Consider the following 144179-nt stretch of genomic DNA (forward strand, 5'->3'; position numbering starts at 1 on the left):
CACCTTCAAAAGCCTGGCTTAGAGCCTGACTGAGGCTTATGTTGGCCTTGGTTCTGGCTCAGCCTACTGGAATTGTTGTTATTATTGCGCCTCCTCCTATTGTCTGGACCTCAGGGGGCAAGCCTGACTCCTGAAGCCACGCTGAGCACCGCATGACCACGCCTGATGCTATTGTCCTGGCCGCCGCGTCCAAGTCCAGGGACGCTTGGAGGGAGGTTTTCGCTACAGCCTTGCCATCCTCCACCAGGGCCGTGAACTCCTGTTGGGAGCCCTGCGGGAGGTTGTCCTTAAACTTCCCCACCGCCGCCCAGGAATTGAAGTTATGCCTGTTAAGGATGGCCTGTTGGTTAGTAATCCTCAACTGGAGGCCCCCTGATGAATACACCTTCCTGCCGAAGGTCTAGGCGTTTTGCTTCCTTGGCCTTGGGGGCCGGGGCTTGTTGCCCATGGCACTCTCTCGTTCACTGCCGAGACTACCAGTGAACATGGGCTCAGGTGACAGAACAAGAAGTCGTAACCTTTTGACAGGGCGAAGTAGTTGCACTCCACCCCTTTGGCCGTTGGTGCGCTGGATGCCGGGGTCTGCCATATAGTCGTGTAATTAGACTGAATGGTCTTAATGAGCGGGAGCGCTATTCTGGAAGGACCTTCTGGGCTCAGAATGTCCACCATGGGGTCTCCCTGCTCAACCGTCTCCTTGGCTTGCAACCCCAAGTTATGGGCCACCTTACAAAGCAGTTCTTGGTGGGCCTTGTGGTCTAATGGCGGTGGTCCTGACACCGCCGTGCCTGCTACTGCTTCATCCAGGGATGACGAGGAAGTTAGCAGCTGCTCAGCTTCCTCCTGCTTGTCTCCCTGGTCCCCCTCTCCCCCAGGAGAGGGGCTTCCGGCTCGAGCCGGGGCCGGTGGTCCTGGGACGGCACCGGGTACGGTGCCGGCCTCGCCGGCCTCTCGCTTGGCGAGGCCGCAGGTGGCTTGGACACCATAGCTTCCCTTACAGGAAAGCATCGGTGCGGGGACTGGGACCGCTGTACCGTATAGCTGGCCCTGGAGGGAGCACCTTGACACTGGTGGTAGGCCCAAGGGGTCCAGAAGGGCCAGTGTCCTGGCGGTCCCCATTGTGCTAGCCAGCCAGCTTGTTGTTCCCTGCTGTCCAGGGCCCATTGCGGGTAGCTGTATCGGCCCGAGTCTGCGCCGGACTCCGGCGACATTGAGCATGAGGGCCACGGCGGTGCTGTCGATCTGTGCTGGCGGGAGGCTGATGATCGGCTTCTGGCTCATCGAGACCGGTACCGCTGTTCTCGGCAACTCCCGGCTCGACTCCTGCTGGTGCCAGTCTTGGGGGGACACTGGGGAGCGCCGTGTGTCCTGCACCAACCCCATGCGTTGACTCGTCTCTGGTACCGAGACTTCCGTCTGAGTCCACGGACTCAGAGCTCGACCGGGACCAGCACCAGGAGCGGTGCCGGGACAGTGACCTCAAACAGCGGCTTTCCCCTCGACAGCACCCTGGGTCTGGGTGCCAGAGGCTTCTCCCTGGCCGGGAGGGGGCTCGCCGCCGACAATCTGATGAGATCTTTTGCAGCCTCAAAGATGTCAGGCGTGGAGGGCTGATCTATCATGCCCTCGAGCCCTGTGTCCGCACTGAGCTCACTTAAAGCTGGACTTGGTGGGCCTTGTGGAGCCGGTGCCACCAGTGCTGGAGTGGGTGCAGCATCCTTCCCGCTCTTCCCGGTGCCTGAGATGGCGCTTGTCTCCTTTGCTGGGAGCGTCCGTGCCCCTCCTTTGATTTTTGCTTGGGCCGCACCAGGGAGGATGAGTGGTGCCAGGGCCTATTTTGGTGTTCCGAGGCCAATGGCTTATGATGCGTGGCCAGTACCGGGTGTCTTGACGACTCGGGGGCGCTCCGCACCGAGGAGGCTGGGGCTGGCGTTCGGCCTTCCGGGCCTGTTGGCTGCAGCGCGCCCTCCATCAACAGCTGCCTTAAACAAAAGTCTCTCTTTCTTTGTTCTCGGCTTAAAGGCCTTGCAAATCTTGCACCTCTCTGTTTGGTGAGCTTCCGCCAGGCAATGTAGACAGGAGTCATGGGGGTCAGTAACGGCATGTGGCGCAAGCCTTAAATCTGTGGGCCTGCAGCATGCCCCGTGGCGGGTGCTGGAGTCCTCCAAGTACCTAATCTATTAAGTATTCAGCAACAATGAAATGCTAACTAACTGATAACAGCTATGCAACACTAAGGCTAAGGGAACTGCTTCTCTTACGAGAGCAAGAGGTTGTTCCAATGCCGTCACAGATGGTAAGAAGGAACTGGAGGGGGTCGGGCCAGCGGGGGTATATATACACGGTGCAGTGGCGCCACTCTGGTGGGGGCCCCGCTGGCCCGATGGGAGCTGCTAAGGGGAAAAGTTTCCGACGCTCGTGCATGCGACATGCGCACACCTAATGTGGAATGGACGTGAACAAGCACTCGAAGAGGAATGAATGTTGCCTGGGCCATACAGGAGCTATGAGAATGATTCATGCCCGGTCCCACTTGATCTTCATCAGAACCTTGTGCATTAGTGTGATAGGAAGAAAAGCATAATATAAATGATCTATCCACGATAGCAGGAAGGCATCCGTAAGAGACCCCAGGCTGTGGCCTTGCAGAGAGCAGAACTGGTGGCATTTCCTGTTGTTTCAGGTACCAAACACGTCTATCTGGGGAGTCCCCCACAGTTGGAAAAAAGACAGTTACCTTTTCCGTAACTGGTGATCTTCGAGATGTGTTGCTCACGTCCATTCCATATTAGGTGTGTGCGCTCGCCAAATGCACTAGTGCCAGAAGTCTTTCCCTCAGCAATATCCGTAAGCGACTGGCTCTGGCGCCCCCTGGAGTGGCACGCACATGTCACAATATACAGGGCGCCGCTGGTTCCCCCCGACCCTCAGTTCCTTCCTGGGGAAGGAGGGCAGGTTGTGGAATGGACATGAGCAACACATCTCAAACACCACCAGTTATGGAAAAGGTAACTGTCTTTTCTTCTTCCAGTGCTTGCTCACGTCCATTCAACTTAGGTGACTATCCCTTCACATTCTTCTTCGGCTTCATGACCAGAGCCATGGAGACTGGTGCTAGCTCATGAACGGCGCCGGGGAGGAGCACTGCGCATGGAGGCCACGGTGCTCAGTGCGGAGTCGGACTGCTGCTCTGGTGCTGGAGTGAGTGCTGACTCCATTAGGAGCGCTCTTAGATGGGTATCGCGCTCCTTCTTCGTCCTAGATTTAAAGGACTTGCAGATAAGGCATTTGCCACTTATGTGCCCCTCGCCTAAGCACCTTAGACAGCTGGTATGTGGATCACTGACAGGCATAGGCCAGTTACAGGGCTTAAAGCCTGGGGACCAGGGCATGCCACGTCCCCTGGCTGAGTCCCATTCGGGACTAACGAAGAGTTGAAAACTACTACTAAGGGTTTAACTAAGAAACTACTATTTTACAAGTTTTCAAAGTTCGCAAGAACAAAGAACAAAACAACGCTAGCCGAAGCAGATGTTCTAGCACCGCTGCTGGCAGCAAGGAGGAACGGAGGGTGGGGGGAGCTGGCAGCGCCTCTTGTATCATGCCATATGGGCGCCACTCCAGAGGGCTCTAGAGCCAGTCCCCTACAGATAATGCTAAGGGAAAAACTTGTGGCACCAATGCATGTGGCGAGCACACACAACTAATATGGAATGGACACAAGCAAGCACTCAAAGGACTCCTTTACAGCTACTTTGTTTCTTCTTGGGCATTGGTGATGGGGACTGGTGCTGAGATTCTTGACTGGCAGGAGTGCTCTGCACCAAAGCTAAGGTGATTGGTGCACTCTGAGTGACTCGGCTCTGAAATGGATCTCAGGGCTGCCTCCATGAAAAGGACCTTCAATCTTGCCTCCCAATCCTTTTTGTGCAAGGTTTGAAGTCCTTGCAGATCTGGCAGAGATGCTTTCTATGAGACTCCCACAAGCACTTGAGACAGCTTGTATGTGGGTCACTCAATGGCTTCAGGAAGCACAGGGCTTGAAGCCCAGTGATCGAGGAATGTCCTGGCATTGGGGAGCAGACGAACTTTGTTAACTAAGTGAGGAGTCTAACTACAATATAACTAAAAAATGACTATCACAACATATACACTAGAAAAATAGAGAAATAGCAAAAAAACACTGGAGAGTTTGCCAAAGCAAACGAGAGCAGTTCCAACAACTGAGGGGGGCATAGGGTCGGCAGGGCCCTTTATACCAATGCTATGGGCATGAAGCACCAGAGGTGCTAGAGCCAACCCGACGGATACCACTAGGAGAAAAAATTCCAGCAACTGTGCTCAGGGCACATACACCTACATTGGAATGGACATTTGGAGGCACTCAAAGAAGAATGTGCTGTTCATTCACATAAATATCACAAGGAACAATTTGGAATGAGTTTTTTTTGTTTTTGATTTTTAAAGGTTGGGACAGTACTGGTGGCAAAATAATTTGCAGGCCAGATTGAAAAAATAAAAAGCCACAGGAAGCCCTGACAGCACCAGATATTTTCACCGTAATCATCCAACAACTGTTGCGATAACTCTTCGAGGAACTCACCAGTTCTCTTTCCTGCTGTACAAAATCTCAGAACTTCAACTGGGAGTAAACCATGAGTGTAACCTATGAACGTTTCCTCTCCAGGGACCTAGGACTCTAATTCCCAAGTTGTAATGCCTTTGCTTTCATCCCAAATCATGTTTTATTTTCTAGCATCTCCATTAGATCACTGACTTCCTAAGAAGTCACTCAGTTTTGTTGATGTATCTTCAACTTTAAAGAAAAAGGTTATTTTTTCACACTATTTGCAGGTAGAAACGAAGTGCACAAATTAAGATTTTTCTAAAGGGACTAGTGATTTTGGGTGCCTCAATTTTCAAGTGACCAAGCTTGACTCAGTTAATGGAGCCTTGGATTTACACAAGATAGCCTTCTGAAATATATTCCAACTTCCAAAGTTCGGAGCCTAAATACCTTTGAGGATCTGGGCCCAAGTCCTTTGCTAAGGATGTTGCTGCTGCATCAACCTCAGAAATGAGGGAATACCATGGGAATCCAGAACTCTATCGAATTTCAGCTCCTAATTGAGGGATGCAGGGGGTTGGAAAGACAGGAGTATTTTCCTCATTGCAGCTCAAATCAGCTTTCAAAGCAGAATTGCAATGGGTATGATAGAGCAGATGGTTCAGCACTCCCATCTGCATGTCTGGAAAACGAGAATCTGAAAGAAAAAACGTGTGACCAAGCTCCAGACAAGTCTGAGCTGCCTCCTTTAGTCACATGAAGAGAAGAGTAGCTGAAGTATCTCATACTGTTCACAATCTAGAATTAAATCCTTATGAATTCTCCAAATGGGTCATTTTTGTGCCCATGACTCAGTATGGTATTCTAATAGCTCCCTGACAGGTTCTCACTTCTGTTGCCCTTTCTGCATTTTATCAAGGCAGTACTTGCAATATTTTTCTTCTAGTTCTATGCTCTGTGCAGGACCTGGCAGCTGAAGTCTTGCTGTCTACTGCCCAATGCTGGTGGGCCACATCCCTTCGGCTGTCAAAATGAATATTTCCAGAGTTTTCTGCGTAAATCTTAAAACCTTATTGGAAATTAGTTCAAAGTACTTAACAGATTAACAGACACTGAATATTATCAATTTGTATGTTAGAACACCACCCAAAAAAGCTTTTGGAATTGAATTTTGCTGTAAAACATACTAAACATTTTATGGTAGCCTGGAATGAACGTTTAGGGAGTGTCCACACCAGTCTTTAACAAGTATGTTAACTATCTCAAGTAAATTACCAACCAATTAACTTGAAGTAAAAAATTCGAGAGATGACAAGCTTTAAGTGAATATTATCACAAAAAAATTATGTAATGTATGTATGTATATACACAATAGTGAAAAATGGTCAGTGCCAGATGCTTCAGAGGGAAAGAACAGGGCAATTTCAAGTGATCCATCCTGTCATCCAATCACAGCTTCGGGCAGTCAGAGGTTTAGAGACACCTGAAGCATGGGGTTCTGTCCCTGGCCATCTTGAGCTAATAACCACTGATGGACCTATCCTCCATGAACTTGTTTCTTGCATGGATAAGTACACCTTACCTGGATGACAAAGTGCAATTTTTTACTAAAATTCATATAAATATGACAAATTCTGTATCAGCATGCAGAGTTCCATGTACTTGGTAACAAGCATGAATCTTCATAGATCCATTAAGTCTGCAGAGTGCAAGGCACCAATATTCAGGAAGACAAAGTGAGTAAGACCATTGTGGGGTTTCTAGGTTAAAAGGAACCTCCAAATTAGAATGAATCCAAAAACATTTTTAAAAGTTTCAGCTGCTCCAAAATTAATTCGAATAATAAAATAGCTATCTATTTGCTGAGCCCCAATTTAAATAAAAATGATCATGGTAGGATGCAGTCTGAGAAACATCAATTTAACTTGAGAAAAATAAATCAAGCTGTGTGTATGAGAAATCAGCTTTATAATGGGAGAGTTGTTTCAACCTTAACTAGAGAGATTATGGAAAGATGACCTCTCTCCATAACCGCTCTAGAAGTATTATATTTTTCTTTCCATTAAATAGGATTTTAAATTTCATGCAGAAGGCACTTCTTACCTCCATCTAGTTTCATGACCCTTCTTATTTCTGCTCTTTGTTGACCAGAAGAATGGGGCATTCATGTGAAACAATCATTTTACAGAATACTTCCCGAATCTTCTACATTTTAATAGATCATATTTTGTCTATTTGATTTCTGCTGCGCATGTGTCTTCAATGAGTTCTCACTGCCTAGCGCTCTTAAATTACAACCGACTCAGAAGAGAGTATGTACAAGTAGTTCAACTTATCCATTTCAAATAAGCTTTATCTTAGATTCCTCTACATCATTACTTCTATTTAGAAACTGAAATATTTTATCTGCTGGTTGCAGCATATGCTCAATTAGTGGATGACAAAATTGCACTCATTATGGATATTAATGTAGCCCCTTCTCTGAAGAAATGTCCGCATAAAGGGGGAGAGCAATAGCTACGCTACAGCCAGTATGGAGTTGAGAGTCTTATGGCTCAACCTAACAGTTATATCATGTTCCAGGGCACAAGAGGTTTGAAAAATCACTGAATACTGACTGGTCTTGGTATTGCCCCCTCCCCCCCCTCCAGCATTAATGGCTCAGGTTGACAGCATTTGTGCTGCCAAATGTTCTGCAGACAGGTATGGATCTGCCTTTATTAGTACTAGGCAAAGGAATCAAGCAAGCAGAAATGTACTTAAGCACAACTGTGGGGAAAATGCCCACACCCACAAACATTTTGGTTGAGTATGTTCTACGTAGACACTTGCTGACTAATGAACTTTAATTTGATTTGAAAATAAATGCACAATACAAAAAAGTAACTACAGTATTCAAATTTTATATTAAAAAGGATCACACTAATCAACTAACCTCATTTCCTTTACAACTTACATGAATGTTGTATTTTAGTATCATTCTGACAGTCCTAAGACTGCAGACCAGAGGAATGCAAGCTGTTCCAAGAATCAAAACATCAATAGTTTGGACTGACATACATTCCTTTGTTAGACGGCAAAGGAGAAATGCTAGAGAGGGGAAGCTAGGATGTCAAATCAAAGTGTTCAGTTTTCTTACCTTTGGTTTCACTACTTCATATACCTTTGAAAGGCATTAAACTACAAATGTAGGTGAAAAATAGTTGAATATTGTTCAGACCTGCTGATGCTAGTCTAGTCACAAAATCAGGCATCTCATTTTGAATTTCTGAACTGAAAAACCCAAGTGTAAGCTCTTCTTGAAGAGCTCTTGCATGTTAAAGTTTGTCATTGCAGTTACAGGAGCATTTATCTAGCCTGATATTCATCTACCTCTTATGGGATTCTTTTTTCTATACAACCAAACATCGATGTGATCACTGCATTTTTATCCAATAAAAGATAAGCCAAAAGAAGGAAAATAAATGTAAACCAATTTTATTTTGCTTTTAAGTAGTGTTCTTAAAGCACTACAGCATGGTAAACAATGTAAATTAGTATAAGTCATCTCAAAAGCCAGAGTTCTCTTTTTATGAGTTGTTAAAAAGATGCAGCCTATTCTAACAGGATAAATATTTTAACCATTTCACTTCGAGTTAATGAAGGCTCACAAATGAGCAACACTCCTCATTGAGGAAAACAAAAAGCTGTTGTCGACAAAGCGACAGCACACACACAAAAACAAAAGAACTGTGTAAAAATAACTAACTGTACTGTGTTCCCATACACTTTTGAAGTTGCTTTACAGTGGGATGATATGCACATGATCTTGCTGCAAACTTGTCATATTACTTGCAAATACATGTAGCCTAGCCTTACCATTCAGTCCAAAAGCTGCTAACTGTTCAGGTAATGCAGCACTATACTCTGCTTAACAATCAACTCAGTATGTTTTACTCATTATCTTTTCTTCTAGACTGCAGGGCAGGTTAGAAAGAAAATGATCCCCTCATTAAAAATTGGTACTCTCACAGGAAAAATGTGTAATTTTGCAATAGACTTAACAAGGTATGTTTTGCCTCTCTTTTCCCCTTAGCCACAAAATGGGCATGAAGTATTTTTTTTTTTAAAATGCCTTAATTCTCAACTTCATGCAAATCTAAATAAAGATGACCAAAACAAAAGCTTAAACAATGGAAGGATATTTCACAGAAAATTTCTTATACAAAAAACACATAAGAAAAAGGGCCACTAGGTGACATTTTAATTTACAAATTGGCATCATTTTGGTCAATATCCGAGTGCTGTTTTCTTCTACCACAACAAAGCAGCTGTACAGAAAGAAAACTGCATAACTGGTTTTATGCATTTTAATCACACATTTCCTCAGGAATTTCATGTGGATTAAGGATGCCAGGGACAGACATCTGAAGCTTATGTTTCTCCTCCTGAGCCTGTCGAAGGGCTGTTTCTCTTTCTTCCAGGAATAAATCGGATGTGTCTTCACCTGCAAATTCCTACACAAATAAGTAGTGTAGTTAGTTCAATGTAAGTGTTTTGAAATCCAAGAATAAAAAGTAAGAAGCTTCCAAAATCCAGACATTTTTATATATAAATATGAAAAATCAATTTGTCACACTTGACTGTCAGAACCAGAATTAAAAAAAAATAATTTTCTTATGCAACAGTTGTTGCCACTAAAACCTAAATCAGTATAAGGAATGTAGTAGCACCCTGCCTGATATTTGCATGTTCACTAGCTGCTGCAGGTGGGGATACCAGCCTCATGTTTTGAGTGGTCAGTCTTTGGGGTCCCATTGAAATGTAGGCATTACAACATCAAAATGTTAGAACTTGAATCTACATTGTAATTCTATTTAGGATACTTTACTGAGGGACAGTCCTTCCTTTAATTATCTCTTGAATGCCAACTTTTATTTCTATTTTTTTTTTTTTAAAAAGGAAATAAAATGAAATCCTGACTCTAGGAGAGACAAAAAACAAAAGTTTAGGCTCCTGAGGACTGAAATGCTTAGGCTATCCCAAGTTACTGGGTTAAATATAGGGGAAGCTGGGTGAAATATAATAGCCTGTGATATACAGGAGGATCAGACTAGAAGATCTAATGGTCCCTTCTGGCCTTAAACTATGAAACTATTCCAAAACCAGGATTGCAATATGGCCTCTGTTTAAAAATGGGCTTACTACACATCTTCCAGTTTGGAAAGATTCACAGCTGCATAGAAATCCCAAAGGTGCATCAATCCATTCTCTCAGTCTAAATAGTCTAAGGCAAGAGGCATTCCTCTGCACCCTTATTGAAGTGGCCAATAGTCAACACTGTGGCCCTACAACTCTGAGATGGTGAATTATAAAGACACGCTGACCTGTTGCATGACTTTTCCTAAGTGATGAACCAGCCTCTTCCGTTTTGAACATCACATTCAACAGTAATTTAAAATTTACACTAACATTCCAAACATACCTTAATTTGGACCAGGAAATCCCTAAGGTGTTCCTTGAAGGCAGGAATATCCTGATTTAAACTGAAGAGTCCTGTTACAAATAGCTTAACCTGTGCACTAAGAGTAAAAATACCAATTAGTACACGGGAAACACAAGAACCACGCTCAAAATTTTTTAACAGCCACAGCACACTTACTCTTGCAGATGAGGAAATGCAGATTTAAGAAGATTAGCAACATACTCCTGAATAAACATTTGGTTGTTCAATGGATTTCCAGGGTTTAAAGGTGTACTTATTTTTCCTTCTTCTACTAAATTGAACATGTATGCAAGAATTGATGCATGCATTGTCAAACCTGCATATGTAAAACAGAAATGAAATTACTTGTTACTCAAAGTAAATTCCTTTATTGTTTAATGATTGCTGTACTGTTTCCCTCAACCTCAAGCACACTCTTACCAGCAGTATGTGAAGTGTCTGTTACAACAGAAAAAATATGCTGAAGAATGTCACAGAAATAAGTCTGATAAAAACTCTGAGCAGCAGCCTCTTCTTGCGCAACATTTTGTAATAGAGTATAAAGTATCTGAAGACCTGAAAGAAAGCAAAAGGATGAAAATGACCAAAATCTTTTACATTAGCTTTCCTTTCCAGAAAAAATTGCATATAATCAAGAAGTTCAGATTTGTGCAAAGAGAAGTCTGACCCAGACAGAACTATGTGAACCAATATTGAAAGATTTTCCAAGAATTTCTTCAAGTAGCTACCATATTTTTGTGGATTTTACATTTGTTATGATTACTAATTATCAGCACCTCAGGCCCTTACCAAAACAAAAAACGTCCACTTAAGTGCTACCTTTGCTGTGATAGCGCATATTTAACTGCAATAATCACATACAAGCAGGTCAAGTAAAGCTGACTGGAAATGCCTAAAAAAAATTTTGTTGGAATTTGCTGACATCTAAATGTTTTGCAGAAATGGTTAGATTTAGTCAAACTTCCAAAGGAATCCAAATTTCCTGCAGTCTGCCCACCTGGCTTCTTCACAGTCCATCTGGTGGTCTGCTGAGATCAGGCTTCTAGGGTCCACAGCTCTTGGGCAACCTGCCAGGCACTTTCCTGGAGTCAGGGACCCCATGGCTTCTAGACTTCTGGGGCCAGGTAGATTCCTGACTCTGGGAGTTGAGTAGCCATAGGATCCCTTGCTCCCAAGCTCCTCAGCAGACCACCAGGTGGGCTGTGGCCCAGCTGGCACTCTCAGGCTCCCCTTTAGTTCACCACATGGTTGAAGGAGGGCTGGAAACCTCAACTCCTGGAACTCTCAGAGCTGGCACTCCCTGGCTCCCTGTCAGTTGGACTACCAAGGACCTTTTCAATCCACAGCAGCCATGACTTTCAGGGTCCCTGGTTCTGCTGCAGTGACCAGACAGCTGGGGACCTCAGACAGCATATTTCATTTTGGAAACATCACATTTTGCTCTTCCAAAACAAAACATTATATGATTTCAGTTCTGCACATTTATTCAAAGTTTTTGGCTTTTCGTTCCGATTTGGGATGATGATAAAGTTTCTGAAAATTAAGTAGTTTTTGCAGAACTGAAATTTGGTTTCCCTGTCAGCTCTACCACCAACCACCATCATTATTAACATTACAAAAATGGCAAACACCAAGCCCCCTCCACTATCACTGTTTGGCAACAATTTGGAGAACAATCCTATAGTTAGATACTTATTTAAAAACAGATAACCTCATCAGACCTTGCCTCTCTCTCTATACAACAGGCTGCATTGCCTAAAATGGGGGAGAAGTCTAAGATCTGTTACTCTTCCAGTGTATTTTGAAGGTACTCGGATGGCCTGCACCGGCATCTCCCCCTTCCTGAAGAACTCCCTTCTAGTCCCAATATGGATGCCTCCTACTGGAGTTTCCTTCTTGTTGAAGGCTGGGGAGGTGGTGAGCTACAGGAAAGGAAAGGAAGCCAGCAAGGGGAGCAACAACAACAGGTACCCTCTCCTGGCTGTAGGAGACAACTTGCATTCAAGTATTTTAGCTTTATACACCTGGACAGACCGCAGAAGCCTGTGAAAATAATGACTAATGGAAAATATTGAAACAATACAGCAATACCACCTCCACAAATATATATTTCCCTAAGTTGATCTACATATCACATACTCCCTCAAAATATAAAATTCAGACCTATTAACTGGCTATATTCAAGTTTATAAGTTTAAAAATACAGATAAACTCTATTCACCTGTATCTGCAACATTTCTCATTGTGTGTTTGAAAGCCCAAATAATAGAATCCAAAACAAGTTTGAACTGTGCAGGTGGAATGGCCAGGAATGCTGGAAAGCAATGAGAATTTACTGCTTGGAGTAGCAAGAAAAAGTTTGTTCTATGTTCAGGATACTCTTCAAAGTCCTAAAAAGAGAAATACATAATGAAATTCCAAGTTCCTTAAGCAGCTATAGTACACATCACAAGCTATCACCATAACAAAAATCTAACCCAGTAGCAGAAAGAGCAGCAGCTTTCCAACCCAGGACAGCCTTTTTCCTTTTAAAAAATTATTATAAAAGGAAATATTAACAATTTCAGAACAGTATATGGACTCACTGCAATGCTTTTTGACTTAAAGTCTGATAATCTTATGTTCTGATGAGTTAATCAAATTGAATCAGTCAAGCCAGAGTTGTTCTAGTTAACATGCAAGAACTGTGCAAGCCATTCACATACCACTTAAGTTTGTATACAACAGTATAAGAGTCAGACACTTTGCATCACAGAAAAGGGGCAGAAAGGTTGCAGCAGAAGGGGGAAGGGTAGTTTCACAATATGCTTGCCTTATAGCACCAGGAGCCCATTAGAGTTCCACCGTACAACCACTACTATTTTGTGAGGTTACATGTTTGGTGTAGCCACAAGGCAGTTGCTTCACATAGCATGCTCCCTTCAAATCTGGTGGAAGCTACATTGTTCACTAGTATGCGTGAAGACAAGGAGAAGGGTGCAGGAGGAAGCCAATGGTAAATGCCATTGGGAAGACCAGAGTAGAGTAGAGGAGCAGATCCTCTTCCAAGGTGCTCTGGATTCCACATGGATGAAACCTGATTACACTAATGCTCAGGCTCTACAGGGTTTGGAAACTCTACCCCCCCCCACACACACTTCATCCCACAAGATGAAACAAGTTTATCTGAATTTTTCTTCTTATTGCCTATCAGGATAGCAAGGATGGAAAAAAGGGGACAGCCATTTAGGCCTAATTGTTAACACCAAACCACACAATCTTTTCCTGCATGCTTAGAGAAGTATGAAAACCATAAAGGCAAATAAAAGGACTTTGGAACAGTTTGTAAGAACATGATAAACACAGTTATAATTTAAAAACATTTGGAGAAATGTTCAGGCTATATTCTAGAAACAGATCTGGGTACAGGTCTGAGGATAGCATGACTCCAAAGTATGTTTTTCCTCTTTAAAAAAAAGCTCTCTAGTGTTTATAAGCTACTAAATAAACAAGACCCCTAGAAGCAGGTTAACAATCTGTCTCTCATACAATGAATTACTGTATTTTCTCACAATGGGGTATCACTTTTCACAAAGATTCAAGGGCTAGTCATTACAAAATTATGACTGGAGTCTTGTGCACCTGACAGCTGAAGGAAGAGCTGGGACAATATTCCAGTTCCATGAGTATCAAAACCTTAGTTGCTTTTGACAAGAAGTTTTCATTAGTAACATAAGTCTTGTCACAATCCACAAAGTAGAGATAACGATGTGTGGCTCAGAAACAGCACCAACTCTGGTGTTAATATTTTGGGGAATTATTTCTGGCTATTTCTTACTTGTATACTACCTTTCTAATAGTGCTTCTCACTCTGACACACTTCAAATGTTATGAAATTATGTACACAACACTGCAGGTTATACTATAAGGCAGGGGTTGGCAACCTTTCAGAAGTGGTGTGCCGAGTCTTCATTTATTCACTCGAATTTAAGGTTTCGCGTGCCAGTAATACATTTTAATGTTTTTAGAAGGTCTCTTTCTATAAGTCTATAATATATAACTAAATTATTGTTGTATGTAAAGTAAATAAGGTTTTTAAAATGTTTAAGAAGCTTCATTTAAAATTAAATTAAAATGCAGAGCCCCCCAGACCAGTGGCCAGGACCCGGGCAGTGTGAGTGCCATTGAAAATCAGCTCACGTGCCGCCTTTGGCACACGTGCCATAGGTTGCCTACCCCTGCCATAAGGATTTAATCACACAAGATACTTTACCATATAACTGCTCTAAGGGATAAGTTGTTTTTCCTAGCTTCCAAAAAGGGAGGACTAACAAGTAGTTCTTATTTAGAAGTCTTTGGAAGTTTAATGCAGTGGTTCCCAACTGTGATCTACAGGAACCTAAAATGTCACAAGGCTGACTCCTACTAGCTTCCTGCTGTACAGACTTATAAGCTCTTAATTGCAAGTTCCCTTTCAAAAAGCCAGATCATTAATCAAAAATTTCAGTCTTTGGAGGCTAAAATTGAGATGCGTAAATCCACATTAAGGCACCTATGTTCAAAAAAAGTAAGCTCATTAGGGACTTAAAATAAAATCAATACTGTCCTAATTTCTTTACCACATAAGCACTTGCTGCAATTGCTACAGGAATGTTAAATAATTTCAAAAATTTTTTTGGGAGGTGGTCCACAAGACACTATTCAGATGTGGGTCACTATGAAAAAATTAAGAACCCCAATGTGTTGACATTTGGGGCTGGATTCACAAAAGCACTTATGCCCTTAAGTCTGAGAATCAGGACCCACTGATTCACAAAACCCCGGTTAATGGCCCCTGAACCCTGTAGGCACCTGAAATCATTTGTCACTTGAATTATTGCAGTAAATATTCCCTAGGTGCCTATGTTTCTGTCTCTGAGCATGTGTTGTACAGCCTCATGCTAGAAGTCCGGATGCCTAAGACCCAGAGCAATGCACAAAGCTTACATAAAAACAGCCAGTAGTTGGGGAGAGGAGACCCTCCCTCATAACTTTTAGCCCACTGGTTAGGGTACTTACCTGAGATGTGAGAGACCACTGGTTCAAGCCACTCTCTCCCCACTGACAGGGAGAAGGGATTTGAACAAGAATTGCCACTTAAGTGAGTGATCTAGCCACTAGGCAATAAGGTATTCCGATATAGGGGCTTCTTTAGTCTCTCCTGATGACAGTGTTCCACTGTGGAGCAGGAAACCTGGATCCTAGGTCTCCCTATCTCTCGAGTACTCTAATCACCAGGCTATAGACCAGGGGTAGGCAACCTATGGCATTCGTGCTGAAGGTGGCACGCAAGCTGATTTTCAGTGGCACTCACACTGCCTGGGTCCTGGCCACCAGTCCGGGGGGCTCTGCATTTTAATTTAATTTTAAATGAAGCTTCTTAAACATTTTAAAAACCTTATTTACTTTACATACAACAATAGTTTAGTTATATATTATAAACTTATAGAAAGAGACCTTCTGAAAACATTAAAATGTATTACTGGCACGCGAAACCTTAAATTCGAGTGAATAAATGAAGACTCAGCACACCACTTCTGAAAGGTTGCCGACCCCTGCTATAGACACACTCATGCTTGCTCTCTCTGGCCCAATGATTCTTTTCAATATTTACGTACAGTGCAACAGCTTCACCATTGGGCTGACGAGAGTAGAAGTATAAGAATGACTCTATAGACTGGTGGTTAGAGCACTCACAGGAGGTAGGAGACTGAGCATCCAGTCCCCTCACTCCACAGTGGAACAGCTTCACAGGAGAGACTGAGGGAGCATTCACATCAGAATATCTTATAGCTGAGTCACTATGGCATATATCTGAAAAGTGGCAGATGCCTGTTCAAATCCCTTCTCCCCCTCAGATGGTGATGGGAGGACCTGAACTGGGGATCTCCCAGATACCAAGTGAGAAAAATTGAGGGAGGCCCTCCCCCCTTACAAAAACAGCATAGGCACCTAACACCAAGAGAGGGTTTGCAGCTGAGAATCCCAAGCAGAGGGAGGTGCCTCACCACAGCCTGGACCCAGGCACCTATCTCCAACAGGGGCGAGGCAAAGACACATCCCTCAGTTTAACACCTCCCACTGGCTACCTTAGGAGGAGCCTCCTGGCTTTTGTGAATCCCATTCTGAGGGGCCTATCTCTCCCCATTCATTGTAAAGGGAGCCAAGGCACCTAACTCAGGCTTTGTGATGTTTTTCTAGGCACCTAAAAGTGACGCATGAGGACACTCAGCATCATGCCTAAGGGTAAGTCTATACAGCAATGTAAGCCTGGGCTTGAACCCAGGTGCCTAACTCCCCCCTTGCATCCACACATCAATTGTGCTAACCTAGGGCTTGGACCTAGGATCCCAGGATCTTGCAAGACTGGAGGGAGGACCTAGGGGCCAAGCTCTATTACTTTCCTGTCTGCACGTGGCCCTGGCTTTACTTGGCTCCCAGAAGTCCTCCAGATGTATCCCAGAGTTCCCAGCGGCAGAGTAGGAGCATTGTAAACAGCCAGCGCAGTGGCTGCAAGCGCCATTACTGCCTGGCTGAGCACGCTTCCTGTTCTTCTCACAGTGGTGGCAGTTCCTGCTCTGGCTCCTTCTCGCTGCTGTGTGGAGCTTGCAGGGAGCAAAGGTGACAGGCAAGAGGCAGCTTCTGGCTTCCAGGATGCTGGGGTTTAGCCCTCCCCTGGCTGCGTTGAGCCAGGAGCTCTGCTGCTGCCCCTCCCTGCAGGGCAGCTGCTTGGTCAGAGTCCGCATTCTGTCCCTTGCTCCTGGTGCCCAGGCAGCATGCACGATGAGGGCAGTGAGTGGGAGCCAGACCAAAAAACTACCCCCAGTCTTCCAGGGATCCCTTATCCCTGCCTCCTAGGGTGTGGCAGGGACAGGAATAAGGAATCCTCAGGGGAGTGCTGGAGCACACTGCACCCCAATTCCTGGGGATGCACTTCATCGCTCTGCAGCGAGCAACAGCCAGGATGGGGTGCATGTGTAATTTTCCTCTGAAAACTACATTTTATGTCATTTCAAAATAAACCAACCAACCAAAAACTCCTTAACTGAACATACCATTTTAAAATATAAGAATTATAAAGTTTCATTTTAATAGTTTGACAGTCATGGAGACTGATGTTCTAATTATCGTTAGAACAGGGGCACATGGGCATTTTCCTGCCAATGTGACTCAACCTAGAGCTGGAGAGCCCTATTTTCAGACTAGATGGTAATTCAGTATAAAGCCTTCTGAGACTGCAGTCATTCTACTGAGACGGCCACCAAAGGAAATTATGCAGTTTAAATACTCATGTGCTCCTTATGGGCACCTGAATCTCATCAATAGCACCATCACAGTTGGGAAACAGGGTGGGAAGTAGTTTTCCCACAATGCACCACATTCCCAGTGCTAGAATTTTGACACAAGGTGGTGGGTGTGCTAGGCACTCTAGGATAGGGTCTGTGTGCTGCAACATGGGCGTCAGAGCCCTAGGTTCAAGCACAGGTCAGAAAATTCTGAATGTAGGGTTAAAATGCAGTGTAGATGTTGAAGCCCAGGGTTCCCTGACACCGGTCAGCTGACGCAAGTCCCACCAACCCTAGGTTTACACTGCTGTATAGACATATCCTAAGTTTCTTTGTGAATATAGTCCTTGGCTCCTATACTTGGGGAAATGCTGTAATATCACCTATCACGGTCATATCTGTATAATCAGTAGCAATAGCCAACTCCCTAGTGGGCTTTGTGGAATGTCTGATTCTCTGCTTGGGATATCTTATTTGGTTGGTTGGTTTTATGTGATGTATTAAGGAGACTGTAGGTATCCAAACACAAAAGATTAATATACTTACCTTATTGATCATATTTAACGTGCATTCAAAAACAGCATCAAATATCTGAGGTATTTCAGCAGTAATGTGTCCCCCCAATTTATTTACAATGATAGCCATTGTACTGAGTACTTCAGGTTCTCTAGCAGCTGGAACATTTCTCTGGTAATCAATGAGAACTGCATCCAACAAAGGAGGAACAAAGTTTTCAGCTACCTGGTAAAGAAAGCAGAACATTGTTAGATATCTAAAAGATTGCCTACAATAACTGCATAATGAATGCTTTGTAGCAGAGTATGAGCTATTTTAGATACCTACAAATAATTTAGGTCCTAAATGCATTTTTTAAAAGGAGCTTGCCAAATATATACAGTGACTCCTTTAGAATTATTTCTACCCTAGTAATCATTGTTTTAGATTATTGATCATGTAGATCCAGCTCTATTAAATCCTCTTGGCTATAGCTCATAAAATTGTTGCAATATCACTTTAATTATGTAAATCTCACTCGGACTTGAGTCCTAGAGTGTGTATTACATGTGTTTTATGGACCTCCTGAAAATGAGTTGCTATGACAAAAGCAGAGTGTCTTAATTATACTTTTGTTCTGCTGTAAAGATTGTAGATTTCTCCCAGAGTGTCTTATTTATGAATATTGCTAGTTACTTTAAAAATCCACTTACCATCTGAGGATCGTTGGACCTGCTCACCCAACCAGAAATTAGTTTTAGAGTTTCCCTTTTTACTGTCCTCATACTTCTAATCAGAGGTTGTTTAGTAACCATTTCACCTGAAAAGGTTTTAAATTTTATTACAACTCAGTTAAAAGGGTTTGTTGATATCTGAATACACGAAAACTGACTTTTTACACCGAAGTTTTATGCCAAGTTGTTGTCAATCCTACACTTCATTTAGCAGCTCACACTCTTTGTACGTGCCTATCCTATGCACCAAGTAGTCTCTCAATTGGGAAATATTACATCAGTTCTAATCTCCCTTCCTTTTCACTCAATGCCCCACTTATTTTGGTCTCCTTCCTTTTGCCCTGTCCGTGGCATATGATGTCACAAGAGCAAGTCAAAAGGATTATGAACGTGCAATATAACTGCTAATCTGCTACAGTATACTACCACTGGCAGGGCAGACATGCTCAAAACAGCCTCCAGCTGTGATTTTTACACATTGCACATTCCAACTTATACATACTATGAAACACTCTGTTTAGGAGCAGATGTACATGACTGGCCAGTTAGTTGCCCTCTCCCCCATCATCTGTCCAGAGCTTGCAGGACCTCCACACTATCTAAAACTGATTGGAGTGGGTCTGGCTTTACAATCCTAGAGACATTTGTTAGAGCCATGTTAAATCCTGAGACAGGTGTGATCCAAACTGTGGGATTACCCAGTAGTTGCAAATCCAGCACTGCACCTCTAAACTACAGATAGAGCTTCAAGAAGTACCTAGCAATAACTTCTGAACTTCATAACTACACATTTCTTGGCAAGGACAACTGCTGGCCTTTGGAGCTGCATAGAATCAAATATATACTCTCTGGTATTGAAGGTTTCACAGAGGTCAATCGTATAGCAACTGTTAATTTCTTTCTAGCAATAACCTTTGATTTATAAAGTCTAGGCCTTGAATTTCAGTACAAATCATTTATTCAGAAGACAAAAGACTTATGTAGCAGCAAAATATTAGCTTAATATATTAGCACTTTTCAAACAGGGTAACTGAAGAATGAAAAGGGAATTCTTGGCTCTGATTTAAAGAAACTACAATAAGCCACATTTTCAAGTGTGTGTTGTGGCTTTCATTACAAAATTTGGGATGAGTTTTCACTTCCACAGAAAAATATTTACTGTGTTTTACAACCCCACAATTTTTCTTATTCATAGTTTAACAGTATCATCTCTTTTTCCATCAAGAGACGACAGAAGTTTATCTGAATATAAAGGCCAATAAATCTCTTATTAATCTGAAAGGCCAATATAATAAGCACTTGGTTATTTATTGATTAAAAGGTGGTAGTAAGAGTAGATGGTATTATTCCCATTTTGTTAGAAATAACACGGAAATTCTTACCATTAGCCTGAATAGCTGCGGAAATATTTTCACTTAGGCACTTGTACACATTCAGCATATCTAAATAAATTCTTCCAAGCTGTATCACAAAGGGGTGTCCGACAGCTTTACATGCTCTTACATTTGTTTTCAGAATGCTACCCAGCTGTTTAACTGTTTCAGGATCCTTTAGAATATCAACATTCTATTGAAGAATAGTAATTAAGTTAGTCTCATTAACTGAACCAAACTGAGCTTCTGGTAATTTTTTTATGAAATAAAAATTCAGTCAGTCAGTCATTTCAAACAGTTATCCTAGCAATGTGTTAAGACTATCCCACTGCAGGAGACAGCACCAAACTGCTGCTGTGGCTCATGGCACTTAGTGATGGCAAGAGCAACAATGGGATGAAATTGGGATTACTTCAATATTGCTTTTCTGGAGAAGTATCATGTACATGAGCAACAGTACAAGTATAACCCTAAAAGAAGGAAGAACATAAGGACAGGGGAATGGGAGAAGAGGCACATGAGAGGGCGAAAAAAAAAAAGTGAGAAGAAACAATGGTCCAATGGCAGTATAAGGTAGAGAACAAAGCTTGTTCTTGTCATAGCAGGGATCTGCTTTCTTTCACAAAAGGGAGGATTGCTCTTCAGTGCATAGCTATTAGCAATGGCTGGAGGAAAAGACAACCCTCCTACCTGGAGTAGCGTTACAGTAAATGTGTGGGGCACGTGAACAGGGGGGGAAAAAAGTAGATCTCTTTTGAAGGCACAAATTAAGCCCACAAAACAGGTAAGCACCATTTTATATTACTACAAGAAATATGCTGCTAAATTCTTTAAAAGGACTATGAAAAAAAACAACAACCACCCACACTTCCCTTTTATTCCCCTCCCCCATTTTCACAATACTTTTTACTATCATGCCAATTATCCTACTACCCAATGTTTGGCCAGGTACCTCCAGAATTAGTCCATACAATGCCAGATCAAGCACAAAATTAAACCTTATTAAAAACCAAACGTTCAGCAGGATCTCTCTAGCTGAACATAAAATACTTAGAAGTTAACATTTCCATAGTGCTCTTACTTTTGTTGCCTGCTGAATTATGCTGTCCCACACTTGATTAGGGAGCAACATGTATTTTTCTATCAGATGCTCCTGTACAGTTTGGTCAGTCTGTGCCCCAATCATGTATCCAACAGCTTCATAGAATGTATGCACCTGATTTGAACGAGAAACAAGTGAGATAGGAAGGAAAGTTTTCAGAGTTAAGACCTAATGTTAAAACACAACACTTCTTTATGCAGCCATTCCTATATCTCTAGTGGTATATGCACAATTTTTAAAAGTTGTCCATAAAGAGTTGAAGCAGAAAGTATGTTTTAACTGAGTCTAAAAACATTCCCAACACACACTTTACACCAAACATCAAAATTGACTATTGTTGGATGTTTGCTGGACGCCATTAAAACATTTTCTAACTTCAGATTCTTTCATTGGGTTTGTTTGCAGGTTCCCAGTTTTTTTTTAAAATAACAAGGTTTATATCAAACTGGGGTATCAGGTGTACAGCACGGAGGAAGGCCTGTTTTAACAAATCCTATGAGGTCCATCAAAGTAAGGTACCTGTCCCACTGACTCAGTAAGCTATACGTTGCTGGGATAATGGTGTAGTGTACTGTAGGGGAAAATGGAGAGGGAATGGGGAAACAAATATTGAAATTTTTCAAACATTTAAAAACTGTTTAGATAGAACACTTAACATGGGTAAAAGTATTTTATTCAGTCCTTCTCCATGCACCCCATTTACCTCCCTCCTCTCCTTCCATATCCCCACTCCTTTGCATCGCCTTCATCTTCCTTTCACATTCTATCAGTCTGTCTTCCCCATCCTTATTCTGCATCCCTCACAGAGCCACACATTGCAAGACCAGGCAGCTCAGATTCATGCCACCTAATTCCTTTTTAGTACATGTCTCCCTCCAATTTCTTTTTTTGTAATCACCCTCCAAATGTACCCTAATTACAATGGGAAGCTAATTATATCTTTCAACTATGGAGTGGCTATCACCACTCCAAAGTAGATCTTCCCCAGATGCTAAGCCATTTTACCCACAGAGAAAGTTGCAAGTATCACTGCTACAACATATACAGTAAGTTTGTGTTTGTCTCTAGTTTTATCAAACTATGGTTCCCATTTGGCATAATATGTATTGTTTGTTTTACCTGTATTCTTGAACATTTCAGTAGTTGCATGCTGTTAGTGGGATACTACCTATGCCATGTTAAAACCATTAACAAATAAAAACAATTAGGTGGGAAATGTTAAAATGTTTATCCCAAAAATTATTCAACCAGAACTTAATTCTTGTTAAAGAAATAAATGGGAACCCATTAAACCCACTTAATCTCCTGGAGAGGAGGAAGAACAAAGTCTGCTGAAGGACATTAACTAACCCCCCCACACAATGACATAAGCATTCTTCTAGTGCCACAGGATTATGCCCTACCAGCAAGACTAGGAAACAAAATTCAAGTCTCCTAAAAAGCACCACCACCATTTCACCATGGCTTTTATATATTAGCCAGAGCCACTACGTATCATTACCTAAATTGCTGAATTTGACATACCTGCTGTGGCTGAAGATCACAAATGATTGTATTAATATTGTTCAGGATCTCATCAATGAATGGCATGACTTCTCCCACTTGAACCTGAACAAAGTGTCGGCGGCATTTCTGTGCTATTTTTATGAAGGTATCACAAGCCATATCCTGGACACCATCATGGGTTTCTAAGTTAAAATATAATTATGTGTGACTTTTATGCTCTTTACAAAGATTCTACAGGTGTACACACACACACGCGCGCGATCAGTAGCTCCAATATGAACGTAATATTTGAATATTTAGGTCCCCAAAAATTTAAGTGTTAGTAAGCAAAAAAGTGATGAAACGTCAAACATATTTACCATGCATGAATTCAAATAGCTTGTTCACTACTGTCTTCAAAAATTTCCAGTGAGCTCTCAAAAACCGTGGATATTGACCTACTATATACATGATATTTGATGCAATAATAGCTTTGTTATCTTTCCCTCGCTTTTGTTCACAGAGTCCCAGAAGATCCTGCAAGGGGAAAAAAAACCCTGTACTTATCTTCCTTTTCATGTTTAATGTTTGTATTTTCTTAGAACTGTGATGGGGCAAAATTTAAAGTACTATGATAACCAATGCTAAAACTGTAGTTTGGCAATACCTGACAAATACCAAAAAGATCACCAAATCAGGCTTCATAGTTGTTTCAATGCATTTGAACAATGTAGATTAAAGTTAGGCTATTAGAATTACAGAGATTTAATAAAACTTTCTGGAAGGACAAGAAAGCAGTTTTCTACCCAGAAATTATTTTAAATACAGCTTATTAAGAGTTGTCACATGAACTTAAATTCACTTCAGGCATGGATGTAAAAGTGTAAGCAATCCTCAGTGTTTTGTACCAAATGAAGGCAAGCAGTTTGTGAAATCTATTTAATAAAAACCAAGCAGTCTTAATTTCTTCCTGTAGCATAAGGGACTGGCTACCAACTAGTCTATATTGGTGAGTGTAAAAGAAATGATAATCGAAAGAAATAATTTAATATGAATTACCGTGTGAATTTTTAAAACATGGTAAGAAATGCCTCTTTTCTAACTAATCTTGAATTTTTACCAAGCAGAGCCTCAGTTTTGACAGGTCTTCCACTCTGCCACACATCTATTGATAAAACCAAAATTCTAATAAATCTAAATTGTATATGGCAAAAATGCTATTCTTCCCTCACTGACCATAGTAGAGAAGGTTACAACCTTAAAGGAAAGAGAAATGCATGATAAACTTAACTACTTCTGAATTAACCCCGTGTAAAACTTAGCTGGGTTAATTTCCTTTATAGGCATAATAGGCAAGACTCCTTTTCATATAATTTTATATAAATGTAATATATCCTGACTAGTCAGTTTGCTTTTTTCTACAGTGTAGTTCAATAAAAACGTGCAGCAAATATTAATATCGTCAAAGAATTTAAAAGAAATCGCCATTGCACTTTTTGAACCTACCAGCTGTTCTGGCGTGAATGTGAGGAACCCACTAGTTTTATGACATTATACCTTAATTACTGTAACAAGAAATCGTTTTTCATCCTCTTCATGCATTGCTCCACTGATTGACCCAATAGCCCAACACAGAGTATTCAAATTCTTCCATGACCATTCTGTTCCATTCACTTGATTGTGAAGTTTTTCTGTCATTATTCGTTCAGTATCTGCATAATCCAGATGCGTAAGATAAACTAAAAGAAACAATTACATTTTAACATGTTACAAATCCACTTTTTAAGTAGCCACAACACATTATGGAGGTGCTGGTTACAACTCCATAGCAGAGATTGAGTTCTATTTCATACATATGCAGTTTTCATACAAAACATATGTTTTGCATGAAAACTATAGCATATCCTTCCTAAAGTTACAGTCCAGTGTGAACTTTTGAAGGATTTAAGTAAATGTTAGTTTAGGAGTTAAAAATAATTAAAAACAGGGTCCTATAAAAATTTAACGTCTAAGTCAAGTTTTTTCTTTGTCCTAAACAATATAAGGCAGATAGTTCACACTTTCTATATAGTTAACGTTAATTGAAATCTTGTTCATAAACTGTATTTGGAGAACTTAGACTGCTATTAAGCTAAATTACTAACAATGGTTGTATCTAATTGTTAAGATTACATAGGCTCAGGTAACCCCTAAGTGAGGCCAATGTGACTAAGTGGTAAATCAACCCATCCCCCTCGTTAGTTTGCATGCAACAATTCTATTGGTTGTAATGACTCAGTGCTATAATGGAGATGGAATTCCCACTGGTAGATTACTTGATGCAACTGTCACTGTTCTTTAAAGATTCTGTGGACGCATGTTACCTTGGGCCTCATGGTGAAAAGCCCCTCACAGCAGTGCTGCCTGAGCTCCAGTTGCACACAGACACTTCAGGACTTCAGAGACAGAGCTCTCCCACCCTCAATTTTACACAGCAATGGTCTCATTGACTGTCCACTACATCAGTAAGTCAGTTGCAACCTGAAGGCCAGATTCACCAATATGCTTTGGCTGCTTTGTACTGCTCTGGCCGCTCTAAACCCAGTTTAACTAGCTGGTGCACTCTGGCTACTTTGGTGTACCAGTAAATCTACAGTTAAAATAAAAAACGTGATTTAAGGTTGACAAGTATCTTTACATTATATTGCAGGGTAACAATTTTTTTATTTTATTTTCTATTTGTTTTTTTCCCTGAAACAAACTACATCAAGATGGAGTTGAGGTTGAGCATACGTATCAGTAACAAGTGTAAAAAAAAAATAATAATAATTACAGGGATATGATGGTTGTCTCCAAACTAAGCACTAAGGCATCCAAGCAGCTTAACTCTGCCTGTAATGTCGGGGGGGGGGGGGGGGGGGGAAGGGGGGAGGGAGAGTGTAGATTAAACAGACTAAAATCATCTGGGACAACAACCATTAAAATGCCTTACTCATAATCCTATATTTATTCCATGATGTAGCAGAGTTGGGTGCCTTATGTTTAGATTTCTATTAAGTATATCTTTAACTCTGAATTTCTATGGTTTATAACACTGTTGTAAGATAATTACACCAGTGTAATTGTTTTTTTAATCCTCAAGTTACTGATACACACTTTCAACATCAAGTTTTTTTGGTCTAGGAATATACAAGATGAACACAGTACATGGCTAGCATTCAATGACCAAACTGGAAAGTGAAGAACCATCACTGAACAGATGAAGGTACCAAGCAGAAGAGTAGATATATTACATACCTAGAACAAATGCTGAAGACTACTGTTTCTTAGGTATATAAAAAACACTGATCAGATATTCTACCGTGTGTTCAAAGTCAAAGGATATGGTAATTTTCACAACTCCTACAGGTATTTCGCTCAGACTGTCTTAAATATGGTGGTTCACAATGCTTGCCAGATTTATTCATGACTAATAAATGCACATTTTGTATTCTAATAACCCAAAGTTGGGTTTTTAATTTTTCTGAATTTCCTTTAGTAAACATATTTAGATTTTTTTAAATTATACATTGGAGAAGTAAATGAAGTATTTTGTATATTTGTTCAGCAAACATCTTGATACTTTCTAGCAGCAGGGACTCTTTCATAATGCTTAGTATGAATGATTTCTAATGTTTCATCATGGAAACACTCTTTCAAAGTTGTGATGTAATGGGAAAACCAATTTTATTTCTACTATGCATGATACTGTCAAGATGGTAGCTTGTTGCTGGTTCTTTTTTCAAATGAATAGTTAAGGTTACAAAGAATTACATTTTTTATTGACTACACCTTCTGAAAAATTCTCCTTTGTAGCTGGTATGTCATGTCTCAGACAAGGAGACTTGTAAAAAGTTGTTCAAGGACAAACCAATTCATTTTGAGTTACTGGAGAGTTAAGCTATACCTATTTTAGCTTGAAAGTGCTGGGGCTGCTCAAAAATAACTCAAATACAGCTGAAGATAAAATTTAAAACCAATATGTCATTATGCAGATCTCCATGAAGTTTTCAGCTAGCTTAGGAAAAAAATGTTTCTGTGCATGCTCAATGAGCATTTACTAAGATTTTAGCAGAGCTGTTTCCCCCCTCCCCCCATGTGACATACAGAGATTGGGAAATTGCATATTCTCCTAACCCAGCTCAGGAAGACAAGAACAATGAGCCTCCCAGCACTGCCCCAAAGTGAGCGGAGCTAGCGGTGTCCAGCTTGGTAGGTGAGTTTTTTGGGGGGAAATCAATGGTGCCACAGTTGCTCCTGAGTATAGTGGATAAGAAGAAGTCTAGCAAATAAATTATTAGAATGCAGGTTAAGCAGTAGAGCTGGTTGAAAATTCTGACAACAGTATTCTGTCAAAAAATGCAGTTTGATCAAAATCTAAACATTTTGTTTCAACTTAATCATTTAGAATTATTTACTATAATTATGGATACGATTTAGTCATGGATTCAGTGTCTTTACTGGACCCCTGTGACTTCAGCTTCAGCTGTTAGTGGTGGGGGTGGAGCTGAGGCGATGCACCCTCCTCGCAGCTGTGGCAAGAGTGTGGGCTGTGGCCTGTGGGCCCCCCCCCTCCAGGCCAATCCTTGAGCCAGGGCTGTGCACCCAACCCTTTCATCCAGGGCCAGAGCTGCACATTTTGGTACAGCATAAAGCTACAAAGATGGGCACCAAGTAATGTATGAAATGAGAACTGAGTACTTATGCTGTTCTCTTTCATTCAGACTCCTCTATTGCACCCATCACCACCATAGTACCTGAGCCCCCTTCCAGCAATGCATTAAACAGGACTCTCGTGTCATGAGTAGTTCCTTCTCAAAGGAAAAAAAGAATATGGAATTCTAGAAGAATTATGATGTGCTGTCTGGTTTTATTTGATAGCTAAGAGAAAGTGTGCCTTGTACTGCCAAAAGTAAGTGACAACACTGGAGGTGGTTCTTAGGTCCTATAGGCTTTCCAGTCTTGGTCCAGCCCCAAGGTAGTTTAGGCCTTGTCTACACCACAGAGTTTTGTCAACAAAAATTATTCCGCTTTAAACAAACCGCGGTTGCATATCCATACTATGCTCCTTGTGTTGGCAGAGCACATCCACACTAGCAGCTCTTGCATCAACACAGAGACCAATGCACTGTGGGTAGCTATCCCACTGTGCAACTAGTCACAGGGTGCTTTGGGAAGGGTTTGCAATGCTTCATGGGGCAGGTACAGTATCATATGATGCAGGTTTCTCAATCCCATCGTTCCATGGGCATCCTACTAGATTGCCAGCTGCTTTTCAACTGAAACGTATGTGGGGGAAAGAGGGGAGTGAGAGAGACAGGGAGAGTGGGGGGGAAGAATGTGTATTAGGGGAGAGTGTGTGGGCATGTTGTCTCCAAGTTCAGACAGCAGCCTGAGCAACCAATTCTGGGGGAGGGGGGGGGGGGACACACCCTCCCACATCAGCCCATGGTTCTGCACAGCAGTCTTTTACCCTCCCCCAAGCAGCAGCCCACTCTGCCTGCCTGCTGATTCCACATTAATGGTTCTGTGATTCCCTCCAAGGTTTTCCACAGCCTCCTCAGCTACCAGGTGCGCCATCTTCAGCAGCTCAGAGTTCTCCATGCTGGGTTGCCAACTTTCTGATAGCAGAAAACCAAACACCCTTGCCCCGCCCCTTCCCCTTCTCACTCCATCCCCCCCTCACTCACTTTCACCGGGCTGGGGCAGGGGTGTAGGAGGGGGTGAGGGCTCCGGGCTGAGGCTGAGGGTTTGGAACGTGGAAGGGGTCTCTGGGCTGGGGAAGAGGGTTGGGGTGTGGGCTCTGGAAGCAAGTTTGGGTGCAGGAGAGGACTCAGGGCTGGGGTAGAGGATTCAGTGTGGGCTCCAGGCAGCGCTTACCTGAGGCAGTTCCCGGGAGCGGCAACATGTCATCTGACTCCTAGGCACAGTGGCGGCCAGTGAGGCTCCGCGCGCTGCCCTCACCCGCAGGCACAATCCCTGCAACTCCCATTGGCCACGGTCCTGGCCAATGGGAGCTGCACAGCTAGTGCTCGGGGCGGGGGCAGCACGCGGAGCCTCCCTGGCCAACCCTGCACCTAGGGGCCACAGGGACATGCTGGCTGCTTCCAGGAGCCGTAGGGAGCTTGTCTTAGCCCTGCTGTGCTGCCGACTGGACTTTTAACAGCCCGGTCAGTGGTGCTGACTGGAGTTGCCAGGGTCCCTTTTCAACCGTGCGTAACGGTCGAAAACTGGACGCCTGGCAACCATACTCCACCCTGAGGAATGTCAAAGGTTCCCAGAACTTCTGAAAGTGGAAGGGTGAATGCCTACAGGGCACCAGAGTTCAAAACAGCGAGCAGAGCAGTCACGGTGGGCACTGTGGGATACTGAGGGAAGCCATTTATGTTGCTATAATGAATGGCAGCGTCTACAGTGACTACAGTTTGTCACTTTAATTTTGCCACAAAAAACTTTATGCCTCTCGTCGAGTTGGATTTATTTTGTCGGCAACACAGTGAGAGTTTTGCTGCCAAAAGTAGCTTTGTAGTGTGTACATCTCCACTATTTTGTTTGCAAAAACTGCCTTTTGCCGACAAAATTGTGTAATGTAAACAAGACCTTAGTTTCCTTCACCAATGAGCTTTAACTGCAGAGCTTGGTCCTAATAATTAAAAGCCTTTAAGATAATGCCCCTAAGCTACTTCCCCCTCCTATATACATTTATTTTTCCATTAACTTACTAACAACTTTTTTTCTGGTGCTACTTATTTAAAATGGTTGCGTCTGACCATAATAAATTAATAGATAAACTTCAAAAGAAACAAAAGACAAGGAAAAAACTCCAAAAATTAAGTTAACTTCTTCTCAGGGGATAGTCTTCCTAGAGTAGCACTCCATTCCCCATTCTTGCATTCCTCTCCCTCATACCTTCTTCCCACACTTATCTTGATCAGTAGTTGTTCTTCCTTGCATTTTCTATCTAAATTAGATTGTAAGCTAGCACTTAGTCAAAGGATTTCATATTTTGTTGGTGTATATTCATAAGGTCAGATAAGTCATTAACTTACCCAGAGTCTCCCTCATATTCTTGTACAAGTTTATGGAATCTGTATCCTTCATGAATTCTCGTACGACTTCCCCCTGATCATTTTCCACAACCAGCACTTCTTCTGGTTTAGCCATACGGCTAACCATTAACAACCGGACCTATGTTTACCAGAGAATCAACAGTTTTAGATTAAAACAAATTTAGAGTTGGGCATTTGACTAGTTCAAGAGTAAATGGTCAATTGACCAGTCAAATATTTCAAAGCACTTATTTGTTAGGAGAATAAAAAAGAAGACTTCATGGTCTCCAATAGGTTTAGCCTTAGACAGACACTTTCGTCTAGTTACAAAAGAAGTTACTAATGGAGTTATTTTAACTCCGAAGAATGCCAAAAACAATGTTCTAAAAGAGAGGCAGCATAACGCAATCAAAAGATAGTCTCTTCCACTGAGGCTTCCTCTTTCCAGTAAGATAAGGACTACATTTTGGCCTTGAAATGCAGAGCCCATACACACTTTAACCAAAATACAAACAGGACTTCAAAATATATGCTTTAAACCAGAGGTCTCAAACTCAAATGATGAGAGCCGCATGAGGACTAGTGCATTGGCCCGAGGGCTGCATCACTGACACCCACCCCTTGCTGCCCCCAGCCCCGCCCCCACTCCACCCCTTCCATGAGGCCCCGCCCCCGTTCCAACCCCTTCCCTGAAGTCCTCACCCCAACTCTGCCCCCTCCCTGCCCCCAGGGGCGCAGGAGGGGTGCGGGGTGTGATGGGGGCTCAGGGCAAGGAGTTGACGTGCAGGAGGTGTGCAGGGTACGGCAGGGGGCTCAGGGCAGGGAGCTGGGGTGCAGGAGGGGTGAGGGGTGCGGCAGGGGGTCGGGGTACAGGGTGCAGCAGGGGGCTCAGGGCAGGGAGTTGTGGTGCGGGAGGGTGTGGGATGTGGAAGGGGGCTCCGGACAGGGAGTTGGGGTACGGGCTCTGGCCCCACTTACCTAGAGCGGCTCCGGGGTGACAGCAGGCAGGGAGCCTGCCCTGGCCACTGTCCCCGCTCCAGGAAGCGGCTGGAGTCCCAGGGGAAGGGGGGGGGGGGGGGGAAGATGACAGCGCCGCCATGTGCTGCTCTTGCTCCTCCAGGTACCTCCCCCAAAGCTCCCATTGGCCGCAGTTCCCCGTTCCTGGCCAATGGGAACTGCGGGGGGGGGGGGGCCTGGAAGCGAGAGCACAGAGCCCTCTACTCCCCTACTCCCCCTCCCCGCCACCTGGGGCTGCAGGGACATAGTTCCAGCCGCTTCAGGGAGTGGTGCGGGGCTCGCGGCGCCACAGGGTAGGTAGAGGGGCGGGGGGGGGGGGGGGGCGCGGGCGGGGGGAGCTTGGCAGGCCGCAAGAAAGAACCCTGCGGGCCCCACGTGTTTGAGACTTAAACCAGAAGACAAGGATAACCTTAGAGGACTTGACATGCCTACTGGGCATCTCTCACACAAACAGACCAAAAAATGTATTGGAAAGTTAAAATTCAATTTCCAAACTTCTGAGATATTGGAAGATATCAACATTAATGTTGCATTAAGTTATTTAAGGCACATTTAATCAAGATGTTTATTCAAATTTTTCCATTTAGTTTGTATTAAATATGGGCGATGAGGTTATGTGATTTTTACCACTGACAAAAGTTTAGATGCCATGGACTAACTAATGCAGGGGTCCTCAACGCGGTGCCCACAGGCGCCATGGCGCCCGCCGGGGTGTCTAAATGTGCCCGCGTACTGGCCAGCGGACGCGCATCCGCCAAAATGCCGCTGACAATGTCGGCGGCATTTTGGCGGCGGCGCCTACTGACATTGCTGCTTGGCGGCGGCATTTTGGCGGATGCGCGTCCGCCGCCACGGTCCTCCGTGGCTCATTGTCTGGCACCTGCCAGACGAAAAAGGTTGGGGACCACTGAACTAATGAGTAGTGTCCCTCTATGTACTCTGAAGTATTAACGCACAAGGTATCAAACAAGATATAGGTGTGCCACAGTTTAATAGCTCAAGGGGTGGAGTAACTAGTCACCAGCCAAAATCGAATGTTGTCAGAAATATTCCGTTATACTGAGGCACTGGTCATACAAAGTACAGATTTCCTTTTCTACAAGGATGTATGTAAACTTATGGCTAAGGCTACGATTTAGTCACAGGTATTTTTAGTAAAAATCAGACAGGTCACGGGCAAAATACCCCTGACTAAATCTTGGGGGGGGGGGGGGGGGGAGAGGAATTTACTGCTGGGGGGGAGGGGTGCCCTATGGAACCACTGCTGGGGGGGTGCATCAGCACCAGCTGCTAGGGTCCGCTGAGCAGCGGCTGCTCTGGCCACCCTGGGACCAGTGCCGGGGTCTGCCAAGCAACAGCTGCTCTGGCCGCCCCCGGGACCGCTGCCCTGGGCTGTCTGAGCAGCAGCCAGTGTGGCTGGCCCCAGAGATAGCTGCTCAGGCAGCCCTAGGGTTAGCCACACTGGCCGCCGCAAAAGTCACAGAATCCGTGACCAACACGGAGTCCTACTTATGGTGCATTCAATTAAACATGAATTCCCCCAACATTACCTTTGACAGAACAGGCAGATAAAGCTGTCTCCTGGGAGGAACATCAAAATGTTGACTTCCCGAAAGCAATGGAGAAGCAGATGTTGAAAATGGACTCTCTCTATACAGTTCAGCAGCCAAATGATTCCAGTATTCAAGACAAATCTTAAAAATTTCAGTTTCTTCGACTTCTGACACCAGCAACATATAGTGAAGAGCCTACAGAAATGTGATTTACACAAAATTGAGTTATTGGTCAATCAGTATTTTCCGTGGATAATACCTTGATGCTGAAGGTTTATTTATCCAAATAGCTTTAGTGAAAGGCTTTTTTTTTTTAAATTATATCTCTATCTCTATCTCTCTCTATATATATATCTTGCCATAATGTTTAGAAACAAAATGAATCAATATGTTATAATTACAATTAAAAGGTCAGCATCCCAAGAAATGATCAACTGCCATGACTATGACCACAGGGAACTTTTCCAACATATGCACCTATACTTTTGAAAAGTTACAATAACCTGATTAAAAGGTGATAATTTCTCAAAATAATTGAATCTCCATGTATAATTCTTGATTAATCAAGATAATCATCTCTTCAGTTTCTGCAAGACAGTGTGGTTTTACAGTCTCCTAAAGCAAGGTGTTTGTCAGCAGGACAATACCAATATCTGGCTACTCAAGATTACCACTACCATAGTGTTGTGGAGCTCAGCATTTTGAAGAAGTCTTTGTTGAGTGCATCATCTTTTGCTGCTCACAGAAGGTAGATGTTTAAACTGCTGACAGAGGAACGGCAGACATTCCTCATTTGCACTCAATGAAAATTTCTATCAGGACACATGAAGGGAAATAAAAGTTACTTTTATTTGTAACTTCCTTTTTCTCTTTACTGCAGTGGTGCTGACCAATATGCACACCAAAACATTAAAAGGAATCTATTTGGTATATTTCTGATATAGAATCATGAGTTGGGGCTACACGCTCCAACATTCAATGCTCTCTTAGCTAATCTTTCCCTCCAGCTGATCCCAACATCCCGTATAACCAGTCAACTGTGGACAAGATCAGCTGGAAGGAGTGAAATATCTTTAGATGTAGTCCCCATAGGCTGTGCATGCTAGGAGAATCAAGTGATCCATAACTGAACTGATTTAAGACAATGCAATGTGTTCCCAACAGTTACATCAAATCAGTTTCAAAACGACATGAACACAGTTCTAAATAGTGTCATTTGCAATGCCACCTGAGTAGCACAGAACCTTGCATAGCTCCCACAAGCAGCGAACCGAGAGATTTCAAAAGGTCCTTGATACAATATGGGGTAGCAATGGAAAGACTAGTTGAACTACTACTATATGTTTGCCTTCACATTGGCAAAGAACATTTACTAACCTTTCCGTAACTTGTTCTTAGAGATGTGTTACTTACGTCCATTCCATGCTAGACATGTGCGTGCTGCATGCACTGTTGCCAGAGATTTTTCCCTTAATGGTATCCATAGGACTGGATCTAGCGCCCTCTGGTGTCACGCGGATATGCGCTGGCATAAGAGGCGCCGCCGGCCCTGCACCATCTCAGTTCCTTTTTGCTGGTAACTCTGACAGACGTAGGAGCGTGGGTCATGGAATGGTCACGGCAACACATCCCAAAGAACAATAGTTACGAAAGGTTAGTAACCATTTTTCTTCTTCGAGAGCTTGCTCATGTCCATTCCATGCTAGGTGACTCAGAAACAGTACCCCAGGAGGTGGGCTCAGAGTTCATGGACATACTGACTGTACCACTGATCTCCCGAAACTGGCATTGTCTTGTGCCTGTTGGGTCGAAGGTACGACCCAACAACCAGGTCACAGCTCTGCAGATGTCCTGGACTTGTACCTGCGCGAGAAATGCTGCTGCTGAAGCCTGGGCTATTGTGGAATAAGCAGTCACAATGGCCGGAAGCAGGATGTTCGCCTGCTCATAGCAAGCCGAATACACGTGGTTAGTCAGGATGAGATTCTTTGCGGTAACACAGGTAGTCCTCTCATCCTTTCCGCTATTGCTACAGAGTTGTTTGGATTTGTGGAAGGGCATACTCCTTTCAATAAAAAAAGGCGAGGGCCTGCCTAAGGTCCAATGTACAAAGCCAATGTTCCTTAGTTGTTTTGTTGGGTTTTGGGAAGACAGGTAGAAAAATGACCTGATTGTTATGGATTTGTGACATCATCTTTGGTAGAAAGGCTGAATGGGGGTGCAGTTGGAACTTGTCAGTGAAGAACACCATTTAAGACGGTTGCGACGTAAGGACTTTGATCTCAGAGACCCTGCTGGCCGAGAGGACAGCCAGCAGGAAAGTGAGCTTTGGAGCACGATGCTAACAATTTAAGGGGGGACATCGTGAGCCATGACAGGACCAAGTTTAAGTTCCATGGTGGGGGAGGGGTCGGTTTGCAACCCTGAGGATAGAGTCTTTCCAACCTCTTGAGAAAGTAGACCGTCATCTTGTGGGAGAACACCGATCTGCCATTCATTGGTGGGTGGAAGGCTGAAATGAATGAACCTTAATAGATGAGAGAGCCAGACCTTGCTGCTTTAGGTGGAGCAGATAGTCCAAGACAGACTGCAGAGAAGATCAGAATGGAGAGAGATTCTATTCAGAGGCCCAACAAGAGAAACATTTCTACTTGGCCAAGTAGGTAGCCCTGGTGGAAGGCTATTACTTTGCAAGACCTGTCAAACCTGATCCAAGCAGCCCTGTTCCTTGGGGTTCAGCATCCATGCAGTCAGGTGCAGTAAGGCAAGTTTCAGGTGAAGCAACCTGCCATGGTCTTGTGAGATCAAGTCCAGGCAGAGTGGGAGCATGAGTGGTGCTGCCACAGAGAGGTCCAGAGGTATACCAAATCAATGCCAGCATCCTATCAGGATAACCCTTCCCTTGTCTCATTTGATTTTTAGGAAAACATTGTGAACCAAGGGGATTGGAGAAAAGGTCTGTATAGTAGGTGGCCTGCGCACGAGAGCAGGAAGGCATTGGGGAGGGAGCCTGCACAGCGAGCAGTACAGATGGCATTTCCTGTTCTGCCTGGTAGCAAATAGTTCCAACTGGGGAGGCTCTTATCTCTGGAAGATGACCCTGACGACTTCCAGGTGAAAAAAAACCCACTCATGGTGAGAGAAAAAAAGCTCTGCTGATGCAATCCGCCAGTACATTTCGGGCTGAAGATCGAGCACCTCCCTGCTTGTTGATGTAAAACATGGATGTGATGTTGTCTGTCAGGACCGACACCACTTTCCTTGAGGTCTGGGGAATGAACTTGTGGCAAGCTAAGCCCTGAGTTCCCAGACATTTATATGTAGGGAGAGTTCTTCTTGGGACCAGAGGCCCTGGGTCCTGAAATTGTTGAGGTGGGCTCCCCACCCTAGGTTTAACCGAGGTTAAGGCTACAGACAGTTGAGGATCAGCAAAGGGTACTCCCTAACATTACAGATTCTGGGTCTCTCCACTATGTCAGGGAAACGAGGACTGTAGGTGGGACAGTGAGTCTAAATGGTGTCTACTCAGGGAGTAGACTTATGTCAGCCACATCTGGAGGGGCTGGAGGCGCAGCCTTACATACTGTACCAGGTAAGTACATGCTGCCATGTGTCCCAATAGTTTGAGGTAGACCTGAACAGTCATTATTGGTGGACTGTGATGTTGGACATCAGGTCCGACATAAGTTTGGAATTGGGCCTCCAGAAGGAAGATTCTGCTGGGGTTGAGTCAAGCACTGCCCCGATTAACTCTATTCTCTGAGCTGGGACCAGAGTTGACTTTTGCTTGTTTAATCAGCAGGCCCAGTGCCCAGAAGGTGCCCAGACTGTACTGATGCTGTGCCGTACCTGATCATGCAACTGACTTTTGATCAGCCAGCCATCAAGGCACTAATAGACTTGCACACGGTGCATGAGGAAGGCTGCTACTACTGTCATACACTTCGTGAAGACCTGTGGGGCTGCCGATAGGCTAAAGTGGTGAATTGATAGTGGCTTTGACCCCGTACAAACCTGAGAAATCTTTGGTGACTGTGGAAGATAGAGATGTGAAAGTAAGCTCCATTAAACTGAGAGAGGTGTACCAGTCTCCTGGATCTAGGGAGGGTATGATGGAGGTCAGAGAGACCATATAGAACTTTAGTTTCTTGAGATATCTGTTAAGGTGACGCAGGTTCAAGATGGGCCTTAGGACCCCTTTGGCCTTCGAGATTAGGAAGGAACTTCCTCTATGGCCCTGTAGTGAAGCAGACCGGCTGCCCACAGACCCAGAGGGGGAGGGGTCCCTCACTGAACCTTGGTGGGTGGAGCCACACCACGCTCAACCCTCCCACCGGAAGTCAGTGGGTGGGACAGGAAGTATAAAAGGCGGGCTGGAGAACTCAGATGGGGCCCCAGAGGAGCCAGACGCCTCCTGCAAGCTCCCGAGTTGGGAGGCTGCCACAGATCCCGAGGAAGCGGAGGACTGGCCAGGCCCATTTACAGACAGCAAATGAGTCAGTGTGTTACAGTTAGGATCCCCGCTGACTCAGTGGCAGACTGCTCTGCCACTGCTAGGGCCCTGGGCCGGGGTGCAGTGGAGTGCGTGGGCCTGAGTCCCCCCTGCCACTCTAACCCATGGGTGGCAGTCTCCCCGTCTCTGAGGCAAGAAGCCTGTGCTTGTCAGCTCTCCACCAGAGCTAGGAGGCCCGACTGTTTTGCAGCTCAGCCTGAGTGCAGGCCTGAGCCCACAGACTCTCTACTGCCCCGCCCTGCTTTAAGGGCCTGGGCTAACAGATTATTTGGTTACCCAGCCCAAGCACAGGCCTGAGCCAGAGACTCTTTGCTGCCCCACCCTGACCAGGGGCTGGGCTCTGTGTTTGTCATTCGGCCCTGATCACAGACCTGCACTTATGTCTCCCATCGCCCCGCTGATTTCCCACGCCAGGTGGCCTCCCAGAGACTTAGTGAGGCGGATTGGCTGCCCACAGACCCAGAGGGGAAGGGGCTACTCCCCCCAACGGACTACAGGCTCCCCACAAGTAGTAGGGATTGCATCTCCCCGGCGAGGAATTGCTGGTGAGAAGGGCCCCGAAGAGGGACCAGGGTGGGGGATGGGAGGGAGGGGTAGATACAAACTGGAGAGTGTAACCAACTGTTACTGAACTGAGGACCCAACAGTCCGATGTTATCTATGACCATACTTAGCTGAAGGGCAACAAGATGGTCCAACAATAAGAGAGGGGACGAATCTGGAACTCAGACTGGTGTAACGCCCTGATGCACCTTTAAAAAGCCTGTGGATCAGTGACCACTGTGCCAGGATCATGGAAGTCTTGCTCCTAGACAGTGCTGTGGTGGTCGGTGCCGGCAAGGAGCTTGGCGATTCCTGCTCTCTCCTGTCCCCGGCTGTCTTGGCTGCCGGAGGTCCTTGTGGGATTGGCGGAATTGGGAGAGACAGGTCCTTCGTCACTTGGAACGCCTCCGGTGTCGAAGGAGGCAGCTGACACCTAAGCACCGTGGCTGCTTCTATGAGTCTATGGTGGGTCCCGAAGCAGACTAGGCGCTCTACGTGGAGTTGGCAGGCCATCAGTGGCTCGGTGAGGACAAGTGACCTAGCATGGGTCTCACTGAGCTGTTCATTTCCTGCACCACAGAGCGCCCTCTCTCTGTGTGCTGTTTCTTATGCTTCTTCCTCAGCACTGGAGATGAAGAATGGTGGCAGGCAGAGCACTGTGCTGAGGGAGTGCTCAGCATCACTGTGGAACAGCTTGGTTCCGAGACTGGTCTGAGGGCCACCTCCAAGAGAAGGACATTCAGCTGAAGAACAGTTTTTTCCAGTGCGAGGGCTGAAGTCCCTGCAGATCTGGCACTTATCTTTAATGTGAGACTCCTCCAGACACTTTAAACAGTTAAAGTGCAGGTCACTCACCTCACATTGCCTTGCCGCAAGAGGAACAGAGTTTGAAGCCCAGGGACCAGGGCATGTCCAGCCTCTGGGGCAAAAAGTCCCTCGATGACAGAAACAACTATTTACACTACTATATATGCTAACTCTAAGGACTATCTACAGTAAGAATAAATGGAGAAAAGTCCAAACCACTTGCCGCAGCAAAAAGGATCGTTCCAGCAACCATCATGGGTGGTAAGAAGGAATCAAGAGGATGTGGAGCCGGTGGCGCCCCTTATCCCAATGCATATGTGTGCAACTCTAGAGGGCACTAGAGCCAGCCCTACAGATACCACTAAGGGAAAGATCTCCAGCAACAGTGCACACAGCATGCACATACCTAGCATGGAAAAGACATGAACAAGCACTTGAAGAATAAATCAGTTCTTAAAACTCCAATAGCATAGTCTTCTGCAACCAGTTTTTAGAACTTTTGTAAAACCAGTTGAAGCAGCTGCATAGGATTTGAAGTGTTTTATAAGCATCCCAGGGACTTAGGTCCACATTTTTAAAAGGTATTCAGACTTTGCTGGCTTAGGCCTGGTCTACACTACCCGCCTGAATCGGCGGGTAGAAATCGATCTCTTGGGGATCGACTTATCGCGTCTCGTCAGGACGCGACAATCGATCCCCGAATCGACGCGCTTACTCCAGCAGCGGAGGTGGGAGTAAGCGCCGTCGACTGGGAGCCGCGGCAGTCGATTTTGCCGCCGTCCTCACAACAGGGTAAGTCGGATCCGATACGTCGAATTCAGCTACGCTATTCGCGTAGCTGAATTTGCGTATCTTAAATCGACCCCCCCCTGTAGTGTAGATGTAGCCTCACTGTTGCAACACCTGATTTAAGAGCCTAAATCTTATTTTCAACAGGGATTTAGGCACTTAGTCTAAATTCCATCAACACTTGATGACCAAGCAACACATAAATACCTTCAAAAATCTGGGCCCTGTACTCTCAGAATACTGATTTGTTTCTAAAGCAGAAAACAAAATCTATATAGTCTTACCAGTTGCACCTGACAGAACTAGGGAGTCAGAATGAAGAAATTGTGCTACGAAGACCACCACAAAAAGAGGCCTTGTCATTACTAACGACATGAACCTTTTACAACTAAACTCACTGTACTGAAGCAATTTAACAACAATTCAGCGTATTCATGCTAGCTATGCTGAATCAGTTTAAGATACTTTGCACTATCTGCCCTGTGTCCCCCACTAGCATTGTCAGCTGCAATATTCTGGACCCTGATCAGAGTACTTAGTTCAGCTTCCAGAAGCAATGCACTGAGGGAGATTTCAAAAGGCCACCACACTACAACGTGGGACAACAGTCGAAGTAGCAGGAGACCCATGTCAGCTAACATGCATCCATCGTGGTGCTAAAAACAACCAAGGCAGAAAGTGAATCTAGTTCCACATAAAACTTTTGAAGCAGTTGCACATGAATACGAAAATACACTGCTACCTCGATATAACGCGACCCGATATAACACGAATTTGGATATAACGCGGTAAAGCAGTGCTCGGGGGGGGGGGGGGGGGGGGGGCTGCGCACTCCGGTGGATCAAAGCAAGTTCAATATAACGCAGTTTCACCTATAACGCGGTAAGATTTTTTGGCTCCCGAGGGACAGCATTATATTGAGGTAGAGATGTACTTAGTTGTTTGAAGGGCCGAGCAGGAGAGAGGCAGAAGCAGCAGCAACACAGAACAGCTGACACCCAGCACAATCTTGATTCGCAACACACAACTAAAGATATCTATCCTATGACTCAAATCCTACAATCATCTTTTAGTTTCTTGTGGGCCACGGGCCAAAACAAACTGAGAACCACTGTTCTAAATCCTTCTGATGGTGCGGAACAGTTTTCTGCAAAATATTCATGAGTACCTTGCTCAGTTCAGTTTTAAGTGATTGAAAAAATGGGGCTAACAATTCCGTTGCAAGATTATTCCCCAGTCTAAGGACCTGTCTACATTACAAACACAGACTCAGGGGACTCGACTGTAACTGTTCTATACTTGCTGCTTAGATAGATTGCCCTTTAAGTGTTTGATAAAATCTTCCAGGGTTTCAGTTTCACACCCTACTCAACTGCAACTGAAATTTTCTTTTATTCTATTTCATTGCACTGCTCCTAGTTTTATTTCATGACTAAGAGGAAAAAGGGATGCAGTAGCAACTAGGAAAAGGGAGCAAGCAGAATTGTAGTAATACTTTAAGCTTTGATTACTACTACATACGTACAGCATTTAGCATAATGAGGCCTTGATCTCTAACTGCAACCTCTAGGGATATGTCTACATGGCAATTAAACACCCATGGCTGGCCTGTGCCAGCTGACTCAGGCTGGGGCTTGCGGGGCTGTTTAATTGCAGTGTAGACGTTCAGCCTGGGCTCTAGGAGTTTGCAAGGTGGAATGGTCCTAGAGCTGAGGCTGCAGCCCCAGGCCAAACGTCTACACCGCAATTAAGCGATCCCTTAGCCCGAGCCAGCAGGCACGGACCAGCCACAAGTGTGTAAATGCAGTGTAGACATACCCTAGGTGCTGCTGCAATGCAAATATAGTCACCAAGAGTGCATGGTAAATAGGGTTTAGCGTTCTGCTACTTTTAACTGCTAAAGATTACCCCAATGGCATGCATTACTGCAATGTATATCTCTGTTATTACATAATGATGGGATACTGCCCTCTGTGATTAGGTTGCTTAGTTTAATACTGAAAGTTTGAAACGGCTCACTTTACGGTGGTGATGATAAATACAGAGAAGACACTAGGATAGTTTAAGTCAAAAGCTAAATGTTATATTACACATACATACACCCCTCTCTCACACAGCTTTCAAGTTTTACCATGTAATTCTTTAGTAGCAGGAACTGTATCTTCCTATATATTTGTACAGCATATAGCACAAATGGACCCTGATCATGACTGCAGTCTTTGGGCATCGTGATATAAATAATGTAAGGTCACTGCATATAAAAGTGCAATTAGCAGGTGTTACCAAGTGAAATATCTTTAATGTGTCTTAATCAGGGGTTTAAGTATTTGTTAGTTATGGGAAGGAAACCCAAGGACTTACTTCTCTAACTGCTTTTCTTTTGTGGTGAGTGCTACAGATTTAGTTCAAGTAACTGCACTAGGGACACTTCATTTGACGTACTCATCCAGCACAAGGACATACAAACTACGTTAACTGCCACTATAGAACTTACCTCCATTAAGGTTTCCCTCAGATTTAATCTCTTTTCTATAAGCTGACCATGTTCCTTGAGAAATGTGCAGAGAAACAAGCTGAGATTCTGAATGAAGTTCTGTTCATCATCTTTTCCATTGGAGTATGCAAGTCGGATATTGGTGTTTAAAGGAAGCATCTAATAAAACAGGAATGAATTTTCTAGGTCAGCAGTTTTTAAACTTATGTATAGTACGGATCACACCAAAAAGGTGCAATATTACCTGTAGAAGCCAGGGAACATTTGGATGTTTTTAATTAACAAACGTTTTGTCCTTTTTAGGAAAAAAACATTTCTGCTATTCACTGCATTCCCCTCTTCACAACCACCCTGTAAATGCTTCTCCCCTCCACCCCCGCCAAAAGCACACAGTTATATATGTATGGAAAGGTCCTAAGAAATGTGAATGAATTCCATTAATCTTTAATATGCTATACAGTGCCTAGATAATAGGGCCCTGGCCTTCAAGGGCTACCCACAATATAAATAAAAATAATCTCAATGTGTTACATTTGATAACTGCCTTAAGACAACAGTGTTGATATTAATTTAAGTGTTTCAGAGAGGAGCAGGGGAATCTAAATCTCTAATCTGCTGCCAAGATTATATTTTGGTGTTAAATTTTAAATTAGTTTGGTTCTAATATAGTTTATCTTTATAAAACAAAAAACTAATTCAGTCAAATGAAGTCTTAGAATAAGTAGAAGGAATTCAAATGGAAGTGTCTGGGCCAAATTCAGCAATGGTATAATGTGGTACTAAAATGGGATTAAGTATTTTAATGTACCACAAATTTGGCATTCAATTGGTCTATAAAGTGAATAATAACTCACTAAGCCAGGCAAATTTAAGTAGTAAGAAGTAAAAGCACCTAACAGGAGCATGGAAGAACAGAACACCAGCTGCCAAACTAAACGAAGAGTAATACTCAGAACTCTGACATGTCTGAATTTAGCCTAAAAGGGTGTAATTCTTATTTTTTTTTTTTCAATGGGAGCCACATTAGGATTGCGAAAAATCCTGTTTAAAACACTAGCCATATGTTTTCAGATGCTTTAAAACTTGCAGGTCCACTAGATGCTGCAAGTGAACTAACAGAGAAAAATTAAGAGAAAAACTCATGTAGTCATTTACATTTATGAAAGATGACCTAAAAAAGACTACAAGCATCCATACAATATAAAATATTCAAGTTGCTGAAGATGCCATCCAAGGATGCAGATAAAAATATGACAAGGATATTGTTCAGAAAATGAGAGGTGAACTTTACGTACAATCAAACTTAGGTACAAACATATACCTGGGTGCATAGCATGCTATTTGAGCTTGAGAAAGTAATAAACTTGATCAACCTAATGCACATTGTGGAAATAAGGCAACCAGCAGCTGCTTGGTGAATGATTGGTTGAAAGAATTGGTGCCCCAGATTTTCACTGACACTCCAAGAAACTCAGGAAGACTGCTACTACATTCACATCCAACTACACTGAGCATGAGGATTACTTTGATTAAAATAGCAGCATTCATATAATAAAAGGAACACTTCTCATCAGAGAGGCACTGTACTTAAAGCAACTGGAAAAGATTTGAGAGACTTGTCAGATTACAGGCTGACACTACTGTCACATCCTCAGTGGAAATCTGTCTCGCTTTAAGACAGGGGTGGGCAAACTTTTTGGCCTGAGGGCCACAACTTGGTATGAAAATTGTATGGTGGGCCATGTATGCTCATGAAATTGGGGTTGGGGTGCGGGAGGGAGGGAGGGCTCTGACTGGGGTACGGGCTCTGGGGTGGGGCCAGAAATGAGGAGTTCAGAGTGCAGGGGGGGCCCTCCGGGCTGGGGCAAGGGAGGGGGTCAGGGGTGCAGGCTCCAAGAGGTGCTTACCTGAAGCAGCTCCTGGAAGCAGCAGCACATCCCCCTGCGGCTCCTATGTGGAGGTGCGGCCAGGCAGCTCTGCAAGCTGCCCCATCAGCAGGCACCACCCCTGCGGCTCCTATTATCTGCAGTTCCCGGCCAATGGGAGCTGCAGGGGGAGAGGGGTGCGCTTGGGGCGGGGGCACCGCGCACAGCCCCCTGGCTGCCCCCAAGCATAGGAGCTGGAGGGGGAACATGCTGCTGCTTCCGGGAGCCTCAGCTTACGCACGTGGAGTGGCCTCCGACCCCGCTCTCTGGCTGGAGCAGGACAAGCCCCAGACCCTACTCCCCAGCAGGAGCTCGAGCAGCTGGTTTAAACCGGCTGGAGGGCCGGATGTGGCCTCCGGGTCGTAGTTTGCCCACCCCTGCTCTAAGAACTATCACGATCACAAAAAAAACAAAACAAACAAACAAAAACAAACCAAGAACTGAATCAAAGATAAGGAACCTTTTCCATTACTTTGCCAACATGATTGTCTCAAATATAAGGTCATGGGTTGAGTCTACACAAGAGAGGAAATAAACTGAATACTGATGACATAATTTAGTTCATTTCTTGTATTCCAACACTTAAAATTGAAGATCCAAAATTCAAACCCATAGCCTATATTTGTGAAAGAGGTTGAGCATAATTTGCTGCATGAGGATGATTGTTAATTGTGGAAATAAAGTCATGGAAGACAGAACCACTGAAAACAAAGTGTTGTTTTTAGAATTGACTCCTGCACTTCAGTCCAGCCAACTTGGCATCAAAAATGCTCTAGGCTCATTTGGATAAGTCTGGCTCAAGCTTTGTAGTAGTTTAGATGCTGAAAAAGCAAGTACATTGGTAAAAGTGTTTTGATATCCTAGAGCAAATACACTTATAGTTTTCCATTTTGGATAAAGTTTATGCCTGTGTTTGAGGAATACTATAATTAAGTACATGACATGGGATGTATTTCATTTCAAACCATTCTTTCCCCCCCTAGATTGGGTAAACTACAACCTTGAGTTCCATCCCTTTTTATCAAAGCCAGATTTTATCCTAGCAAAATCCAAGTAAACTATTCATTTAAACAGGCATTGAATGCCGAAACAGTAGAAGACACAGTACTACTTTGTTCAAAAATGCATGTTAGTAGTACAGTACAATCTACACCAAGGTTGAAACAAATTGTTAACATCACCACCAAAGTTGGTTTAAGGTCACTACGACACCTTTATTCATCAAGAGTTGACCTATAACACGAACAGATTGCTAGAAAATGCAAATATCTGCTTTGGAAGTCAACTTTGATCTCAAAGATTTCTGTCAGTATGAATGCTATATTCCACACACACTTCAACTGCTTCACTGTCTCAAAACCAATTTGCACACTACACCGCAAAATCCTAGATCCATTACTGTCCCCATGTCGGTTTTTCTCCCACACTGTGGGAGAAAAACCACGAAATGGTTTGGGGCCAGGGAGGAACAAGTTATTTAGTCCAAACAGCTTGCAAGCTCAGCCAAAGCAATTTTTATACATAAAGAAACTTAAGGAAATTTCCTGTCAAAAAAGTATTAAGTTGCAGTGAAAGCTGTAAATTTTTGTTACCTGAGGGGGGGAACCACTCAGGAACATTGTGATCTTCATAAAAAGTCACAGTCAGCACTAAAGGTCACCAACCAACTTTAATTTGCCATGAATCACATAAATCATGCTGGGTCAGCCCAATGGGCCATCTAGCCTAGTATCCTGTCTGTGACAGTGGCCAGTGCCAGACGCTTCAGAGGGAATTAACAGAACAGGGCAATTTAGAGTGATCCTTTCCCTGTTGTCCAGTCCCTGCTTCCGGCAGTCAGAGATTTAGGGATAGCCAGAGAATGGGGTTGTGTCCCTGACCATCTTGGCTAATAGCCATTGAGTGACCTATCCTCCATGAACTTAGCTAACTCTTTTTTGAACCCCGTTGTGCTTTTGGCCTTCATAACATTCCCTGGTTGACTGTGTGAAGTACTACTTTCGTATGTTTGTTTTAAACCTGCTGCCTATTAATCTCCTTGGGTGACCCCTGAATTCTTGTGTTATATGACGGGATAAATAATATTTCCCTATTCACTTTTTCCATACCATTCATGATTTTATGGACCTCTATCATATCCCCTACTAGTCATCTTTTTTATAAGCTGACCAGTCCCGGTCTTTTTAATCTTGTATGGAAGTTGTTCCATACCACTTATTTTTGCTGCCCTTCTTGATACCTCTTCCAATTCTAAAATATCTTTTTTGAGATGGGGAAACCAGAAGTGCAAGCAGTACTCAAGGTGTGGGCATACCATGGATTTATATTTTGGCATTATGCTATGTCTGTTTTATTATCTATCCCTTTCCTAATGGCCCCTAACATAGTTAACTTTTTTGATGCCACTGCACATTAAAGAACTATGCACGATGACTATGATTTTTTTTTTTTTTTTTTTTTTGGAGTAGTAACAGCCACTTTAGACCCTGTCCTTTTGTCTATATAGTTAGGATTATTTTTTCCAATGTGCATTAGTTTGCACTAATCAACAGTGAATTTCATCTGCTATTTTGTTGCCTGGACACCCAGTTTTGAGAGATCCGTTTCTCAGTCAGCTTTTGACTTAGCTACCTTGAGTAATTTAGTATCGTCTGCAAACTTTGCCACCTCACTGTTCACCCCTTTTTCAAGATCATTTATGAATATGTTGAACAGCACAGGTCCCAGTACAGATCCTTAGGGGACCCCACTATTTACCTCTCCACTGTGAAAACTGATTTTATACATATCCTTTGTTTCCTATCTTATAATCAGTTACTGATCCACGAGAGGACCTTCCCTCTTATTCCACGACTGCTTAATTTGCTTAAGAGTCTTTGGTGTGGGACCCTGTCAGAGCCTTCTTAAAGTCTAAGTACACTGTATCAACTGGATCACCCTTGCCCACGTGCTTGCTGACACCCTCAAAGATTTTTCATAGATTGGTGAGGCATGATTTCCCTTTACAAAAACCATGTTGATTCTTCCCCAACATATTGTGTTTATAGGTCAGATAATTCTGTTCTTTACTATAGTTTCAACCAATTTACCTGGTACTGAAGTTAGGTTTACTGGACTGTAATTGTCAGGATCACCCCTGGAACCTTTTTTAAAAAAAAAAAAAAAAAAAAAAAAAAAAAATTGGCGTACATTAGCTATCCTCTAGTCATCTGGTGTAGAAGCTAATTTATGTGATAGGTTACAAATCACAGTTACAAGTTCTTCAATTTCATATTTGAGTTCCTTCAGAACTCTTGGGTGAATACCATCTGGTCCTGGTGACTTATTACAGTTTAATTTATCAATTTGGTCCTAAACCATCTGACACCTCAATCTGGGGGCAGTCCCTCAGATTTGTCACAGAAAAAGAATGGCTAGGTTGTAGGCATCTCCCTCACAACCTCTGCAGTGAAAACCGATACAAGTATTCATTTAGTTTTTCTGCAATGGCCTTGTCTTCCTTGAGTGATCCTTTAGCATCTTTATTGTCCAGAGGCCCCAATGACTCGTCAGGCTTCCTGCTCCTGATGTACTTAATTTTTTGCTGTTCATTTCTGTGTCTTTTGCTAGATGTCCTTCAAATTCTTTTTTGATCTGCCTAATTATACTTTTACACTTGACTTATCAGAATTTATGCTTTCTGTTTTACTCACTAGTACGGACTTCCAATTTTTAAAGGATGTCTTCTTGTCTCCAACCACTTTTACTTGGCCGTTTAACCATGATTTTTTTATTAATTTTGATTGATTAATCTTTTTAATCGTGTGATTAATTTTTTTAAAATCGCTTGACAGCCCTAGTTACATTTAGTTACCAAGCAGTTCAGCTATATTTACCTCTTGAACAGATAAAATGGTTACTAACCTTACATAACTGTTATTCTTTGGGATGTATTGCTCATGTCCATTCCATGTTAGGTGTGTGCAGGCTACGTACACCATTGCTGGATATTTTCCCCTCAGTGGTATCTGTCGGGTCGGCTCTAGCACCCTCTGGAGCCATGCGCCAGTATAAGGACGCCACCTGCCACTCACCCTTTCCGTTTTCTCTTGCCCGTCAACTCCGACAGAGGGGTAGCAGAGTGGGTCATGGAATTGACATGTCCAACACATCTTGAAGAACAGATACGGAAAGTTAGTAACTGTTCTCTTTGAGTGCTTGCTCGTCCATTCCATGATAGGTGACTCACAAGAAATACCTCAGGAGGTGGGCTTGGAGTTCATGGACATGCTGACTGCAACACTGTTCTTCCAAACCTGTCATCTCGAGCCTGTTGAGTGATGGCATAGTGGGATGCAAAGGTATCCACCGATGACCAAGTTGCTGCCCTGCAGATATCTTGGATTGGCACTTGTGCGAGGAATGCCACTGAAGAGGCTTGAGCTCTCTTGGAGTGACCGGTTAGGATGGCTGGAGGTGTAACATTGGCCTGCTTGTCGCAAGCCCGAATACATTCGGTTATCCAGGATGACATCCTCTGGGGCTGATACTGGAAGCCCTTTCATCCTTTCTACTACTGCTACAAAGAGTTGCATGGATTTGCAAGAGGATGTAGTCCTCTCAATGTAGAAGACAAAGGGCATGTCTAACATCCAATGAGTGAAACCGCTGATCCTCAGAGTTCTTGTAAGGCTTCGGGAAGAAGACAGGCAGGAAAATAGCCTGGATGGTATGGAACTGTGAAACCACCTTTGGCAGGAAAGCCAGGTGGGGGCACAGTTGGACCTTGTCCTTGAAGAACACTGTGTATGGTGGTTCTGATGTAAGGACCCTGATTTCAGAGACCCTTCTGGCTGAGGCGACCTTCCAAGAGAGAAGTAGTAGTGGGCACAACACTAGTGGTTTGAAAGGAGGGTCCACGAGCCTTGACAGAATCAGGTTTAAGTCCCAAGGAGGGATCAATTTGCAGACCCGAGGGTAGTCTCTCTCCAGTCCCTTGAGAAACCAGACAGTCATCTCAACCGTTCATTGGCAGGCAGAAAGCTGAGATTGCTGCTAAGTGCAACCTTGATCGATGCCAGGGCCAGACTTTGCTGCTTCAGATGGATTAAGTAGTCCAAGACAGACTGAAGGGAAGAATGAACCAGAGATGTCGTTGAGATGCCCATAGCGAGAAGCACTTCTGTGTGTCCAGGTAGGTAACCCCAGTGGAAGGCTTCCTACTACCTAGCAAGACCTGTTGAACTTGCTCTGAACAGGCCTGCTCCTCTGGGTTCAGCCAAGTAACACCCCTGCAGTTAGGTTAAGGAATGCAAGGTTCGGGTGGAGCAACCAGCCGTGGTCTTGTGAGATCAGGTCCGGGTGGAGTGGAAGTGGAAGAGGGGATGCTATTGATAGGTCCAGCAGCGTGCTGAACCAGTGTTGACATGGCCACGCTGGAGCTAGAAGAATAACTCTTGCCTTATTCTTCTTCATTTTCAGGAGGACCTTGTCAATCAGAGGGAACAGGGGAAAAGCATAGAGCAGGAGCCCTGTCCATAGGAGCAGAAAGGCATCAGAGAGGGCAGCAAGCAAAACTGATGGCACTTCCTGTTCTGCTTGGTCCCCTGGGGAAACTCCCACCTCTGGAAGATGAACCTGGCGATCTCCGGGTGAAGAGACCACTCGCGGTGAAGGGAGAAGGATCTACTGAGGCGATCTGCCAGTGTATTCCAGGCTCCCGAAAGGTCTGATACCTCTAGGTGGATGGAATGCTTCACGCAGAAGTCCCATAGGCGGATGGCCTCCTGACACAGGGCAGAGGATCAAGCTCCTCCCTGTTTGTTGATATAGAACATGGTCATGGTCTGTCAGAACTTGCACCACCTTGCCTAAGATTTGGGGGAGGAACACCTGACCGGCTAAACGTACAGCCCTGAGTTCCCTGCTGTTTGTGTGCAGGGAGAGTTCTTCCTGGGACCATAGGTCCTGAGTCCTTAGGTTGGGAAGCCCACCTCCACAATCTCAGTCTGACGTGTCCTCTGGAGGGTACCCTTATCATCACTGATCTTGGGTCTTTCCACCTGACCAGAGTGGCGAGGACCAGGGGTGGAACAGCGAGCACCAAGTCCAGGTGGTGTCTGTTCCGGGAGTAAACTGATGCCTGCCACATCTGTAGAGGCCCGAGATGCAGCCTTCCATGCTGAACCACGTAAGTGCATGATGCCATGTGCCCCAGCAGCTTGAGGCAAACTCAGGCTGTCGTAATTGGGTGGACCATGACCTTGGATATCAGATCCAACTGTCTGGAATCAGGCCTCCGGAAGGAAGGCTCTGGTTTGGGTAAAGTGAAGCACTGCCCCAATAACCTCTATTCTCTGAACTGGAATAAAAGTTGACTTTTACTTGTTTATCAACAGGCCCCGTGCTAGGAAGGTGGCTTGGACTACACACTAATGCTGTTCCACATGTGAGCCACTGACCGACCCTTGATCAGCCAGTCAACAATGTATGGGTAGACCTGGATGCCTCGCCACCTGAGGAAGGCCACTACTAGTGCCATATACTTTCTGAAAACCCGTGGGGCTGTAGACAGGCCAAAGGGGAGAGCGATGAAGTGGTTCTGGCATTGTTTCACAATAAATCAAATAAATCTTCTGTGGCCACGGAAAATAGAAATGAGAAAGTATGCGTCTTTTAAGTTGAGGATAGTGTACCAGTCCCCTGGATCCAGGGAGGATATAATGAAGGCAAGCAGGCCATGCAGAACCTCAATTTCTTGAGATACCTGTTGAGGCGATGCAGGTCGAAAATGGGCCGGAGGCCCCCCTTGGGATTAGGAAATATCAGAAGTAAAACCCCTTCCCTCTCAAGGCTTGAGGAACTTCCTCCACAGCCCCGTTCCAGAAGGGACTACATCTCATGGGCAAGGAGTTGATCGAGAGAAGGGTCTCTGAAGAGGGACGGGGGTAAATGAAAACTGAAGGTTATAGCCAATTGTCACTGCATTCAGCACCCAGTGGTCCGATGTTATGCAGGACTATGCCAGGGTGAAGTGGGACAGATAGTCCAAAAATAATGGGGAGGCAGGATCTGAAGCAGGAACTGGTATAGTGCCTTTGGACGCACCTTCAAAAGGCCTACTTAAGCCCACCGGAGCATCTATGAGACCCCAGCTGGGAGGTTGAGGTGGACAGGAGAGGCTGACGCTGCTTGTAACCTCTCCCTTTCCTTTTAGAGGGTTCCTGTCTCAGAGGTGGTGCCGAGAAACGAGGTGGTTGTTGGGGCCTGAAGACCTGCCTGAAGTAGATGGAGCGTAGAGGCCCAAGGACAGGAGGGTGGCCCTTGAGTCCTTCAGGCCATGAAGCCTCACGTCTGTCTGCGCCAAGAACAGTAAGGAGCTTTCAAAAGGGAGGTCCTGAATAGACTGCTGGACCTCATGAGGAAGTCCCAATGCTTCATGGTGACAGCTGAGGCCATTGTCCTGGCTTCTGCGTTGGCTGTGTCCAGAGCCAGCGGGAGAAAGGTTCTGGCCACATTCTTACCCTCCTCTAAGATGGCAGCGAATTTCTGCCTTGAATCTTGAGGCAGAAAGTTTTAAAATTTGGCCAGGGAGTCCCACTGATTGTAACTGAATCTCCCCCGCAAAGCTTGCTGGTTAGAGATACACTGTTGAAGGCTACCCGTTGAATAAATCTCTCCCCCAAAACAAGTCCAGGTTTTTTGTGCCCTACCTATCCCCTCTTGTTGGCTGCTGACACAACCAGGGAACCCAGAGTGGGGTGCGTGCGCAAGGATAGGTACTCAAACCCGCATTCAGGCACATATTTCTTCTCTGACCTCTTTGAAGGGGGGGGGGGGGAAGAAGGGGGGCAGAAGGAGTTTGCCAGAGAGCCTTGACTGACCCATTAACGAGGCTTTATTGGGTCAAGGCCACTCTAGAGGGAGCTGCCACAGCCAGAGTGTCAATAAGGCTGTGGGATGTTTCCTTAAGCTTCTCAATTTCCATCCCCATGTTAGCTGCTATCCACTTCAAAAGGTCCTGATGGGCCTTGAAGTCATCCTGCAGGAGCAAGCTACTGGGCTCCGAGATGACCTCGTCTGGGGAGGAGGCGGCGGCGGCAGCTTCCTCAATGACATCCATGAGAGCCACATCCTGGATGTTGGTATCGGGGTTGGTACTGGAGTCAGAGTCTGGTGCCAAGCGGGAAGGGGTGGTAGCCCACCTCTTCAAGACCACAGAGTACGATCGATGGGAGGGAGAACCCAGTACTGGGGGACAACTCCCAGGGTTCCAGTATGGCCACTGATCCGTTGGCCAGGTGCTGATGAGGGGAACCTGCATCCGGTGGTGGCTCTTAGGCTGCACATAGGTTTCCCCTTTGGACTCTGATGAAGAGTCCTCCCTCGGTGACTATGCTGGAGTGGTACACCTCTCTGCCTCCATACGGTGCCGAGAGTCCATGGACCAGTGGCAGACCGGAGGTCGTGACGACAGGATCAGGGCCGGTTTGCCCTTAGAGGGTGAGAGGGGGCCCGGTGCCTAGAAGGAGCTCAACGCTCCCTGCTCCCAGTCATTAGAGCCGGCAACTGTCCCATCGGAGTCAGGAGGGACGGGAGAACGGGAGTGATAGTAAATCCTCGACTGCTGCAAAGGCTTCTGGTGCTGCGGTAGTTTCCGAGTCTCAGCGGCGGGTACCGCACCAGACTCAATGCTCTGGGCGGAGTTGACGGTGCCACCAAGGGGCCGAGGGTGGAGTGGTGGCCCAGTGCGGGTTGAACTGCGCTGTCTTCCCCATGCTTGTCCTTTTTCTGCACCAGTGAGTGCCCTCTGTCGGTGCACTGTTTTTTGTCCTTCTTCCTTGGCACCGGAGATGGTGAACGGTGCCAGAGGAGTGCTTTGTACTGAAGCCAAAATGCTCAGTGCAGAATGGGAGCAACTTGGCTCTGTGGCTGGTCTGAGTGGCTTCCATTAGGATAGCCTTCAGTCTTTTTTCTCTGTCATTTTTGGTGCAGGGTCCAACGATAGGGACTATCTACACTATTATCACTAACACGATCTACAAAATCTATGTACACAAAAAACTATGTTTAACTAACAAACTAAGAATTAGAATCCAAAAACCATTGGGAAGAAGCCTTGCCGGAGCAAGAGGGGTCATTCCAGCAGCGGTAAGAAGGAACTGAGCGAGTGTGTGGCTGGCAGCACCCCTTATACTGGCTCATGAGTGTGCGTGGCTCCAGAGGGTGCTAGAGCCAGCCCCACGGATACCACTAAGGGAAAAATCTCCAGCAATGGGGCACACCGTGCAACCCCCCCACACATGGAATGGACATGAGCAAACACTCGAACAAGAACCTATGCTTCACTTAGGACTAAATCAAGAATAGCCTCTCCTTTTGTAGGTTCCAGGACAAGCTGCTCCAAGAAGCAATCATTAATGATGTCTAGAAATTTTACCTCCGCATCCCATCCTGGAGTGACATACACCCAGTCAGTCAGTATGGGGTATAGTTGAAATCCCCCACTATTATTGAGTTTTCTGTTTTTACAGCCTCTAGTCTCCCTGAGCATTAACTATTACCATCATCAACCTGGCAGGTGGTCGGTAGTATATTCCTACTGCTATGCTCTTATTATCAAACACCAAATCTTTTTTCTAATATAAACACCAACCACAAAACTAAAAACTAGAAGACAATTCTGTACTGAAACAATGCACATCAATATATCAGTGACTGAAAACTTAAAAGTAATCTAAATTCACTTATTGATAGACTGACTGAACAAGAGTGCAGCATGTTCTTACAGAGAGGCCATCCTTTAAGGTCAATGAGCTGGGGGGGGGGGGGGGGGGGGGAAATCACACTGCTTTTATATAATTTCAATAAAAGCAAACACTTCCAAGGGTATCATATAGGATAATCACCAGGGGGATTCCTGCTTTCAACTGCAGAAATGCATCCTTCTGAGTGACTTAGTTTAGACATGTAACTACCATACCTGAGGCTACAAACTTAAGGACCAGGTAAAATATTATGTAACATACACAATGAAGATGTACGATTTAGTGAATTTACTACACAACAGTCTGCAGTATTTTCCGAAGTCCTTATGAAAGCTTCCATCAAATGCATTTTTTTTTTATTTTTATTTTTTTAAATATAAACACAAGCTAGGTGAACTTGCAAAGTTAAGTCAATGAGGGCAGGACAAAAAGAATGGTGGTTTAGATAATCTCAACTATGCATTTTCATGTTTTCTGATGTTTCTGTTGTGTTTGTCTTAACCTGATCTTGAATTCTTGAATATAATAGTAGCCTGAAAAGACACTCTTCAAGTAACCAATAGGTACTTACAATCTTAACTTCAGTTTAAGTAGTATTTTGTTTGTGAACCTTTAACAACTTTTGAATAAATCTTAGTAACATCTTTAAAAATAAACTTACAGTATAACATTCTGCTGCAAAAAGATTGCTAGTTTTCTATGAATGAAATGATGTATGTGTATTGGCAAATATAAGCTAAGCTTCCTCTATTAAATTTATTTTGTTTAAAAAAAAAAAAGTCAAAATTTAAATTAGGAAAGTTTATTTTGTACTAAGTTAAAAAAGTTACCTGTTTCAACTGCATCATGGTCAGCGTAAAGAGGGTTACAAACTGTTCCTCATACTGGCTTACACTGACACCTGCAATCTCTGTGAGGCACTTCAAAGAGACGTTTCGAAACATGGGAACATTTAAAAACTATAAGAAAGATTTCACAAAGAAGATTAGGGATATTGCAAAAAAGCAAATTACATATTAAGCATTTTAATTTCAGTTAACCAAAACTTCCATCTTATTTGCTAGTAACCATCAATGAAAAACAAAAACAAAAAACAAACCCCCCCCCACACGATTACCTTGTATATTAATGTGCTGATTAACTTGGTCTCAAAAATGTATCCCAGTGGAATCCAGTTAAGGAATCTTAGCAAAGTTTCCAAAGTTGCATGAACAAGGGGAGCGTTTTGGGAATTTTCCTGTAATGGAACAATATATAAACTGGTTTATGCTCTTCCTATGAAATTCCACTCTATTTTAAAAAAAGTTATTGAAATTAGACTTACCATCACAAACTGACACAGTTGAAATATCTGAGAGAATTCATTGCACATACTAAAAAAAATTAAAATAGTAAGATGTTAAACATTCAGCATCGCCACGTTCAGTGAACTACACTACCCACTTCAATAATGTTGCTTTTGCAGTAAGAGAGAAAAGTTTCTATGAAAATTATACAAATATCTCCCCACGTACAAATTTTGGTTTGCAATCACAGGCACAGAACACCAGTCCTGCTCACAATTAAGAGGGCTGAACTACAATACAATACATATAAATGTAGAAGCTGATCACAAAGCAGAAGTGTACACAGCTGCTAAATGAGTCTGGTAAGGTTTACCAGTGTCACTAAGAAAAAGGGAATCATCAAAATACTCAATCGAATCTCAAATGTAAAAAGTTACTAAGATAGCTAACCAAAAACCTTCTATGAGAAGCAACTGAAAATTTGATGAACATTAGAAGTATGTGAAAAATTACAGAATATTTTACTTGCCTGTCTTTCAAATGCTTGGCTTTCACTTGAGTTATCTGTCCACTGGAGAAGTCAAAAACTTCTTCACTTAACAGTTTAAGGATCACCATATTGTTCTGGCAAAGACTCTCACTTGTCCGGCTTGCCCCTACGATATCACTTATGAATGTTGGCCAGTGTTTGGGCCATTCCTGTTTCAGTATCTGAAAGTACATAGAACATCCATGTGGTTGGTACAGCTTTCTTTCTAAACATTCCATATGCAAAACCAGTTTTTCTGGTTAGATTTGTTAAGTGTATAATTTTCTTAATGCAAGATTAAAAATAAACTAGGAGCTAGAGTTTACCTGAACAAGAATCATATTCAGTTTTCCAATATACACTTTTTCTTTCTAGAGTGGAGAAAAAGAGAGTTAAGTTATCAGTAATGCTTCCCTCCCTTCCCATTTCCCTAAAGAGAATTCACTTACTTCTACACATGTTGGATCAGATGAGGTCTTGATAATTAAGCCGACAACATACTTTTTTATTCCTACAAAGAGAGTTAAAAATTAATTTTCAACCTGATCTGCTATTATGGATAAACTACCTACACATGGAACCCTGAATCCAGAAGCATTAAACAGTCTCTCAGCAGTGTGCACATGTACAACTTCAATCTAGTTTTAATTACACATGCACATCAACTGGAAGATACAACCAAAAAACATCAGAAACTCTCCAAAGAATATCAGTTAGTGTCTTCCAATCATATGCATATTTCAAATGGAAGACTTGCTGTTAAAACAAAGGAAGCTGCAGAATGACTAAGGATTGGAATCTTAAATTTTCATATTTTAATTTCAGTAGACTGCGTGCTCTAATCCAAATGAATCTATGTGCTTTACTGCCACTAGAAGTTCCGCTAGGTTTCTTGGGCTTCACAAATATGGAGGCTGCTGCAAAAATCTGAAAGAAAAGATACCCCGGGTACCAACTGTGGAAAGCCTATTAGGCTACTTTTTCCCAGGAACTGAGTCTGACACTAACCAGTCAAAAATGTCAAATATAGCAATTAGAAGAAGAGTTCTGTGTAGCTCGAAAGCTTGCCTCTTTCACCAGCAGAAGTTGGTCCAATAAAGGATATTTCCTCACCCACCTTGCATATCTAATATTCTGGGACCAACACGGTTACAATATTGTGACCTTAAGCAATTGGCAGCTAAGGCAACGCTGCAAGGGAGTTCACTGAGTACAGTGTATTCCCATCCCCTACCACTTTTAGAGTTTGTCTACACTTTGAAAATCTTTAAAAACAAAATAACCCCTCCCCCCCCCCCCCCCAAGTTTAGCTAGATTGGTGTTAAAATGGTGGGAAATATATAGTGCAGACAAGGCTATAGCCAGACTTGTTTTAACCACCACTTTAAACATATTTTTCAGTTGGTTTAACAAAAATGGTAGTAAAAACAGGCCTAGCCTCCTCTACATTATGTTTCTGACCATTTTTAATATAATCTCAACTGACCTAGTGGGAATGTTTTTGTAAATTTCCCTCTGTACAGGCATGGCCATAGAGACATTGTTCTGTTTATCTTGCCCATCTGAAATCATTTAAAAAAATTTAATACATTTTAAGAAGTTTCAGTCATATATTTTACAACATCAGATGCCATGTGTGAGCTTATCAAAATTATGATTCCCTATAGTCTCAGTAACTTTTTCCATCACCATCACGACATGAGTCACTAACACATCAGTTCAGGTCCACAGATTAGGCCTGGACTGATATATATTCATAATAATTTTATAAGGCTGCCATAGATTGAACTCGCTTTGCCATTTTTTTTATTTTAAAGTAAATATAGTTTATTCATTAACAGTCCCACTTCTATTTGGCTTTCACACAGCAATTAGAGCAGGGGTCTCAAACTCAAATGACCACAAGGGCCACATGAGGACTAGTGCATTGGCCCGAGGGCCACATCACTGACACCCCCCCTCGCTGGCCCCGCCCCCGCCCCCACTCCACCCCTTCCATGAGGTCCCGCCCCTGCCCCGTCTCTTCTCCCCCTCCCCGAGAGTGCTCCTCCTCCCTCCCTCCTGGAAAGTGCTAAGCATTATACAGAGCATACAGATCACTGCTGCTCCTACAACAAGTCATTTCCAAGCGGTTTCAATAAAATATATACACTCAGTAATGCACCTCACTCAAAGGACAAAACATGCACTTAGTAAGGGTAGGTCTACACTTACCCGGTAGTTCGGCGGCAAGCAAATCGAACTTCTGGGTTCGACTTATCACGTCTTGTCTGGACGCAATAAGTCGAACCCAGAAGTGCTCGCCGTCGACTGCGGTACTCCAGCTCGGCGAGAGGAGTACGCGAAGTCGACGGGGGAGCCTGCCTGGTCTGGACGGAGGTAAGTTCGAACTAAGGTACTTCGAACTTCAGCTACGTTATTCATGTAGCTGAAGTTGCGTACCTTAGTTCGAATTGGGGGGTTAGTGTAGACCTGCCCTTAGATTTACTTCTGATAAAGCCCCCCCACTGCACTGGGCTGCACCACCACTCCACCACTGCTCTGCCTCTTCCAGGGGTGGCAGGTTTGTAGAAATTTTGGTGGTGCCCAGAACCTGCCCCCCCAAACTCCATCCCCACCTGCCTAAGGCTCTGGGAGGGAGTTTGGGTGGGGGTAGGGGTCTGGGGTGCAGGCTCCGGGATGGAGTTTGGGTGCTGGGTGCAGGCTCCGGGCTGGGGCAGGGGGTGGGGGTGCGGACTCTGGGGTTAGGAGGGGGTGCAGAGGTGAGGCCGGGGGACACTCGGGGGAGGTGCGTGGGGGCGGCAGGAGGGGCCGGGGGAGAGACCCGGCCCCAAACATTGGGGAGCAGGGAGCTTAGCTGCTACATAAAATAACTCGGGGGGGGGGGGGTGTGAGGGGAGTTTGGCTGTGACCGGAAGTAACTGGAGGGAGGGCACAGGGAGCTTGGCGGGCTAAAGTGAAGAGCTCCGTGGGCCGCATGCGGCCCTCGGGCCGCGTGTTTGAGACCCCTGAGTTAGAGAATCTGTCACATACTAGACAACGGAAAATAAACTTTTCTAGAAATGTTTTTTTCTGTTGAATAATAGTTTAAACACACTATTTTCAGAAAAGATATTATAGCCACTTAACGCCATGTAACATTTGGATCCATTACCTGCTGTGAAGCGATTAGAGCAGTGGTCCCCAAACTGGTGGTCATGAGGAGTTGAAAATCTATGCAAAGGCTGATGGGCCAAACCTGAGCAGGGCTGCGTGGCGCTGGAAGTCACGTGCATGTCATGCACAGTGTGTACCATTTTGTTAATCAGGCTCAGAGTGAGGCACCAATACTCTTTGTGGTTGTGTTGGTGAGATCCTTTGGCAGTGGGAACCTGTGCAAGGGCCAATGTGCCTGCACAGGGCCGGAATACCAAGGCTTTGGTGCTGTGCTCCGGCTCCGCTCCAGCTCCAGGCAAAAACCTGCAGCTCCACTGCTCTGGAGCTGCTCCGCGCTCCAACTCCGGGCTCCGCTCCAAAGCCCTGCGAATACCCAGCAGCTGCGCCACCACTGCCAGGAATAGAAAGCTAGGCCAAGACCACCAGCAATGTGGTGTAGGGGGGATGATGTGTGGGCACTCAGTGCCTTCTACCCCAGCAGCCACTGATACCTAGGGCTGTACAGGTGCGCCTCCAGGGCTGGGACACACTTAGCAACTGCCGGCAGCATGAGTAAATATCCTCCATCCACTTTGGTGCTGCCTGCACATGATATTGGTGCCTCTCCATAAACTTGGCTGATACCAGGCAACTATCTCCTCACCTCCAACAGACCCTCTTCCATCCCACCTCCAGTCAGCCCCCCTTCATACCCATCCCCTCTCTTCCCACCTCAACAAGTCCCTTTCTCTGCTCTCCTAGACACACACAACTTCTCTTTCAGCCCAACCCCAACCAAGTATCTCCCACTCAGGACAGAAGGAAGCACTCCCCCTCTTCCAGGCCAGGGGTCACGTTAACAGAGGTAAGTCCAAAGGGGGACATGGCATGAAAAAAAATCTGTGAACCACTGGATTAGAGCAGTGGCTCTCAACCTCTCCAGACTACCGTACCCCTTTCAGGAGTGATTTGTCTTGCGTACCCCCAAGTTTCACCTAACTTCAAAACTACTTGCTTATAAAATCAGATATACAAATACAAAAGTGTCACCGCACACTATTACTGAAAAACTGCTTACTTTCTCATTTTCTCTGTATGAAATTTTAGTTTGTCCTGACTTCACTAGTGCTTTTTACGTAACCTGTTGTAAGACTAGGCAAATACATCAACTCATTTAGATATCCCCAGGAGTACATGCACCCTGGTTGAGAACCACTGCTGTAGACAACAATGGATCAGGAACTTAAAGTTCTTTGCATATAAATGGTCACATGACCAACGTAAGTGACTGTTTATAGATTTTACCTAGTTACTGAGAAGTAACATATTCCTTACCCCAGGGGTGGGAAACTTTTTTTCTCTCACAAGCCACTGACCCACAGGAAAAAAAAAAAACCAAAAAAACAAAAAAACACCCCACACAAAATCACGGGCCACTCACCCGCCCAGGGAGGCACGGCGGCTCAGGGCTTCCCCCCACAGCGGGGCGAGCCAGCAGAGGGGTGCACCCCAGGGCGGATGAAATTAACCAATGGGATGGATTCGGCCCGAGGGCCATGGGTTCCCCAGCACTGCCTTAACCCATTAAAAAGCCTAAACTACCTAGTTCCCATTGCTTTTGGGGAGCGGAGATTATGCATTTCTACTATAACTATATATTACTTACAGAGAGTATTATGCAATTCTACTCCAGATTCTTTTAACCAAGTCATAGATCATATTTCTGAATAGGAGTAAAAAATATTTCAACTTTAACCCTTTGATAAAGTTTACAATAATGTTTCATTATGAGAGCAACTCAACGGAACTGCTGTCACAGGATAAGTTTAAACAAGTTTAAACAGTGAGTCAAGCACATGAATAACTTGTTTCATAAACTGCATTCTCCATTACTTCTTCTGTTCAAGCTTTAAAAATTTTAAACTTTCACACACCATTATGAAAGTGTTCTCCCTTCTCCCACATACCTGCTAATATCTATTAACAAAGCTTCTTAATGCTCTGGAAGCACACTGAAAGCTTCATAGAAGTTTATTTTGCGGTCTTCCCCCATATTGTAGGAAAGAATGGAGTGTTCATAAACCACAAATGAACAAGAGCAGAATGTCTCTTTTTCAATCAAGACAGCAGTTACAGACATCTTAGAAGATCACAGGACTGACTGTAAGGGTACACCTACACAGCAATTAGGCCAGCTGCAGGTGTTTGGGTCAGTCAACTCTGGCTCAGGGGGCTGTAAAATTGCTGTGTAAGACATTCGAACTCAAGCTGGAGCCCGAGATCTGGGACCCTCCAAGAGGGGAGGATCCCAGAACCTGGGTTCCAACCTGAACCCAAACACCTACACAGCAATTTTTAGCCCTGCAGCCAGAATCAGCTGACCCAGGACAGCTACAGGTCTTTTATTCCAGTGTAGACATATCCTAAAGATCTTGCAGAAGGTACTCCGCTGTGGAGGAGCAAGTCTATATCGTGAAGTTGGGAGCCATTCTGGAAGGAAAGGGTTTCAGGGGAGACCCTGGCTAAACAATGGGTTGAATGGACAGCAGGACAACAGCGGAGGACACAATACCCAAGTTTAATAAATACTGTAATCATCTTAAACTGAGAAATGGGAAACGCCTCCCACACTTTGGCATGTTTGCTGCTTTTTAAAAATAAACACATTTTAGGTTGTAATCCCTTGTCTGTATCTGAACAGCCCATGTTCAACGGGGCCTCAGTACTGACTGAACTATAATGTCTGTCCCTATCCTCTATTACATGACAATGTGCACCCTTAACTGGATTATGCAAGTGCACGTAGATCCTCAGATAGAAGGTACTACATAAGTGACAAGTATGTCACAAAACTACGTTGTGAACTTAAGACCTTTATGCAGAATACTGAATTTTAAACCGATATATATAGCAGTGAAACCCCATCTATTTAAAAGCAAGTTTAATATTTTTATAGTGTAAGTACCATAAAAAAAATAAACTAACCATATGTGAGACAGGCAAATAAATACTCCCACTTTATACAGAAAGGGAAACAAAGGCAAAACTGAAGTGAATGCTCAAGGAAATTCAATATCAGAATTAGGACTAGAATTAAGACTTCTGGACTCTCAATCCCGTACTCAGACCTCCAAGATCACAGATCGAGATCCATGACTCTTGTGATAATTGGCCAAGATACATATCATGTTTGAACAAGCTCTGAAATACAGTCTTCTTACCAGTACTTTTTAGAAAGCTATAATACGTTCCCCACTATCTTAAATTATTTTTTAACACCTTTAGAGTTGAGATTGGTTTGCAAATGAAAAGAGGTTGAAAACCACTAGACTAGATAATCACAATGATCCCTTCTCGCTTTGGAAACTATGAATAATAAAAGAGTAGCATTTGGCACAACATCCTATTTTCTTGTTCTCATAAGAAGTAGGGAAAAAACAGATCTTTTTTCCCCTTCCTGTTTATGTCCTCTCCCTGAAAATCTTATGCAGACTCTTATTCCCCCAACTAAAGTATATCAGTATGTGCCCTCTCCCCATCAATGAAATAAGCCAACTAGGGCTGTCAAGCGATTAAAAAAAATTAATTGCAATTAAGCACACTGTTAAACAATAACAGAATACCATTTATTTAAATATTTTTGGATGTTTTCTACATTTTCAAATATACTGATTTCAATTACAACACAGAACACAAAGTGTACAGTGCTCACTTTATGTTTAGATTACAAGTGTTTGCACTGTAAAAAACCAAAACAGTATTTTTCAATTCACCTAATACAAGTACTGTAGTGCAATCTCTTTATCATGAAAGTTGAACTTACAAATGTAGAATTATGTACAAAAAACCTGCTTTCAAAAATAAAACAATGTAAAATTTTAGAGCCTGCAAGTCCACTCAATCCTACTTCTTGTTCAGCCAATGGCTCAAACAAATTTGTTTACATTTTCAGGAGATAATGCTGCCAGCTTATTGTTTAAAGTGTCACCTGAAAGTGAGAACAGGTGTTCTCATGGCACTGTTGTAGCCGGCATCTCAAGATATGAATATTTAGCGCATCTGGCACGTAAATATCTCTTCATGCTTCAACCACGATTCCAGGGGACATGCGTCCATGCTAGTGATGGGTTCTGCTCAATAACAATCCAAAGCAGTGCAGACCGATGCAAGTTCATTTTCATTATCTTAGTCAGATGCCACCAGCAGAAAATTGATTTTCTTTTTTGGTGGTTTGGATTCTGTAGTTTCCGCATCGGAGTGTTGCTCTTTTAAACCTTCTGAAAGCATGCTCCACACCTTGTCCCTCTCAGATTTTGGAAGGCACTTCAGATTCTTAAAGTTTGGGTAAAGTGCTATAGCTATCTTTAGAAATCTCACACTGGTACCTTCTTTGCATTTTGTGAAATCTGCAGTGAAAGTGTTCTTAAAATGAACAACATGTGGGTCATCATCCGAGACAGCTGTAACATGAAATATATGGCAGAATGTGGATAAAACAGAGCATGGGACATACAACTTTCCCCCAAGGAGTTTAGTCACAAATTTAATTACCCCCCTTTTTTTTTTTTTTAAATGAGCGTCATCAGCATGGAAGCATGTCCTCTGGAATGGTGGCCGAAGCACGAAAGGGCATATGAATGTTTAGCATATCTGGCACATAAATATCTTGCAACGCCGGCTACAAAAATGCCATGCAAATGCCTGTTCTCACTTTCAGGTGACATTGTAAGTAAGAAGAGGGCAGCATTAGCTCCTGAAAATGTAAACAAACTTGTTTGTCATAGCGATTGGCTGAACAAGAAGTAGGACTGAGTGGAGTTATAGGCTCTGAAGTTTTGCACTGTTTTGTTTTAGTGTGCAGTTATGTAGCAAAAAAAAAAAAATCTACATTTGTAAATTGCACTTTCATGACAAAGATTGCACTACAGTGCTTGTATGAGGTGAACTGAAACATATTTTTTATAATTTTTACAGTGCAAATATTTCTAATAAAAATCACACTGATTTCAATTACAAAACAGAAAACAATATATATAAAAATGTAGAAAAATATCCAAAATATTTAATAAATTTCAATTGGTATTCTATTGTTTAACAGTGCAATTAAAACTGTGATTAATAATGTGAGTTAACTGCGATTAATCGACAGCTCTAATGCCAACCTAATTCCATAACCCACTAGAGCTGTAAAATGGGGGGTGGGGAAGGGGGGAGAGGAGGAGGGAAAGAGTCCTTCATCGCAACCCAGGAATAAGATGCTTCTACAGTTCCCTGCCTTTGGTAGGCCAAGAGCTTAGTACTAAACTAAGCCCCCTGCTCTGAGCCAATGTGTTATACTGTCACTGAACACATTCATTGTCAAATGACGCTTGAGAAAAATGTTCACATTTCATAACAGACTGATTAAACAGGTGTCCACACTAACTCAGTGAAAGATAAGCTACCTTTACCACAAAAGTAGAATTTCATTTCACATTACAAAGTCAATTCTCTCTCTATTACTGAACCACAAGCACAAAAACCAAGGTATCTTTCTGGGCAAGCTTTCCATATTTTGTATCAGAAAACCAACCTAGTTCTCAATTTCCCATTATCATGGGACATTCCCTATAAGTATGCTCTCATTAGTTAAAGAGTAACATTGTAATCTACTATAAAGTTCCTAATACTAATCAGCCCTATACAAAAAACAGTTATAACATTTTAAAAAATTTAAATAAGCATCAGAGGACTTTGCATCAGCAATCACTGGTGAACATGTAGTATTCTTTCTTTGATTTTATTAACTAAAGTGCTTACATTCAAAATTGTGTGCCATTTTACTACTCATATACTCAAAAGGCACTGTAGGGGGATTTAAGAAGGATCAACACATCCTTCTTCCCAATCTACCCCTGAGAGGCCTTAATATATTTTCTTCCAGAGCTTGTAAAGTCACCCTGTACACTGGGAATTGACAAAAGCAATGCATTCTCCCAAGGGCTGAGCACCCTAGCAGCATGTCTAGCTCATCCCTTTTGTGACCCGCATCTTGACACCTCAATATGGCAGAGACCAAGTTGCCAACAGTACACTGGGGCAGATACTTGGTCTTTATACTTTTTTTTTTTTAAATCATCTTAACATCTTCCCAAGAGTTCTGTATTCCAATAATCCATGTTTGTCCAGATGGCTTTTTTTGACAGGCCTTTAGAAACATTAAATTTGTAAAGTAGTTTAAACCGCTGACTTTATCTTTGTTCCTGATATGGAATCAAATCACGAAGGATACAGTTAAAATCAGCACAAAAATGACCAACATATTCATCAATTTAAAAAACTAAACTACAATACTTGAGAAAACCGAACGTAGCTGTGCACAACTTCAAACGCACTAGTCCCAGAACACCTCAAAATGCCAATCGCCAATAGGGCTGCACGGTGTTGAGAAATTCAAGGCAAAATGAGAGTAGAGATCCAAGTCCAAAGGACACATCTTCAGAAGATAGCTTCCTGTATTTGGAATTTTGGACTGAAGGCAAAAAAATAATCCCAATGAATGGAAATTGCACTGGTCCAAGACCTACTACTACTTAAGCCCGCATCAGTAAACATAAATATGGCCATTCTGAGGAACCAATAACCATTTTAAAACTAACCTCATTATCTCCATACTGATTTATACCTGCCTCTGGAAATTTCCATTACTTGCATCTGAAGAAGTGAGGTTCTTACCCACGAAAGCTTATGCTCCCAATACTTCTGTTAGTCTTAAAGGTGCCACAGGACCCTCTGTTGCATTTTAAAACAGTTTAACTAGTTTGTGTCTCACAAATAAGACTAGAAACAAATGCTGTACCCCAAAGGAAAAATTAAGAGGTTCAGCTTTCCAATGGTACACAGCACTGATTCATCTCCCATAGACCTCATTATCCCCAAATCTTTAAATCAGGTCATCCCAATAACCTTGTTTTCTTCCATTCACACTTCAATCCAGACCTAATTTTAAACAGTCACAATCCCGAGAAGTACTGTAGCTATCAGCAGAAACCAACGTTTTTTCCATCTGAAAATCGCTGGCATCCCCAGCTTTCAAGATTATAAATCATTACTTCTTTAACTTCATTTCAATAAATATTTACTGCGAAAATCCAGCCAGAGGATGGTAAGTGTTGTGAAAATAAGATGGTAATCAAAATTATCTGATTCTGAAGTATTGGTGTCATATTGCTTATTTTGTTACTGAAGGTTAAACTTCTAAAAAGTCAATCTTAAATCTGGCCTCATATTTTACTTTTATCCAGGAGAGAGAGTCTTGTCCTTCAGTTGGATGATTGGGTCAAACTGAGCAGGCCTCAGCTCCACCTATGTTCAGCTTGCTGGGCAATTAGATAGCCAGATGAAGGTTAGAGAAGTGCAGTTCCCTGCTATCAGGCCCTAGCCATTAGTAAAGGCAAAAGAGATGAAAACATGGCAGAGCTGAAATACCCATTCAGCAGGCTCTACCCCCTCCTCCATCTGATGCTGTTGAAGCCAAAAAGATGGAGCCATAGAGCCGTACCACACCGCATATCTGGCTCCTCTCCCCTTCCCAATACAGTTCCCAGGATGTAGGGCAGAAAACAGAAGAAAAAAACGAAGTAGATTGTTTAGTTTTAGAACTAGGGTTGTATTTTAATTTATTTTAGCTACTAATCCAACTATGATCATTATAGTAGCTGAAAGCAAGTAAAACACAATCCCAGCCCTAATATTGGACTGATAGTCCCAATCTGCCAAAAGACAAATGAAATTAAAGAGTATAGTGTAGACGAGTGTGATTTTCAATAGAAGAGTGATTTTCATCTACTGTTACAAGTAACATCTAAGACAGTTTGGTCTATTCTCACCCCGCCCCCGTACCTCACACACAACTGGTTTTATCTGGCCTGCGCACTCATTAATCCAATGCACATTTAAGTCATTTACTCATGAAAATGTGTTATATCTGGTCAACCAGTTCACTCCTGCATCAGATATCCTGAGCTTTTACCACACCTTGTGATGTTGGGACCGTTGCCACCTACTTCTTTACCCCTGCCTCTCTCCACTAGGGGACACACACGCGGTGTTGAGTTAGTAACTACTCTGTCCTCAGCATCAACTACTGACCCCCCAACTTTCCCCCACCTTCCAGCTCCAATTGTAGAAAGTCTGAATAAGCATCAAACATCTCAATCAGCTGCCAACTGTTTTGCAAGTGACAGAGTGGGTGAAGGAGAGCAGCTATGGTAAGCACTGTATAGAGAAGTGGTGCAAGAGGAGAGGAACAGAGAGCCTTACTTTACTTGGGGGCCCAATGTGACATTGTGGGCATCTTTGTTCTTATCCAACAATCTTTCCCACATATATCTTATTCAAAACTGCCTTCTTCTATGCCTTCTGCATTTGTCTTCTTGAGTCAAATAAGCATGTTTACAGCCAATTTGTTCCCCCCAATTTAAAATAAATCTACTTAGTAAATTATGCCCTGCCAATGGTTCCATCCGAACATCTATTAAACACGTTAATTTGACTAAACTTCATATAGAGTCTGTACCAATTCTCAATTCTCAGTAAGACATAAGCAAAATGGGTCACACACAGCAAGAGGGTTTTTTTTTTTAGAAAAAAAAAAAGAAAATGTAAAATTAAACAAGTATAGTACCCAAACCTACTATTAAATTTACTAGATTTCAAGTTGAAGATGTCCCTTTAGAGCCCTGAAAAATTCTCTGAAGTTCTACAGAGTTTAATGTTTTTATCTTGGCTTTGACGCCATTTCCTGAGAGACTGTGTGACTTCCTGCTACTGATGTCACAAACAAATCCCACTTCCACATCTATTGTTGGAGCGAGAATCTTAAAAATGGACAAAAATATCACATGGGATGGGAAACAATGATTTTTTCCATTAGTATTCATCAGACAGTACTCTTCATCAAGAAGAGGTCCTCTTTAAAACCTGGAAACTGTAGTGCTTAGCACAAGAGAAGCAGCAGCACAAGTTCAAGTGGCATCTCAAAACTTCACTGAGAAAAATCACAGCAAAAATTATATTTTAAGTTGCCTGGAACTTCAGAAGTTTTACAAAAACCACTACCAGTAACAAAAGAGTATAAAAAGTTTAGAACGGTGACAACCATGTTCAAGAGTTTTTTACATAGCTAATATTACCATGAAATTAGTTTAAGGTCCAAATTTCCTGACTTGCCTGAGCTAGAAACATCTTGATGGACCAACTATTCCTTCTCACTGGCGAAGGACAACATCTGATCAGTTCAGAATACTGTAGAGTTTAGCTAAGGATTCTCATCTTCATTTTGTCATACTATCCACTGCAATTTTAAAAACTTGTGCTGTAGACCAGTGGTTCTCAACCTGGGGTCCAGGGCCCCATGGGGGGCCGTGAGCAGGTTTCAGGGGGTCTCTCAAGCAGGGCCAGCACCAGACTCACTGGGACCCAGGGCAGAAAGCTGAAGCCCCACTGCATGGGGCTGAAGCCCGAGGCCCTGAGCCCCACCTGGGGCTGAAGCTGAAGCCTAAGCCTGAGCAGCTTAGCTTCATGGGGCTCCCTGTGGCCCCAAACAATTGCCCTGTTTGCTACCCCCTGATGCCGACCCTGGCTTTTATATGCAGAAAATCAGTTGTTGCGACACGGGTGGGCTGTGGAGGTTTTATAGCATGCGGGGCGGGGTCTCAAAAAGAAAAAGATTGAGAACCCCTACTATAGACTAGTGAGAGAAAGGAGAATAGATCCAAGAATGAAGACTGATTCATGGAGTTCAAAATTTCTTTAAGGGCAAAAAAGCAAAGTGACAAAAGTGGAGGTTTGCCCTACACTATTTTAAGTTATATGAAATTTGAGATTTCTGTATCTTCTTATTTTTATATAAGTTTGAACAGACTCTGAAATATCTAATTGTCTAGTGGAATGTGTTAGCAGCAGATACAAGTGTTCCCTTATCTGGCAATGTTATTTTGAATAAAATTACCAAAACAACTTACACTTTTTTTTTAACCACTTAAGGAGTTCTGTAACAGTCAACAGAGATATCTATGGCCTGATTATCAGAGTGCTAAGCACTCTCTCCATCATTACAGTTAATGGAAGCAGCAAGTGCTCAGCATCTTTGATAATCAGCCCAGTAAAGAATAGAAAACTTGTCCTGATGTGCTCACAAATGTTACAGTATGTATCATTCATCTAGTAAATCCAAAAGACAAACCAACTATATTTGAAATTGAAAGTTGTTTAGGTGACATACTGAAGTTTCTAAATGTCAACAAACAGTTAACTATCAAATTCAAAATCATCATACAAAATGTAGTGTATTTTCCTACCTTCACACTGGTTCCTTGGAAGAATTTTCCATCTTGTTTTTATCACATTTTCCAAAATTTGCAGTCCATAATACTGAAAATTGGAGAAGAGCATTATGTGAGTATGTTATTGTAGGACTGACAATAACTTTTAGGATTCTCATTCAAGCAAACATTCACACTTAACATCTAAGATTTCAAAAATATTAAACTAACAAATTTAGTTAAAATTAAAGTCTATTCACCCATTTACTGAGTTGTTCATGCATTTTTCTTGTTTTTATTGTTTGCTACTCTAAATAAGTCCTGCTGTTTGATCATGCTCACACCAGGAGAAATAAAAAAAGCCATTTGGCAGCCAAAGGGGCTATCTGTAGAAGAGAAAGTAGCAGCCAGATATGAATTCACAACATAAATGACTGCTCATATGTTCAAGTATTAAGACAACCAGGCTCCTAAAAAATTTAGCAGCTTGGATGATTTCCTCTACTATTCCTCTGAGCTGAAAGATCTTGGCTTAGCATTATATGTACTGTCACTGGCACTTTCTAAAGAAAGTGTTTCCCAAACTTCACTGGTGTGTTACTTAAGGAACAGCAAGACAACCCACAGGTTTACTTAATTTCAATCCCCACCCCTACGGCAGCTATTTCTACAGTTTAAAGATGATCTTTTTTGCTCAGTCAAAAGTAATTAAAATTTTAACATGCACTCTGAAATCCTTTTACCTTTCAAGTATTGCTTCCTGGGCTCTGACCCAAAAATTTGGCAAGAGTTTACTGGAGAGGGGAGACCACTTCATTCAATCCATTTTGTCCCTACTGCCTACTCACCATAAGTAGTAAAGAGACTTCTGGCATGACCAGCAACATTATAGGTCATGCACTTTAAAAGTGGACAGACAGAAGGGAAAAAAGGGAAAAGGAATTTTGTGTTTCTTTAGTCATTGGTTGCTTAGGGAGGAAGACAGTACCAATGCCTGAAAGGTAAACTTATTCATGTCTATGTAGTAGTATGACTAGAGTTTGGCTGAGAATAAGAGTTCATCTTTAAAATGGTTAGTTTTCATACAAAGTAGAATTCATTAGCATTTCAACCAAAGGGATCATGTAAACTGCACACTTTAACAACAGCACAATGTAGACTGTCCCAAACTACATTGTACTCAAAAACATTAATGTTTTTGCTGTTATCATCTTGACAGTGTTTACTTCCATATGCCTTCCTGCTCACTACGAAATTTTGCCTGTTTCACTCAAAAGTTTCACATTTGCAGAATATTCCTTAGACTTCAAAAACATTGTACATAGTTATTCTGCAATTACAGAAAACAAATGGCATTTTTTTTCATAATCAGCAGTAAATGTTTATCTTCTGGGTTTTGTTTTTAAATTTGTACATCTAACAGATGAAGTGAAGCCAAGGTAACATTTGTATAGGAGAATCTGATTCACAAGCATACAATTTCTTTAAAACAGCATGCTTTACTCTATAGCAAGCAACCTCAGCAACTAAAACAGTTTTATAGGTATAGCCTCTGTTTCTGTTACAGGTAAATAGAAGCTAACAAAACAAAACAAACTTATAAAAGCTGGTGATAAAATTCAAATCTATACTCAATGGTTGAACACTGATATCAGGCAGTATTAACATTCCCAAACCAGCTCTGAACCACTTTAAAGTTCCTAAATTGTATGGCTGCAGTCACATTAATAATACACTTAAAGCTAATGGCTAACCAAAACTGTATCTTACTTCCTTAACTCCCGAGAGCTGTATTTTAAACAAATCAAATCACTTTGCTTTGAAAGGGGGATGGAAACTTTTTGTTAGAGCTTCTCACACACACACACACACACTGACCTGAGACTGCTAGACAAACTTAATTCACAACTTTTTAATGATACAGGCGAATGTCTAACCATCATTCTGTTTTTCCTTTATTTCCTTTTCTAGATTCCTCGTCATCCCTTTCTGTCCACTATTTTTTTACCCATTTATTTCTCCCAGTTTATGTATAAGAAAGAAGCGAAGTGAACCTTGCCAACTTTAACTTTGCTGTATCACTTGCACATGAACTGAAGCAACAGAGAAAGCAAATGCCTCAACTCGATTACTGTGTCCAATCCACCCTCGGCATACCATGCTAGAAGACTTTGTAAGCCACCTTGTGGAATAGATGCTGATGGCTGCCAAACCCTATCCTGGATGATGTAATCTTCTTAAATCTTTTTTTTTTTTTAATAGTTAGTGATTTCTGGCACTGTGTTTCAAGTACCTGCCCTGCTCCACTAGTTGGAATTCTTTTCAGCCCAGAATTGCAAATACTGGCCAATTCTGAACATCTTGGATTTGATTCCAATAATGTACTTTTTATAGATTATAGACATCTATACAAACACACATTTATGTAGCACTTGAAATTAAAGTAATGTCTTTCTAGTAGTTATTTAGTCTCTGGTTTTATCTTATGCTAAATATCAGAAGCACTGCAGAAATCAACTGCTGAGTTATGAAGGTGAGGGACAGATAACAGCAAAGACTGAATGAAAAAATGCATGAAATGATCCCTATGGTAGAAATTTCTATGGTACCCTTATTAATTACTTATTCTATGCATTGAATCCCCTTTCCCTCCCGCCTCCCAAGAAACAAAAACAATTGATGAACAGAATTCAGTTAAAGGGAATCAAAAGGGTAGACCTTGTGGAGGCCTGCCGTCAAAGCCTAGCTGTGTCAGTTGCACAGGAAGACACCCCTTTTCTTCCTATTACAAGCAATCAACATAATGGAACATTATGATTAATATCAGATAGTGTTAACAGCTTTAAAGATAAAATATGATTGCATAAAAGCCAAATGTCATAGTGCATAAATTTAGCACCAAATCATTTGCAATTTATGTAAATTGAAGAATTCTTTACCTGTTGCTTTCTTTCTGTTCCTCTAATCATCTCATTTTTCACAAGACAAATTTGAGTTTTTAAAAATACTGTTGATAAATCAACTTAAACATTAGTAATGTCTGTCAGTATAAAAAGCAAAGTTTACCAGGCAAGCAAACAGGCAAACACTGTTACTTAAAGGTTAGCACTTTGAGGAAGTTCTTAAACTGTTTTTCCCTAAAATTTACAGAGTAAATTTTAAAAAGTTAGGACTGTTTCATGAATACTATCTGAATTCAGAAACATATCTGAACATGGCTATTTTCTGTTCGAACACAAAGTATATTAAAGTAACGTGTATCAAGCAGAAAACCATGCATAAAAATTACTTTAAAATTAAAGAGAAGTGTGAGTCAAACTTAAGACAGTCAAAACACATTTTGATCAACTCTTCTGTTCAAATTGCTTAGAAGTCTTAGAGTAAAACATGTAGACTTGCAAATAAAAACTGAGTTCTGTCCCCTTAATCAGTCACTATAATGGTGGCAGGGTTTAAAAAGTTGTACAACTTAGTGTGCTCTGCAAGCCAATACAGATTATAGCCAACATTACAAAGTGTTAAGGGCGCCTAGCTTGTATTGATTAGACTGCCCAAAATAATCCCAGTCTGATCTCTACCTTCAAAATACTCAGGAACAAATTCTGCCCTCAGTTATGTGCACACAGCTCCCAATAATGAGAGTAAATATTTATTCAAGGACAAAATTTGGCCCTAGCAGATTTTATATTACTCAGATCTGTACATATACCAAACTCATGAATTCTGCATGTGCCTTGAAATACTTTATTCCTAATTTATCTCTTCCTTAAGAAAACTGTGTCAATGTAAAGGGAAAATTAAATGATAGGCCTGTTTACGGCAGAGTTAAATTTAAGGCAACTTTAGGAATAAAAACAATAAAAAAAAAAAGTGTGGTTTGAAGCAACAAAAGCTAATGCTAAAAATGAGATACCTTCCTCAAAGTTTATGAATGGAAGAAAGGGAGAAAAATCAATTGAAGACCAGGTGCTTACTTTGGTGTTCATATTCTGAGAGAACTCCAAAATAGTATCAACTCTGGTCCATGCATCAGGATGTTCTTTTAAGTGAGTCAAGACTTCCTGTGCCATTCTTTGCTAAAGAAGGATAACAAAAAACACAATTAAATGCATTTTAGAAGCTATTTACCATAATATATATATAAAAATAAAAAAAATGAGGTTAAACCAAAAATGTATCTTGAACAGTTTAAGCACTTACCACATTAAAACCAAAAGTAGTTTGAATTAAGCCAGGAGCAACAGATCACATCAAATGTTTTCTGACTCTTTGGGTCAGCAATTTTTGTTAACTAACACTTCGGCATTCTCTCAAACCAGAATGGAATGGAATGGAATGAGTCCATAAGGAGAAAATGTTCAGAATAAGTTCTACTTAATACTCTAAATTTACAAGCTTTTATATATTCATAGAATTTGAGGTCTGAAGGGACCAATAGATCATCTAGTCTGACCCCCTGGCTTTAGTGCAAGTACTTGCATTACTCTACTTGCATTAGAGCCCACTGCATCCCGAAATAGAATGCACTTAAGTTCATGTAAAGAACTGTGCAAATATGAAATAGTATTATTGTACTCGAGTGACTTTAAAGCAATATCACGGGGCTCCACATTTATAGTTTTAATTTCTGTTGCCTTACAAGTAAAAAGAGATATTTCTAAAGACAGCACTGCGTTCTTTCCTTCTCCCTCATTACAACCATTAATAACTAGGGCTGTCAAATGATTAAAAAAAAAATAGTTGCGATTATAGTTGAGAGATAAAAATAATCACAATTAATCAGTTTTAACAGCACTGTTAAACAACAGAATACCATTTATTTAAATATTTATGGATGTTCTCTACATTTTCAAATTTATGGATTTCAATTACAACACATAAAACACTGCTCACTTTATATTTCTGATTACAAATATTTGCACTGTAAAAAAAGGAAAAAAAGTTCTCAGAAGTACTGGAGTGCAATCTCTTTATCGTGAAAGTGCAACTTTATTTTTTTTAACCTAACCGAACCCAAAAACAAAATGTAAAACTTTGGAGCCTACAAGTCCACTCAATCCTACTTTTGGTTAAGCCAATTGCTAAGACAAAACAAGTTTGTGTACATTTATGGGAGATAATGCTGCCCACTTATTTACAATGTCACCTGAAAGTTAAAACAGGAATTCGCATGGCACTGATGTAGCTGGCATTGCAAGGTATTTATGTGCCAGATATGATAAACATTCATATGCCCCTTCATGCTTCAGCTTCCAGAGGAGATGCTTCCATGCGGATAACTGGTTCAATCCAAAGCAATGTGGACTGACACACGTTAATTTTTATCATCTGAATCAGATGCCACCAACAGAAGGTTGATTTTCTTTTTTGGTGGTTGGGGTTCTGTAGTTTCTGGATTGGAGTGTTGCTCTTTTAAAACTTCTGACAGCACGTTCGACACCTTGTCCCTCTCAGATTTTGGAAGGCACTTTAGATTCTTAAACCTTGGGTTGAGAGCTGTAGCTACCTTTACAAATCTCACATTGGTACTTTCTTTGCATTTTGTCATATCTGCAATGACAGTGTTCTTAAAAATCGAACAACATGCTGGTTTGTCATTCAAGACTGCCATAACATAAAATATATGGCAGAATGCAGGTAAAAATCACAGAGCAGGAGACATACAAAGGAATTCAGTCAGAAATTTAATTAATGCATTTTTTTCAATGAACGTCATTGATATGGAAATGTAAGGGGACTGTTGACCCCTTACTGAAACTTAGTGGGGGTTTTTGGTTAGCCATCTCCCAGTACCAAAAGAAAGTGGAAGGGCCAATGAGAAATCAAGACCCCGAGACTGACAGTACCAGGTCCAATGGGGAGAGGCCAATGCTCCAGGTCAGCCTCATTGACAGGGCAGGCAGGCCAATGAGGGAGTCAGAAGCCCGGAGGTCCCATCCTTTGTCTGAGCTGGAGTTGACAATGGCCAGAGTGGGCTGAGCGAAGGACAGAGCAAGAGCCCAAGCTGAGCTGGGGAGCAGAGCAATGCCAGCCAGAGGGGAAAGTGGAGCATCCCAGGGAGCTGAGCTGGAGGCAGAACAGCAGCAGGGCTGAGTCAGAGTGAAGCTGGGGGTGGAACAGTCCGGAGCCAAGCACAGTGAGCAGCAGAGGGAAAACAAGGGGGACCCTGCGCAGGGAGACGCCACCAGCCAAGAGGCCTTGCAGGCCGGACTTGGAAGGGGAGGCCAGCACTGGGAAGAAGGGTCTTACCATCTAGAGCCCGAGGGTGTGGGGCCACTGCCAGAGCAAGTGTCCGACCCATTGCATCCATGCAGCACAGCCAGGGCCTGGCATGTGTGAGGAACAGACTGAATTTCCCTTACCCTCCAGAAACAGATGTTTTCGGTTCCCCCATGCTCACAGAGTGGGGTTATGTGTTTTCCTTTATCCAGATGATACTAAACTGCTCAAGATAGTTAAGACCAAAGCAGACTGTGAAGAACTTCAAAAAGATCGCACAACACTAAGTGACTGGGCAACAAAATGGCAAATGAAATTTAATGTGGATAAATGTAAAGTAATGCACATTGGAAAAAATAATCCCAACTATACATACAATATGATGGGGGCTAATTTAGCTACAACTAATCAGGAAGGAGATCTTGGAGTCATCGTGGATAGTTCTCTGAAGATGTCCACGCAGTGTGCAGAGGCGGTCAAAAAAGCAAACAGGATGTTAGGAATCATTCAAAAAGGGAGAGAATAAGAGGGAGAATATCTTATTGCCCTTATATAAATCCATGGTACGCCCACATCTTGAGTACTGCGTACAGATGTGGTGGTCTCATCTCAAAAAAGATATATTGGCATTAGAAAAGGTTCAGAGAAGGGCAACTAAAATGATTAGGGGGTTTGCAATATGAGGAGAGATTAAGGAGGCTAGGACTTTTCAGCTTGCAAAAGAGGAGACTAAGGGGGGGATATGATAGAGGTATATAAAATCATGAGTGGTGCGGAGAAATTGAATAAGGAAAAGTTATTTACTTGTTCCCATAATATAAGAACTAGGGGCCACCAAACGAAATTAATGGGCAGCAGGTTAAAAACAAATAAAAGGAAGTTCTTCACACAGCACAAAGTCAACCTGTGGAACTCCTTGCCTGAGGAGGTTGTGAAGGCTAGGACTATAACAGAGTTGAAAAGAACTAGATAAATTCATGGAGGTTAAGTCCATTAATGGCTATTAGCCAGGATGGGTAAGGAATGGTGTCCCTAGCCTCTGTTTCTCAGAGGGTGGAGATGGATGGCAGGAGAGAGATCACTTGATCATTACCTGTTAGGTTCACTCCCTCTGGGGCACCTGGCATTGGCCACTGTTGCCAGACAGGATACTGGGCTGGATGGACCTTTGGTCTGACCCAGTATGGTCATTCTTATGTTCCTTTTACCTTTCCCATTTTTCTCTTATTTTTTAATTGGTTGCTGTTTAATAAATTGTATTTGCTTTGAACTATATGTAATATCAGTGGGGTCAGGGAAGTGTTCAATGAGAAAAGAATATCCTGGACAGGGGACACCCTAGCCTGTCTTAAGTGACCACGACAAGACTGGGGCTGAAGCCCCACAGGAATCCTGGGCCCAGTCTTGCTGGGGTTACAAGAACTCTGCCACACAGGAGAGGGGAAGGGGAGTCCTTGAGGTCAGGCAGGGCATAGGAGCAAGGACTCAGATTCTTTCGCTAGCCAATTTCACCAGAGTAGTATGTGAGCCAGAAAAGTTCCCCACAATAGCGGGACCATTCCCCCACTTACATAATCATGTCCACTGGATTGTTGGCTGAAGCATGAAGGGGCATATGACTGTTTAGCATATCTGGCACATAAATACCTTGCAACACTGGCTACAAAAGAGCCATTCGAATGCCTATTCTCACGTTCAGGTGACACTGTAAATAAGAAGCGGGTAGCATGATCTCCCATAAATGTACACAGACTTGTTTATCTTAGGGATTGGCTGAACAAGAAGTAGGACTGAGTGGACTTGTAGGCTCCAAAGTTTTACCTTTTTTTTTTTTTTTTTTTTTTTTTTGAGTGCAGTTATGTAACAACTAAATTCTACATGTGTAAGTTGCACTTTCATGATAACGAGATTGCACTACAGTATTTGTAGGAGATAAAAGAAATTGTATTTTTCAATTTATCTTTACAGTGCAAATATTTGTAATCAAGAAAATAAAAGTGAGCAGTGACCACTTTGTGTTGTGTGTTGTAAATGAAATCAATATATTTGAAAATGTAGAAAACCAATAAATATTTATAATAAATTTCAATTGGTATTCTATTATTGTTTAACAGTGCGATTAAATCTGATTAATAGTGATTATTTTTTTTTAATTGAGTTAATTTGTTTTGAGTTAAATCACTTGAGTTAACTGCAATTAATTGACAGCCCTATTAATAAGGATTATACAGGCCAAAGTAGGCCCTCTGTGACCTGTCCAATCATTCTGTCTTCAGTGGATGTGCAAAACAACAATATGAAATTTAGATCAGTTTATATATCTGAGTGCCTAAAATCAGACTCCTAAATCCACACTTAGAAAGCCAAATAAGTGGGCACTTCTGGAAAAAAGCCAATTACCAACAAATCCACTGCAATCAATGGAAGGCTGGTGTTCAAACCTGCCTTCTCATAAAATCAGGTGCCGAATTTTTTTCTGTACTAAACAATGGTGCACAAAAGGACTAATAGAATATACCTCACTCTCCCAGGTATAACACAGCTAAAGCTTACTTTTTGTCACTCAAATTAGCAAATGGATCTGAATGTACATAAGGAGCAGATCTTTGAATAAGTATGTATATTTTTACAGTTACTTTTCAGAACACAGCTGCACTAAGACATTTGTATTCCTAGTCACTGGAAATAAGGATATTATATACCTTACATACATTATGTACACACATGTAACAAAGACAGTCCCCTGGCCCAGAGGGCTCAAGATCTACATGTCCAACAGATGGCAAACAAGATGGACAAAACAAATATGGTGGGGATGAGTTAAGACACCTGTATGGAATTTTACATATTTTAACATTTAGATCAAAATACAGAACTCAGCAATCATAACTTTAAAAGGTCTAACTTGGGGAAGGGCAGGAATGATGAAATTAGTAAGAATAAAGGGAACAGGAAAAGAAAGGAGGGGGTAGATGGGCATTCATAGCTTCTCACTTGCCTACCTGATAAGCAGGCTGAGGTTTTGTAATCATTATGGCAAAAATCAGAGGAGTAGCCATGTTAGTCTGAATCTGTAAAAAGCAACAGAGGGTCTTGTAGCACCTTTAAGACTAACAGAAGTATTGGAGCATAAGCTTTCGGGGGGGAATGCCCACTTCATCAGACGCAAGCATCTTTCACCCACGAAAGCTTATGCTCCAATACTTCTGTTAGTCTTAAAAGTGCCACAGGACCCTCTGTTGATTATGGCAAAAGTGAGCCTTAAGGACAGAGGCATTTTTTCCACATGTAAGTGGTTTCAGGGGAGAAAGCATGGAAGTCTTACTCCTTTAATGTTTAAGAGAAGAAATTTTAAATATCTTAATCTTAGCTAACTTTGCATTCCTATTGCTTCTGCCAGTTTTGAAGCTGTGCTCTGTGCCAAGTCTGCCTTTTAGAGGCAGTGCTTCTGCTGGTACTAGTGCTTGTGGTGGAAATATACATACGAGAGTCGGTGATATGAAGACACTCACTGAAAAAAATGTGTGCTTCCACAGGAATACACACTTTTTAATACACTACATACTGAAACTTTTCATGAAGAAGCCATGTATTTATGCTCTGATACAATTATATGCTTAAACATAATTTGCTTTTGACAATTTTAGTCCATTTCCCTTTTTCAATTCTTTTGTCATTAGTTTATCTAAGTGTCAAAAGCTTAAAAGACACACAATCCAATGAAATTGTACCCATCTCATTTATAAACGGAACCATTCAATTTCTTCCATTGACAGAGCAATGGCATTTTTTCAACAAAATTGTTTAGTATTCAGCATTCAGAGGATATATTCTGGTTGTAATTCCTCCTAACATCCAATACCAATTCAACAAAAGAATATTAAACAGAGAGCAGATATCTTAAAAGCTCCTTCAAGACTTGCTATTTAAATAGTATATGCAGCAGATATTCAGGAGTCAATACTATGTTACTTTGCATAAGAAATTTCACAGAGCTTCAGAGTATATGGGAAATCGTCATATTATGAACTTAAACTTGTGACCGCTTAAGTTTAGAAAAGGAGCTCACACATTGTACACATCCCAGAAGTTGTACACAAGGTGAAACAATGGGTTTCAGCATCTATAATAATCTACACTAAGAAACCTGGCATAGCAGACTGCCTTTTATGGAGGTACCAATATACAAAGTGGATATCTGTGTGGTTGGTTTTATTTGTTTTAGTGAGGGGGATCCGGGAAAGGGGACAGAAGAGGTGTTAGGTTACAAATATTTACCCTCTTTATGATACCGTCGCATTCTTCAAGTCTTGTTCAATGTTTGATACTTTAGGGTGGGATACTTGCTACAAGCCATTACTTGCCACAAAATCTGTGACACTGTCCAGGTATTATAAAACAACGAAAGTATGCCAGGAAAACAGACATGTTACTATTGTTTGAGCAATACTTATCTTTAAAAATTAAACACCTAGCTTTTATATAGTGCTTAGATTAACCTTTTATTGCCTTTTAAAATCAGTTTACTTTCAGACAGGTAGCATAAAGCAACTTTAAAATATAGTGAGTACGAAATGCCAAAAGTCTCAATCCACTGGATGTATATGGAAAGAGTGGCAAAAGAAAGAGTATAATGGAAAGAAAAGTCCAGACATCACATGCATTTTTATAATGTCTTTTGTTATGTATAATAACCAGAGTTATTTTAAACAAAAGGTTTCCCCCTTAAATATGATCCTGGAGTGAAGTCAATGGTGAATTTGTGACATCACAACTATTTTCATGCTAACAGAATGTCAAACATGGCATGATTATGACTTCCCTGCAGGAATAAAGTACAGAAGTTGGGCTGTGAGGGAGACAGCTCTCATCAAAGCACACTTTTCCATACCTTTAACAACAGAAGAATGACTGGGTAAGCAGATGCTTTTAGATATAAATGTTCTCTTCATGTGTGTCTCATCTTAAGGCCCCCTTTAAAACTGGGCCACAAATCAGCATCAGGTAGTTTGCCAAATTTGTAAGGTACCTTGTCACCAATACTACCAAATAGTCTTTCCATGAGTATTCTAGTCATATCAGAGTGAAATTCCCTCTAGTTTAACTCCTGTTTAAATGCGTTGGGTGAACTTGAAATGAATTTAATTATTTTACTTAGTGTTCCTCTAAGGATTTATAGACTAATGTAAAGTTTTAATATGGCCAACTCTATAATACTCTTGAATTAAGACTTCCATATTTTCGGACATATATTTTACCTGGGCTCCTTCTCCATGGTACAGGCAATTCACCACATTGTCCAAGAGATTGATATCCAATTTCTGGTTGAAATCCAGCAGCTGACGAGCTGCATGGTCTGCTAACATTGTCATAATTGCTGGCATAGATTACTGTAAAATAAAATGAATCAGATCAAACTAGAGAAGTTAATCAGTTTCCAGCAACTTTGTAAGAAACTATTTCTACAGCTGCTTTTAAGTGACCTGTTCAATATAGCCATCTCACTTCAAAACTGGCAAGAAAAACTGCACAGTTAAAAGTTTTCTTAGACCTCAAAGATAAAGTTATATCGATGTCACCATATGTTGAATTATGAAAGTGCAATACTGCAAATATTAGAAAAACTTCAATATTGACCATATCTATCTGAAAAACTTACAAATTATAATCCCAAACAAATTGGCAGTAGGTTTTACACAGGAGACTTAATACATGTGAATAAACTTAAGTTTAGCTGGCCTTAGTCTCCATTCCAATTCAAGGTAAGTCTGTAGATATGAGAATCAGAATTCAACATGTTACAGCATTAGCAAGCCACACTAAAAGCCAAGTTAGGTTAACAGCAACAAAATTTTAAACAGATATTTGCAAATTTAACTAATTTGTTTTCAACTGGAGGTAATTTTGTGTTTTTTAATTTTCTGAAATATTCTAGCAAATAAGTTTATTGACAGGAATATTTGCCAAAAACATTAAATTTAAACTAATATTAAAGAATATTCAGACAGACTTGAATTTCCATACCAAATATACATGCTTGAAGTCTAGTTTTATGATTTTTGTGGAACTGAATTGTCACCTATGTATCCAATCAACACCAGCCCAGATCAATTTTCAAATATTTGCAGTGAACTGCTCACAAATGAGATAGATGCACCAAGAATTATTCAACACACAAGTAAGCTGGAGAAGTCAGCACTAGGCTTAGGAGCAATTTTTCAAAAAGAAAAACACAAAATGTATTCATTAAGTTTTCAGCATAACTTACTTGCCCACTTTTAACTACAAAGAAATCTGACTAAGAAGGGGACAGTGAAGGTCTCCCATACGAAAGGAATAAACCTACCAACAGCATATTTTCCACCTAAACATACATATGTATTAAAGTACAGTGCAGTAAAATCCAGAGTTACAAAAATTTATAGCACTCTTACAAGCCAAAAAGTCATAAAAGATTGGAGAGGCATCCACAGCAGTGAAGGCAAGACACTCAGCTAAGAGTAAGGTATTATTTGGAAGGGAATTACACCTCTACCTCGATATAACGCTGTCCTCAGGAGCCAAAAAAATCTTACCACGTTATGGAGTGCGCAGCCCCCCCCCCCCCCCCCAGAGCACTGCTTTACCGTGTTATATCGGGTCGCGTTATATCGGGGTAGAGGTGTATCATCCTGGACTGTGGCTGGGGGCTCTTTGCATATCAATCTTTGATTTGTAGGTACCTGATCAGCTTCATGCCTCACTTTGGCTGCTGGGAGAAAGAGCTTTCACTCTCACTCTCTCACCCCCCCTCCCTGCCATTAAGGGAGGTTTCTATGGCTTTACCATTCCTCAGTCTCTTGCTCATAACTTCCCCATGCAGCTATAGAGTGAAATTAAACATGACTGTCCATTTCAGTGATGCCCATATCATTGGCTAGCAGCAGCAAAATCCCTGAACAGCAGCAGAAGCACTGGAGATATCTGGGAGGCTGAACATAGAGCTTCTAGTAGTCCTTGTGGCTATTTCAAAACAAGCTTAATACTACAAAAATTGTTGGATTAGGTCCCCCTGATTCACCAGCAGAACTACTGGAAGTAATCTGTATCTTCATTCCCAAATAATTCCTAGTGTATGTTAAAAAGTTACTGTTTCTTGTTTAAAAAGAAACCAGGTTTAATTTATGCCATCCAAGTTGAATTGTTAAGCTTCGAAAGGAAGACAGAGGCTGTATTCCAAGTCTGTCCAAGTAATTACTACACAAAATGTGAGAGACACTCATGCATCAAAGAGCTCATTCAGAAAATTTCTTCATTGGGATTTATATAATCAAACATGCTAAATAAGTGTTCCAATACCAGAGGGGCACATCTTTATTTTGAAGTCATACAATTCACTCAATAATTAGTGTGCTGGCAAAAAGTAAATATTAGAGCAGCGGTTCTCAAACTGTGTGTTGGGACCCCAACTCTGTTTTAATGGGGTCACAAGGGCTGGCCTAGACTTGCTGGGGCCCAAGGCCAAAGCTGGAGCCCTCTATTAGAGGAATTCCTTTTATTACATCAGTTATCACATTTAGAACAAAGTATGTATGCTTAGTAGGATCATACCAGAATTATAACCATAATCTGAAATCAAAAATATCTTAATTGGTTCAATATTTTAAAAATAATCCACCATGGCTGTCAAATTTTTCTTCACTCCAAATATAAATTCCATACCCCACTATGGTTATACAAATGGCAGATTCAAAAATGTCAAATCGGAAGCAGCAGAAAAAAATAAGAAATCATGTGAGATACTAACTCTGGAAAACCCTCCTTCCTGGGGAGAACTACAATTACATCTTGGACAAAGTGCCAACTGGTAAAAAAAGCTGTAAAACTATTCAATTCATATAATCTTCCAGTTACATTTAACTCCCCCTCCGCCGAATTCACATTCAGACACGCCCCCTTCCGTTTGCATCTGCTGCACATGGCTAAACAGTGAAGTAGGAAAGCTGCTTTTAAATCTAACCAACGTTTAAATTGACAGACACATTCAATTTAGGTATAAGCCACCTCCAATTGCTTTAAAACGGTCTTAAAAGCGCACTTCAGCCTCCACGTGACTAGAAGTTATTAGTCGCGTGGAAGCAGATAGGAAACATTTCTAATAGAGCACTTTGCCACTCCCAGTATTATCTTCAAAATGACCTACCTACTGGTGAACTGAAATACAAAAATGGCGGCTTTGTGGTCAATGCCAACTGCGATTAACTTGATTCCCTACTCCTAATAATGTGCCTACATCAAGTCTACAGTATTGCATGCGATCTGCAAGACTCCCACCCCCATCCATAGATCAGCCTGCACCTAAAAACGCTTCTAAATGCCACAATATATTAATGCAACAGTGCTAATAAAACTGGAGTGAAAACAAACCAAATAATATTAAAATTAATAAACATGGGAAGAATCTGACACTTGCCGAAGCCCAGAAGAATGGAGACTTACTGCTTTCATAGCTACCCGATGTTTCAGTGGCCTTGTGCAATGAAGTGCAAGAATACTTATACCAAGTGTACCGATTACCGTTCCATAAACAGATTAGAATAGCAATTTAAAAATGATTTGGGCTGGGTGAATTAGAACATACACGCAAAACCCAAGTAAAAAACTGCTTTAAAACACGCGAGTTAAACTCTAGGTCAAATACAACTCTCTACAAAGAGACAGCTACGCTACTTCGGGCTGCGCGGGGGCAGCAGCACGCTTCATTTAAGTATAGAAGTAGGAGAAACATACAGTTACCCCGCCCCACTCAGCGAGCGAACAGCTCCACTTCTAACTACAATGGAAGTCAAATCAGTATCCCACCACACTCTTACATACTAACTGTGGATTATTTATATCAGGCAATTAAAAGTTCAGTTTCTTCTAACTGTACAGCCTATGCACAATTAGACATGCACAGCACACCACACCAAACATGTATTATACACCAGTTTAGACACACACAAAAATGTAGTGCATTTATATTAAAGTTAATACCGCAGTTCCAGCCACTAATGAACGAGCTTGTTTCCCTCCCCCGTATACATGTGTGTATAGCAATAATGGGTAGCAGAACTTTGGTTAAATTTCCTTGCAAAGCTGCAGACACATCAGATTGCCGAACATGTATCCAAGTCAATGTAAATTCATTCGAATTATTAACAGCAAGATATTTGATGTACACAAATACAGCAGTCACACACATGTGAACACACAGACGCACACCCACCCAGTGTAAAGGCCGTTGCTGACTTCCCTTGCAAAGCAGCAGGAATACCGCAGTACATGGAACATTTATACCATTAAAACACACAACTACACGCCAATCGGTTTGCCTAACAGACCGTTAATACTAAAATATCTACCGGACCGGGGGAGGGGGGGAGAGAGGGGAGGGTTGTAGGGGGTTAGGAATAGAAGGCGGTTTGGTGGGTTTCTTTGCAGAGAGCAGCAGGGACACTGCAGCCCCTCCCTCCTCTCGGTCCCTGCGTTGTATACAGGGCCACCCCACGTGATCCAGGCGGACGTTTCAATACTGCTGCACAGACACACAAAAATATTTCTGGAAACTTCCACTCCTAATAATTTACAGATTATGTCCCTAGTTTCCCGAGTTCCCAACGCCAGCCCCAGTCCCACACTTCACCTATAAGGAAAGGCACAAAATGACCATAATCTACCCCCACGAGCCCTCACAGCAGCCTCCCAACAACATCTTCTCACACGCTCCTGCTTTCCCCACATCCATGGCATCAGTGGTAGAATCTGTGCTCCCAATTGCATTGCCGACACGTCTGATGGTGGCACCCCAAAGAGCACAATTCTCCCGCTCCGAGTCTTACACCCAACTTGTGCCTCTCCTACCCCACAGACTTTCTGCTCTCCACACACATCCACCCTTCTGCTTCTGGCCCCTTTTAGTCCTCCCACTTTCGCCCCCAATACGTCTGACCCCGCACCCCATGATCCCCACAGTATTAAGAGTTACTTACCTAAATAGTTTTTACAGCCTCTGCCTTTAAAAAAAATACGGGCGGGAGTGTGAAGTTTCCAACCACACCAAAAAAAAATTAGGAGAAATCACACACGCGCGCGCCCTCTCCCCTACTGAGCGTTTATTGGTGTCAACCTTCTTCCCCCACCGCCTCCAAGACAAGCGTGCACTGGGCTGATTGTATGACACACGCTCAGCGCGGGCTGCTGCTACCCCTTGGCCAGGCTCACTTGCTCCCTGGCTCGCCCTGCAAGGACTCGGCCCCCAACTCCCCGCTCCAGGGCCAAGGCCGCCCAGCGCAGGGGATGGAGCCCCTCCCTTCCCGGCTGCTTGGCTCTGGCTCCCCAAGCCCCGGCTCGTTGCTTTCCTGGAGCTCCTTGATTCCCTAGTTCCCCAGGCCCCGCTGAGTCGCTGCGTTGGTGGGCCCCGGGTCTCTCGCTCCCCAGGCCCCGGGCTCCTCTGGCTGAGTCTCTGCCTGCCCGGGCCCCCGCTGCTCCCCCTGATCTGGCCGGTGCTCAGTTCACCCCCATCTCCCCCCCACTCGCACTAAACTTTGCCCCCGTGGATGTGTCGGCGGCTCCCCCTGCGGGCTCCCCTGTGAGCAGGTCACACACACAGCGACGGAGGCAGCGGCGGCGGCAGGGAGTGAGCGCAGCGTTTCTCCCCCTCCTAGTGCCACAGACTCGGAACCGGCTCAAACCGGTTCAGACTGGGAGATTCCATCTCGGTTTAGTTTTCAGCCCATGGCGCCGCGAAGCGTTTGGAAACCTCGGGCCTCCGCCCAGCTGCTGCTCCCATTGGTTCCGAACACGGTCGCTGCGCAGGCGGCCTCGCCTCTCATTGGACAAGGGGCCTGTCCGTCTGCTGCGCTGCCGTGACGGGGAGGAGCGGGAGGCCCCGCCTCCTCTCCAGCAGCGATTTGCCCGCAGAGGGGGGAGGTGGTGGAGCGGCAACCCTCGCTGACTGGCCGCGCAGAGCTGTCGCTCAAGGGCGATGCCCGCCCACAGCTCCCGACCCGCGGGCGCAGTTTTTATCTGCCGCCGATTGGTTGGGCGCTTGGAATGACGTAGGAGTTCGATTGAAGCTTTTTACGACTGTGAATGTAGAAGGGCGCGCGGTTGCGTAGAACGGGTAGCGAGGCGCCGAGAAAGCGCGGGGCGAGATAGCGGGAGCGCTAAGCGAGTGTAGCGCTTGTAGGGCCCTCCCGCGGGATTGGTCCTAGTAACAGCAGGGGCTTCTGTCTCAGCGTTCGCCGGGAGGGAGCAGGGGCTAGTGGGTGCGGCTGTCGCTGGTTTGTTGGGGCAGCAGGAGATGGGCTCATAGAAAAAAACAGGGGGCTGCTGTGTGTGTCAAAGGGAGCCCTGCGGTTATCTCCCTCGGGTACTTGTATGGCCCCATCACCGTAGCGCCTCACAAGCCATTATTAGAGTCTTTGTCTTCACAGCACTCCTGTGAGGCAGGGTAGCAGGCACAGAGGGTAAGTGACTCGCACAGGGCAGGAAGTCCCTGTCCGAACCGGGAATGCCTGGCCTATTAGCATTTTATACTGAATGGGGGTGTTGGGACAGCGCTATCCTGCTCTCTGGTGGCTAAAACTGGCCACGCGATGACTGTAATGCTCTTCAAGAAGGTTTGAGAGTGGTAGCCCTGTTAGTCTGTATCAGCAAAAACAACGAGGAGTCCTTGTGGCACCTTAGAGACTAACACATTTATTTGGGCATAAGCTTTTGTGGGACCCACAAAAGCTTATGCCCAAATAATTTTTTTAGTCTCTAGGGTGCCATAAGGACTCCTCGCTTTTTCTCTTCAAGAAGCAATTCACTGACAAGGGATGTGACCTGAGAGGGTGGGAGGAGGAGGCCCTTAATAACCACTCTTTGATGTGTTTGTCTGCTCTTCCCAAGTGAGCATCAGTTGGCAAGAGCAAACTGGACAAATGAACAGTTTTGCCAAAAAAGTGGGATGCGACCCCTAGAAGGGCACGGAGGAACGTGGGAGGGGAGAGGAGCGGTTCGGGCCGGGTCAGCCCTGCCTTGCGTGAGCAGGTAGCAGGGGGTCTTGGGCTGGCCCCATGCACAGCAGGTGGAGGGGAGCCTTGGGCTGTAGGGGGGCTTGGGCCAGTCCCACCTGCAGGAGAGAGGGGGTGGCCCTCAAGGTGGCCCTGTGGGGGGCCTTGGGCCAGCCCAAGCAGTGTCATCTTTTCCCTTTGGGAAAATATGGTAACCCTATCTAATTATGAAGACTAGAGCACATTCCTGATTTGCTTTCTTTTTGCAATAGCATTGTTGTATGTGAATGTGTTTAATTACACTCATTTTCAATAAGTATTGGCATAACAAGCAATACGGTTCCCAGAATCAGTATGCTAAGTAGTAGGGTCTATTCAAATACTGCTTGGGAAATACTGTAGGTAGGAGTTTGTGTTGTAACATATTACAAATTTTTAATGGGAGAAAAGAAGTTTGAATCTTCTAATGCACTTTTAAAGTATTTAACCCTCCTTCCTATAAAAAAGTATAGATTTTTACCACATATATTCTTAAACAGTTTTGTTTTTCAAGTGGGATTTGAATCAACAACACCATGATTTGAGCATCAAATCCCTAGCACAAGGAGTTTCCTTGGCAACATAAAAGTGATGCCTTTCAGTTGTAACATGCTTTGTCATATTGGTGCTTTTTCAAAGGAAAACACATAATTTGTAATGCTAAATACCGAATAAAGTTAGACTTAAAGACAGATTATTTGCTTTATTTCATAGGGGTTGAAGATGCTGCTTTAAAAGTATATAGCCAAATAGGAGGAAAAACATATACAACTTGTGTTTAGACACTTTTGTGTAAATTTTCACAAGTAACTATTGATGGTGGGATGGCTAACTTGAAACCCTGTAAAAGACTGCTTGCCCTCACAAAATCAAGTTCCTTTAAGGTGTGTTAAACTGACATCCCAAAACTAAGACTCCCCAAATCACTATGCCTTAGAAAATTTAGGTCAATTACAATTAGTCTTTTAATTTACAAAAAGCCATGCAACATAATACTTCTGGTGACATGCATGGGATGAGAAGAACTCAACCAGTGCTTCTTGAGGTTCAATGCTTTTTATTCGACTTTTGTTCTTTGTTTTACTACACAGAAAAATGTATGTTGTACTCTTGCTAGATGCTTTAGTGCTTACCTAATCAGGATTTCTCACTTTACATGCGAAGTACTTAATCAGTAGTCCCATTAAAGGCTGCAGATGAAATATACATTGGCACTTAAGACTATAGCTGGCCATATATGGTATCATGAGTAAGCCTTCATCACATTATGGTGGTGGATATTTTTAAATAAAAACACAACACGACAGTCCAGGGAAGAAAAATTATAAAAAGCAGCCTAAGAATATCAACAAAACCTGCTTTTGTAAGAAGTGATTGGTTCCCTTTGTATTTCCAAAGTGGAAAATACTACACCCAGATCTCTTGATTGTATCACTGAAGGTAAAAGAGATAGTAAAAGATCTTTGAAGGGGTTCATGTGGCACCTGATATCACTGCGTAGGGAATTCTCAGGGGTTATGTATTATTGGCCAAAGTGTATCTACAAGGAGACTTAATTTTGACTGCCAACATAGGTCTGTCAAGCTTTGCTTGCTTGCTTCCTTGATGTAACTTAAGGAGAAAAGTCACTGAAAGACTGATTTAAAAAAAACCTCTTAAATTCCTGGCTTTCCATTGTTTAAAATAAAACTGGAAGTATGCGAATGTAGTAAAGATGCCCCCATCCTCCTCCACCAACATATGCACTGTCCACATCAGATGTTTCTGAATGTATTAGAGACATAACTACTTGATATCGGAAACTACAATGCTCATTTGACCATGAGCTCTGTCACTTAGTCTAGGCTATGGACTATAAACACCTCAACTGGGGGGGGTGGGGGGGGGTGTTGTTTTCCAGTTTGTCTGAAGATTTTAAAAAGTCTGTAGTTGTAGACCCTGTAAAATAATACCACCATGGTTTAAATAGGAGAATGTATATAAATGAACTGTGAGTTGGGTAGATATATGGGGAAATCTGCCCCCACACCTAAAATCAAATACTGCAGCACAATGCATTAGAACCTGAAAGTGATAGTAAAATAGGCTAGAGACAAAAGTGAAATTGACTTGTGTGTTTCATTGACCAAGTTGAAATGAATACAACAGCAAATATAAGTTAGTGGCAATAAATATTTTTTTTTAAATACCTACGGTTTTAATCACTTGTTAGGGTCAAAAAGGCATATGATGTAAAAGTTACACTATTTAGTTTAAGTAATTGTGAGAAAACGTGTGTGATCTTCACAGTGTGTTGCACTGTAAAGAAAATACTAGTAGAAGTGCAAGATTGTATTTTACCTACGGAGTTGGGAATGTGAAATATCCTATATTTCGCCTTTGCGTTACTTTCTTCCATATATCTCCTGCCTTCTCTATGCAATTTAAAACACCTTTGCCTCTGCTGTATCTGATAAAAGGTTAATAAGAAAAAACGATTATAAGTTAGGTTTCTAGTTCTGAATAAAATATTATAGTCCATCTTTTTGCCAAGTTATGGACCTTATCATGCCAATAGTTCGTAAGCAGAAATCTCTATTATATCATTGGTGATTTCTGCTTAATAACTGATGACATGGTCCTGCCCTATGTTTGTACAAATGTGTGTCTATTATGGAAGGCAGATTAGAAGATTGCAGATAGCTTTCCATTATAAAATGGATTTTGGTACCCCACCTCTTAACTTTGTCAAAACTAAGACAATAAACACCCAAAGTTTTGTTTGTTTCGTCCTCTGTCAGAGAAACATTGTTGAATCAAATTTAAGATATGATAGAAAGTATGAGAGTTTTCACTTTAAGACCGCATTTTTTGGAATGGCATCTCAAAAGCAGTTTGAGCTAGAAAATCAGAATTTGTTTCATTCACCTGTCCTTAGGAACCTTTTTGGAAAAGTATCATGCTTAAATTGAGTTATTAGGAACTCCAGTAGTTCCATTGCAAACCTTTTTCATGTTCACAGACTCCAAATATCATAATCATCTTGCATTGTGGAACTAATGGCTTTTCATTGCGCTACACATGTCGTCTGAGCAATAAGATGATAGACCTTATTCTTTGGTGGTAAAAGCCTGAAGAAAGAAAAACTACCTACACATTTCTTTACATGGACTCTGCAGAACTAAGGCCATGTCTACACTACAAATGTTGATTGATGTAAGTTATATCAGTGTAAAGCTGCTCCAGTTAGTATTGGCACATGCGTACTTGGCTACTTGCATCAGTGCTGTGCATACTCACCAGGAATGCTTATGTTGATGTGCAGTGCACCATGGGTAGGTATATCAGTATGGAGTTTGCCATCATCTGACTCACTGTCTTGGGAAATCATGGCATGCCTGCCAAAGTTTCTTTGCTTTCCCATGGCACTGCTGCTGATCCCTGTTGTATCTTTTCGCCTGAATCCCCCATGCAGTCTGCTAGTAGATGTTCATGTTTGTACGACTGCTCTGTAGCTGTGCCTGCAAAGCTGCTTCTCCCCGCAGGCCCAGGAAATCCAGTACCTCCTGTCTACTCCAGACAGGAGTTCATCTGGAACTTGGAGCCAGCATGTTCAATTGGGAAGTTGCACACAACAATGCAGAGCTGCTAGATGTGCTCACCAAGCTGGGCAATCAGGAAAAGGCATTTCAAAAACACATGGAGCTTTTAAAAGGGGGGTTGGTTTTCAGTCTCTGACCTCTGGGCAGGGGAGTTCAACAATTGTGACTAGAGCAATCAGTGTCAGGCATCGTGGGACAGCTGCTGGAGAACTGTTACAGTCAACATAGGTCACACATTGTCTACACTTAGGGCATGTCTACGCTATGAAATTAGGTCAATTTTATAGAAGTCGATCTTTAGTAAGCGATTTTATACAGTCAATCGTGCATGTCCCCACTAAGCGCATTAGGTCGTCGGAGTGCGTCCTCAATTCCGTGGCTGGCATCGACTCACGGAGTGGTGCACTGTGGGTAGCTATCCCAAAGTCCCTGCTGCCCATTGGAATTCTGGGTTAAGCTCCCAATGCCTGATGGGGCAAAAACATTGTCGCAGGCGGTTTTGGGTACATGTCGTCAGTCTCCCCTCTCTCCCACCATGAAAGCAATGGCAAACAATCATTTTGCGCCTTTTTTCCTGGGTTATCCGTGCAGACGCCATAGCACGGCAAGCATGAAGCCCGCTCAGCTGCACACTGCTTTTGTGAGCATTGTAAATACCTCGCGCGTTATCCTGCAGTATGTGCAGAGCCTAGCTAGGAGCCTCCAGCACGAGGAAGATTGTGAGGAGGACATGGACACAGACGTTCCTGAAAGCACAGGATGTGGCAGTTGGGATATCATAGCAGCATTGGGGCATGTTAATACAGTGGAACGCCGATTCTGGGCCCGGCAAACAAGCACAGACTGGTGGGACCGCATAGTGTTGCAGGTATGGGATAATTCCCAGTGGCTGCAAAACTTTCGCATGCGTAAGGCCACTTTCATGGAACTTTGTGAGTTGCTTTCCCACACCCTGAAGTGCAAGAATACCAAGATGAGACCTGCCCTGACAGTTGAGAAGCGATAGCCCTGTGGAAGCTTGCAATGCCTGACTGCTACCGGTCAGCTGGGAATCAATTCGGAGTGGGCAAATCTACCGTGGGGGCTGCTGTGATCCAAGTAGCCAGGGCAATCAATACCCTTCTGCTAAGGAGGGTAGTGACTCTGGGAAATGTGCAGATCATAATGGGTGGCTTTGCTGCAATGGGATTCCCTAACTGTGGTGGGGCGATAGATGGACCGCATATCCCTATCTTGGCACCGGACCACCTTGCCAAAGAGTATATAAACCGCAAGGGGTACTTCTCACTGGTGTTGCAAGCACTGGTGGATCACAAGGGCCGTTTCACCGACATCAACGTGGGATGGTCGGGAAAGGTGCATGACGCTCGCATCTTTTGGATCTCCGGGCTGTTCGGAAAGCTGCAAGAAGGGACTTTCTTCCCAGACCAGAAAATTACCGTTGGGGATGTTGAAATGCCAATAGTTATCCTTTGGGACCCAGCCTACCCCTTGCTCCTATGGCTCATGAAGCCGTACACAGGCAGCCTAGACAGCAGTAAGGAGCAGTTCAACTATAGGCTGAGCAAGTGCAGAATGGTGGTAGCATGTGCCTTTGGATGTTTAAAGGGGCGCTGGCACAGTTTGCTGAGTAGGTTAGACCTCAGCGAAAGCAATATTCCCATACAGCAATATTTGCTGCTTGCTGTATGCTCCATAATATCTGTGAGAGTAAGGGGGAGATGTTTATGGCAGCGTGGGAGATTGAGGCAAATCGCCTGGCGGCCAATTTTGAACAGCCAGACACCAGGGCAATTAGAAGAGCACATCGAGGCGCACTGCGCATCAGAGAGGCTTTGAAAAACAGTTTCATGACTGATCAGGCTAAGGTGTGACAGTTGTGTGTGTTTGTCCTTGATGCAAACCCGCCCCCTTTGGTGAATGTACTTTCCTGTAAGCCAATCTCTCCCCCCCCCTCGACCACAGCTGGCACAGGAAATAAAGTCCCTATTGTTCTGAATCCATTCATCCTTTATTTATTAAAAAAAAACTTGAGATCACTGACAACTTTGACTAGTAAAAGGTAGCCCAGGTATACAAAGTGTTTGATAATGGGATGGGGTGGGGAGGAGGGAAGGACAAGGCCACACTGCTTATTGTAACCACACGACAAATCAAAGCTGTTTGAATGACAGCCTTCTGTTGCTTGGGCCATCCCCTGGAGTTGATTGGCAGGATGCCCGGAGCCTCCCCCTCCGTGTCCTTGGGCGTCTGGGTGAGGAGGATATGGAAAATGGTGAGGAGGGCAGGCGGTTACACAATGGATGCAGCAGAGGTCTGTACTCTAGTTGCTTTTCCTGCAGCTCCACCAGACGCCTCATCTGTCCATTTGCTCCCCCATTAGCCTCAGCATCTCCCCCTGCGTGTTCCAATCACGCTCACTGTATGCTTTCCTGGCTTCTGCCACTGAATGCCTCCAGTGTGGGAGGACTGCATGAGCTCGGAAAACATGTCATCGCGAGTGCATTTTTTTCGCCTTCTAATCTGCGATAACCTCAGGGACGGAGTTGACGTGGGGAGCATAGAAACATTTGCAGCTGCAGGGGGGGGGAAAAGGGAGAGTAGATTTTAAGGAAATACATTTATGAGAACAAAAGGGAGACTCTTTCACAGTGAATCAAGCAATTCACAGCAGACAGCACATATGTTTTAGGTACAAGGTCGCATTTTGCCTTTTATATTGAGCGCCTGCCGGTATGGTTACACATCACACACGGCTGGGCAACAGAAATCGGTTTCCAGGCAGCCATGGTAAGCCAAAGGCTACGTGGGGTTGGCTTCTTCCGTGTTCATAACATGGGAATGGTTTCAAACTGCAGCGCCCTCCTTTCCCACAGCAACCAATGCCAGTTGGGTTTACCGTTTAAAAGGAGGGGCTGCGGTTTTGGGGTGGATGTGCAGCACACCCTTTCCCCACCCCTCACCCCCGCGTGGCTATTCTCCGGGATGATCCCTTTTAGCCAAGCGCAAACAGCCCAGAATGACCGGGGTCTAATGTGTCGGGGATCACCAAACAGAGGGGATTACTGGTCCCTTACAAAATTTCCCTTATTTCAACCAGGTGACCATGAATGATATCACTCTCCTGAGGCTGACACAGAAAGATAAAGACCAAATGTTGCATGAATGCGACCAAAACACAGGACCATTCACTGCCATGCTTTGTGCTGCAATGATTCCAGACTATTTGCTACTGGCTTGGCGTGGTAAAGTGTCCTACTGTGGAGGACAAAATAAGGCAGCCCTCCCCAGAAACCTTCTGCAAAGGCTTTCAGAGTACCTCCAAGAGAGCTTCATGGAGATGTCCCTGGAGGATTCCCGCTCCATCCCCAGACATGTTAACAGACTTTTCCAGTAGCTATACCGGCCGCGAATGCATCCCAATTGTTCAGAGCAAATCAAACATTAAAAACAATTGCTTTAACCCCTGTAGTGTCGTTACAAATGTGCACTCACCAGAGGTGCCTTCTCCGCCTTCAGGGTCTGGGAACAATACGCCCCTGGGAGGGTATTGGCTCCAGGGTGAGGGAAAGGTCCTGGCTGCTGGGGAGCACGGATTCTCCAGTTGCCTGCTGCGCATTCTCCTCCTCCTCCTCCTCTTCCTCATCCACAAAATCCTCATCTGTGTTGCGTGAGGCTGCCACCTGCAGGTGTCCATGGAGGGTGGGGTACTGGTAGGGTCCCTCCCTAGAATGGCATGCAGCTGATCATAGAATTGGCATGTCTGGGGCTCTGACCCGGAGCGACCGTTTGCATCCTTTGTCTTTTGATAGGCTTGTCTGAGCTCCTTAATTTTCATGTGGCACTGCTGTGTGTCCCTGGTGTAGCCTCTGTCCACCATGCCCTGTGCGATTTTGGCATATATATCAGCATTTCTTCTGCTGGATCGGAGTTCTGCCTGCACAGATTCTTCTCCCCATACAGCAATCAGATCCAGTGTCTCCTGTTCACTCCATGCTGGAGCTTATTTGCGATTCTGAGACTGCATGATCATCTGTTCTGCTGAGCTTGCCACGCTGACCAAATAGGAAATGAAATTCAAAAGTTCCTGGTGCTTTTCCTGTGTACCTGGCTAGTGCATCGGAGTTGAAAGTGCTGTCCAGAGCGGTCACATTGGAGCACTCTGGGATAGCTCCCGGAGGCCAATACCATCAAATTGCACAGCGCTGCGTCTGCACTACCCCAAATTCGACCCAGGAAGGTCAATTTTAGTGCTACTCCCCTTGTCGGGGAGGAATACAGCAGTTGATTTTAAGAGCCCTTTAGGTCAGCGGAACGGGGTTGGTTGTGTAGACGCATTCATTATAAAATCGACCTAACGCTGCTAAATTCGACCTAATCTCATAGGGTAGACCAGGCCTTACACTATGCTGACCACAGTTGGTCAACCATTGCTCAATGCTGTTCAGAGAGGTGGTGTTACTTCATCACCGTAATGGGCACTTACATCAGCGGGGGACAAATCTGAGTGCAGAAACATGTATAACTATATAGATGCAAGGTGACCTATGCTGATCTATCTTTGTAGTTTAGACCAGATCTCAGACTGGTTCACAGACTTTAGGGGAATGTGCAGATAGTCTCCTCAGACCTACTCAACTCCTTACAATCTTTAGAACAGGCTAGTTTGAATTACTTTAAGAGGTCCTCAGGCATAGCTTTAAAGAAACTTTGTTGCAGTTCCAGTAAACAGAAGACAAAGAGGCTAATTTACACAGTTGTCATCAATAATGCAATCAAATTTACATACTTTATAGAGGATAAATAGTTCTACATCAGGTTTTATATTGTTCGTTGACACTTTCAAAAATGCCTACATAAAGTTCAAAGCAAATAAACCTTATAAGCTGGAATTAAGGTTGTAAATTTCTATTGATTTAAGGAGAAAAAATATTTGAAATTTTTATGAAAACAGCAAGATAGAAAAATTCTAAGTTGAGGTATAACTTAAAATTTGCACAGTATGAAAATGCAGAGGTCAGGTAAGCCGAACAACCTAAGTACCTCCTTTCAGTTAGTCCATTTTTTATTTAATGTTAGCATTCATACTTAGTTAAAAGACGTGCTAAAAATAATAACTTTTCAAGAAAGCATAGTGTACTGTCTGGTGATCTCTTGCCTCTGTTTGATGAACACCACTGTTATTCTGTGCATGCTATCACTGCAGATTTCCCTATATACCCACCCAAACCATAGTTCATCTACATATATCCTCCTATTTCAGTGATGGTGGACCTATTTTACAGAGTCTACAAGTAGATTGTGAACTCCTGGCCCTGTTGAAGTCAATGGCAATAAGGGCAGACTTTCACCTGCTGTTTTCACCTTTCCCTGGATGCTGTTACCAGTTATGATTGGCTGATCTTTTATTTACCCTTCAAATAGGTATGTGACAAGTAGATGGCTCATTTCATTTCTCAGTGGACAACTGTCCACAAAAGCCAGTTGTCACTAACTGGCATTCTTGTGAGCAATCCTGAAAGAGGGGCTAAAGATTGGATATGGTGACTGAACCATTGTGAGAGGACATCTGGATTGAGGCACACCGGTGGGGCAGCATGGGGAATGTTTCTTTGCTCCTGCCTATAGTGAACCAGTTTGAGGGATAGGTAGAGGATTTCAAGGTCCAGGGCTGCTCATCTGGCATCTTTCGCTAGCACTACTATTGGAGTCACCTCACCACTGTACTTGTTTTTAAATAGACTTAGGCCCTCATCCTGCATTTCTTGAACAGCCAGAATTGCCAATGAAGTCAGTGGTAGTTTCAGGTCCTCAAGGAATGCAGGCTGTATCCTGCACAGGCTTTTTTGAGGAACAATGAGTGTACTGATTTGTTTGAGCAGCATTTCCCCTGCTGTCACCAGGACAGATTAGGTTTGTAGGATAGCTTCCATACGATTATCAGGAGACAATGCAAAATGAACTGTAATGACTTCAGACTTGCGGCCTAATTATAAATTATAAATTTATAAATTCTAATACTTTGAGTCACTGATTACAAGGTTATAATAAACAGAAATGGTCTGTGATGGTGTGACAGGGCGCCTGAGATGACCCATGCCTGCCAATAGTGGGGGAAGAGGAGGGAGCAGAGTGAGGGCAGCTGGCTTCAGCAGTGTTACCGAGCATGCTCAGTCAATGTGAGCATGCTCAGTATAAGCCAAGCAGCAAATGGGGGGGGGGGAGGAGCACGTGACACCACATGCCCCCTACAGATGTTGCCTCTGCAGGGTGCTCTACTTAGCACTATGGGCATCTTTTTGTGGCCACATCTGGGGATTAGCTCCACTCAGGTCTTAGGCCCCCTTTCTGCTGTGAGCTGCACACTCTGCCATCTCTCTCTTGCTCCCTTGCGATTCAGAGTACTCAGTCTTCGTGGCTTGGTCCCCCTCTATTCACATGATTAGATCTTCCAGGGAATCAAAGTATTTTCATACCAACAGTCTCAGGCAGTCTTTTCATGCACTGCCCTGATGGTTCCACTTCCTCAGTGGCCGGTAGGGGAACCTGGACCTGCCCACTACTCTGGGTTCCAGTCCAAGGACTCTATACCTGGCAGCTGTGGTCTGCTTTCCCTCAGACCTTGTGCTCTTTCCTTGGACTCTTTCCTTGGACTCCTTCCTACAACTTCTGGCTCCCCCCTCCTTGGGGTGTACCAGCCTAAACTCCCTCCTTCCAGGGAGTAACTGCAGACTACTGAACCCCGTAGCCTCAAATACACCTCCCTACTCCCAGGGAGTGAGTGCAGACCACTGTCTGCTCATCTCCCAACCCCCTTTCTGTTGCCAGCTTCCTGCCTTTATAAACTTGGCACAGCTCCTCCCCTCAGCTAGACATCATCAGCAAATTAGACTTTAGCATATCCTGGCTTTCTTCCTGGTGCAGCCTATAGGTTAATTGGCCTAATTTAACCCTTCAGCCCTTGTGTGGGATAGGCAGCCCATCACAGATGGCATCCACTTTCTTTAGAGCAGTTGTGTTCTCTTGGGTAGCTAAAATCTGTTAGCTTTTTCAGGCATTAGAACGCCATGCCCATTAATCTACTTTTGCTTGTGCAGGAGCAGGAAGAATCATTAGGATTTTTCAGCCCCTTGTAGTTTCTCTGTGTGGGGATTAAAGAGCCATTAAGAATAGGGATTTGCCCCAGTGTCCATAGCCCTGGGACTCCCACACCCAAATGTTGTGTACTGATTGGCTGCTTCTCTGCTGGAAGAGACTTTTGTTGATTCAGTGTCTGTATTTAGCCAAATTTTAAAAGGATTCCCTTTTAACTTTCTCTGAAAAAAAATTAATAACTATTTTATCCAAAAAGTCATAGAAAATTAAATGCAGTTGTCCTCTGAACAGAAATTGTGATTAAATTTAGTTTCTAAGTTTGTCACTGGACTGCGAAATAGAGATCATAATACTGATTTAAGAGAAAAGTTCAATGCAAGCTTCACTATAGAATCTCTACAAATGCCTCCATAATACATGCATATGCCTAGTCTTGCAAACCTCTATTCACATGATTAGATATTTCATTACTCCCACTGGCTTCAGTAGGACAACTCAGATAAGTAAGAGTTGGCAAGTTCAAGCCCATAGTTTGTAAAGCTTATTGGGAACCTTAGAGGTTAAAGGAACTTTTGAAATTCTGTGGGGTGAATTGATGCAAGACATTATCTATTATTTTTAGTTACTATATACAGTTGCCATTACAAATTTTACTCCTGATTCTAAATCAAGTTTGTTTTCAGTGCTCACAAACTATACTATAAATTGTCTAGAATTTGTGGAACATGAAGTCTTTTTGAATTATTCTAAGGATAAAATTGGCTTACGAAGTCTGAGGTTGTTCTGTAATATTTTATGCAAAACATAAATAATGTTGCTAAGAAGTCCCTAATAGCACTCAGTAATGTTATAGGACAAGGGTGACATAATGGTAGGGGTCTACTGTAGACCACCTAACCAGGAGGAAGAGGTGGATGAAGAGGCTTTTCTTAAACAATAAAATTATCCAAAGCACAGGACTTGGTGGTGATGGGGGACTTCAACTACCCAGACATCTGTTGGGAAAATAATACAGCAGGGCACTGGGTTATCCAATAAGTTTTTGGAATATATTGGAGACAACTTTTTATTACAGAAGGTGAAGAAAGTGACTGGGGAGAGTCTATTCTAGATTTGATTCTGACAACTAGGGAGGAACTGGTTGAGAATTTGAAGATGGAAGGCAGTTTGGGTGAAAGTTCATAATTCTAAGGAATGGTTAGAGGCAAAACAACAGAATAAAAAGAATGGACTTCAAGAAGGCGGACTTTAGCAAACTCGGAGAATGGGTAGGTAAGATCCTGTAGGAAGAAAATTTAAGGGAAAAAAGTTAGGGAGTGTTACACACGTGCACACACATACGTGCGCGCGCACACAGAGAAAAGCCCAGGCACAAAATGAGATTAAACATTTTACAAATACATCAGAAGCAAGAGAAAGACCAAGGACAGAGTAGGCTCATTAGTCAATGAGGAGAAACGACAACAGAAAACACTGCAATGGCCAAAGTGTTACATGTTTTTTTTGTTTCAGTTTTCACCAAAAAGGTTAGCAGTGATTGGTTGAATATCAGTGTAATGGGGTAGGATCTGAGACTAAAACAGGGAAAGAACAAATTAAGAATTACTTAGGCCGTGTCTACAGTACAAAAATTAAGTCAACCTAACTTACTTCAGCATACAGCTGCTGCAGTAATTACATCGCTTGTGCGTGTCTACTCTTTGCTCCTTGTGTCAGCTGTGCACATCCCCAAGGGTGCTTAGGTCAATTGTACTGTCAGTGTGGGGCATTGTAGGATGCCTCCTGAAAGCCAGTACCAGTTTATGTAAGCAACACAGTGTCTACACTGAGGGCATGTCTATAGTACAAAATTATGGTGACCAAGGTTACATCAGCATACAGCTGCCGCCGTAATTAAATAGCTTTTGCGGGTCCGCACTACACTCCTTGTGTCAACGGTGAACGTCCTCATTAGGAACGCTTGCATCAATGCAGAGAGCAGTGTACCATGGGTAACTATCCCACCGTACAACTCACCACCATATAGCGTAGGGAGTTTTGGGAAGGTTTTGCAGTGCCTCATGGGACTTAAACAAATAGTGGAGGGGTGACTGCGAACATGATTTCAAGGTCCCATAATGCAATGGTCTCAATCCCATAGTTTCATCTTGCATCCCCTAATGTTTCATGTCTCTTTTCAAAATCCCCACAAACCCATGCGTCCCTCCTCGCTGTCCACCATCTGTGTCAGAAGTATGAATCCTGCACAGCTCTGCACTATTGTGATGAGCGTGGTAAACACAGGGTGTCTAATCCCACAATATTTGCAGAACTGCCAGAGGAGCCACTGGGAACATGATGATTCCTTGCTGTGGGACATATCAAAAAAACAATTCAAAGATGTTGGTGGCATTCACAGAGCAGCTGCAGATGGTGGAGTGCTGGTTCTGGGCTTGAGAAACGAGCAGTGACTGGTGGGATTGCAGGTTTGGGATGACGAGCAATGAGTGCAGAACTTTTGAACGCGCAAGGCCACATTCCCGGATCTGTGTGCAGAGCTCACCCCAGCCCTCCAGCATGGCCATACCAAAATGAGATCTGCATGGACAATGGAGAAGCAAGTGGCAATCGCTCTGTGGAAACTTGCAACTCCCAATTCCTACCAATTGGTCGGGAATCAATTTGGAGTTGGGAGATCCACCATAGGGGCTGTTGTGGTGCAAGTGGGTAGGGCTATTAATTGCATCCTGCTGCAAAGGACTTTGACTCTGGGCAATATGCAGGACATAGTGGATGGTTTTGCAGCAATGGGGTTCCTAATCTGTGGTGGGGTGAAAGATGGCATGCATATCCTGATTTTGGTCCCAGACCACTTTGCCACAGAGTACATCAACAGAAAGGGCTACTTTTGTATGATAAAACAAGCATTGGTGGATCTCCAGGGATGCTTTATTGACATCCATGTGGGCTGGTCAGGGAAGGTGCATGATGTGCGCATGTTTAAGCACACTTAACTGTTCAGAATGCTGCAAGCAGGAACTTTCTTTCCATACTGGCAGATTACCATTGGGGATGTTGAAATGCCAATAGTGAACCTGGGAGACCCAGCCTACCCTTTACTCTCATGGCTCATGAAGCTGTAACACTGGTCACCTTGACAGCACCACTGAGCCCTTCAACTATAGGCTCAGCAGATGCAGAATAGCAGTTGAATGTGCCTTTGGTCATCTGAAGGGTCACTGGCGCTGTCTACTCACGAGATAGGGCCTTAGTGAGAAAAAAATCTCAATAGTTATAGTTGGAGGTTAAATGGCTGTGTACTGGTTTTGAGCAGCCGGATACCAGGGCTATAGGAGCTCAACACAGAGCTATTCAGCTTAGGGAGGTTTTTGAAAGACCATTTCAATAATGAGCCACAGCAATGTGTGTTGCTGTAGTGTGCTCTGCCTGGCATTGTTTTTTTGCACCCCACTATGAACCTTGTAATAAGTGCTGTGTGTATGGTAATATAACATTGCAAATGCACCTATTACTATGATATGTGAATGATGTCAGCCCCAGCCAGCATATGCTGTGAACTAATAAAGATGAATTAGGTTTCCATAAATAGACTTTTATCCCATTCTCATGCAAACAGACAAATTAGTAACTGAATAAAACTCAATAAATAGAGGGGAAAGAACAGTCATTTCCATTTCAGAAGCACATGCAGCAACCATGTCTTTCACAGGTCAGTGTATGTGCAGCTGTGATTGCCTGTACTCTCCCCTGGTGTGGAGTAGTAGGGGTGGTGCAACTGCCCCGGACACCAGGTGGAATGCATGCGGGGAGGGGAGAGGGTGGTCCCGAAATGCAGTTCTCTATGGGCTGCAGAGGGAGGTGAGCATTAGACTGTTGAACCTGAAGATCAACAAGAATCTGCAGAGTGTCTGTTTGCTGCTTGAGAAACACTAGGATCTCCTGCTGAATGTTCCTCTCCTTTTCCTGCACCGTTCTCCTCTCCACTCTATCCCTGTCCATGCTGTCCATGAGGGTGTTCCTCCAAGCCCTGTGCTCGGTATCTGAAGCAGTAGAGGCTTGCAGGATCTCTTGGAACATGTCATTCCACGTCCTCTTCTTTCTCCTCCTTATCTGGATGAGCCACTCTGCTGGTGTGGATGGAGAGACCCTCAAGGCCACATTTCCAGCTGCAAAAGATACAATACATAGAGGTACTATCGTGAGAGTAATCACGAGATAAATCGAAATTTGGCATACTGAACTCACTCCCCTTGATCCACACAAGTTGCAAACAATACATTCGGACTTCTTCTTGGGATTGGTAGAACAAAGTGGCAGTCCCAGCCATGGTGAGTATGGCCCCAGGGGAGTGGGGTAGCTCACAGGCATGAGAATATGCACTTAGGGCAATTGAACTGAATACTGGCGCCATTTCCACAAGTGATGGTGATTTTAGCTGATTTTACCTGAGATTAACGGAGGCGGAAAGGGAAGAGCTCCTGCAGGTATCCAGCTGCAGACAGGGGCCATATACTGCTAGCTGTGTGCTGTAATGGTGCCTGCTGACGTAATCATTGAGTGGGATGCAAAAGTGTCCTACCATGGCAGAAGAAATAAGGCAGCCCTACCCAGAAACCTTTGGCAAAGAATTGCAGACTACCTCCAGGAAAGTTTCCTCAAGATCTCTACAGAGGATTCATGGGACATCCTGGTGCACACACATAAACTGTTCCACGGGCCCCCCCGCTGCCTACCTCTAGAGGGGGATAAAAAGTGGATAGCAACTCTACCTCTTGGTTATTTCACTACCTCATCTAGCATAAGTAAAAAAGAGTAAATCAACAGATGTTTGCTGGTATATTGGCAGTTCCATCCTTGCAAATTCAAAACCGCATTCTTAGCAGAGGTTCCTTCCCCTGCTTCAAGACTGCATGAGCTGGACTGTAGGGACTGGCTGGATTGCGCTGGAGTCAAAAACAGGTCCTGGCTTGCTGCACCGCTGGATCTCCTGGTCACCTGTCCCCCATACTCCTCCTCTCTTCAATGTCCACTTCCTCCTCCTCGCTGTTCATGGCAGGGGCCTGTGACTTGGGGTCCTTCAAAGTATCCATGGGACTCTTGGGATGGCATGCTGTCCAAGGATGGCAAGCAGCTCTTTGTAAAAGCAGCGTGTCTGCGGCTCAGCACCAGAGTATCTTATATGGAGTTGATTGGTCCCTGTTTTACCCCTGCCACCTTGTGTAGTAGTTCCTGCTTAAAATGCTTTCTGCAGCTTTGACTGGATGAGACTTGAATGTTTGTGTTTGGTTAATGAAAGCCATAAGTGAAAGCTGTTCCATCCTTTGACCCATAGGAGTCTTTAACCTAGCTTCATTACAGGGATCAGAAGCTGTAAGGCCAGCCGTGTCTGTCCTTTTGCATTTAACATCTGATTTTTTAAATGAATTTATGAGTTACACTTGCCGCTTTAGATCAAGATTCTGCTATAGCTATTTAACTCCTCAAAGATTTTTGGTTGACTTTTTCACTTTATTTTCCAAATTTGTTTATCTGATTCTATGTTTAACTGATCATCTTGTACAGAAGGAAACAACTGGTGTGTCCAGCTAAATGTTCCAAATTAATAAGCAGCAGGTTCAAAACAAACAAAAGGAAGTATTTTTTCCTACAATGCACAGTCAACCTGTGGAACTCCTTGCCAGAGGATGTTGTGAAGCCAAGACTATAACAGGGCTCAAAAAAGTACTAGATAAGTTCATGGAGGATAGGTCCATCAATAGCTATTAGCTGGGATTGGCAGGGATGGTGTCCCTAGCCTCTGTTTGCCAGAAGCTGGGAATGGGCGACAGGGATGGATCACTTGATGAGTACCTGTTCTGTTCATTCCCTCTGGGGCACCTGGCATTGGCCACTGTTGGAAGACAGAATACTGGGTAGATGGACCTTTGGTCTGATCCAGTATGGCTGTTCTTAATGATCCAGAGGAGGGTGTCAACAGAATGTTAATAAAATTTGCAGTTGATACTGTGACACCCTGGCACCCCAGTATTCACTGCTGTCATGTAATTAGGATATGTTTTGTACAAAGTATGCCTTGTGAAGTATCATTCTAAAAGTCTTGATCTGCTCGATGTTGGATGTTATGTGCTATCACTGTATGTGACATTATGAAGTTTGTCTATGTATGTGTTACCAAAACATGTTGTGAGGTTGAAAACACCCACAAGCAGCCTTTCAGGTACAACAGTAAAAAAGACAAACAATGTTAATGGCTTATTGAGGAAATGCACACAAGCACAAAGATTACTCCAGGAACTGTGTACAATAGAAACCTCTCAGAGATAGCAGTACACAATGGGAACTGTTTGACCCAAGTCACAGCAAAAGAGCTTTCCAGCAAGTGGGAAGAAGATATAAAGGGGGGGAAATGACATCACATGGGTACCTCACTCAGCCTACAACAACACACCTGGAAATACCTGAGGAATAAAGACTGAACAGGGGGAAAGTGATGGTCCCAGGCTAAGGGATTTCTAGCCTGTGTATGAAAACCTGGGAAACCCAACCTGCAAAGCCAAGGCAGCTTGTGCCTTAAGAATCTGCCAACCTGTTTATCACTCAGGGTGAGAATTTGCTAATTCATATCCTACTTATCTAGTATGTTAAGCTCAGTGTGCGGTTTTGTTTATCTACTAGGTAATCTGCTTTGATCTGTTTGCTATCTCTTATAATCACTTAAAATCTATCTTTTGTGGTTAATAAACTTATTTTTGCTTTGTCTAAAACCAGTATGTGGGAGTCATAACTTGGGTCAGAAAGCTAATAAAATGTACTTTAAAGCAGTCCTCTGAAGCCAACTTGAGAGACCTTTTCCCCTAACAACCTTTCTCCCCAGTGGGTGAGCAACTGGCCACTGCGAACCTGCTGTTAATTACTCAGTACTGTTCTAGATGTTAGGTAAATATCTGGGATGGTCTAAATCTATTGCTTATGTTTGTGTGTGCTTAAATCTAATAAACTGCAGTTTTAAATAAAGCACACTTACTTCCATGAATCTTATCAGATGAAATTGCTGTGTTCCTATTAATTTATTTCTAACACCGCCTAAAGTGAAATAGTTAAGTTGCCCCTGTTGGGGGTCCTGAAAACCCTGGATAACAGATTTTGGCGCACCAGCCAGGAGCTGGTGTAGAGGAAGGGAACGATTGATGCAAGTGGTTTGTGTGTTTGTTTGTTGCAATAGGTGAAGGGGGCAGTGGAACAGGGTAGCAACCTGTAATTCTCCATGCTATAGTCTGTGAGTTGATTTATGGTCAAATTTACGATTTACGAGCTTAGGCTCAAAAGCCTGGTTAAGTAAAAAGATGGGTCAGAAGAATAGGGAACACCTGGAAAGAAAGAAAAGCTAGAAGTAAATTTGGATAAGAACTTGGCAAATTTCATGCAGGTGCATAATAATGGTTTTTGGAAGCCTGAGAGCTTTACTGATCCCAGAGCGTTCCTGCAGCCCTGTAAACATATGGTAACGATGCTAGCAGATAAGCAAATAAAGAAGTTAAAGGCAGAAATAAAGAAAGTTAAGAAAGACAAAGAAATATCCAGACTGAGGGCAGCTCAAATATTGGTGCTGAAGAAGCAGGAGTGTGACAGGTTGGAGCAGGAAGTGTCTGGATTGAAACAGAAAACAGAGGGAATTTGTTGTTACAGCCTTACCAAAGGAATGCCAGGAGAAGAGCCAGGCAGATTTTGGGGAATGTAAAAGTCAAAGTTGTGCACTCAGGTCCTGTGGGGAGAGCAGAAGGGAATAGTGGTTACAATTTGTTGGAGTCGTAGCCTAAGAACGGGGTGGGGGGGGATGTGAATCAGATGAGGATGTTGACTCGTATTCTCATTATAATGATAAGAAGTGTAATCCCCATGAGCTTCCTTTTCCCTTGGATTCTTCTGGGCAGTCCCCGTAGGGTCCCTTGCTTAGACTCATAGACTCATAGACTCATAGATTTTAAGGTCAGAAGGGACCAATATGGTCATCTAGTCTGACCTCCCGCATGATGCAGGCCACAAAAGCTGACCCACCCACTTAACAGAATCCTCCAGCCTGCGACCCCTGCCCTATGCTGCGGAGGAAGGCGAAAAACCTCCAGGGCCTCTGCCAATCTACCCTGGAGGAAAATTCCTTCCCGACCCCAAATATGGCGATCAGTAGAACCCCGAGCATACAGGCAAGATTCTACAGCTGGACCCTCATTTTACCAGTGATGGCACGTTAATGCCTAATTGACTAAAATCACGTTATCCCATCAAACCATTCCCTCCATAAACTTATCAAGCCTAATCTTGAAGCCAGAGAGGTCTTGAAACACTGGAAGAGCTGCAGTCGCCCATAGCCCCCATTAAAAGCGAGATTGGTACCCAAGGGGGTAACCCAAGAGGGGAAGAATGGGTAGAGGTCAGGCTCTTCACCCCTAACCAAGCTAGAGCCGCAGGAAAACTGGTTGGCCCATTAACCCAGAGCACAGACTTGGAATGGCTGTCAAAGATAGCTGGCACCCACGATCTCTGGCAGATGTGGCAGCAATTCCCACTCTCCTCTTGGAGTCAGGATAGGGGCTAGGGGTCCAGGTTCCCAGATGCTTTGGTCTGCGAAGCCGTACTTCTAGATTTGTTGTTGCTATCTGTATTTCCTCGGCTTAGGTTTACCTTTCTCCCTAAGTCGTTCTTTTTTCACTCCCCCGTCTCCGCTTCTTCTCCCCCTCTCTCTGCTTTTCTTGTCTCCACCTCTTCTTCCCCCTCTCTCCCCCCCTCTGCTTTTTCTCTTTTTGTTTCCCCTCCCCTCCCCCAAAGTATTTACTGTCTTTGAAAATATGGTTGCCAGGAGAAGGATTGGGCCCAAAGATTGAAAAGTTTGTGTCCACATGAAGCAATCTTGTTTAAAGCCATGGCTCCTCCTAAATAAAATTTTAAAGGAGGGCAAAAAAAAAAAAAAAAGCAGGGGGTGGGTAAATGAAGACAGCACCTTCAAGGGTCGAGTCGAAGCTCTTAATCCCTGGCGGATGGAAATTTGAAGACAGCTTTTAAGGCTTGTCCACCCTCGAATTTTTGTTAAGGCCGGCTGAGCATGCAGGGAAAATCCAGAGTGCACTGCTACCACTGCCAGTTGCCTCCCTGTAGGAGGCCTGGTGCCCCCAACTTCCTCAGCACTGGCACATTTGGACACCAATTGGTTGGGGAGATTCATGGTTTATGTGGAGTTTGAAGGAGGGGCGTTCAGACAGAATTTGTTGTTAGATGCAGGTGCCACTTACTCCTTAGTAAGTACCCAGAATAAGGACCTGTTTGGCCCTCTGGCTGGAGTTAAGACCTTACAGGGGTTTAATGAAACAAAGAGTGTTGTTCCCTTTTGCACAAATATTTTGTATTAAATATAAAAAGCAATTTGGCTTAATCAATGTAATTTTTTTTAAATTAATGTTTTTAAAAAATTTAGAGTAGTAGCTAATTTTGCTAACAGGGTTCTATGAAAAATGTCTCCTGGCACATCCTGGGAACCAGTGAAGATTTTAGCAAGTTACCAGATAGCGGCCCTTAAGGCATCTAAAGAATTGAAGTGGCCCACGTGGAATTCAGAAATTTTGGAAATTTGTGGACCAAAAATAAAATAGAATGTGGTAAAATTGAGGCAGAAATCCTAGTTACAGACCCTGATCCCGCACCCCAGAAGCAGTACCGGTATCCAAAGGGAGGCAGAAGCCAGCCTGAAAGAAACAATTTATGGGCTTTTAAACCAAGAGGTTTTAGTCAAGACCCAATAATGCTGCTCTCTGGCTGGTCCTTAAAGGTGATGGCAAGACCTGGAGACTCGTAGTTAATTTTCGCCCCCTTGATCGGGTGACACCACTGATGGCTCCCATAGTGGCTAAGTATCAGGAGGTGATGATCTCCATTGTGTGTGTTTGTGTGGGGGTGGAACAGTGGTTTTCAGTTTTGGATTTGTCCAATGCTTTCTTTGCTATCCCTTTACCTTGGCACCGCTATTACAAATATGCTTTACCTTTCAAGGAAAGCAGTTGTGTTTTGCCAGGGTCCCCCTGTAATCAAAACCTGGGATGGGATGTGTCAGGGTTCCCTCCCCACTCTGAACTCTAGGGTACAGATGTGGGGACCCGCATGAAAGACCCCCTAAGCTTATTTCTACCAGCTTAGGTTAAAAACTCCCCAAGGCACAAATTCTCCCTTTTACCTTGGATTAGGTAATGCTGCCACCACCAAGTGATTAGACAAAACTCAGGGAAAGGACCACTTGGAGTTCCTACTTTCCCCTAATATTCCCCCAAGCCCTACACCCCCTTTCCTGGGGAAGCTTGAGAATACACAAGATAAGCACAAACCAACCTTGGGTTTTTTTAGACCACTAAAAAAACAAAAACAAAACAAAAAAAAAAAACTTTATTAGAAAGAAAAATGTTAAAAGAAGCACCTCTGTGAAATTAGAATGGAAGATAATCTCACAGGGCAATCAGATTCAAAACACAGAGGATTTCCCTCTGGGCAAAACTTTAAAGTTACAAAAAGAAAACCAGTAATACACCTTCCTCTCAGCACAGAGACAATCACAAGCCAAAATAAAAGTAAGCTAACACATTCCCTTGTTAGTACTTACTAATCTAATGGAGTTGGATTGCTTGCTTTTTTGATCTGACTCCGGCAAGCACACAGAACAGACAGACAAACAAAGAACAGACAAAAGAAGGCCTTCCTCCCCTTCCCCCCGATTTGAAAGTATCTTGTCCCCTTATTGGTCCTTTTGGTCAGGTGCCAGCTAGGTTCTCTGAGCTTCTTAACCCTTTACAGGTAAAAGGATTTTGTGCCTCTGGCCAGGAGGGATTTTATAGTACTGTATACAGAAAGGTTGTTACCCTTCCCTTTATATTTATGACAGGATGCCTGAAAAAGACAGTATGATTTTTTATGTAAATAACATCCTGATTTGTATTTAGACCAAAAATATTTTTTTGAAAGTATTGAGTAGGGTGTTACAAAAGATTCAGAAAACTGTGTTTAAAGCAGTGGTGGGCAACCTGCGGCCCACATATGGCCCATCAGGGTAATCTGATTGCGGGCCGCAAGACATTTTGCTAACATTGACCATCTGCAGGTATGGCCCCCCACAGCTCCCAGTGGCCGCAGTTCAGGTTTACTCCCTGTGAAAAAGGAGGTTTTGGCAGTAGTTTGGGTTTTGCATCATTGGGAATATCTGGTGGGATTGTCCCTTTTTATTGAAAACTGCCCACTCCCCAGTGAAATATGTGCTTATTGGCAAAGTTAATAATGGTCATGTCTTCAGCCACAGCAAGCCCTCAGCAAATTAGGGCTGATGAATTTGCTGAGCCCCAAGTGGGTGCTCAAAGCACAATTAAGAGTTTAAAAGCCCCTCCCAAAGGAAAAGGGTGGAGGGGAAAAAGGGACTTAGGCCCAAATGGGTCTAAGTACAGACTAATAAGTTAGTTAAATGTTTAAGTTATGTTTAAATGTATACTTCCCTCTATATGGGGAGGGCAGAAGTTTTGTTTTGCTTTGCGTTTTAAATTATTAATTATGTGACTGCTGGAAGACCTTGGAAATGATGCATTCCTGTGTGCTGTTTTGGCTGGCATTTGACTCACCGGCCTCCTCCTCTGATGGTCTGAATTCGGAACTTGGTGTGCCCGCAGCATGGGAAAACTTCCTGTGGATGACAGGAAGGCAAAATAAATGACACAGTAAAAAATAATGTAGATCTTGGTGACCAGAAAAGTCTCCAGCAGTGCTGCCAGTACCTCTTGGAAGTGGTCAAATGTCAATGGGACAGAAGTGACACCACCCACAACTCACCTCCAGAAGCCACAACAAAGCATCTACTTTGGTGGAAAGAAAAAGCAACAGCAATATGGAACTTTGGGACTGCAAACTGGTGACAATTTTAGTTTAAATTTTAGTTCTTTTTCCACCTGTAAACCCCTTTGAGTTCATTTATGAATGGACATTCCCAAGTGGACAGCACCAGAAAAAAAACAATTTATGTTAGGCTGAAACACTCCCTTTTATTCCCAAACATTGGGCAGGAAAGATTTGGGGAGGCAAAACCACAAATAAAAACACCATAAGGGGAATAATAGGCTCTTTTGCCTTCCATTTAAAAGGCCCGAGGTTCTAAAAAAAATTATATAAAAAATAAATAAATAATAAAATAATTAAATGGTGCTTTAATAAAATAGTCAAAAAATATAAATTTTAAAACCACCTGTAATTAATTTAATTAAAGCATATATATTTCAAACCAATGTAAATAAGCATATAAAAATAAAAAGTAAATTAACAGTCACTATGTAAATGTACAGTAAAAACAACAAAATAATATCAATAAAAATAATAAGTAAAATAAATGCGCTGGGTCAACACCTAAAAAATTTAGCAATGCCCCTAAGGGTATTTTTAAATCAGCTAAGCTGCATACAGGATGGGGTGGCACAAGTTTTATAAAAATAAAATCAATCCCCAAAAAAGAACCATTTCTACCTCTTGCAGGCTGTTGGTGCCCTCCAGGGTAATGTTTCCTTAGCCCTGGCATGCACGCAAATGCAAATGTAAATTATTAATATAGTAAAAAACATAATTTAAAATAATAAGTAAAATACTTCCATTAAAAATTTAAAGCCTACTTAAACATTTTTAAAATTAAATATAAAAATCAGAAATACTTTGCAGCCACAAAATATATATTTAAAAATAACAAAAAAGCCTGTATTTATTAAAATAAATTTAATTATAAAAATGTTATTTAAGCATTCCTATTTAAAATTATTTGTAAGTTGCTAGGCAAAAGGCGCGCAAAGTCATAATTACCATCCACCATGCTTCTAATTAAATAAGTAATTAAAAGGGTTAGCAAAAATTCAGAACAAAATTAATAAAAGACATTATTAAAATGGTCCCCCACAGCATTGGGGATTTAATTTGGCCTTACATTTAATTGTGGTAATTCTAATGTTTCAGATGGCATTGGTTGTTGTGCTTCTTGTACTGATATGCTGAATTCAGAGGAAAAGTGACGGGTTGCAAAGTCAGCTGTTTTATAGACCATGGGTACTCCCCAAAATAAGTGCATAAAGTTTGGTCCTTAACAAGGCAAAGTCAGGGGTGAAACCAGAAAGTGCCAGCGAGAAGATTTTTGCTCGGTCTCGGTCGAAAGCCTTGAGCCTAAAGCTAAACCTTCAAAAGTAACTCAGTAAACTCATTATATACAGTATATGTAAAGGCCTTAATATTAAAGATATATGGCCTTTAAGGAGGGGAATGTTGCCCTGGATTTAAGGGGTGTGTATACCCCAGAATATGATCAAGTTAATTGCAACCATATTATGTGCATTCATCCACCCTAAATTAATAAAATAGAACACCATACGTTAAAGTTTAATTTGGAGACAGGCTTTTAGAAGCAAGGTCATATCTAGCTTGCAGTTTCTGCTAATCAGAATGGGAGAAGGGGACAAACAAGTAAACAATTAAGACTAAAAACCTTGGTGGTTAAAAAAACCTTAAATCTAGACACCTCTAATATTAAAAGGTTTCAGAGCAGCAGCCGTGTTAGTCTGTATCTGCAAAAAGAACAGGAGTGCTTGTGGCACCTTAGAGACTAACAAATTTATTAGAGCTCTAATAAATTTGTTAGTCTCTAAGGTGCCACAAGTACTCCTGTTCTTTTTCTAATATTAAAAGTTTATTAAAAGTTAAAAAAGTAATAATATAGTAGGGGTCATTATAACCTATGTATTTTATAAAAGTTAGTTATAAAAAATTAGCTAATAAAGTGTATTTTAAAGCAGTCCTCTAAAGCCAACTTAAAAAATGATTTCCTAACAATCTTTCTCACTGGTGGGTAAGCAGCTGGCCACTGCAAACTTGTTGTTAATTACTCAATACCCTTCCTAATAATAGGTAAATATCTAAAATATTCTAATCTTATTGCTTATGTCTGTGTGTGCTTAAATCTAATAAACTGCAGTTTTAAATAAAGCACGCTTACTTGCATAAATCTTATCAAATGAAATTGCTGTGTTCCTACTAATTTATTCATAACACTACCTAAAATAAAATAGTTAAGTTGCCCCGGTTAGGGGTTCTAAAAACCCCAGGTAACAGTAACTGCAGCTGGGTATTACTCTACCTGTATGTGTGCTGGAGCCTGGGAGAAAGCTTGGCAGGCTGGTCACAGCAGTACAGTGTAAGAGCGAGCCCAGACTGGTGGGTCAGGGGGCTCAGTGGACCCCAATCCCAGGTGGCACCTCTCGGGGAATCTGTCACAGATACTAAATGGGGAGGTGTTGTAAACAGGAGGATGGAGCAATAACACAAAATAATCTGGAACTAAAATCTAGCAGAATGTGGGACAATACAAACTAATGCACCCTGAGAAAAAATAATCTGAATTACACTCAAATGTGTGTAGGAGGGAGAAACTTGGAAAGCAGTTACGCTGAACGAGACCCAGGGGAGAAAGTGGACAGCAAATTAGACACATTTTCTGTGTGACGTGGCTGGAAGAAGGCCAACATGAAATTGGGCTGCATATATAGAGACATCACATGTCAGAGCAGGGAAGGCAGGACTTCTCAGTACAATTCTGGTGAGACCACACCTGGAATATTACATTTAGTTCTGAGTACCTTATTATCAGAAAGATGAAGACAGAGTGGCATCAATTCAGAGAAGAGCAACAATGATTGCTTTATGAGGAAAAAACTAAAGTAATTAAATATGCACATCTTGGCTAAGTGATGAGTAAGTGGGGACATAACCATCTATAAATACCTTCAGGGTATAAACAGTAAACACCAATGATAGAGAGACATTATTTAGCATGGTGCAGAGGACATAACTAAAATAATGAGATGAAACTGAGAAAGGGATAGGTTTTAACTATCAGGAAAATGTTGGGACTTACAGAATCGTGGAATAGTCTTTCATGGAAAGTACTGGAAGCATCAGTCATTAAGAGATGTAAAGGTAGACTTGGACAAAACACTAGACAATATATTGCAGAGAACAATCCTGCACTGGCAGGGAATGGAGCAGATGCCCTTAAATCTTTTTAATCTCTACTCTCAATGACTATCAGATGCTTCCATGATGGTGGAATTACATTTGTAGCCAAATCTTGCTAACTTTACTCATATGAGTAGGACAGCAAGATCTGTTTCTGTTGAAAAATACGTAACTTTTTTCTCTGCTTTGATTGTGGTCTGCACAAGGTTTATTTCAAGTCTTTGTATTCTTATGTCAAAGGTATTGGTGTTGTACCTCTATAAATTAACATATGTATTATACGTTATCGCCATCAAATTTCAATAATAATAATAATAATAATAATGTTTTATGTAAAGTAAAACTAATGTTTCATCTTTTTGGATGAAGTTAATTTAAAATATATACAATTTTAAATTGTGTATGTGTGAATTTAGTCCCAGATCCTCAAAGGAATTTAGGTGTTTAATTCCCATCGAAATGTTTTAGTCCCTGTGAAAGATGCCAGACTGAGCCCTGGAGACTGAATTCCTCTGTTTATTCACAGAATGTATACCATAGTGGCAGTGGCAGGGCAAGCTTCCCCATACTGCCCTGCCAACATGCTCACTTCTGGCACACTGGGATCATCAATGCAGTTAATTTCCATATCCATTCAGTACTTGGCCTCTCTGAGACGGCCATCGAGAGTCCTAAGTCCCTCCCCCCTCTCAGGGACCTAGAACCCACACTTCAGCGTGAGTCTGAATTTTACACTGCAATTAAACACCCCCGTAGTCCAAGCATCATGAGCCTGAGTCAGCTGGCATTGGCCAGCCACAGATTTTTAATTGCAATTTAGACATACTCAGAGTGCAAATGAATACAATCTGCGCTGATGTTTTGTGATATCAATCTGCTGAGAACTGAGACCAAACTTGTTCAGATTAATTCCAAGCAATCATCTGACTGAAAGTTATTACAATCACTTCAAATAGAGGCAACATCAGTCGCTATGATGGCATAGAGCATCTCCTACTGCCTGTCCCCTCTGCTATCCGGCCCTTTGGCCAAAACAAACACTGTCTCATGTAAACAATAACTATGGTATTTATTGTACTCAAGTCACAATTTAAAAATATTGATGTGATTTTTTTGTGATAATTTGACATGGAGAGAGACTTATGACAAAGGTTAACTGCTGCTTATGTATATTAATTAAACAATTGGTTTAATTCTGGTAAGGGAAAAACACTAGTTTTACACTTCTCCATTTATTAAATACGTATAAAAATGCTTGAGAGGTACATAGATTTCTTTCAGTTTATACAATAAAGGTTTTAGATTTCTTCAGGGGTAAGTTGATAAATTGTGATGACTTGATTTTTGTATACAGTTAAATAACTGAAGAGATTCCCTCTTGGATTAAGCTGTTGGTCCATCTAGTCCAGGGGTGGGCAAACTATGGCCCACGAGCCGTTTTAAGCTGGACCACGAGCTCCTGCTGCGGGGCCCAGGGCTTGCCCCGCTCTGGCACGCCAGCCGGGGCGCAGGGTCGGGGGCCACACCACGCGACTCCTGCAAGCCGCAGCTCGGCCCTGCTCCAGCACTCTAGCCAGGGCGCAGGGTCGGGGGCTGTTCCACGCAGCTCCCGGAAGCTGCGGCATGGCTCCGCTCCGGCTCCTACGTGCTCCAACGGCCCCCTCCAGCGCTCCAATGGGAGCTGCAGGGGCGGTGCCTGCGGATGGGGCAGCGTGTAGAGCTGCCTGGCCATACCTCTGCATAGGAGCTGGAGAAGGGACATGCCACTTCTTCCGGGAGCCGCTTGAGGTAAGTGCTGCTCAGAGCCTGCACCCCTGAGCCTCTCCCTATGCCCCAACCCACTGCCCCAGCCCTGGTTCCCCTTCCTGCTCTCCAAACCCCTCGATCCCAGCCAGGAGCACCCTCCTGCATCCAAAACCTCTCATCCCCAGCCCCACCCCAGAGTCTGCACCCCCCAGCCGAAACCTGCACCACTTTCTGCACCCCTGCCCCAGCCCTGATCCCCTTCCCGCCCTCCGAACCCTTCGGTCCCAGCCCAGAGCACCCTCCCACACCCCAAACTCCTCATCCCCAGCCCCATCCAGAACCTGCACCCCCAACCAGAGCCCTCACCCCCTCCCACATCCCAACCCCAATTTTGTGAGCATTCATGGCCCACCATACAATTTCTATTCCCAGATGTGGCCCTCGTGCCAAAAAGTTTGCCCACCCCGATCTAGTCTGATATCATGCCTTTCATCAAGACCTATACAGTGCCTCCAAGAAAGACATACAAACAATGTAACTAAGACCTGGTCTACACTAGAAAATTAGTTCGGTTTAACTACGTGTCCAGGGTGTGAAAAATCCACACCCCTGGGTGGCGTTGTTAAGGCGACTTAATCCCCATGTAGACAGCTCTAGGTCGACAGAAGAATTCTTCCATCGACCTAGCTTCCGCCTCTTGGGGTGATGGATTACTTACGCTGATGGGAGAACCCTTCCCATCGGTGTAGGTAGTATCTACTCTGAAGCGCTACAGCAAGCCTGCTGCAATGGTATTGCTGTAGCTTTTTAAGAGTAGACAAGCCCTAATTTGTGTAGAATCTTATATTTTGTGGGACTCTTTTCTCAGCCCAAGAGGGTGATCAACTAACTCCCTTTATTATGTAGTTAGAATCTTGCCATCACCTTTCCCAGCTGCAAATAGCTAATCATGAAATTATCTAGTCTTCTCAAAACCCAAACACACTATTAGTCATGGTGACTTCCTGTGGCACAATTTAGAAAGGAGCATCTGATTGCTTTTTTGCTATACTCTCAATACACTTACACACCTTCCTTCAAGTCTCTCCTTCACATCCTCAGGCTAATCCCAGTTTTCTCTCTAGTTTCTCTTCATAAATAAACATCACACTATCCTAATCCATCTTCATCACCCTTTTATGACCTTTTTGAGGTGAGGTGACAAGTTGAATTTCGTAAACCAAAGAGCTGCATTCTTTGCATGCCTTAAACTCCTGTGGACTCCAATGGGATTTTTGGATACACAAGGAATGAGAATTAGGCCCCAGGCAAGGACATAGCTATAGAGTATCATTTTTCAATCTTTTCTCTTAACACTTCCAATTATTCTATATTATTTTTGTCACTTCAGCTGTACGTAGACCAGATATCCTCATTGGACAGCCGTCTGACATTCTTGAGACTTTTCCCTTAAATATCCTATGATTAGGGAGTCAATCAGCATATGAGAAATTTAGAGATGTAATGGTATTAATTCTTACATTTATTCAAGTTACATTAATCTACCTTCATGACAGGAGTAGTGGAGCACTTCCATTTTGTTTAGACTCATCTGGAGTTTTTCATAATCATGGGTTTTTGCTTGTCTGAATTTTGTCCCTGATAAATTTCACTCATTCACTGTCACCTTTCCTCTCCAAATTGTGATTTAAAAGGTTATTTGCCATTGTGGCTCATCATCATTCCTATTAACCACAGAGGGCTTATTTAAGGCAAAATATATGTGGTGTGATCTGCAAAGTTGCTCCATAACAGGCAATGTACTAGTCCAGATCCTGAATGAAGTCAGTGGGTTGTGTATTAATAATGCTATAACAGAAGTAGCCACACATAGCTGTTGTGAGGGCGGCAGCTATACCTACAAAGGTGATGTCATTGACAATTTAAATGTCAAAATTTCTAACTATCTGCGAATCAAAACATGTAAGAAAGGAAAGGAAGAATCATGTCTGCATTTCCCAAAGTGTGGGGTGCATAAAGGACCAGCAGGTGAGAAGGAAACGATCTAGGCCTTTAATAAGATATAACAGGACTCCAGGGTGGGAAGGGCTCAATTGGATTAATTTCCCTGAAGGAAGCTCGGGACTAAAATTTTAGAAACGCTGGTCTCAGGGATTGCCTGCCCAGAGTAATTGGGAATTTATGTTGTATTCTCATTTAAACCACAGCTGCACCAACGATGTTCCAGGAAATTGGTCCAGATCAGAGTTAAAACCTAATTTAACACAGTTTATGACAGTGTTGTGTGGATGCAAACCCTGTTGTATGGTTCTTGCCATCAGGGATCTATGGCAGCATGATTTCCCTGACCAATGTGATTGTGGATTTAGTCTGAGAATTGTCTTATAAAGTAAAACTACACTATTGGCATTTACTACCATATCTACAAGAAAAAGCTATAGCATGATTTGGCTAGCACAATTCTCTGCTAGATGGCTCCTAATAACAAGTACCTTTAAACATGATCAAACCTTGCATGTTTCAGATTATAGTGGGGATAGTTCCTTGGATTTCTAAGCATTCTTTTAGAAGTTACAAGAAGTTTTAAAATTATATGTCGGTGTAAGAGCCACAAGACTGATCCTCATACTTTGTACGTGGAATAAAATTACTCTTTTCCTTTCCTTAGACTCACAAATTTATTTTGTATTTAAAATTATTAGGTTAAGAGTTACAAGAAGTAGGGAGGTGGGAAATTATTTCTAATCAACCAACCTCGCCTTCCAGCTTTCTGAGTTTTAGTATCTTTATGGCAAAGAAGAGTGAAGAATTTGGACATTAACTTTAGGCCAGCAATATATGTAAAGGAAAAAGTACTTGACAGTTTGATACAAATATTAAAATAAACCTATTGTGTAATTAAAATATAAATTATTAGACATCTCTTCCATGAGAAACTCATACTCATTAATTTTGTTTCTCTTATGGAAAACATCATTGGTCTATAACATACTGAAAATATTACTTTAATATTATTTTTAGCACTTAAATTCCTAAAGTTATACTGCAGGGTAACCAACAAAAATACATGTTGTGTTCAGCAGGTCATCCAAGTATAATCAATACCCCATTAGAAGGAATCTGGCACTTTGACAGTTACCACTAACTAATTTTATCTGCTTTTTAACTGTAAAGTGTAGTACAAAGAAATGATACAGATGGTTGAATTAACATAGACCAGCACTGTATCATAAATACAGTTTCAAAAACAAATACATCCACTAGCAGCCAAACATAAAACAAGCTTGTTACTAACCTGGAAATATACTAGGTCTTGCAACTCTATCTGTCTAGTCTCTGTGGTTTGGGGAGTAGAAGAGAGTAGGAGCCTCCAGTAAATTAAATAAAGACATTCTTTAGCATCCCAGCCATGAATGCAGTGAAATTCCTTTACAGCTATGCAATATACTTAAAAGAGCTTCAGCTGTGTAGTGTTCTGCATGTAGTAGTAAATAGCCAGTGGGAAGGGGCTAAACAAAAGTATTTAAGATTCAAAATGTTTTATCTATAAACAACCCTGAGAAAATATAAAACTGACATTTGTCTCTTTATCAGGTAATATGGTGATGTAATGACTAAAAAGATGTTCTCCTTATTATAGCATTAATTTTGTCAATCAGTCACTTTGTTTATTGTTAGGGGGAATGACTTATGGTAAGGCCAAATTCAGTTTGCCTTTCATGAGCTGTCCCATTGCCGCCTTGTGCATTCATAGAATCATAAAATATTAGGGTTTGAAGAGCGCTCAGGAGGTCATCTAGTCCAACCCCCTGCTCAAAGCAGGACCAACACCAACTAAATCATCCCAGCCAGGACTTTGTCAAGCTGGGCCTTAAAAACCTCTAAGGATGGAGATTCCACCACCTCCCTAGGTAACCCATTCCAGTGCTTCACCACCCTCCTAGTGAAATAGTGTTTCCTACTATCCAACCTAGACCTCCCCCACTGCAACTTGAGACCATTGCTTCTTGTTCTGTCATCTGCCACCACTGAGAACAGCCGAGCTCCATCCTCTTTGGAATCCCCCTTCAGGTAGTTGAAGGCTGCTATCAAACCCCCCCTTACTCTTCTCTTCTGCAGACTAAATAACCCCAGTTCCCTCAGCCTCTCCTCGTAAGTCATATGCCCCAGCCCCCTAATCATTTTTGTTGCCCTCCGTTGGGCTCTCTCCAATTTGTCCACATCCCTTCTGTAGTGGGGGGACCAAAACTGGACACAATACTCCAGGTGTGGCCTCACCAGTGTCGAATAGAGGGGAATAATCGCTTCTCTCAATCTGCTGGCAATGCTCCTACTAATACAGCCCAATATGCCGTTGGCCTTCTTGGCAACAAGGGCACACTGCTGACTCATATCCAGCTTCTCATCCACTGTAATCCCCAGGTCCTTTTCTGCAGAACTGCTGCTTAGCCAGTCGGTCCACAGCCTGTAGCGGTGCATGGGATTCTTCTGTACTAAGTGCAGGACTCTGCACTTGTCCTTGTTGAACCTCATCAGATTTCTTTTGGCCCAATGCTCCAATTTGTCTAGGTCACTCTGGACTCTATCCCTACCTCCAGCGTATCTACCTCTTCCCCCAGCTTAGTGTCATCTGTGAACTTGCTGAGGTAGCAATTAATCCCATCATCCAGATCATTCACACAGTAGGAGTACGGATTTCTTATAGCTTATTCCTGTATTTGATACATTTTAAATCTTTGTTTTAAAAAAAAGTTTCTAGCTCTTCTAAATTGAGAAAAATAACCTTGAAAACATAAACCAACAGGAGAGAAGAAACACTGATTTTAAACATCATATTCCCTCCTACAGGATTCATATCAGAAGTTTTACGGTAACCAAATTCTGCATGAGGCTGTCTTCCGAACATATATATTAAAATAATAAAAACAGTCTGAACAGTGAAATAAATCCATTAATATAGTCTGGAGAATCAGCAAAATACCAGTAAAATATTGGAATTTCAGAACTTGCAAACTGAATTTGTTTCATTCGCTGTAAATTAGTGTCATTACTTATCTTTCTGACAGTAAGCAGTGGAAGGTCACTGCTCAAATTCAAACAGAACAATTTAAACAGTTTAAATAGCTAATGCCTCAGAAGAAAAAAAGCAGGCAACATAAACACAGTCAAAAAGAGAAAGTTCAGTCTCTGCTAGTTATAGCCACTGCTTCTTGAGGTGCTGGTAAGAACTTTATGTGGTCCTATGCAGTAATCCAGGAGCAGTATTGTCATCTTCAGAATGCATGGTCTTCATGTATATGATTTGTTGTGGAAAGGCTATCAAAAGCAAAGCCAACAGATGTATTTCAGCTAAAATTAGCCAGTGTTTCTGTACTTGGAATCCCAAATTCCTATCAGAGTTTTCAATATCGGGCAACCAAAGTGTATAGTGAACAAATTTTCAAAGTGAAAAAACAGGATGCTTGTTGGGGTGGGCACACAGAGTATGTTGGATTTAGTGTGCGGGTGCTGGGTGGTGTTGGTGGCCTGTCATATACAGGAGTCAGAATAGATAATCTAATAATCCCTTTGGGACTTAAACTCTAGGGGCATGTCCACACTAAACTCCTTCTGTCAGTGGTGCACTGACTGAAAAGGGGCAGTGTGGGGGGCGGAGAGCCAGGGCTCACAGCTCAATGCAGCTCCCCACTGGGAGCCCAGCTGCCTCCTGGGCATCTCGCCTCCCCACTCTGCACCAGGAGTGGGGGGCTGCCCCCTGGGCATCTCACCTCCCTGCTCTCGGCCACCTGGGCTTCTCTCCTCCCCGCTTGGAGGGGGGGACAGCCTCCCTGGGCTTCTCAGCTCCCTGAGTGGGGAGCCAGGATGGGGGGCAGCCAGACTCTAGCCCATCACCAGCCTGGGCTTTCTTGTTAATTACACAGCCCCAGCATGGAGCCCTGAAATTGACAAGAATGACAGCCAACAGCCAATGTAGATAACACAGTATCTACATGGACACTGCTTCGCCCTAACTACACTGATATAAGCCTACGTCTCTCGTGGAGGTGGAGTTATGATGTCGGTGTAGTAGAGCACTTACATTGGTGGGACCAGGCTGTAGTGTAGACACTGACATTATTAGGTCAACGTAAGCTGCCTTAGTTGACCTATCTCTGTAGTGCAGACCACGCCGTGGACTCTAGGAGTATGCTTGTAGTGGGGGGGGGGGGAGGGGGAGCAGTCAGGGAGGTGTGCACAGGAGGGTTTTGGCAGTGGAGTAAGCAGAGAAAGAAAGGCTTCCTGCTTCTGTCTCTTCCCCCCTCCCCCCAAACACAGCAGCACTCCTGAATTTGCCTTCTCAGACACCCTATGGAATGAACTGTGTGTGCAGGGAACATCTGGGTAGAGAAATTGTGTGGAAGGTGCTTGTTGGGCAGGCTCATGGGCCTGCAGCTGTTTACAAAATCACGGCTTTGTAAAATGACAGGATGGTGCGACATTTCTGTTTTATTCAGGGACACATCAGACTAAAGTGCTGATGAAAATGCTGATACTGTAATTCCTAATCCCCACTCTGGAATGCTGGGGGCCGGATCCATGACGGGACTCTAGGGCCCCAATCCATGACAGAAATTACTCAGCATCACAAGGCTAACTTTCAGGCACTTAGAAAATCACAGGAACAACAATGTGATCCATAAAGCCCACATTAGGCACCTAGGCTTCCTATACGATGCACGGGGAGAGATAGGTGCCTAAGAATGGGATCCACCAAAGCCAGCACACCAGATGGGAAGATGCCTAAGCTAGCCAATGGGAGATGCTAACCTGAGGGGTATGTCCTAAGTCCTGTCCCTCTCAGAGTTTGGAACCTAAGACCAGGCTGGAGGGAGGCCCCTATCTCTGCTTGTGATCCACAACTGGGATCCTCTCTCCTGCAGCCAGGCAGCTTAGGCACCTAAGCTGTTTCTTGTGGAGGATGAGTTAGGCCTGCTTCACTGCACGCAAAATGTGGGAGAGAGGAAGGTGGTGGTTCCTGCCACCTGCCTTATAACTTTTAGCCCAGTGCTTAGAGCACTCCCCTGGAATGTGGGACACCTAAGTTCAATTCCCCTCTCTGCGTGCTGGAGAGAAAGGATTTGAACAGGCATCGTTACCTCTTAGGAGGGTATTCTAACCACTGAGTGATGGCATATTCTGATGTGGGCGGTGGAGGGAAACTCTCCATCTCTCCTGTTGAAGCTGTTAAAGAGACAAGGGAGCAGGGGGACTGGACCATGAGTCTCTCATCTCCCCGTGCGTACCCTAACCACAGGACTATACAGTCACTCTCTTCTCTCTGGCCAAGAGACTCTAAATATTTATACACAGTGGAACAGCTTCAACAAACAGGAGAGACTCAGGGAGCCGCACATCAGACTACGGTCTAGGCACCTAAGCAGCTTTGTGGATCTGGGCCTAGGTCAAAACATGAGTCTCTCCAGTTTCCCAGGCTTGCATAGGTGCTGGAACTGGTTTGAACTGGTTTCCATTATATACAGGGTTTACAATTTGGTTCAATAGCTCTCAGCACCCCCACTACAAAAATTGTTCCAGCACCCCTGCAGTCTTGATTTTCCATGCTGCAGAATCAGTCACAGGAGCATGTCTTCCTTTCATTATGCTGCTGGTGATTGGATACAATCCATCAATGAATGAGAAGGAAAAAAATACAAGGGCGGGGGAAGACAATTAAAGGTGTCCTTCTTGCAGAGAAACTTTTCACCCTATGGCCACTGGGGCTATTGTTTTTCACTTTCTCTGGACTCTGAACCCTTCCCATCGGATGATCTCAGAGGGTATGTCTACACAGCAAAGCAAAACCCATGGCTGGCCTGTACCAGCCAACTCGGGCTCACAGGGCTCAGGCTGAAGGGCAGTTTCACTGCTGTGTAGACTTCCGGGTTTGGGCTGGAGCCCAAGCTGCTAGATCCTGCGCCCCACCCTGTGTCCAGAAGTTTTAGTCTATACAGCAATGAAACAGCCTCTCAGCCCGAGCCCCGCGAGCCTGAGCCGGCTGGTACAGGTCAGCCACTGATGTCTAGTTGCTGTGCAGACATACCCAGAGACAGCTGCTTTATCCAGGTCTTCTACTCAGCAGTTCTGACAAACTTACTTCTGCTGTACAGAAGTATCTAGTGGAGATGAGAATGCAGCTATATCTACATCTTACTAATCAGTTAGGGGTATTGCTTTTCCCTCCCCTCTTCATACCTGACTTTATGCCTGAGAGTTGAGAGCAAGTTAGACCTAGTTTACAATGCAATATGGCTGCAAAAAAAAATGCAATTTTAGGTGCATACACAAAGGCATCATGTTTCACCCCTGGAATATTATATTCTGTTCTAGGCAACCATTACTAAAAATATTTTGGCAAACAAAAGCAATTCAGAAGAGGGGAACAAAAATGATCAGCAGCCTGGAGGGATGATATAAGCAAAGATTAAAATAGCAAAGTATAGCTTGTTTGACTGTTAGTTACAATTATTTGATGGGAAAAGAAATGTAGAGAGGAATTATTCTGCGCAGTTTACAGAGGTATAGTTAGCATATTGGGATGAAAGAAAGAAAAATATTAGGAAACGCTTTGTGATAGTGATACATATTAGGACGTAAAAACAGTCTCTCAAGGGAAGTGGTAGAAAGTCCATCACTTGAAACATTTAAAATGAGATAGGCCAATACACTAAATGTGACTGTAGGGAACAATCCTACATTGGCAGAGCGATGGACTGGATGATCTAATCCATCTTTCCCCTCTCTAACTTCTGTGGCAATTCTTTGACCCCTTTCTTGCTAGCTCCAGCATTTGTTGAAGTTAGAGTGCAAATTAGAGTGCAAACTGGTCCTTCAAACATTCCTCCTCCAGCTGAGATAAGAGCAGCTACCACAGTGAAGAAGGCCTCCATTGTTATACCACTGCCCAAGGGCATCTTCTGATAAGGTCAGTTTAAATCTTTGAAGAGTCTTACGACAAATGCCACCACTGAGGGAACAGAGTTGGGCAGAATCTTACTTTTCTCGTCCTCTGGAACAACACCCTCTTCTCCTAATTGTGAAAGGCACACACATGTCTGACTTGGGGGGCATCACAGAGGAAGCCCCTGACTCCTCCCAGTACTTATGGAAGAACTGCCTTTTCTGTGCAGCAATATCACTAAAATCCTTAAGATTAAGTATAGTGCCCACCTTTGTTATCACCTCAGGGGAGCTCCTCATTATAATAGAAGAAAGACCACATAATACAGTCAGCATTCTCATTAACAACATCTGGGCAGCCCTTAATATGAAGTTTATCCTTCCCAACAATTCAGCTTAATTCTACAAGCTTCCCACAGAAGAAATCAAACTGTGGGTCCCAGTTCCCAAGGTGTAGCCACAAATATTAACAGTTTTATGGTAGCGCCTAGAGACCCCAATCGACATTAGTGCCCTGTTGATCTAGGCAGTATACACACACATAGTGATAGAGAGAGTCCCTGGCCTGAAGAGCTTACTGTACAAATAGACAAGAATGAGGAAAAGGATACAAGCAGAAGATTAGGAATTAGAGAAAGAGACTAAGACTTGCTTGGGCACACAAGAAATTTGTGGCAGAGCTGAGTTGAAGTCAGATCTCCTGAGTTCCTGTTCCATTGTCTTAACTACAAGACTAATGTGAAGCAACTGCCTGGAAAGAAATGGGTTAGGAAATCTTTGTGTATCACATGGGTAAGTGGGGTATATAAGGAATAGGAAGGTGGGGTCAGGGGTCAACAGGACTAAGATGTCTCCTGTTTTTCCCCTGAGTGGTAGAGGCAGGGGAAAACCTCTGGGGATTGTAGCCTGCATTTGTCAATTGAGTTGTTTTATTTTGTGTTGTTTGTCCTTTGCTTTTAAACAAAAGATCACACTGAGAGGCAAGAGGCAAGGCCCATTAAGAACATAAGAACAGCCATACTGGGTCAGACCAAAGGTCCATCTAGCCCAGTATCCTGTCTTCTGAGAGCGGCCAACGCCAGGTGCCCCAGAAGGAATGAACAGAACAGACAGTCACCAAGTGATCCATCCCCTTGCCGCCCTCACCTAGCTTCTGGCAAACAGAGACCAAGGACACCATTCCTGCCCATCTTGATGGATTCCTGCCATTGATGGATCTATCCTCCATGAATTTATCTAGTTCTTTTTTGAACCCTGTTATAGTCTTGGCCTTCACATTCTCTGGAAGAGTTCCACAGGTTGACTGTGTGTTGTGTGAAGAAATACTTCCTTTTGTTTGTTTTAAACCTGCTGCCTATTAATTTCATTTGGTGACTCCCTAGTTCTTGTGTTATTAAAAGGAGTAAATAACACTTCCTTATTTACTTTCTCCACACCAGTCATGATTTTATAGATCTAGAATCATAGACTTTAAGGTCAGAAGGGATCATTATGATCGTCTAGTCTTACCTCCTGCACAACACAGGCCACAGAATCTCACCCACCCACTCCTGTATCAAACCCCTAACCTATGTCTGAGCTATTGAAGTCCTCAAATCATGGTTGAAAGACTTCAAGCTGCAGAGAATCCTCCAGCAAGTGACTCATGCCCCACACTGCAGAGGAAGGTGAAACCCCCAGGGCCTCTGCCAATCTGCCCTGGAGGAAAATTCCTTCCCGACCCCAAATATGGCGATCAGCTAAACCCTGAGCATGTGGGCAAGACTCACCAGCCAGACATCCAGGACCTCTATTATATCCCTTAGTCATCTCTTTTCCAAGTTGAAAAGTCCAAGGCCTTGTCTACACTACGAGAGTACTTCGATTTTAGTTAATTCGACTATGTGGAATCGATATTACTAAGTCGAACGTGTGTGTCCACACTAAGGACAGTAATTCGACTTTGTGAGACTTTGTGAGTCCACACTAACGGGGCAAGCGTCGACATTGGAAGCGGTGCACTGTGGGCAGCTATCCCACAGTTCCCGCAGTCCCCCCTGCCCATTGGAATTCTGGGTCGAGCCCCAAATGCCTTCTGGGTAAAAAAATGTGTCGAGGGTGCTTTTGGGCGCCTGTCGTCATCCGTCCGTCACTCAAGCCCTCCCTCCCTCCCTCCCTGAAAGCGCCGGCGGGAAATCAGTTCGCGCGCTTTTCTGATTACTGACAGCGCGGACGCCACAGCAGTGCGAGCATGGATCCCGCTGCGACCATCGCTGCAGTTGTGGCAGTTCTCAACGCCTCGCAGCTTCTCCTCCACCTGTACCAGAGGCAGCTGCAGATCAATCATGAGAGGAGGCTACGGCACTACCGTGACGGCATGAAGTCGGACACTAGCTCCGACCTCTCTGAGAACATGAGACCCAGCGCCCAGGACATCTCGCTGTCACTGGGTCTTGTTGATACTGTTGAACGGCGATTCTGGGCCCGTGAAACCAGCACGGAATGGTGGGACCGCATAGTGCTGCAGGTCTGGGATGAATCCCAGTGGCTGCGCAACTTTCGCATGCGGAAGGGGACTTTCCTCGAACTGTGTGAGTTGCTGTCCCCTGCCCTGAAGCGAAAGGACACCCGGATGCGGGCAGCCCTGACTGTCCAGAAGCGAGTGGCCATAGCCCTCTGGAAGCTCGCAACGCCAGACAGCTACCGGTCCGTCGCTAACCAGTTTGGCGTGGGCAAGTCTACCGTGGGGGTTGCTGTTATGCAAGTAGCCAGGGCAATCGTCAAGCTACTGCTATCTAAGGTAGTGACCCTGGGAAACGTGGAGCTCATCAGAGATGGCTTTGCCGAGATGGGATTCCCAAACTGCGGTGGGGCTATAGATGGGACTCACATCCCTATCCTGGCACCGGACCACCAGGCTAGCCAGTACATCAACCGGAAGGGCTACTTTTCCATGGTGCTGCAAGCACTGGTGGACCATCGGGGACGTTTTACCAATATCTACGTTGGATGGCCTGGCAAGGTTCATGACGCTAGGGTGTTCAGGAACTCTGGTCTGTGTAGACGGCTGCAGGAAGGTATTTACTTCCCGGACCACAAAGTAACTGTTGGGGATGTGGAGATGCCTACAGTCATCCTCGGGGACCCTGCATACCCGCTAATGCCCTGGCTCATGAAGCCCTACACTGGCGCACTGGACTCAGGGAAAGAACTATTCAACTACCGGCTCAGCAAGTGCAGAATGGTGGTGGAGTGTGCTTTTGGCCGTCTCAAGGGCAGATGGAGAAGCCTACTCACTCGCTGTGATCTCAGCGAGACCAATATCCCCATTGTGATAGCTGCTTGCTGTGTGCTCCACAATTTGTGTGAGAGCAAGGGGGAGACCTATATGTCGGGGTGGGAGGTTGAGGCAAATAGCCTGGCTTCTGATTACGTCCAGCCAGACAGCAGGGCGATTAGAAGATCACAGCGGGACGCACTGTGCATCAGGGAGGCTTTGAAAGCCAGGTTCCTGACTGAACAGGGTCTCCAGTGACTTTTTACTTTGTGGACACAGATGCTGAACCTGCCCCCGTTTCTTTACCCAGTTACTGTTGACTATCCTTCCAAGTTACATACCCCCTTCCCCACCTTCCCAACAAATAAAATCTGTTCTGTTCTGTTAATGAACAAGGTTCTCTTTTTTACTGTTTTCGCGGGAATGTTTTAAACCGGGGACGCAGACTGTGGCGGGGGGCGGGCTTACTGTTTTGATGCAAATGATGCTTCTAAAGTCCGGGAATGACAGGCTCCGCAGTGCTGCATTGGTTGTTTCAACGCAGCCTGCCAGCAGTCCTGGGCGGGACTGGATGTATGTGTCGGCCAAGTGACTTTCTGGCAGGGGGCGGAGGGTAACAGATCCCCTGCTGCGTGGCTCTGTGATCCAGGATAAGGACCGCGGCATAGGATCTCTAACTGCCCTCCCCCGACACAAAGTCACAGATCAATCCCCCTCGCACCCCAGAACAAGAAAACCGCCTCCCAGACTGACCAGGGTAACTGGTGACTGTGCTGTGTATGTGTCCTGATGCTGGACCTGCCCCCGCCTCTGTAGCCTGCTACAGGTGACTGTCCTGTCCAAGTAACAAACCCCTTCCCCCCCTTCAGACAGAATCCCCTCCAAAAGACACTCTCGGAAACAGTACTTAACAGAAACCGATGTTTTATTACGAACCGCACATGAAAAGGGGGGGGGGGGGGAAGGAAACTTGGACATGGGCTAGTGTGAGATGGGTAGGAAAGGACTTTTCAAACTTTGGAACGAGAGCCTTCCATTGCTGCAGCAGTGTGCAGTGGCCGACTGACAGTTTTAACGGCCCTTGCCGCCCCTCCTTCTTTGTACTTTTGGTGAGGGGGGGGTGTGGGACTTGGTGGCGGGGGAGGGCGGTTAGAGATAGACAGCAGCAGTGCTCTGTCCTCCTGCCTCCGGTCTTGCAGAACATCCACTAGGCGCCGGAGCGTCTCCGTTTGCTCCCTCATTAGTCCAAGCAGGGTTTGAGTAGCCTGCTGGTCCTCCTGGCACCACCTCTCCTCCCGTTCCATGACTGCTCTGTGCATTTGTGACAAGTTCTCCCTCCACTGTGTCGTCTGGGCTGCCTGCTCTCGTGAGCACTCCATAAGTTCATAAAACATGTCTTCACGAGTTTTTCTCTTCCTTCTTCTAATCTGCGCTAGCCTCTGGGAGTGTGATGCCAGGCTGGGTTGGGAGACAGTCGCAGATGTGTCTGTGGGAATGGGAAAAAGGGAGTAAATTCCTGAGACAGATAAATGAAGTTGCTAACAAAGAGCATAGTCTTTCTCTGTGAACAACACCATGCACTGCACCTTTCACATGCGCACTCAGGACAAGGTCGAATTTTCGGCCCTCGCCTTATGTGTCTGGGGTCCTGCAGTTGCGATCAGAGAAGCGTTGCAGGACACCTCTACTTCTGCTGCGGGAAAACATGGTAAGCCGTAGACTTGTGGCAGCTTAAACATGTAATAGTAGCACTGGGCTCCTTTCGCACTGAATGCAAGGCCACTCTCTGCTGGCAGCAATCAGGGAAGCATGAGCTCTGCCCCTGTCCCACCACCTCGCGGCTGTCCCCGGGAAAGATCCCTGTATGCTGCCCCTCTGCCGCCTCCACCGCGTGGCTGTAAAGCAGTCCAAATACTAACATTCCCCTCCCTAATTTAAAGCAGGGCGTCATGTGTGACATAACCCTCATGAGGATCTCGGAGACCGAGAGGGGAAGGATGCTGCGTGAATGCATGCAGAGGCCTGGGCCATATGCCGCCATGCTGTGCCGCGCACTGATCCCCGACTACCTCATGGACTCATGGCGTGGGAACGTGTGCTACCACGGGGGACCAAACAAGATTGCCCTGCCGTTGAACCTCGTGCGCATGCTGGAGCGGTACCTCCAGGAGAGCTATGCGGAGCTATCCCAGGAGGACTGTCTGTCCATTCCCGGGCACATTGACCGCCTTTTCCTTTAAGTTGAGCATAACGGACTACAGAGTGGAGGGGCCGTGTTGTGGACTAATCATGAATATCCGGACAGTACTTGATTTTCTATACATAGTTAGTAGTAAAAAGTTTACTAAGCCAACTAAATCATGATCAACAAATTACTGATATAGTTATTATTCCTGTTTTGTTATAAATAAAAGTTTCTATGTTTAACTGAGTGACTGAAAAGCCCATTCTTAACAATATAAATATTCCACTTATGTTAAAATGAAATGTTTAGATGTTTAAAGCACTCACTGCTTGATCCTTCCCCTGATTCGGTGTCCGGGGTAAGGGCTGTGGACGGTTGGTAGGGGATCTCGGTAAGGGTGATGAAGAGCTCCTGGCTGTCGTTGAAATCAGCGGTGCAAGCGCTGTCGACTGCCTCGTCCTCCTCATCTCCTTCCTCATCTTCCCCGTCACCTAACATTTCCGAGGAGGAACCGGCCGTGGACAATATCCCATCCTCGGAGTCCACGGTCACTGGTGGGGTAGTGGTGGCGGCCGCACCTAGGATGGAATGCAGTGCCTCGTAGAAACGTGATGTGTGGGGCTGGGATCCGGAGCGTCGGTTTGCCTCTTTGGTTTTTTGGTAGCCTTGTCTCAGCTCCTTGATTTTCACGCGGCACTGCGTTGCATCCCGGCTGTATCCTCTCTCTGCCATGGCTTTAGAGATCTTCTCATAGATCTTTGCATTCCTTCTTTTGGAGCGCAGCTCTGAAAGCACGGACTCATCGCCCCACACAGCGATGAGATCCAAGACCTCCCGATCAGTCCATGCTGGGGCCCTCTTTCTATTAGATTGCACGGCCAACTCTGCTGGAGAGCTCTGCATCGTTGCTAGTGCTGCTGAGCTCTCCACGCTGTCCAAACAGAAAATGAGATTCGAAGTGGCCAGACAGGAAAAGGAATTCAAATTTTCCCGGGGCTTTTCCTGTGTGGCTGGTCAGAGCATCCGAGCTCAGACTGCTGTCCAGAGCGTCAACAGAGTGGTGCACTGTGGGATAGCTCCCGGAGCTATTACCGTCGATTTCCATCCACACCTAGCCTAATTCGATATTGCCATTTCGAATTTAGCGCTACTCCTCTCGTTTTCGAGGATTACAGAAGTCGAATTTAAAAGAGCTCTATTTCGAACTAAGTAGCTTCCTGGTGTGGACGGGTGCAGGGTTAATTCGATGTAACGGCGCTAAATTCGATATAAGCTCCTAGTGTAGACCAGGCCCAAGTCTTATTAATCTCTCCTCATATGGAAGCTGTTCCATACTACTAATAATTTTTGTGCCATTTTCTGAACCTTTTCCAGTTCCAATGTATCTTTTTTGAGATGGGGCGACCACATCTGCATGCAGTATTCAAGATGTGGGCGTACCATGGATTTATATAGAGGCAATATGATATTTTCTGTCTTATCTATCCCTTTCTTAATGATTCCCAACATTCTGTTCACTTTTTTGACTGCTGCTTCACACTGAGTGGATGTTTTCAGAGAACTATCCACAATGACTCCAAGATCTCTTTCTTGAGTGGTGACACCTAATTTAGACCACATCATTTTATATGTATAGTTGGGATTATGTTTTCCAATGTGTATTACTTTGCATTTATCAACATTGAATTTCATCTGCCATTTTGTTGCCCAGTCACCCAGTTTTGTGAGATCCTTTTGTAATGCTTCACTGTCTGCTTTGGCCTTAACTATCTTGAGTAGTTTTGTATCATCTGCAAATTTTGCCACCTCACTGTTTACCCCTTTTTCCAGATCATTTGTGAATATGTTGAATAGTACTGGTCCCAGTGCAGATCCATGGGGGGCACCACTATTTACCTCCCTCCATTCTGAAAACTGACCATTTATTCCTATGCTTTGTTTCCTATCTTTTCACCAGCTACCGATCCATGAGAGAACTGTCCCTGTTATCTCATGATAACTTACTTTCCTTAAGAGCCTTTGGTGAGGGACCTTGTCAAAGGCTCTTTGAAAATCTAAGTACACTATATCCACTGGATCATCCTTGTCCATATGCTTGTTGACTCCCTTAAACAATTCTAGTAGACTGGTGAAGCATGATTTCCCTTTACAAAAACCATGTTGACTCTTCCCCAACAAATCATGTTCATCTGTGTCTGATAATTCTGTTCTTTACTGTAGTTTTAACCAGTTTGCCTGGTACTGAAGTTAGACTTACCGACCTGTAATTTCTGGGATTACTTCTGGAGCCTTTTTTAAAAATTGGTGTCACATTAACTATCCTCCAGTCATTTGGTACAGAAGCTGATTTAAATGATAGGTTACAAACTACAGTTGGTAGTTCAGCAATTTCACATTTAAGTTACTTCAGAACTCTGGGGTGAGTACCATATGGTCCCGGTGATTTATTACTGTTTAGTTTATCAATTTGTTCCAAAAACCTCCTCTAATGACATCTCAATCTGGGCCAGTTCCTCAGATTTGTTACCTAAAAAGAATGGCTCAGGTTTGGGAATCTCCTCACATCGTCAGCCGTGAAGACCGATAGAAAGAATTCATTTAGTTTCTCCATAATGGCCTTATCATCCTTGAGTGCTCCTTTAGCACCCTCAATCGTCCAGTGGCCCCACTGGTTATTTAGCAGCCTTTCTGCTTCTGATGTATTTAAAAAAGTTTTTACTGTTACTTTTTGAGCCTTTGGCTAGCTGTTCTTCAAATTCTTTTTTGGCCTTCCTAATTATATTTTTACACTTCACTTGCCAGAGTTTATGCTGCTTTCTATTTTCCTCAATAGGATTTAACTTCCACTTTTTAAAGGATGTCTTTTTGCCTCTCACTGCTTCTTTTACTTTGTTTAGCCACAGTGGCACTTTTTTGGTTCTATTACTGTGTTTTTTAATTTGGGGTATACATTTAAGTTGAGCCCCTATTATGGTGTTTTTAAAAAGTTTCCATGCAGGTTGCAGGGATTTCACTTTTGGCACTGTACCCTTTAATTTCTGTTTAACTAACTTCCTCATTTTTGTGAAATTAAATGCTACCTTGTTGGGCTGCTGTGGTGTTTTCCCCACCACAGGGATGTTAAATCTAATTATATTATGGTCACTATTACCAAGTGGTTCAGATGTAATCACCTCTTGGACCAGATCCTGTGCTCCACTTAGGACTAAATCAAGAATTGCCTCTCCCCTTCTGGGTTCTAGGACTAGCTGTTCCAAGAAGCAGTCATTTAAGGTGTCAAGAAACTTTGCCTCTGCATCCCATCCTGAGGTGACATGTACACAGTCAATATGGGGACAGTTATTATTGGGTTTTTTATTTTTATTGCCTCTCTAATTCCCTGAGCATTTCAGAGTCACTATCACCATCCTGGTCAGGTGGTCGGTAATATATGCCTACTGCTATAGTCTTATTATTCAAGCATGGAATTACTATCCATAGAGATTCTATAGTACAGTTTGGTTCATTTAATATTTTTACTTCATTTGACTCCAAGCTTTCTTTCACATATAGTGCCACTCCCCCTCCAGCACGACCTGTTCTGTCCTTCCGATATGTTTTGTACCCTGGTACTACTGTGTCTCATTGATTATCCTCATTCCACCAAGTTTCTGTGATGCCTATTATATCAATATCCTCATTTAATATGAGGCACTCTAGTTCACCCATCTTATTATTTAGACTTCTAGCATTTGTATATAAGCACATAAAAATTGTCACTTTCCAGCTGTCTGCCATGAGGTGATGTAATTGAATAGGACTCTTTTTCATTTGACTGTTTCTCATCAGATCCTACCCATATTTCCATCCTCTCCTCCTTACTAGGACACAGAGAATCTCCATTAATAGATCCTCCCCTAAGGGATGTCTCTGTCCGAACCATGTGCTCCTCCGCATCTGTCGGCTTTCCCCCAGCCATTCGTTTAAAAACTGCTCTACAACCTTTTAAATTTTAAGTGCCAGCAATCTGGTTCCATTTTGGTTTAGGTGGAGCCCATCCTTCCTGTATAGGTTCCCCCTTTCACAAAAGGTTCCTGTAGTCCATTGAGGGGAGTGGCTCTTCCCCCTCTGGGTCTGTGGGTGGCCAATCTACCCCACTACATCCCGGGGTGGGGGTGGGGTGTCGCGGGGAATCAGCGGGGCGATGGGCAACGTGAGCTTGGGCCTGTGATCAGGGCCAAACAAACACACACAGATACAGAGCCCCAAACCCTGGTCGGGGCGGGGCAGCAAAGAGTTTTTGGCTCAGGCCTGTACTCAGGCTGGGCAGCAAACAGTCGGGCCTCCTAGCTCTGGCAGAGGGCCGACAAGCTCAGGCTTCTTGCCTAAGAGAGGCAGAGACTGCCACCCATAGATTGGGGTGGCGGGGTGGTGGTGGTGGTGGGGCGCAGGCCCACCTACTCCACTGCGTCCCGGCCCAGGGCCCTAGCAGTGGCAGAACGGTCTGCCACTGGGTCAGCGGGGATCCTGACCGCAACACACTGACTCACTTGCTGTCAGTGTTGTAGCCAGACAGAGGTCAGCTACCCCTGGGCTACTTCCCAACTCCCCCTTAGGGTGTACCTGACTCTGTAGAGGGTCGTCCTGGTCATCGGGGAAGAAGGCCTCTGTCAGTGCTTGCAGCTCCTCCGTGCTCGGGTCTGTAAATGGTCCTGGCGGTCCTGGCCAGTCCTCGGCTCTCTCTGCAGCAACCTCCCAGCTCGGGAGCTCACAGGAAGCATCTGGCTCCTCCAGCAGCTGCCTCCCAACTGAATTCTCCAGCCCATCTTTGTACTTCCAGTCCCATCCACTGACTTTGGGCGGGAGGGTTGAGCGAGGCGTGACTCCGCCCACCAGGGTTCAATGAGGGGCTCCTCCCCCTCCGGCTCTGTGGGCAGCCAATCTGCCCCACAACACACATCAACCCTTAAGTCCAGCTCCCAGTCTTCGGGGCTGGTCTCTTGATTCCCCCCTAAGCAGGAGAAGAAATCAGCGTTGGCATTCTCCTTACCTGCCCAATTCTTGATGGTAAAGGTGTATTGCTGGAGGTTAAGGTACCAGTGCATCAGCCTGGCGTTAGAGTTCCTCATGGTGTTTAGCCACTTCAGAGGTGTGTGGTCAGTGATCAGGACAAAGGAGGCCCCCCAGAAAATACTATCTGAGCACGCTGATCGCCCACTTGACGGCGAGGGCCTCCTTCTCGATGACCGAGTATTTATACTCACGGGGGAAAAGTTTGCGGCTAAGGTAGAAGATGGGATGTTCTTCTCCATCCACTGCTGGGAGAGGATGGCCCCGAGCCCCGCCTCCAAGGCATCTGTTTGAACCAAAAACTCCCGGTTGAAGTCGGGGCTGAATAAGATGCGTTCCCGACATAGACTTCCCTTAAGAGTCTGGAAGGCGTCTTCGCACTCCATCGACCAGCGTACCCAGCGGGGGCTGTCCTTAGTGAGGACGGCCGTGAGGGGGGCTGCGATTGATGCAAATTGGGGCACAAAGCACCGGTAGTATCCAGCCAGGCTAAGAACTGTCGTACCTGGCGCTTTGTCATCAGGGCCGGGCATGCTTGCAGCACCTGGACCTTTCCTATGAGGGGGTGGACGAGGCCCCAGCCAAGGGTATATCCCAAGTATGTAGTATTCTGCCAGTTGATTCAACATTTTTTGGGGTTGGCCATGAGCCCGGCTCCTTGCAGGGTCCAGAGGATGGCGGTCACCTGATTTAAATGCTCATCCTACTAGCAGCTGTAGACCACGACATCATCCAAGTAGGCCATGGTGTACTCCGTGTGGGGATCCAGGAGGTGGTCCATCAGGCGCTGGAAGCTTGCCGGAGCTCCATGGAGGCCGAAGGGCATCCGGGTGAAGTCATAGAACCCGCTCAGCGTAGCGAACGCGGTCTTCTCTTTGGAGTTCAGGTCCAAGGGGATCTGCCAGTGGTCCTTCATGAGGTCAAGGATCGTGATGTATCTGGCAGTCCCCCAGGGGTGAAAGTAACTTAAAGGACTTACCGGTACTCTGGAGTCCTGTGCAGGGGCCTCAATCGGGAGGGGCATGGCCTCAACTGGAAGAGGTAGGGCCTTTAGAGCCCAGGGCCCTTTTAATCGAGATTTAAAGGGCCCTGGGCTCCGGCTGCAGTAGTGGCGGCTGGGAACCCCGGACCCTTTAAATCACTGCTGGAGCTACCAGCTGCAGAGGTAGCGGTGGTGGGGCTCCTGGGGTAGTGGCAGCGGGGCTCCTGGGGTGATTTAAAGGGCTAGGGGCTCCCAGCCGCAGCTACTGCAGTGGAGCCCTGAGCCCTTTAAATCCCTGCCGGAGCCCTGGGAGTCCTGGCCACCTCCGCTACCCAGGGGCTCCAGCAGTGGGGCTCTGGCAGCAATTTAAAGGGCCTGGGGCTCCGGCCACCGTGGAGCCCCAGGCCCTTTAAATTGCCGCCTGGGGAAGCTGGTCCTGTACAGCGTACCGGCTCTTGCTGGTATGCTGTACTGGGGCATAGCGGCTTACTTTCACCTCTGCAATCCCCAGATGATCAAAGAATTAATCGATCTTGGGCATCGGGTACGTGTCGAACTTTGATATCGCATTCACCCTTCAGAAATCTATGCAGAATCAGAGGGTCCCATCGGGCTTTGGAACCAACACGATGGGACTGCGCCACTTGCTCTGCGATCGTTCCATGACTCCCAGGTCCATCGCTTGGACTTCCTTTTCAACAATTTCCCATGTCTGTCGCAGCAATAGTCTCTTACCTCCTGATGGACTCCCAGCCAGTAGAAGCGGGATAGGACTTGGGCCAGGGTCTTTTCTTGCCCCAAATGGCCGGCCGCACAGCTGTTGTGTGCAAGCTTTAAAACACCTTTCCGATGACACTGGGGAACGACCAGCTGGGTCCAAACCTCCTGTGTTTGTGGGTCCCGCTTCACCCAATAGAGGCGATCTGCTACGAGTTCAAATCGGGACCATTGCACTGCTGTTTGGATATCCGTCATGGCCCTGTTAATGCGAGCCACCTGGTCATAGGCATGACTGAGTGTAGGGTCATCCCGCTGGTCTTGAGGGAAGTCGGGTAGGGGGGTTGTCAAGGGGCCTTCCCCCAGGGGATCTGGAGGCAGAGTCGGGATCCCGGACTGATCAGGGTCCGCTCCTTCCAGCCTCCCCTCCACATTTTCAAGGGGTCCCCCTTCTTCGGCCTTGGTGTCCCCGTCTCCAATGGGGTCTCCCTCTAGGGCTGGCTGGGTAGGAGGTACCCCAAGGCTGGCCTCCCACAGCAAGTCATTAAAGCTTGGCCAGTCTCGGGCGAGGATGATGGGATAGGCGAGAGTGGGAGCCAATCCCACTGTCATTTCCTCTGTCACACCGTTTATCGTCAGGATACACTGGAGTCTGCTCTCCCCCTCTGTCACTCTAGGGTTGGATATGACCCCCTGACAGATGAGGATCTGCCCACACCCCGAGTCCAGGAGGGCCACAACTCCACTCGGCCCCACCGCAGTGGGTGTCATCAGCTTCGGGGTGGACTGCTTGCGGGCACAGGACTCTCCGGTACAGACCTGGCCAAAGCTGCAGTCCATCTCAGGACATTAAGAGCATAAGAATGGCCATACTGGGTCAGAACAAAGGTCCATCCAGCCCAGTATCCTGCCTACCGACAGTGACCAATGCCAGGTGTCCCAGAGGAAGTGAACCTAACAGGTAATGATCAAGTGATCTCTCTCCTGCCATCCTTCTCCACTCTCTGACAAACGGAGACTAGGGACACCATTCCTTACCCATCCTGGCTTATAGCCATTAATGGACTTAACCTCAATGAATTTATCCAGTTCTCTTTTAAATCCTGTTGTAGTCCTAGTCTTCACAACCTCCTCAGGTAAGGAGTTCCACAGGTTGACTGTGCACTGTGTGAAGAAGAACTTCCTTTTATTTGTTTTAAACCTGCTGCCCATTAATTTCACTTGGTGGCCCCTAGTTCTTATATTATGGGAACAAGTAAATAACTTTTCCTTATTCACTTTCTCCACACCACTCATGATTTTATATACCTCTATCATATCTCCCCTTAGTCTCCTCTTTTCCAAGCTGAAAAGTCCTAGCCTCTTTAATCTCTCCTCATATGGGACCCGTTCCAAACCCCTAATCATTTTAGTTGCCCTTCTCTGAACCTTTTCTAATGCCAGTATATCTTTTTTGAGATGAGGAGAGTGTGCAGCGGCAGTTAAAAAAGCAAACAGGATGTTAGGAATCATTAAAAAAGGGATAGAGAATGTAAATACTCGGTCATCAAAAAGGAGGCCCTCGCCGTCAAGTACGCGATCAAAATGAACTATCCACGATGACTCCAAGTTCTCTTTCCTGATTAGTTGTAGCTAAATTAGCCCCCATCATATTGTATGTATAGTTGGGGTTATTTTTTCCAATATGCATTACTTTACATTTATCCACATTAAATTTCATTTGCCATTTTGTTGCCCAATCACTTAGTTTTGTGAGATCTTTTTGAAGTTCTTCACAGTCTGCTTTGGTCTTAACTATCTTGAGCAGTTTAGTATCATCTGCAAACTTTGCCACCTCGCTGTTTACCCCTTTCTCCAGATCATTTATGAATGGGTTGAATAGGATTGGTCCTAGGACTGACCCTTGGGGAACACCACTAGTTACCCCTCTCCATTCTGAGAATTTACCATTTATTCCTACCCTTTGTTCCCTGTCTTTTAACCAGTTCTCAATCCATGAAAGGATCTTCCCTCTTATCCCATGACAACTTAATTTACATAAGAGCCTTTGGTGAGGGACCTTGTCAAAGGCTTTCTGGAAATCTAAGTACACCATGTCCACTGGATCCCCCTTGTCCACATGTTTGTTGACCCCTGCAAAGAACTCTAATAGATTACTAAGACATGATTTCCCTTTACAGAAACCATGTTGACTTTTACCCAACAATTTATGTTCTTCTATGTGTCTGACAATTTTATTCTTTACTATTTTTCAACTAATTTGCCTGGTACCGACGTTAGACTTACCAGTCTGTAATTGCCGGGATCACCTCTAGAGCCCTTTTTAAATATTGACATTACATTAGCTATCTCTTGCTAATAACTGGAGTTCCTCCCTGAAAGAGGCATCCTCAGTGCAAGAGGATACCACATCATCATCTGGAAGGAGGGTCCCAACTATGGGATCATTTCCCTCTGCTGCAGTTTGATGCTCTCCTTCCCTGTGACTTTCATCCTCCTCCCCTGAGGCTGTCAGACCAGGGGTGGTACCATTCTATGGTGTCCCAGTACATTAAGGTACTCGGTTTGGCATTTGCCTCCCTTCCATGGCTAGCGAAACAACCCACCAGTTTACAACCACCTTTTTCACAGTAGTCTGCTCTAACAAAATTACCTTTCCACAGAGGGAAACGCCATGCCTATGGTGCCTTTAGAAAATAAAGTAGATGGGGCCCTTAGAAAACCTTGTGAGTTTGATGTTGCTCAAATTGTAATTTCAATGTACTCCCTATTTATGTGGCACATACCTTAGTTACACAGCGTTGGGATAGGGAATTGCTAGCACCTTCCAAAAGACCCATGTTTATGTATCCCATGGAATATCTATCCTCTGTGATTTTGAGCAGTGTAAGCCGGTAGAGTTTGGGGGTGTAAGGCTGGGAACTGGGGGGAATTGGCTGAAGCCTATTGATGGTTCATGAATGGTTGGGAGATTATTCATGTAATTCAGTTGGGTGTGTCCCTGCCTGTGGAGGGCTATGTAAGTGCAATGTCTGTCAGAGGCTTGTAGCTTGACATTAGCTCAGAGTGTGAGGGACAGCCCAGGTTGGTGGGTTTGAAGGGCTCAGTGATCCCCCCATCCAGATAGGACCCCAGGGACCCCACCAAAATAGCATTTTTGTACTCTGGAGGGAACCCTTCACAAGGCTTATAAGGATTTTGCAATATTATATTATTATTAGTATTATACTGGCCAGCAGGGAGAAACTTGAATCTGCTTCAGCTTCTCAAACCTATCACAGATATGAATCTAATTTTCATTACTCCTCTTTTTATCAGAGAGGACTCTGTGGTTTAAGGTTCAGCACCACTACATTGTCAGAGAGAGAGAGAGAGAGAGAGAGAGAGAGAGAGATTCCACCTGCTGAGTCTCCTACTACCTGGTGCTGACACTATCTACTTGGCTTGCTTCTGGACCAGAATTTAACAATTTATCTTCTCTAGAGACCAGCTTTGAACAAATCCAATCCCAACTCCTCTCCTGTTGGTTTGTAGAGACTCTTCTGCTGAAAGGCCCCCTACTACTGAAGGATAGAAAATTGTCCTTTTCTCTGGAGAAGATTCCCCAGCAGCATTAGGACTCAGGGCTGGGAGGTAGATAACTGTAGAATTCAGGACTCCTTGGCAAGTCCTACAAGGTACTGAGCACCTCCTGTGAGCTAGGGGTAATCAGCATAGTGTAAGCTTAGTCAGGATAGACAATTCAGCAGGGGTTCCCACATCCACAGAGTTCATCTTTGGAACAAGTCGAGAAAAGAATCTCCTCCTCCTCAGGGAAATCAAATGACCTGGAAATGGTCTGAAAAACAGTGTGGAACTAGTGGAACTGGACCTCCTTCCCTTCGTGTTCCAGACCTGGGGTGAAATCTTGGTCCCACTGAAGTCAGTGGCAAGATTTTCATTGGCTTCAGTGGGGCAAGGATTTCACCCTGGTGTCTTAATCAGGAAAGGGAAGTCTCTCCTTAAACCTGTTGATTCCCTTTTTGAATGTCATACTGCCCTAATTTTGCAGCCACTTCTTTGGGTGTATTAGGAGGAAGAGAGGGGCTAATTCTGACAGATTAGTTTAGTCAGATTGTGGGATTTTTAAATAAATGTAATACCAAACATTTAAAAATCATTTTTAAAAATAAAATGAAAACAAAAAATAAAAACTTCACAGAAATATTTGAAAAATGAAGTATTGGAAACTAACAGAACAAAGATATTCAGGATTTTCACCAGTTTATTTTGATATTTTTCCAACCCCTCTAGAAATAATTAACCAAAAATCAAACACTGCAATACTTCAGACAGTTGTTTTTTCCCCTTCCAGTCCTCACTTCTTCCCTCTTCTTTGTGATCATCTTTGCTTTTCTCCTCCCATTGCGGTCTCTCAGATCTGTTCCTCCAGCCCTCTTCTCCACATCTGTCCCTGTTTGCTGTGCCTCTGAGTCAGACTCCCTCTTTATGCTCACATCATGGTCTCTGCCTCTCTTCTCTCATATCTGCCCCCTTCCTTTTCTACTTTTCCTTACTTACATTCAGGCTCCTTTTGCATTCTGTACAGTGTGGATGGAGAGGCAGCATGGCCCAGATCTTCAAAGGTATTTAGGCATCTAAACTCAATGGGAGTTAGGCACCTGAACACCTTTGAGGATCTGGACCCATATCCTTAGGTTTTACTCCAGCAGCACCCACTCCTGCCTCCTCTGTGCAGAAGCAAGAAGAGAGGACCCAGAGAGAACTGGTTGAAGTGTCCAATGACTGTTTTGTTAGCAATTCAATTTTTGATGAAAATCTCCTCACAAAAATAAGCAGATAATTACCCTATGATTCCATAACCTTTAACATGTGCGTCCATGGTGAACACTTGCTATAAAACTAAGAGTAGTGTGAGCCCTGTGAAATGAAGCCATAATATTTCTATGGAAACATGAAATTATATTACATGACGTCATAATTACATAGCTATAGTTTAACTTTGCAGCAATGAGAAAATGGTGTCTTAGTGAACTACTTTTATTTCTTAGAGTCTCTGAAAGTTCTCCATCAAAATATTACCAGTACAAGTTCCATACTTTACAGAATATAAAACCCTTTTTTTCCCCATTATCCCAACATTCTTTGCTCCATTTGTTCTTCTCTTTCCTCCCTAAGAACTAAAGCTTTCCAACATATATTTATAACAGCAAAGCATATAGCTGCTAATTGTTCAGGAATTTATGTCCCTTAGCACACATCCTGTGTTTATTTCAGAATTATTAGGATTTTCCATCAGAAAAATTGTATGCTGAAGCCTAACAAATCATGACTGTATTTATGCAGTGAATGATTCATACAGAAGCATCATCAGAAGTGAGAGTACAGATGGCTAATCCCAAGAACTCCATCTTCATTAGAGAATTTTGCATTTAAGGCCTGATCCAAAGTCAATAGAAGGGCTTCTACTGACTCTTATGGATTATGGATCAGACCCTTATAGCATTTGCTCAAGCACTTGGAATGTTTGTAAATTGTTTCACCCAAATATTCAATCTTGGATGTCAAAATATTTATCCTGGTGATTTCAGTATGATTACTTGTGTAGTTAGGCATTAACCCATGTCAGTAAGTGTGGTAGAATCAGGTCTTATATAAGCAAATTATCACAGAACAATTTACTACTGTGTTATTCCTGTTATGTTGTGCCTCATCCTGACAGATTACTTCAGAGACTTGTGAGTACTCAGCACATTTAAGGATCAGACCCTAACAATTGTAGTGCAATGCAACAAAAGCACACAATGAACGCAAGTGAAGAGCAGCTTGTGGGGGCCACAGTTAAAGAGACCAGGTTTGGTCAAGGACCATAACTTTGACCAGTCTTTGTCTATGAAATGATGTTAATTTCAAAGTTATAAGTGATCAGATTTTTGCTGTTACATCTAATGTAGGGCTCTGGTGGATTTCACTTGTCAAATATTGGTATTGTGACAAAGTTCCTCCTCTATCTTGGTGGGTCCCGTGCTTATTGGTGGATTTTCTTGCCTCAGAGATTCACCATGTGGGTTGGGGAACAGCACAGAGAACTTCCCCTCTGGAAGAACCCACAGTCCAGGTCAATTGAGAGGTTTGGGGGGAACCCAGGCCCGCCCTCTACTCCAGGTTCCAGCCCAGGGCCCTGTGGACTGCAGCTGTATATAGTGCCTCCTGTAACAGCTGCATGACAGCTACAACTCCCTGGGCTACTTCCCATGGCCTCCTCCAAACACCTTCCTTATTCTCACCACAGGACCTTCCTCCTGGTGTCTGATAACACTTGTGCTTCTCAGTCCTCCAGCTACACACCCTCTCACTCTCAGCGCCTCTTGCTCCCAGCTCCTCACACTCACACCACAAACTGAAGTGAGCTCCTTTTTAAAACCCAGGTGCCCTGATTAGCCTGCCTTAATTGATTCTAGCAGCTTCTTCTTAATTGGCTCCAGGTGTCCTAATTAGCCTGCCTGCCTTAACTGGTTCTAGCAGGTTCCTGATTACTGTAGTGCAGCCCCTGCTCTGGTCACACAGGGAACAGAAAACTACTCATCCAGTGACCAGTATATTTACTCTCTACCACACTCCTGTACCCCACTGGTCTGGGTCTGTCACAGTATACATTGTTTTCATAAGACCTGCTTGTTATGTGTTTATTTTTAAAACTTTAACAACCTCTTACATATATTGTAATGTTCTCCCCACTTTTCTATATAATCTGAGATCTTGCCACCTGAGCCTTGTAAATTTCCTCTCCCTTATCTAACCCCCAGAGGCATTTAAGCAACTATTATAGTTGATTCCAGACATTCCTGCAGTAATTTGTCAAATTACAGGAAATCTAATTGGTCCTAATTATAGGTTTGTCATCAGAAGTTGACTTGACCAGAACAAAAGCTGCACACCCATACATATTTTTTTTGAAGATTTCCTTTACACAGGAACTCACCCACATTCCTAGCTCTGTCCACTTTCCCTTCATTTTTTGCAAGGTGCTGAACTAGTTTGTAATGTGCTGTACATGCAGATGAGCACCCTTTACAAATATATCAATATGCATCAAGTGGGATGTAGGGTCTGTCCACCAACTCGGGGACTAGACAGCCAACTCTGTTTTAGCCTTCTGCTCAAGTTCTTTTATTTTTCTGCCACACAAACACAAGAAATATAGAAAAGTAACAAAAGTGATAGTCCTGATCTGGACTAGTACTGCAGGGTCCTCTACCCCCTAATAGCTCAAAGTTCACAGCCTTCCCTTAGCCTCTCTCCTAGGGCTTGGCTACACTTGCGAGTTACAGCGCAATAAAGGAGCCCCAGGCACACTAGCTCACTACCCGTCCACACTGGCAAGGCATGTAGAGCGCTCTGACTCCGTGGCTACAGCGCTGTTGGTACTCCACCTCAGCGAGTGGAATAATGTTTGCTGCGCCCCCGCTGGAGCGGCGTGGCGCCAATGTGAATGAGGTGTTGCATTACTGCGCTCTGATCGGCCTCCAGAAACATCCCATAATCCCCTTAAGTCAAGTGGCCACTCTTGTCTTTGTTTTGAATCACAGCAGGAATGTGGATATGCCCTTTGAAAGCTCCATTTCTGACAGCCGGCTGCTTATCTGCCCCGAGACAAAGCAACCATTAGTGTGGAATGCTGTGAGTGAGAGAGAGAGGCGGCGGGGTCTGCTGCTGTCTGAACTTACAAGACAGCATGCTGACATGCTCTCAGCCCCCCAAAACCCACTCTCTCCCCCCACATACACATAACATACTCCCTGTCACAGTCCACCCCACCCCCATTTGAAAAGCACGTTGCAGTCACTTGCATGCTGGGATAGCTGCCCATAATGCACTGCTCCCAATGATGGTGGAAGTGCCGCAAATGTGGCCACGCCAGTGCGCTTGAAGCTGTCACTGTGGACAGACTACAGCGCTTTCCCTACTGTGCTCTACGAAGGCTGGTTTAACTCAAAGCACTCTACATCATCATGCCCCTAGCCTTCCTTTTCTTAGGCAGCTAGGTCCTCACTTATATGTTTTGGCTGGGAATCGGAGCCAATCATTAGCTGCTGCTTAGCTGGATCAACTGATTACCAACAGTTGCCTATTGGGCCAGGACTTGCAGCTCCCTGGCTCCCCAGGCATTGAAAAGGACAGAACACACTGCTACACTGGGGGGGAGTTGGATTATTTTTTTCCTGCCTGGCTGTTTAGTATTGTCATATGTTACAAGGCTGTGTTTATTTTGATATGTATTGAATCATTTACCCAGTGTGTTCAGACAGGCACCTCTTGTTATTTAAAAACTCTAAATAAGTAAATTTAATTCCTTATTCAACCTCTTCAAAGGAGATTTTAATATCTAGCCTTGTGAGTTTATAGCAAAAGTAGAAATTAGTTAGCCTGAATATCAAATAGGCAGTATCAGCTATTGGACCAATTTGAATGTTTTAGGAGTGACAGTCATTAGGATAAAAAGTAGGGATGAGTAACAATACTATCTTGAAGATAGTACAGTAAATATTTCACCATATTTGGTACAGTAAATGGTTTATGCCATCTACTGGTCTGGTTAGGATGTGCATTTTCAGTCTAAAGAAAAATTGAGAATGAATTTTACTGTAGTGCAAAATAGTAATCCAATCACCACAACCAGCTAATAGGGTTTAACACCATTAAACACATCTACAATAGGTGCTACAGTATGTGATATTTAAAATGTGTTAATTAAAATGTTAGCTAACTTTTTTTGTTTAAAACACCTTTTTTCCTAGTCTAGAATAGGCTTGCCATCTGTGCACATTTTCTCAGGATCAATCCTTTTTGGAGATAGCTGTCCCAGGAAATCTGTAAGGGTGCACTACCAGCTGGCTAATTTTATGGGCTTAGCATCATCGCAGGTGTCCTGGATTTTTGTACCTTAAAGGTGGCAACCTTAGTCTAGACAGGGGCTAGAAGCATTTCTCCTGGTCAGTTTGATCCCATTTACACAGGTTTCTTAACTGAATTTAACAGC

General features: G+C 43.6%; 1 protein-coding gene across 1 annotated transcript; it reads right to left on the reverse strand.

The window, feature by feature from the left end:
- Positions 1-7931: 7931 nt before the first annotated feature.
- Positions 7932-84564, reverse strand: XPO1 (exportin 1). The gene is made up of 25 exons (XM_065400809.1): positions 84483-84564; positions 79731-79862; positions 72228-72329; positions 68290-68362; positions 55264-55325; positions 55141-55185; positions 54815-54996; positions 54324-54372; positions 54117-54236; positions 53830-53958; positions 41329-41487; positions 32180-32377; positions 29613-29751; positions 24103-24284; positions 22926-23082; positions 22585-22748; positions 21040-21174; positions 19968-20151; positions 18565-18671; positions 17903-18097; positions 12274-12442; positions 10473-10607; positions 10209-10368; positions 10032-10128; positions 7932-9063 (listed from the first exon to the last, which is right to left on the reverse strand). The coding sequence occupies exons 2-25, from the start codon at positions 79854-79856 to the stop codon at positions 8917-8919; spliced, it is 3216 nt and encodes a 1071-aa protein (XP_065256881.1). The 5' UTR covers positions 79857-79862; positions 84483-84564; the 3' UTR covers positions 7932-8916.
- Positions 84565-144179: the final 59615 nt, after the last annotated feature.

Source organism: Emys orbicularis, chromosome 3, assembly GCF_028017835.1.
Source record: "Emys orbicularis isolate rEmyOrb1 chromosome 3, rEmyOrb1.hap1, whole genome shotgun sequence".
NCBI lineage: Eukaryota > Metazoa > Chordata > Testudines > Emydidae > Emys > Emys orbicularis.

Coding starts and splice junctions, on each gene's coding strand:
- XPO1 (XM_065400809.1), bottom strand. CDS start 79,856: ATGCCAGCAATTATGACAATGTTAGCAGACCATGCAGCTCGTCAGCTG. Junction 53,959..54,116: donor TCAGCACATTAATATACAAG/GTAATCGTGTGG, acceptor TCTTTCTTATAG/TTTTTAAATGTTCCCATGTT. Junction 32,378..41,328: donor TGAGGGAAACCTTAATGGAG/GTAAGTTCTATA, acceptor ACATTTCTGTAG/GCTCTTCACTATATGTTGCT.